Raw genomic sequence first — 137574 nt, forward strand, 5'->3', positions numbered from 1 at the left:
GGTGCGGTTTAACATTAAAAAAATATGATGTTTCATATTCATTATTTTGAAAAAGAAAAAAAAACACTTATTTTAGATCTCTAAAACACACTCAAACAATACGCAAGTAATTTATGTTTTTAAAATGTATCTATGAAACCTCCACTTACATCACTGATGTCGTTAATAATTTTCTATTTGCACATTTTGCTGAATACGTATGGTTAGGGAATATGCAATAAAACGTATATCTCCAAAAAACTCTTTAATACTTCAATAAATACAGATGAATATACTTTAAATAGAACAAGTTTAAGTTTAAGTTTAAAGTTACTAAGATGTACAGTATCTTCAGCAATCTTGTGTTTTAACCTGCTTTCATTGTTTATATTTGTAATTAATTGTTGTTAAAGTCAATGCAACAGATTTATTTTACAAGCTACTGCGCTTTGTCATTAAACATGTTTTATTTCGTTGTTTACAATTTATTTCTTCATTTTAAATTACATATTAAACATGTTTATTGAAATGTATGCTTTTATTTTAATACTTTGTTGTTACCAAAATGTAATTCTCAAAAGAGAGAGAGATCACACTTCAACCATGTACAGTGTTTGAATCACCTTCCTTAAATGTCTGATTTTTTTTTTTATTGCAAATATAAATATTTTATTTTAATGACGTAATTACCTCCACACACAGCTTTTAATTGTTTGTTCTTATTGTTTAATAGGTTGAACTGGAAGACAAACTTCATTTCACGTGAGTATAAATTCACCAAAACTCTCATTCTTTGTGTTATTCTTCTTCTTCATCTAATATTTACATATTCTCGTCATGCTCTTTAAATTGATAAATATGAGCACCACTATGTAAAAACAACGCCAAACATACAGCTTTTAAAAAAAAACACACAACTTTTCCCCTCAGAATGGTTTGCTCCACCTTCCTCTCCATCACACCTGGTAATCCTCTTCAGATTCCTCACAGCAGAGTGCTAGAATACTTCATACTCCCTACATATCTCATGAATGTGTGAAAATGAGAGCGTGGAGGGGGGGGTTGACTGATAAACGAAATGACAGGAAATAGAGAGAAGAAAGAGGTTTGATGGGCCATGGGTGATGAAAATGATACTGACTAGGTACACATATCAATCTGATATCTACAATCATGCTCATGACTACAGTAAGACCAACAACAGAAACTTAACAGAATTTTTTTTTACTCATTTGCTTTTCCTCTTTTTGGTCTAACCAAACATCATTAACATAACATAAGACCTGATTTTCCCTCTAGCAACACACACACACTCCAAACCAAAAGATGTACAGAAAAGGATTCTAGTGGGTAAATATTATCACATCCAAATCAAACAAATTGTTTATCTATATTTACAGCACTTATTGTTTTAAAAATATGTGATTGCTTTGAAGAGGTTTGCATTTTTTTTGTTAAAACGCACTACGTATGATGTATGGTTGACAACAAACAGACTTGGGCATAGAATGATGTTAAAAAGTTCATAATTTAATTTTAAACATTCCTTATAATAAAGTAAATTGTTGAGACCCAGAGGAATGTTATTCCTTAAAGTATTACTTATAGTTCAAGAGCTGTAATGTTCATAGATGTTGTAATGTTTTTTTCAGTCATGTTTCATTTAAGTACTAAGTGATTCGTTTCTTATGTAATTTAATTGTAATTGTAATTTACCAGCTTTCCTGTATCTCAGTGGTTGGAGGATGGCGCTTACATCCCATGGGAATTGCATAAACTTAGAAACAAATGTATAGGGTTATGCAATGTAAGTCGCCTTAGATATGTCTGCCAAATGAATAAAAGTAACTGGCCATTAAAAATAAACAAATAAAGTTGAAAAATGAAGAGTGCAGCACTGTAAAATGTAAATGGGATCATTTTGATAAGAAAAATCATGGTAAATCTGAGCGCAGTTGGACACATTGTTGAGACACATCTGAAACTTTGAGACATATTTAAGCAAATTAAAGAGATCCTTTTTTCTTCCCTGCAAGTGTGATGTGGAAGAAAGCACTCCAAATTTAAAGAGGATTGAGATAAAGATAAACACCACATGTCTTCTTTACAGCACCAGTAAGACCTGTTACTTCTCTGGCACGCTTGTACTCCATCATACGCTGCTTTCTGAAGAGACATCACCAACGCTTTTCAGTTCCAGATTTGAACCTTCATAGTGTCAAACAGCTTCAGCTCGCTGGTTACAAGTGAGTCACTCGTGTTTGATAGAAGTGGTTCTAATGGGTAAGCGGTTCATTTCCTCCACCCTGCCAGTCGATTCCCGGCTCTCTCTTTCATCCTAGATTCACTGTGTTCTGCTGATATTTAAATCATTAATTTGTCAGTAAAATTATTTCCTCTTTAAATCTGAAGATAGAGAGAAGGATTCAGTGATAGAAGAATATAGAGAGATTCAGCAAGACAAATAAGCATGGTGGTTTATCCATGTCTGTAATTTCATCCCTCTTTCGCCCTGTAATTATTCACTTGTTTCTTTTTGTCTGCCGCTCTCCATCAAGGTGGCGCATGTTCTTATGATCTTAAATACTGCTTTTGCTTTCAGTTCACTTCTTTTTCTTCTTGTACAGGGTGGCATTTCTTTATGTGTCAGTCTATGCGGAATAAGAGAGAAATATCAGAAAGAGGAGAGGGGGAAGAGAGTGCTGATGAAAACTGCATGGCCAATCAACTATGACTCATCCAATCAGTTTCACACACACGTATACACACACATGAAAGAATTATGTATATCAATGTTCTAGAGCTTCTTTTAACATATATGTTTTGTTCATGAACAACAAACCGACATCAAACAGGATCAAGGTCATAATTTCATCAGATTATCTGAACAAACCCATGTTTTGTGTGCATGCGAACATCTGTGTCCTGTGACAGTCCAGATGAGTCAATAAAGGGGGAGGCAGGCATTGTGGGTTGGATGGGTTTAATTGATCACTCTGCTGAAGGAGACAAACTCTACTCCAAGCTCCCTCTGCCATCTGTGGGGTCACAGACACACACACAAAACCTGCTGGCTGTCCCTTCTTTCTTAATTCTCTCCCTTTTCTGTTATTTTAGAGACATTTATAAAAAAAGCAGTTGGACAGTTGATTAAGCAAATTGGCTAAGCATATTGAACTATATCCAATACGAGATTTATTTTTAATTGGCAGGGATTTGTGAACAGTTGCAATCCGGCATTTGAAGTCAGATGCTGCGGCAATCTGTTCATGTCATTTAGACGAGAATCTTTTGATACGACGTCGCCATCTAGTGGTGGCTTGTGGTTGGTCGCCGTATCACTGCTTAATTAGGGGTCTTCATTCTTTTTCAAACCATGTGGAGCTATGGATGCATAGAGAAGGAGCAGAGACCCCCTGTTACATATTTAACGCCTAGCCTATATGCATATCACATACGTTTGCTTTTATTAGGCAACATAAATATTAAAAATGTATATATTATATATTTATATATATGTGACCCTGGATCACAAAACTGGTCTTAAGTAGCACAGGAATATTTTTAGTAAAAGACAAAAATACATTGTATGGGTCCGATTTTTCTTTTATGCCAAAAATCATAAGTATATTAAGTAAAGATCATGTTCCATGAAGAAAATCAGTAAATTTCCTACCTTATATATATATATACTTTATTTTTGTGAGTGGATGGCCTGCCAAAGTGGCCCTGATTAACAACTTCAAAGGCAATTTTCTCAATATTTAGATTTTTTGCACTCTCCGATTCCTGAGTTTTAAAAGGTTGTAGCTCAGCCAAATATTGTCCTATTCTTACAACTCATACATCAATAGAAATCGTATTTATTCAGCCTTCAGATTATGTAAAAATCTCAATATAAAAAAATTGATGTGTTTTGGTTATATACATGTTGCTGCTGATTGGGCGGATGTTCTTGACACACCCACAAAACAAAAGAAAACGTATCTCAAATCCCGTTTCCAGGAAACAGGTCATTCAACCCGGAAACCGTAGCAAAACGTTGCGCACCGGTTTGAGCTTGAACATGCCCATGGTCAAATTTGGACACAACAAAATACAATTTCTCACCACAAAATTTAAATGCGTATCTTTTAATGCGAGTGTGTAGGCTGTATTAGCTGTTAACACGATTCAATATTCGAATGGAAAAAAATGCATAAATACATAAATATTTATTAAATAAATAATGTAACTTTGTATTGTTTACACCGTAAGTTAGTTTAGCTTCTGTTAAATGCATAAAATGTAGCCTAAATTTAGGACAGTCGTTGTTGGTCGAAGTGTCGAAAGGTAAGATTGTTGGGTTGCACGTGCTACGGAAATCTTCAAAATTCCCGCGATTCCGCTCAGTTTTTAAAAGGTACTATCGTAGTGCCGTATGTAATGTTGCATATGCGCTTTAAAGTTCACTTGAACACTTTCATCTGTCTTTTTACGGGGTTTCTCTTCTGATTAAAGCCGTGTTTAGAACGACTCGGACGAGATAATGATTCAGTGAGTCATTCATAACGATTCAGTGAGTCATTCATCAAGCTTCGTTCTTGAATGAATCCGCTGTTTTGAACGAGTTGGTTAAATGATTCACTGACACGCACAAAAATGCCGCCACCTACTGGCCGTTTGAGCACATTTAAAGTAACCCTATCCTTTATCAGAATTGCTATAAATGAAATTTGTGGAACGAATTGAATTTGTTCCAATGTAAATAAAAAGTTTAGCTGTTACTACAGTAAACGTTGCTAAATTTACTAGTGTTTTCAAATCTTACCACACAGTAATTATTATAGTATACCACAGCATTTGTTAAAACTGATCCAATTACTACAGTAAGCACTACAAATATTGTAGTATAATACAGTTCACTAAATACAACATGTTTAATTTAGATCTGTGAATTAAGGAATGTTGGTCTATTTTGTTGATTTTAATTATGATCATGTCACAGCATCCCAATACTACTTGGTATCGTGATGTTTCGCACGATATGATATCGCTGGGTGTTTTTATGGTACCGTGACACCCCTAAAAGATTGTACTTTAATGTATGAAGTGTCACATGAGTTATGAGGTTAAATTAACATTTAACTGCTTTTACAAACAAACAAAAATTGTTTAAGTGTATGGCACTTTTCCCTTTGCAAATTGTGATTCTTGAGACGCAAAGATATTTGGAAGATTTTGAAATATATATGATGCAATGTCATGTACATATTTACTGCTGAAAATCTTTTTGTTACAATCAAAGTAACTTGTTTTACCTGTATTGGAGTGACTCGCAGAATAAAACATTTTGGTGTACGTCAAAACGCAGCAGTCTATGGTAAACCTGCTTGGACTTTTATTTTGACAGCAGTTGAACACCACCGGAACTTAACGTGTTTGACTGCTCCGTGGCTCCATATACCGGTGTGTTATTATCTCGTTTGAGGGTTTAATGAAGGAAATTAATCATTTTCTGTTTAATTCATAGAACATGTCTAATTATAAGTATTTAAATATATCAGCAGGTTTGATTGATGTGTATCAGCTGTGAATCCCCGCAGCAGATATGAGGACTGTGTTCATGGTGGCTGAGAAGCCCTCTCTTGCTCTGTCTATTGCCAAAATCCTATCTAAAGGTAAGTTTTTAACATGTTGTTTTTAGCTGTTAAATAGTCTTTCTGCAATGACACGTATTCGGATTTAATTTAATAACTTTGATTTACTGTGCTGACCAATGAGAAAGTTAATTGGCTGTCTTTTAGTTTCTCTGGCAAAACTTCGATTGTTATTTCTTGTCACTCTAAAGTTATGTTCTTGAAATTATATCACAGTATGACGATTTACCATATGAAACCTTTTCACATCACCACTGTACCTTTTTGTTGTTCAAATCTTACTTGTTGTTTTTCTTCTTTCACTTTAGTGTAAATGTTGTAATTACATCTTACTTGACTATTTTGATGTTGCAAAAGTCTTGAAACTTCTGTATAATAGACTGGAGGTGTTCAGAGTTTGCTTGGATGTCTGTAAACATTTGTTTACTCTAAAACAGTAAGAGGAAAATATTGCAACATTTTTGTTACAAAACCTTTTTATTATTTCACATTGACAAGCAACAATATTTTGGTCGTATGTGTTGATGTTATGTTTTTATGTATAAATAAGCATAGACGTCTTTGTGGCAGGCATGAAGCTATATTAACACAAACATTACTTAGAATTCTAATTATATATTATTTATCTAGTGGGTAAATGCTGAGTCCTGGCTCTAGTTCTGTCGGGATGTGGCACATATACAGGCGATGTTGACGTCCTCAAATTCCAGTGCATAAGTTGGGCATCTTGGGTTATTTCTGAGAAATGGCATTTTGATTGCAATAGGTATGCTCTCCAGACTTGAAGAGTCTTCCATGCCTTTACAGGAGTCACTGTTTCGACAGCTGGCTTCATAGATGATCTGTGGCACTCGTTTCAAGTCAATATTCTCTCTGATGCAGAAAATAAACATTATATATATATATATATATATATATATATATATATATATATATATATATATATATGTATAATAATTTTTATATTCAAGTTTTATTGCAAACTTTATTGAGAAAGTCAATAAAATTGTTAAAAATAATTGTAGAAATGTTGTTCTACTCACACATAGTCCCATGTGGCCACGCTGCGCTCATTGATTCTGCTGGGCAGGTTGATGAGGTTTGTGTGATATTCTTTCAGTGTGGATGAGCAGTAGGTGTGTTCCACACACTGTGCTGGAATTGAACTGCTTTGGCTGGGGTCCCACACCAGCAGAAAAATACTTAGGAGCCCGAGAATCTAATGAAGAGAGGATTAAGTATTAAATAACCACCAATAATTATTGGTCTGTTGTGCGTGTTTCTGCTTTTCTGTTTGGTGGTGTGTGTATGACAGGTACAGACTATATCATGCCGTTTTCAGAGTTTTTTTGTTGTTGACACCTTTTAAGAAAGGGAACTATAGTAATCTTAATTTTGAACCATTTTTTTGTCTGTTGGCCAATTTCAGAAAGTCTTTATTGAAAATGATTGTCCTTCTCGCATAAAATCCAAAATGCGAACAGCCTTTTTAACTGGCATTTTTTTAAGTAGCTGTTTAATTTCTGAGAGTAAATATTGTGTAAAATTACTTTTTGTTTCAGTTTGACAATTTTGTCTAAATCTCAATTGTCATAATTTCATTGGATTATATATGTTCATTGTATCAGATATCAGCCACCTTGCTGTTTGCATTAGTAACGGCCATCAAAAAACATATCTGGACTAGTATCCTAAAAATATATTTTATTTTAAACAATAAAAGCCAATTTGTACAGTACAGAATTTGTACAGTTTAAATTGTGGAGTTATTGCCATTTTTATTCTGGTTTTTTAAATGTATATACAGAAGGCTCAATTAAACTTTAAATGTTACATCTCAATAAGTTGCATGTGCAACTAAAATATAATTGAAAATTGTTAAAGTTTTGGAAAGAAATCAGTTTTTTGAATTGTTTTTTGTTCAAAATATTATGATATCTTTATATTGCGAACCCAGTATCATGTATTGTATGTGTCTCATTACACAACTAATATAATGCCAATTCTTTTATTTATAAATATAAACATGTAAATTAATTAATAGAACTGCAGGTTTTGAGTGCGAGTACAGAATATTTATGCATACCCTACTCAAAATATTTAAAACTGACAATAACATTTTACAAATTTAATTCGTCTGCTATTAAGTTTATAACCGAGTCTTGTAGAGTGCATCTCTCTGAGGATGATGTTTGGAACTCACCTGTAGCCGTTGCATGATGTATGATCAAGCTGTAGAGTTGACTGGTGGGTTCTGGAGGTTTGGCTTGTCTGTAGATGGTAAAGATGCTGGTCCAAATATGTCTATCAGCTTATATTTATGTACCATCATCTCAATGGAGACTTTTCAAAGCCCTGTGCTCAAGGAGAGAGAGGAGGAGCAGACTCTAACAACGTCATAAGCGTGTGGCCGTTTACATCCTCATCTAGATGTAAAAGTTCAGCCTTGGAAGCGGCATATCATTAGCTCACGGCGACTAGGAACGTCATCCATGCTGATTTAGAGCAGATAGAGCATTACTGAAGAGAATGTGGAGAAAAGAATTAAATGGAAAGGAGGATTGTATAATAATGCATAATTGGTGTTCTTAATAGAGCTTTTTAAAGGTGGGATAACACACTCAGTTTCTGCCAATCTCATTGCAATCTTGACTACCTAAACTGTAGTATAACATACGTCAGATCTCTGAAAAGTTTTTAGTTTGATTAAATTTATAAAAGAGAGATACAGCTGTACGATTATTTCACTGTCCCCTCATATTGTTTACTTTATGCACGTATGTGTGATTGCCAAAAAAAAAACTAGGACGTATGACTTAGTTTGACTTACCACATGCGGTTCATGTCCGGCATGTTTTAACACTGGGGCCGCACCATCTATCAGTTTCAAACAGTCTTCAAATCCAGCGTTATATCCACCGTTTGTAACATCCATCACTGAAATGCCGTGAACAAACAAACACACCTAAACTTCTCTCACTATCGCAAGAGTAACAAGCTGCAGCTGCAGGCCTACAGCGCAGCCAATCTTGATAACGGGTCTTCCTATCGCTCGTCGGTTGGCAAGAGGGTGGGCTATTTCTTTCGCCTTGCCGTGGGCATGCTTTTCTGGGAGAATTGCCCAATAACAGGAATAGGATCCCTGTTCGAAACAGGGATCCAGACTTATAAAAAACTTTCCGAAACTTTCCGTCATACGTCCAACTCGTTTTTTAACAAGTTGACCACGATAAGCATGAGAAGCCAGCACGTTTAACAGTGTAAAAAAATCAGAATGCATGACATAGCATGTTATCCCGCCTTTACGTTTTATTCGTAGAGCATTGCATTAGCATTGCAAAGGTCATGAACTCTGCACAGAGGTCAATGAACTCGATGCAAAGGTCATGAACTTTGATTTGGAGTGTTTTGCCTTGAATTCAATACAAAAAGAGGGAATTATCATAGAACGTTAAACGGTGAAAAAAAGTGTTGATTATTCTTTGACTGACAGGCAGCTGTTTAACCCGGAAGGGCCTGAACGGAGCATGCTCAGTCCACGAGTACACGGGAAACTTCGAGGGCCAAAGCGTGAGGTTCAAGATGACATCAGTGTGTGGACACGTCATGAGTCTGGACTTCATCGGCAAGTGTCTCGTCTTCCTCCAAGCACTGAATGTCAGTTTGCGTGTGAATGTTTTGAGTGGCCAATGAAATGTTGCTTTTACAATCCAGTCAGATTGTTTTCTTCGATGTTTAACAGGAAAATATAACAACTGGGATAAAGTCGATCCAGCCGAGCTGTTCAGTAAAGCACCGACTGAGAAGAAGGAAGCAAACCCTAAACTAAATATGGTCAAATTCCTTCAGGTGACGATTTACCTGTCATTTCACACCTATTGGTTGTCAGCATCTTTTCTGTTATAAAAATGTATGAGTAGTGGACTTTTGACCACATTAAACCCTTTAAGCACTTTACGTGTATGCGTTTTTTACAGTTTTAATTTAGTATCAAGCTGTTGTTCTTGGCAGGTTGAAGCTAAAGGTTGTGATTATGTTGTCTTGTGGTTGGACTGCGATAAAGAAGGAGAAAACATTTGTTTTGAGGTATGCCTTATGTCATTCTGTAATGATCAGAAATTAGGAAAATGAAAAAACATTGGGGGTCAGTATGGTCGATCTTTTTAAAAGATAGCTTGTTTATTTGTGTGCGTTTTGTATTATACAGGTGTTGGATGCTATTCAGCCGTTTATGAATAAACCTTACGGTCATGAGTGTACCGTGTACCGGGCCAAGTTCAGCTCCATCACAGACACTGATATCTGCAACGCAATGAACCGACTCGGAGAGCCTAACAAGAACGAAGCTTTGTCTGTAGATGCACGGCAAGAGTTGGACCTCAGAATTGGCTGCGCTTTCACACGGTATGAAAGTGATCATTTGTGTGCTGCAGGAAGTATGAATGTTTTAAGAAGATAATATTATTGTTGTTTATTATTTATATATTTGCTCAATAGATCAATGGATTGGTCACTTAAAAAAATCTAACCATTGTCTTCAGTTTCCAGACCAAGTACTTCCAGGGAAAATATGGGAATTTGGACTCCACTTTGATTTCCTTCGGCCCCTGTCAGACCCCCACACTGGGTTTCTGTGTGGATCGTCATGATAAGATCCAGTCCTTCAAACCCGAGTCATACTGGGTTGTTCAGGCAAAGGTCTGTACTTCTGTACCAGAAATTAAATGACAAAATCTAATTTGGCTAAATTTGTTTCTCAATCCAGTTTAATTTTTTTATGTTTGTTATGCGTTCCTCACTTTTTGGATAAAAGTGCCTGCTAAATGTAAATGTGACACTGATTGTTTTAAAAAATAATATTGCTCGTATCTTTTGCTTTATTTCTCTATATTTTGTGTTCAAACAGGTTTTTAAGGGGAAGGACAGCCCGCTCACGTTGGACTGGGACCGTGTGCGAGTATTTGACCGCGATGTTGGTCAGATGTTTGTAAACATTGCAAAAACAGCTAAGGAGGCTAAGGTGTGCCTTTATCCAAATTTCAAACTCATTTCGTGTACATTTTTACAGCACTTTTACAATAACAACAGAGTAAACATCATATCAGAATGTGTCTTTTAAAAACCTTGTATCTCCATATTTTGTGATTTCCATAGTTAATTATTATTAGTCACCCTTTATGTTTGTCACGCAGTTTTGCAAATATCTAACCAGTACAAAGTATGAAAACGTGCTGGTCAACCTCGCCCTTACAGTTTTTTTCGCTGAATAACAGCGAGTTTGGACAGTCAAGGTTTCGGAAGGATGGTGACGATATGTTTTGTCGCGTGTCTATTTTACAGGTCGATTCTGTGACGAAGAAGGAGAAAGCCAAGCAGAGACCTCTTGCATTAAACACAGTGGAGATGTTAAGAGTCGGCAGCTCTGCTTTAGGTAAGCGGTTTCCCTTCTGAAATTGTGAAAGTTGCATCCAGGAATCTGTGATTTAAATTGAGAATTCAATGAAAGTACAACTTCCAAGATTCCAAACAAATATTGCTTTTGGGTAACATCAGTCCCAGAAAAACAAGTTTGTTGACATGTTTTGGTAAATGATGACAAAAGAAAGGATAAAACATATTACAAATCCTTCGGTTCAACTACAACAATTAAATCACGCAATTGACTATTGGTATTAATAAACACGTTTGTATGTGTGTGTTCATCAGGAATGGGTCCTCAGCACACTATGCAGATAGCGGAACGTCTCTACACGCAGGGTTACATCAGCTACCCTCGTACAGAGACTACACATTACCCTGAGAACTTTGACCTCAAGAGCACCCTCAGACAACAGGCCAACAGCTCTTTCTGGGGCGAAACGGTGAGCGTGACCCTCTTTCCCAACCCTGACAAGGTCATGGAAACTTAAGATCAGTTATTAGTCAGGTAAATGAAAATCTTGGAATGTTTATGTGTGTTTGTAGGTTAAAGCTCTGATGTCAGAGGGCATTAACAAGCCGAGGAAAGGGGCGGATGCTGGAGATCACCCACCGATCACACCTATGAGAGCAGCGTCTGAGATCGAGCTGGGTACGGTCGTGACCGTATTCATTAACAATTATGCATTTGGCAGACGCTTCAATCCAAAGCGACTTACATTGTATCTGAGTATGTGCTATCCCCTGGGATCGAACCCACGATCTTGGTGTTGCTAGCGGCATGCTCTAACCGCTGAGCTACAGGAAAGCTATTCATCGACTTAAAGAGATAGTTCACCTTCAAAAGGATAATTTCTGTCATCGTTTACACACCCTCTTGTCATTTCTAACCTGTTCGACTTCCGCGGAACACAACAGAAGATATTTTGAAAACCGTTGGTCCCTTGCATTGGCTTCTTGTCCATACAATAGAAGTCAATGGCTTTTTGGTTACCAATTTTTTTTTAAATATCTTCTTTTGTGTTTCGCACAAGAAAGAAAATCACACCGGTTTGAAATGACATGAGGATGAGAAAACGATGACAGAAATTTCCTTTTGAAGGTGAACTATCCCTTTAAAAATGTAGAAGAATAGAGGAGACACTTTCCGGGTTTTTTTGCAGGTAGTGATGGTTGGCGTCTGTACGATTACATCACACGTCACTTCATAGCCACGGTCAGCCACGACTGTAAATTTCTCCAGACCACGATATCTTTCAATATCGCCACAGAGACGTTCACATGCACCGGGAAGACGCTTATTTCTGCTGGTATGTACCATCTTAAGACGAATGACACACGCCATGGTTGAAGCTTTGACTATTTGGGTTACATTTGAATAAATGCTGATATCAAGAAATGCTGTCTGTCTCAGGGTACACTGAGGTGATGCCCTGGCAGGGTATTCCACTGGAAGAGGCCTTACCCGTGTGTGAGAGAGGAGACACTTTTACAGTGGACGAGATAAAACTGCTGGAGAAACAAACCAGTCCACCAGATTACCTGACTGAGGCCGAGCTCATCACACTCATGGAAAAACACGGCATTGGTGAGCGATGAGATGAGATTCTTTAGATGTCATATCTATAAAGGATCATTTATCCAAGTTTCAAGTTTGTTTTATTTTTATAGCACATTTAGTTTAGCAACCAAAGTGCTGCACAAACAGAGATATAAAACACAAGACAACCCACAGATTCATAGCATAAATTCACAATGAATTAAAACCCAAAGAAAATAAATAAGTTTTAAGATATGATTTAAAACAGTTAAAGACTTTGCCGATCTGATATAGGCTGTAAGGCTGTTCCACAGTCTAGGACCCGCCTACCGCAAAGGCTCTATCCTCTCTGTGCTCACCGTGATCTGGGGACAGAGAGGAGTCTTTGATCACCAGACCTCAAACTGCGAATGGGATTGTAAGGATAAAGTTGGTCAGATAGGTAGCTCGGTGCCAGATTGTTTATAGATTTAAAAACATAGAGAAGAATTTTGAACTCAATTCTAAAATGCACTGATAACCAATGTAACGATTTCAGAATTGGAGTAACATGATCAAATTTACGTTGTCTTTTGAGAAATTCAGCAGCAGCGTTTTGTACTATTTGGAGATGAGCGATGGAAGATTTAGAAATGCCGCGATGGAGAGAGATGCAGTAATCAAAGTGTGTTGTAATAAGCGCATGGGTACCAATCTCTAAAGTTTTCAGAGGGAGGAAAGTTTTAATTTTAGAAAGAAGGCGTAACTGAAATAGGAACTAATAACCGCATTTATTTGTTTATCAAATTTAAGACTCCGATCCCAGAAAACACATAGGTTCTTAATACCAGAAGTAAGAGGAGCAAGATAGTCGAAATCAATACTTCTGTTCCATGAATTAATGCTAGGGCCAAAGACTATAACCTCGGTCTTTGATTCATTCAGAAATAGAAAATTATGAGAAAACCATGCTTTCACTTCATCAAGTCATGCAAAAAGAGATTTCAGATCAACACGTTATCTCGTTTCAAAGGCAGATAAATTTGGGTATCATCTGCATAGCAGTGAAAAGACACACCGTTCTTTCTGAAAATAGAGCTAGAAGGAAGTACATACTAGGGCTAGGAGATATATCGTTCGATTCTTATGCTCTCAGTTTCTCAATGACTTACAGTTAAATGCCACTACATCCGAAAGCCAGAGGGCGCTCTTGCGCAGAAATTCCGAATATGGGAAACAGAAGAAGAACAATTCATTGCAGGAAATGCCAGTGGTTATGTTTTATCGCTGTTCTTCAAACCTTTTCAGGTATTTTCAGGATAATAGAGTATATTTATAGTGATGATGTTTGACGAGTGTTGCTTTTTCAAATGTACGTTATAAACGACTCAATCTCGTAGTGATTTTAGATTGAGCAGTACCTCCTACTGATCAAATAGCCGTAGTTCACGGAATAGCTGTGCATAAATATCGAATCGGTTTTTAGAATCGATTTAGATATCTACACTCACCTAAAGGATTATTAGGAGCACCATACTAATACTGTGTTTGACCCCCTTTCGCCTACAGAACTGCCTTAATTCTACGTGGCATTGATTCAACAAGGTGCTGAAAGCATTCTTTAGAAATGTTGGCCCATATTGATAGGATAGAATCTTGCAGTTGATGGAGATTTGTGGGATGCACGAAGCTCCCGTTCCATCACATCCCAAAGATGCTCTTTGGGATGTGTTGGGTTGGGATTGAGATTTGGGTTGAGAATCACCAGATCTCAACCCAGAATTGGGTTGAGATCTGGTGACTGTGGGGGCCATTTTAGTACAGTGAACTTATTGTCATGTTCAAGAAACCAATTTGAAATGATTTGAGCTTTGTGACATGGTGCATTATCCTGCTGGAAGTAGCCATCAGAGGATGGGTATATGGTGGTCATAAAGGGATGGACATGGTCAGAAACAATGCTCAGGTAGGCCGTGGCATTTAAACGATACCCAATTGGCACTAAGGGGCCTAAAGTGTGCCAAGAAAACATCCCCCACATCATTACACCACCATCATAATTGCATTAATGAGAAATTGAACAGGTGTTCCTAATAATCCTTTAGGTGAGTGTTTAATTAGCTAGTGCATACAAAGAAAAAAGAATTGGACCAAGAATAGAACCTTGCGGCACACCGCAGGAAAATTTAGCAGGCATTGCTGAAAAATTAGTCAAATATGTTAAATATGCTTTGAACTAGCTAAGAATAGTTCCCTGGATGCCCACAGAATATTCTAGTCGAGATAAAATAATTTTATGATCAACTGTATCAAAAGCCGAGGTTAAGTCTTACAAAATAAGAATAACAGAGTCACCAGAGTCAGTCGCCAATAAAATATCATTAAGGACCCGTAATAGAGCAGATTCTGTGCTATACAGTGACTTAAAACCAGACTGGCAGGTTTCAAAAATATGATTTGTACTAAGGAAAGACTGTAGCTGAAGAAGCACAGTTTTCTCCAGTGCCATTTATCCAAGACAGTTTAATGCAATTCAGATTTATTGATATTATTCTGGCCTCGTTTTAGGTACGGATGCCAGCATTCCTGTCCACATTAACAACATCTGCCAGAGGAACTACGTAACGGTTGAAACTGGCCGTAAACTCAAACCCACCAACCTGGGAATTGTTCTGGTTCACGGTTACTATAAAATTGGTAAGAAGATAGTTCAGCCTCAGTAAATAATGCAGTTATGTCGGTGTGCACAACAAGGTTGCAGGATCGAGTTCCACAAGATACAGGCGTGAATAATCCAGCACCACTCCTCAGGATACTCCAAGGGTGTTATCTGTGAATAGTGCATCGAAAGTCAATTTGGATCAAATTGAGTTTGTACATTTTACTTTGTCCTTTTGTGTGGTAGATGCAGATTTGGTCTTGCCCACTATCCGGAGCGCTGTGGAGAAGCAGCTGACTCTGATCGCTTTAGGAAAAGCAAATTTTGATCAGGTCTTACAGCACACTCTGGATATATTCAAGAGGAAGTTTCACTACTTTGTGGACTCGATTTCTGGTAATGCCAAACACAAAGAATCCATGTACAAAATATGGTTTCATGACCATATTTAGGAAATCACTTCCTGAGAGTAAAAATTGTTAAAACCAGTACTGAATTTCTGAAACTTTTAGCCCGGGTTTTATAGATGAGGCTTAGCCTAAACTTGGACTATGCCTTTAACTTTTTTTTTTTAAATGTCTTTGAAAAAACATTACTGATGTGCATCTTGAGACAAAACAATGGCACTTACATATTTGAAGATATGTCAGGGAAAGTTATTTTCAGTTAAAACAGTCAAAATTCATTTTAGTCCGGGAGTAGTCTTAAGCCTTGTCTGTGAAACGGACAGTTTTCAGACATGAAAAAGTCTGTTTCATTTTAACGAGACACAACAAGTTTCTTGGAAGAACCCTTTTTTCCTATAGAATATTGAACTGCTTTTTGAGTGGCAGTCGTAATCAGAACGTATTTGTTGTGTAACATTTAGTTCTATGGAGCAAAACATTTCATCAATAAGATTTCACTGTGGGCGTGGCAACCCACAGCTACAATATAACAACAAAACTTATATTTTTGTGGAGCAGATTTTATTTTGCTCTCTTGCTTTGTTTACTGTTCTTAGGACACAATTTACTGTACATCTCCTGCAACTGTTTAGCAAATTTTGGATCGTATTTTTGTTATACTATATTAGTGGTACTTGTCAATGCATTTATATTCACTTATAAAATATTCTTTTAATATTGTTTTTTAACAGGTATGGATGAATTAATGGAGGTGTCGTTCTCTCCGATCGCTGCCACAGGGAAGCCACTGTCTCGATGTGGCAAATGCCATCGCTTCATGAAATACATACAGGTCTGTGAGGACTCAAATCAAACTTCAAACCACAATACATTTCTATTGTGTAATTTTTACATAAATTCAAAGTTTAGTTCTGTTAAACAGTCAACTCAAATGATTGCATTTGATCCCTGAACTTGAGTTTACTGTTGGTTTTCAGATTGACTTGAACCTGTGAACTTTCTATTTGGGGCTGTCAAACGATTAATCATGATTGATTGCATCCAGAATAAAACTTTGTGTTTATATTTATAAACACAAAAACATACACATACATGCGTTATATTTAGGAAATATTTAGATGTAATTATTTATGTTTACCATAATTGTAATTACATATAAATGTTTATTCAGTTTCAAAATTTTCTCACATATATGAGTGTATGTTTTTATAAACACAAAATGAATATTCCCAGCACACCGCCATATATTATGTAAACACAAACTTTTAATCTTTTTGACAGCCCTATTTCTATTTCAATCCTCTTATGGAAACTTAAGACGGGCTCAACAAAGTTAGTCTTTTTTGTTAAAGGGATAGTTCACCCAAAAAAAATTCTGTTATCATTTATTATCCCAGAGTTTCCCAGTCCAGATCTGTATACATTTATATGTTCTGATGAACACAGAGAAAGATATTTGGAAGAATGCTTATAACCAAACAGATCTCGCCCCCCATTGACACCCATAGTAGGAAAAAATACAATGGTATTCAAAAGTGCCCCAGAACTGTTTGCTGTCCTACATTCTTCAAAATGTCTTATTTTGTGTTCAACAGAACAAAGATAATGATAAAGTTATTTTTTTGGAACAACTCGAAGGTGAGTAAATGATGACAGAATTTTCTTTTTTGGGTGAACTGTCCCTTTAATGTGTTTCGTGTATCATATTGCACAACGTTTTGTAAATCCAAAATGTCTTTTTTAAAACTAATGTCTGATTGAGATCAAAAAACGATGATAATGCACAATGACTAACGCACATAAACTTGACTTGTGCGGCTTTGGTTGAGTCTTCTGCGTATACACACATTTTCAGATTCTAATTACCATACACATGGCCACTTCACTTCACTTTAAATTCTCTCGCTCTCTCCTCTGCATGACCTTCAGCGTTGAAGTGTTTTAAATAAATGCACTTTATGTGAATCTGAATCCTGAATCATCACTCATATATTAGTCATGCAGTAAATGTCCCATATCAATCATTGCTCTTCCTTCAAATTAAACGATTGACTGTTGATTTAATTTTCCTATGTTCTCATGTTTTGAAAATAATGTTCCAAATTACTAATGTAAAGCTCAAAAGCATGACGCAACGGTTGACATTTTAGTGCTCATCCACAGGTCACAAGTACAAACTTCTTAGCCGTTCTTATGTTCTTTCAGGCTAAACCCAGTCGCCTGCACTGCTCGCACTGCGATGAGACCTACAGTTTACCACAGAACGGAGCAATAAAACTGTACAAGGAGCTGAGGTGTCCTCTAGATGAGTTTGAGCTGGTGCTCTGGACGTCAGGTTCTCGAGGCAAAACCTACCCTGTGTGTCCATACTGCTTCAGCAATCCTCCCTTTAGAGACTTGAAGAAAGGTAAGAGAGATTACATCATCTCTCTGTTTCTAAAGTCAAGCGCATTTATGCATTATTCTACTTTAAAGGGATAGTTCACCTGAAAAGAGTATGTATATGACCCTTGGACCCAGTGGAAAACAAAAGTGGATATTTTGAGAAATGTCTAAGTGGTTTTGTGTCCATACAATGGAAGTCAATGTTGTTTGGTTACCAACATTCTTCGAAACATCTTCTTTTGTGTTCTGCAGAAGAAAGAATGTCATACAGGTTTGGAATGACAAGAGATATGAGTCCCTTATGTCAATCTCTCTCTCGTTCTCTGTCTGTCTTTAGGAATGGGCTGTAATGAATGCACCCACCCGTCCTGTCAACACTCCCTCAACTCTCTCGGGATCGGTCAGTGCGTCGAATGCGAGACGGGCGTTCTCGTCTTCGATCCCACCCCTGGACCGAAGTGGCGCATGTCTTGCAACAAATGCAACGTGGTGGTGCATTTCTTCGAGAATGCCCATAAGGTGCAGGTGTCCCAGGACAGCTGCGAGTCCTGCGAAGCCTCCCTGGTCTCTGTGGACTTTAAGACGCGCTCGCCGTTTCCTGACGGTGATGCACAGCACACCGGCTGCGTGTTTTGCGACCCTGCATTCCAGGATCTGGTGGAGTTGAAATACGCGACCATGCGGCATCCTATGCACCGGGCAGGAGGGGCAAGGAGAGGGAGGGGGAAGGGACGAGGGAGGAGACCGGTGGGGAGAGGGAATCCTAAAAAACCGAAGGATAAAATGGCAGCGTTGGCTGCGTATTTTGTATAGAATGGGTTTGTTAAGTGTCTGTTGTGTAGTAAAACTCAAAGCCATGTTAACAAAACAAATTGGCAATAAAGTTTTTAAAACTGTCATCTGTCTTTCTGTGTCTCTGAATGATTATATGCAATACACTTACATGCAATACTAGACATTTCAGACAGCTGTTTCGTAGGATTGTCCATGTGTGAAGTATGTCGAACTGATGGCTAATAGAGAGAGAGATACTAACACACAGCTGGAGAAAAATCATTTCAAATCAACATTTCTAGATGTATTGTGGTCATTCCAGTCCAATCTGTTGGATTTCAACAAAATCAAACCTCAGGAGTGACGGAGTCATCCAATCGCAATGTGAAAGATTGACAGCATGACAAGATATGTGAAAACTGCGATAAAATATCACTTTTTTTTACTTTTCCTAAATGCATGTACAAATATTCTTGTTGTATTGCTTATAAGTAAATACAAACTCTGAAAAAAATACAGAGCATATTTTCTGTTTTTCTCATTTACTGCAAACACATGCAAATATAAACACAATTTTTATTAGAAATTTTGGAGAAATATTGTTAGTAGTTTACAGAATGTAAAAAAAGATAATTTTACCTAAACACATGCCTCTAAATAGTAACTTCAGAAAATAAAAAAATGTGAATTGGTCTCTTAATTTTGGGTCTGTACGTCTGTCACCACAGTTCTCTTTTTCAAATCCATAATCATTTCAAGGTACTGGTTAAAAGCTCTAGAATAATTTTTGAAACTGAAATGTAGATGTTAACACACAGGCATACTGTATAGTAAGAAAAGGAAAAAGTTATATACAGTTGTGGCTAAAAGTGATGTGAGCTAAGAATAATGTTTTCATCCTTCAAACATGTATAGAAGCTTTAATGATGATTTTGTATAGATGTTGTGTAGTTGGAGTGCTTTGAGGAGAAATAGAGGTAAAAAAGCAGTAAGTGTGCAGGAGATGATCATCACGAACAATGGTGGACTAGTGGAATATTAAGAACTCATTACATAATTGATGTTGTATTTACTGTACTTTGTGGCTTCTTAATTCATTTATTGAATATTAAATGAAAACCATATTTTGACTGATTTGAGCGTGATTGTGGAGTGATACAAAACACATTTCAACATGAATCATGGTAATACCCCTTTTGTGGAATTTGATGATACTGCATTTGGACTCAACATAAATAAAATCCAATAAAGTTCCAATAAAACCCATATATTTAGGTGTCCAGTTTAAGTTTGCTTTAAATAACAGTTCACCCGAAAGTCAAATATTTTTTCTTCTTTTACTCAAACTGTTCCAAATCTGTATAGATTTCTTTGTTCTGATGAACACAGAGATATGTTAAAGAATGCTTGTTCTCTTTTGCCACCATTGGACAAACATGTAGGAAAAATTAATGTATAAAGCAATTTTTCAATCTTTCTCTACGTTCATCAGAACAAAGACATTTAGGGGTCAATGACGTGACATGTATTTTTTGTGTCCAAATTCATTATTTTCCTAAAAAGAATTTGAATAAATACATGTCATATATCAAATGGATCTACAATATGTCCTTTATAAGAAACCCTTTTCATTTTATTGAAATTCAATAGATTTTTTGAGTTTTGGTGTTTGAAAGACCAAAAATGTCAGGTGGTGCGACCGTCCGAACATACAAACAGAGAACAAAACTGAGAAATAAATGTTAATTTTCTTAATAAAATATTTTGGCATGATTTTATGTTAAATTTCTTATATATGAGGGGAAAAATACTCAGTGCTAAATACATTATATGTATATTATTTTAAATTAATATATGGTCGCACCACCTGACATTTTCTTATTTGTCATTGACCCTTATACAGACAAGAAACAACTTGAGAGTAAATGAAGACGGAAGGAATTTTCATTTTTGGTTGAAACGTTCCTTGAAGTGTTTCAACTCCAAACACTATTCTCAATAAAACCAAAATCAAACAATTTTTCACTTTATTTTTTATTATTTAGATAGTTGGGTCTTAGCATTACTTGCGGATTTGAAATATTTCTCCATCCTACCAGATAGCAGCAGAAATGATTTGTTCAGCCCTGTTGTAGTTCATGACAGAATGTAGTAAATCTCTCCGTTTAATTTTTGCAGCACAGGTGAATCATTTCTAGCAAATAATTTCACAGCCCAGCGGGATCCCCGAACCCCACTTTGAGAACTTGCCTATTGACAAGTAGGATCATTGTGTAGGATGTAAATAAACCTTGCAAACATTCTGCTTTGCACTCCATGACGGATGACTCAGAAACCAGCAATAAAGGTGAAGATTTTATCCAGCAGACTTCAAGCCAAACTGTATAATCTCCTTTACTGTACACATCCGGTACAACATATATACAATGATCACAGATATACAGCAGGATCCAGACACACCTGGCCTGTTAGAGAACCCCAAATCAGCATTTCTTCTCAAGTCTTTGATTTTTCATAACAAAAAAATATTGCTATAGGCCGCTAAAAATAACACCAAACCCTCCCTTTCCCTAACACGTATCTGATCTTTAAGTGTATTTGAATGAATCTGGAATTGGTCTGATGTCCTGAGGGAATGATGCAAAGTTGCGGCTATACAGAAACATGAAGTAAAAAATTGTGTTTGCTTGTTAACAACCAGCAACCGGATAGCAGTTGTATGAAAATAAACAGAAAAAAATTGTATACATTCCATTCTGCCAGCAATAATCTTTAAAAGCACATTCATGTTAGTGGATGCTTTGGAATGATTTTAGTTTTTAACGCAAACGTTTGTTCCGTTGTATACATTACATTTGCCATCTCAGTCCTTTGAATTAGTCACCATGTACTTCTATATCCGTCAAAACAATAAATAAAGATATTTCTGATTGGTCCTTGAGATAAAAATAAAATACGCAAAGCTCACAGACACATTATGAATTCGCGAATTGTGTAATGTCACTTGATACGTTGAGCGTTACTTCAAATGAGGCGTTAAGTTTTCCGTCCGCTGGAAATCATCTTTGGACTGTAGAAAATGAGCCCTCGAGCCACAAATACACAAACACACCTCACGGCGAGGAGAATTAACACTTATGAGAAACATGATAAGACAGAGAAAGTGATGAAAAACAGAAACTTCATATCCTGGAGTGCATAAGTCCAAACGTCTGACTTCATAGAACACTGTGTCCACCCTCAAACACGCACACAAGCTCACACACAGAGCTAATTGAATATTTACATCAAAATTGACAAACCACACAGATTCAAAAATATGTGAAAGAAAAGTGATGCATAGCATGACGTAAAACCCACCGGCAACAACAATTTATTTCTTGTTTTCGGCTTCCGAACTTCTGAAGTGCACTGTAGTCTCGAATGTGTGTGTGTTTGTGTTTTCATGCCACAGGTGATAGCACGGTGCTCCTTTAAAAAGGAAGAGAAGTCCAACGCTACAGGTTTCAGTCCTCCGGTAAAGCACGTCATTGTGTAACAGTTTGTCAAGATATTCGTCCATTTCACAAACCGATGTCTCATTTCGTCCCTTGGTTAGTTTAATTTTCTCTCTCACGTGTCTGCGGTCGGTGGCAGTGTGTCTGTTTATGTAGAGAGAGAGTGTGAGTGCTGTGCCTCAGCCTGCCTATAGGGGGCGCACAGCATCTGACAGACCCTCACTTAGCATGCTCAGAAAAGCGCTTTGGATCCTTGGTTCTCAAACTCTGACCAGGCATCGTTGAGCTCCATAAAAATCATTTTAGCGTACTGCTCGTACGGCTTACCTGTAGCCTAGAAAAAGTGAGAAAAGTAGCGGTTTGTTATCAAAAACGCCGAATACAATATATAAAATAAAAAATTATACTTGTGTAAAGCATCGTTTTTTTATCACGAACCTTGTCTGGGTGAACAATTAGCACAGCTTTCCTGTAGACTCTCTTCACCTGGTCAGGTGTGACCAGATCAGCCATGTTGACTGGTTTCCAGCGCGTCTCTCCCTCCCACAAAACCGTGTGCAGTGTGGAGAGCAACGCTCTTATGTTCCGCTCCTTTCCTTCAATCCAATCGAAGATCTAATATACCAAAAAATCCCTCATCATCAGGGTCACAGGACATTCTCCAGTGCTTCTTGAGAAATTCAACACAATCTAAAAATCAAGTGAGAGCCCTGACAAAAGCTTTGAGACTAGGGTGCTGTTGTACCTGAAGTTTGAGAGGGTCCATGTCTCTAGACATCTCCTGTTTTCTCATCTCGGCGATGGTCCTGGGTCCCCTCCTATCAGGTTTAGAAGCGAAACCTTGTGTGGACAGAAGATCCTCAAAGTCATCCTCTTTCACCTTGGGCTTTGGACCTAAATGAGACGAGGAACATTTAGATTTGCGCACGCCTGTCATTCATGTCCGTAGCATAAATATTTGAGATTCTGGGATTTAAAACGAAATACTTCTCTCATAATAATAAACAACAGTAATATTCATGTAGCCTTTGCAAATAAGTAAAAACACGAAATAGAGGGTATGCACGTGATGTCACTTTACCACGTGAAACACGCCAAAACACACTCCCTTGAGTGGCAAAACACTCAGCAAAATTGCTGCTTGCAATATCAGGAACCGCAATTCCACGCAACATATCCGAACATATCCTTTGCAAGTCGTAATGATACAGTTGAATCTAACTGCTTGTAATTTCAGCAAATAATTGCGTGTTTTGAGTGTGCCACTCAAGGGGGCGTGTCCAGGCGGGTTCACGTGGGAAAGTGACGTCAATGCATACCCTCTATAGAACAAAACACTGTACACACTAGAGATTCACACTAGAATCTTACCAAATCCCAGCCCTCTGATTCCCCTGTCTTCTCGTCCACCAATCACACTGAAACTGGGGTTGTAGTTTGGTTTGGCTGGTTGGCTGGCAGGTCTGGTGGGTGGGGCTTGTGGTTTGGAAGCCGGGTTCGGAGGAATCCATGGTTTGCTGGGGCCGGAGGAGGGCCGAGGGTTCTGTTGCCACTGTTGACTCGTGTTCTTAGAGCCACCAGCAGTGGTCGCTGTTTTAAATCCCGAGCCAGATACTCCTGCACTGGATGAGCCTAAACACAAACCCATCTTGTTGACTGACAGGGAAAAAGTCAAGTGGATATATTTTACATGACTGACATGACGGAATGCTGGGTAAGGGGTCAACGGACTCAAAAAAACTCACCGGGCAGTGTTGAGCCCAGGCTGGCGAGGTCAGCGAAAGGGTCAAAGCTTTGAGATTTGGCCTTGGAGAAAGATGACACTCCGGAGGCTAAGCAAAAAAAGCAAACAATTAGGGGATTGAAAAAGTGTAGACACATACATTTGAAATTTTGTTTTGAGAACACGTCCAGCAGCATTCATTTAAAGACGGCACTTGATCATTTGTCGAGATTAGATGGTGATCAGGGGTCTGATGAGTAAATGAACTGTTGGACTTGAATGATGAAGTTAGAAAGAAAGACTTTATTGATTGATTTTCAAAGTGATGTAACAAATTAAAGATCTTTGATTGGTTAGTAAATTACCACTGGTAGTAGGCTTGCTGTCAGTGGTCATGTTACTGGTGGTAGTGGTTCCTCCTGGTGCCCAGTTGTCCCAGCCACCCAACAGATCTGGCTGACTCGCTGATGACGTCATCTTGGGTGTCTCACCCGCCAACTCATCTGTCATTTCAAACATTTAGTTGGAAACATTGGATGCAATGAATGACACGGACGTTTTATGCATATTGTTAACGATATTATTTCAGACTATTTCATCAATGAACAAGGTAAAATAAATACTGTTTTATTCTGATCAGACACAATAGCAGAACTCACTAAGGTTAAAGAGGCTGGAGTTGGATCCAGGGGGCGGAGCTGTGAAACTCTCTGACGCCAGGAGATCACCAAACAGATCAGATCCTGAAGATCCTGATCCCACACCAAATGGGTCAAAAAAGTCTGAGAAAAAAACAAGATGATTGTAAGACAAAACATAAAAATACATACTTCTTTCAATAAATCCTATTTTAAGACCACTCGTTTTTTGCATTAAATAATTTTTATTCAATATACATTGTGTTGCTTTCAAAAGAATTACTTGTGCATAGGTTTATGATATAATTTTCAATATTCAGGTTTAATTTTTCTTCAATTCATTTGACCAATACAGTTTTAAACAAAAGCAAAAGTCCCGCAGATGTAACTTGGAGTTGCTCAGACATGTTTTGCTCAACGGCACAATGGAGATCTGGGGTTGAAATCGCTCTTACCATTTGTTGTTGCCGGTGCTGGTTGACTTTGTGTGTTACTGAAGAACAAATCCTCTGCTGAACTTTGGCCTATGAGATCTTCTGTATCTGAAGAAGGTGTATTGTCGGGTTGTGGGGCGAACAGATCGTTCAGGAGATTACTGTTACTGGCTGAACTTTTCATTTTCATCTCAGCAGGGTGAGCTGTACTGGCCTGAGGGCAGGGGTCAGAGTTCAGGCCGAGCAGATCCTCTGTGTCAGGCTGAGGGTCAGGTGGTGTGATGCTGAAGTCCACCTCAAAAAGCGGTTCGCTGGTGTCACGTGATAGAGTCCCATCAGGAGGGGCGGAGTAAGACACTGACTCCTCCTCTGAGTCTGCGCCGCTCAAATCATCCAGGTCATCCAATTGGCTGTCAGAGCAGCCATACTGCCTACCGCCATCTGAAAAGGCACATCAAAAGAAAGTTGTGTTGAATTGACCAGTGCACACTAATCCCATCAGTTATATTTGGGGTGTTTAAGAAAACGAGCCACCTAAAAATATATTTAGCTACAAAGTTTTGTTTACCTTCCCAGTCCAGTGTTTCGAAGAAGTTGTTGGCGTTGGCGTCGATGCTTTGAGGGGACGGTGAGTCTGGTTCTGTTTGTGGTTCCTCAGGTGAGGACTCTGGTATTGAGGGTTCAGAGGCGTAACAGGCTGTAGAACCGGGCTGCCGGGGAAGCTCTGGTTTACCTGAACAGACAGAAAAATATTACACTTAAATTTGTATTTATTTTATGTCATATGTTTGATTTTATATTCAACCTTTTATTTGACCATATTTTTCATTGTGTTTTATCATATTTTTAAGTCTTACATTACCTTATATTTTATCTTTAAGATTTTTTATTTTAATCTATTGTATTTTTATCTTATATATTTGGTTTAACATTTGTATTTTAGATATGTATAATTTTTCATTTTTATAATTCTTATCTTTGTCTTATATTTGTATCTTTTATCTTTTTTATTTTATTTAACTTTATTTAATATTTTAACATATTTTAACTGATTTTTTATCTCTTTTTATCTTATTTTAACAGATTTTTATCTTATATTTTATCTTTTAGATTTTTGTATTTATTTTGTAATTCATCATTTATTTTATTGTATTTTATATCTTACTTTATCTTATACTCAATGTTGAAAGTCATAAAAACAAGTAACGAAAACAAAAACATTGATAAAATATATGTTCCATGTAAACCAAGAACTCACCAAACTTTGTCAGGATCTGCTGCTGTTCATCTCGGCTGGAGAAAAGGATTTTTGGATTGAGGCCTTTCGTGGCAAAGTTCTCCCAGGGCGGAGTCTTGTTGCAAGGGCGATCCTGAGGCTCCACTTCTACATTTACATGTACCTGGAAGAGGTCCGGATATTTCTCTTGGATGTCACACGCGTCAAGATCGTACCTGCACACACAATATTAAACATAAACAGTTTGAATAAAGACCATTATATGACTAATAATTATATTATTCTGCGAGCCTGTGATACTAACTTTGCAAATTTGACGGTGGAGGCGTTTCTGGGCACAAACCCCGAATGAAACTGAATCTGAAACATCTTCATAGAGGCCATCTGCAAAAACACAACATGATTCTCTATAACTAGAGTGATTTAACAAAACCTGCAACCGCAAATTACAATAAAACATAAGTTTACAATCAAGATTTAGAACGTTTTCTCATACTTTGGCCTGCAAGCGTCCACCTAGCGTAGCGCGGGCGTGATAAATGACTATAAGAACATCTCCCTGCACGGTTACATTTAGAGGAATCTCCGCCCGGCCGTCTTCCATCCTAAAATCACTGTGAAAATGCAGTAAATCAGCATAAATTACATTGATACATGTAACAGCTTCATCACAGGGTGGAAAAAAAACTTACCTCATTCGGTCATACTCTTGCGATGTGGTCGTGACGCGCTCATCGCCAACGTAGACTTCGCAGAACGGCCGGCATCCGTTGCGCTGTTTATTAAAGAGCGGTACGGGCGTCATTGTGACAGAGCGGATGGTGATTGGCTTGGTGTGGGGGATTATGGGCTCTTCTGCCATCATATCACACATGTATTCAATATACCTGCGAGCCCAGAGAAAAAAAATCGAATTACTGAGTAATCAAACAATAATTATATGTATTGTAGTTTGAACTTTACTAAGCTGTCCATCAAACAGATGTTTTAAAGTAAAGTAAAAGCTCAATGATTCGAGACGTATTTCTGTTCTGCAATTAACGGTTAAATATTTGAGGTTCAAACAGACATTTAATCCTATGAACTAAGTTTGCTTGACATAGTTGTGCTTACCCTTTTAATAAATGAGCCTATCATTACTTTCTTATTCACATAGTCTTACATACTACCTTATATACAAACATATATGTTCAGCTTTATATAGTAACTGAACTTGATCTATTTGTACGCAGTGATTATAGCAATTCACTTCAAATCTACTTGAAGTATATTTAAGTATACGTCAAACACAAACAAATAATACCTGAATAGGAACATACAGTTGTGCTCAAAAGTTTACACACCCCTTGCAGGATCTGGAAAAAGGTGAAACTTTTGGAAAAATAAGAGGATTTTTTAAATTAAGGTTTATTTTTAATATAGTCCTGCCCTGAGCAAGTTATTTCACTAAGAGATATGTTAAAATAAGGTTCACACTAAAGAATAATAACAGATTAACTAAAAATAGCCCAGGGAAAAAGTTTACATAACCCTTATTCTTAATACTGTATGATGTTACCTAAACAATCAATGACAGTTTTTCTGCTGGTCATAGTTGTTTAAGGGTTTCTTGTATGTCATGAGTCATACGACTGTCCAATGATCTTCAAAACAATCACCAAGGTCCTCCACAATCTTTGCTTTTTCAGCATTTCTGTAGATTTGACTGATGTCCAACAGTAACTGTATGATGTTGAGATTCATCTTTTTACATTGAGGACAATCAAGAGACTCATACACAACTATTACAATAGATAGAAACATTCAGTGCTGCACACAAAGTCAACATGATTCATTTAAAGTCGGTGGGTGTAAAACATCTGAAAATGGTTTTGGTGTAAATTGTTATTGTTTCATTTATACATCTTATTTTTCATTTACTAATGGCCATCAGAAGATTTAAAAATACATAAATGTTTTTCAGGAAATTAAATATGTATTTTTTACATCAAAACCATTAGTGAAATAACTTGCTCAGGGCAGGACTAAATACAAAATAAACCTTAATAAAAAAAATCCTCTTATTTTCCAAAAGTTTCTACTTTTTCCAGATTCTGCAAGCGGTATGTAAACTTTTGAGCACAACTGTAAACTTAAAGTGCAAACATAATACACGCAGAGTAAACTGTAAGTATTATGTAACGTTTACTTAAAGAAAACTTACTAAATAAAAACTACTACACTAGTGATTTACTGAAAGTATACTTTTATAAACAAAAAAATGTGCTGCAGAACATGTTGGATTACCTAGTTTCACCATATTAGTTCGCTTGAAGTGTAGTTGCAGTATAAAAAAGCAGTTGTAAACTAGTTGTGTACTTAAAGTTTACTACCGTCACACTTTTAAAAGTATACTTTTATAAACTAGAAAGTAGGGCAATTTAGTCACAAGTAGTACTTAAATAGAACACTTGCAATTATATTACTAGTATACTGCTATTAGTATGCAAAAATATATTGTATAGTATTGGAAATAGATAATCACTAAAATATACTTGAACTTTTTTTAAAATACACTTAATAAACTGAACTTGAAGCAGACTTATTTCTGTAATGAGTCCTATAACCTAGCAACCAGACGGCTTTAGCAATGCCCTGGAAACCACCCTGAACATTATGTTTTCCTTCACATGTAAAAATCTATTTTCTTCTCTGTACTTCTTATTAACAACCCAAATCTACAGATCTTCACTTCTGCTGAATGTTCTCTTTCAGACGGTTCACTTCCTCTTCCGCTGACTTTCAGAGTCGTATTATCAGCTCCAGAAACCACTCAAGTTCACACTTGGTTAGAATCAGAAGATTCACAGGTACCAGTCGAGTTCGCCAGAAGCTCACGGTGAGCCGAACAACAGGTGAGGTTACAGCTGTGGTAGGAAGTGACATCGGCACATTTGCAGCTTCCTCCACAATACCTTGGATTTGTGTGAAGGCAGCTGGCCTGCTGTTTTTGATTCACTGCGTGTCTATTTTTGCTCTAGTTGGTTCATGTGCATGTAAATATCAAGGAGCTGATGCTTCTTTTTTTAAAATTGAAAGTGAATGAGGAACACTGACAGAAAGTTGTTACCGTTTGTGTGAAGGAGAGATACCCGGTGGGCATCGCTTCATGCTGAACATGTAAACTGCAGCTTCGGGCGTGGAGAACAAGCGGCAGAAGCAAAGGAACGAACAAACCACGACAGCCGAGGCGGCCCGCCCATCCTACGTCCAAAACACATACAGGAAAGTTATGAAGATGATTGGCAATGTAAACGTTGACATAAAAAGATTAATTCTCTTATTTTGAGTCGGTATGTATGAACTTTCAACTAAAAATGTTTTTTTATTTTACTAACCCTCTGTTTAAGTGCTTACCAAGCAATGCACGATGCAGATGTTCCTCTGGTCCTGTTTGAGCCACTGGTGCATGTTCTTACATATACTGTACAAGTTCTTCAGAGTAGGACCGCGTCTGGGCTGCCAACCACACTCAGACACCTAAACATAAAAATATAAAATCATTCAAAAATATCACATGCTGGCCTCATGATGAGCTTAAATTGAGTAGAACGAATTTCTTTGAAACAATCTCAATATTGCGATATCATTTGAAATGAAATAAATAAATGAGTCTATTGGTCAAATTCATCTTTAATTTTGTTTATTTAGCGTCTAGTTTTGGTCAAATTGAGTGAAGGGAAGCAAAGAGACAGCTGTAACCATTAGTGCTCTTAAAGCAAACTATTAAAGGTCCAGTGTATGAAATTCTGCGCCATCTAGTGGTGAGGGTGCGAATTGCTACAAAAAGCTCACACCAGCCCTCCCTCTCCCATTAGAAGCACCCTGGTGGCTGACACAGGACTAAGACATTTTGCTCTTTTGCTGAAGGAGCTCTCTAGAGCAGTTTGTCCGTTCAGGGCTTCTGTAGAAACAAAATGGCGAATTCCATGCAAGGGGACCAAAGGTGTATGAAGATAGAAATAGCTCATTCCAAGGTTATAAAAACATAACGCTTCATTATGTAAGGTCTTTATACACCTCTGAAGACATATAGGTATAATATTACAATTCTGTCAAAATCTTCCAAATAATGAGACATTGGACCTTTCAATTTAAAATGCTTGATACAACTTAAACTTCCTGGTTATTATGGATGTGTCCGGGCCTTTTAGTCGTAATCTCTATAAACAGTCATTACAAACCAACGCTTTGACATTTTGAACAGAATGCACATCTCTCACTAACAGCTTCCTTTCCATATGTTTCCAATGAAACGTGTCATACTGATGTCAATACATCTCCGTTTACATTTATGAATTTGGCATTTATCTGGATGCGATGAAGCACAAAACATCCTCTCTTACCCTGTTGTGAAAGCGAGCGGGTCTATAGGAGCGTTTGGATAGGTTATAAACGGCGTAATGACCCGCGTGACGAGAGTCCAGGAACAAACGCACGTCCTCAATGTTATTCTTGATGGCAGATTCCACACCTTCGGCTGGGAAAGACATGACTGCCAACACAACCAAGAAAACACAATCAGGTTAAATGACAAAACTCTGAATGTATTTGAAATCTGTGTCCCACATGCATGTTAAGGACTCGTACCTGCTACTCTGGAGGTGATGTAGGACAGGTCGAGATCTCCTTTAGCATAACTGAAACAGGATGAGGATTATTATTGAAATAATTAACCATTTAAAGACATTTCGATTCACACACACCAATCACACAGATGGATTTAGTAGGTAAACTATTTAGCTATAACATCTAAATCAAATTTTACTCTATGAGGGTGAATTTTTGGCTTTGGACACACAGCATGAAGAAGCAATGGGGTGGAAGCTCACACAACCTCTCTGAAAGCACGCACGCGCACACACGTGTGTGTAATGCAAACACAAACAGACACATACGGTTCTGTCCTGTAGTTACCTGGGGCTGGATGGGGTTGGTGATTTGGGACCAAAAGATGTGATTCGGGAAGAGAATGAACAAATAACACAATGAACAAAAACAGAAAATGGGCCAACTGAATAAACTGGACAGATATGTGGGGATGTGAGGGGAATAATTATCAAACAAGATTATAAAATGCAAACAGATTATGGCAGGGCATGTGGAGGGATCAGATCTTGTACAGCAGCGTGTCACAAACAGAACCCTAAATGAGTTTACAATAACATTACCAGTCCAGTCACTACCATTATTCATCTTCTCATGAGCTAGTACAGTCAACAGTAAATCAAAACAGATATATTTACTTCGATAGCAAACGTCAATGATCATATAGTGCTTGATGCATGAGTCAACATTATCCTAAAGTAAGCACATATGCTTTTAAGTTTAATTTTTCATCAACATGTTTTGTTGAACCTGCAAATATGTCACACTCCATAAGTATGATGGGTTGCCAGATATGGCTGCAAAATATATCCAAATATTGCAAATTTGCATATCGAAATACTTTGCAATACCTGAATGATCATCATTTTTGGATAGAAATGAAACTTCTTTCATCATTTACTCACCTTCAAGTTGTTCCAAATCTGTACAAATGTCTTTGTTCTGATGAAAACACAAAGAAAGATATTTGGAAGAATGCTTATAACCAGACAGATTTTGCCCCCGTTCACTCCAATAGTAGGAAAAAATAATGTTAGTCAAAAGTGCCCCAGAACTGTTTGCTGTCCTACATTCTTCAAGATGTCTTCTTTTGTGTTCAACAGAACAAATGATGATCAAGTAATTCTTCCTACTATGGGAGTCTATGGGGGGCAAGATCTGTTTGGTTACATGCATTCTTCCAAATATCCAAATACATTTATGCACATTTGAAACAACTTCAAGGTGAGAAATGATGACAGAATCTTCATTTTTGGGTAAAGTATCCCTTTAAAATAAGTTTAAGGTCATCAGTTAGCAGAGAGACTGAAACACAAGTGCATGTGGGTGCAACAACTAGTAAGACTAACTTAATTTGCATAGTTTTTTTAGTTAAATTTTACTTCAAAAAGTAATAAAATGCTCATACAAAAAATCCTGCTAGATGTTTTTTTCAGTGTGGAAGATGATCAACAATCAGAAAGAACGTAAAACATGTATTCCGGTTATACTGCTGCCAAATGTTTGGAGTAGTCTCTTAATTTTCAGTTTGTAAATATATTTTAATAGAGTAGAATAAAATAAATAGAGTATTACTGTATAACAGACAGTATGACACATTTAGCTATTTATTGCGATTTTGGAATTGTGAATTTAACATGATGACCCACAACAGTTTTTTTGCCACTGGTTACGACATAAGTGCCCAGTTTTATGATTTCAAACATATATAAATCACATGCTTTGATTTCACACGCAGAGGTGGGTGACAGCTATCACATTTTTGTTTTGTCAGCTGGATAAAGTGACATCTGATACACCAGCAGTATATTAACCTTATACCACTGTAATCCCTCAAACAATCTGTCAGTGAACAAAACATGAGATAACGAAACCAAGACAAGCAAGAACGCATTTCAGCGAGCGGCTGCTCTAATAAAATGGAAAACTTTGAATCGACATTCTTCTGTGTTTCTCTCACCTGGCCACAGACTGGATTACTTTAGATGACGTGTCTTTGATGTTGGTGAGGAATCTTTCTGTCCCTCCTTTCAGAATATCCAGAAATCCTCCGCCCATTCCTTGATCTACATCATACACACCTAAACACACACAAGACAATGTCATTATAAGTGCTTAAACAAAACAATACTTTTGATGCATACATTATATTTACATGAGACTTGTTTGTCAAAGACTCCAATTGAGATTGTAATTCAGACAAATAAAACTGAACGGTAGCAGGCTTGAGGTATTTTCAGTTAGTAAAACAGAGCAAAGTCAGCAGATGGTGGACAGGGGAACAATCCTCTTACCACACAGAGAGAAAAAGCCCTCGCCCTGGTGTAAATATGGGGGTGGGGTGTGTTTATTTGTGTATGGTTTTATAGTATCATGACACCAGGATGATGGTTACATTTCTAAAAAAAAAAAAAAATCACACTGCCTGTATGTGTATTCATTTGGTTTTCTAGTAACATTTTCATTACACACTTGATTTATACTGTCCACATGCTGTCGAGCAATATACTGATAACATTTCCATAACCCCACAAATATTCATTTTGAAGCGCCAACAAACACAAACAGCCACAGTAAAAATGAAGAGACCACTCACTCACCGAAAAAGTAATATTCTGTCATTATTTACTCATTCTTAAATTGTTCCAAATCTGTATAAACTTCTTTGTTCTGATGAACACAGTGAAAGATATTTGTAAGAATGCCTATAAGCAAACGGTTCTTGGCAACCATTGACTACCATAGAAGGAAAAAAAATGTTAGACAAAAGTGCCCCAGAACTGTTTGCTGTCCTACATTTGTCAAGATCTCTTCCTTTGTGTTCAACAGAACAAACAGTTCTGGGGCACTTTTGATTAACATTGTATTTTTTCCAACTACTGGAGTGAATGGGGGGCAAGATCTGTTTGGTTATAAGCATTCTTCCAAATATCTTTCTCTGTGTTCATCAGAACAAAGAAATTGATTCAGATTAGAAACAACTCGAAGGAGAGTAAATGATGAAAGAATTCTCATTTTTGGGTGAACTATCCCTTTCAGTAAAGCATTTCTCCCAAATTCCAAAAGGGAATATTGTTTTTTTATTAGCACAAACTGGTCAAAATAACACTATAGATGCAATGTTTGCAGATCTTGAACACTGCAGAGAAAACAAAGTCATGTGCATGTCTAAACAATACAATGCTAATGTTTTTACATGTATTTTAAGATGGATAAAAATATTGCTGTCATTCCTGGAGTTTGCTTTTATGGAAATTCAACAGACTCTGGACCGGAATGACCACAGGAAAACTGGTGTGATCTCTTAATTTTTTCCACGGCTCATATCGAACCTAAATGTAAACCAATGTCTTCTAAAGCAAAACGATGGGTTTGTTTAAGAATATCCATATATCAAACGTTTTAAAATATAAACATTGGATTTGGAATATGAAAGAGAGGGTGCATTCATAAATCTAGTTCGAGTTGATGCTGTCTCTAACATGATGTAATCGTATCGTGTTCAAAACAAGAAAATCACATACTGTACATCTAGGATGGCTTGGAGTGAAGAAATAAGAGAATCTCAATTTTGGGGTGAACTTTTCCTTTAATAAAGAAATAAATCGCCTCTAGAGTACGAATCTCCATTTACACCACACTAGCTTAAAGCATTTTTAAATTCAACTATAAACATTTAAGCTTAATTTTATCTGGCAAACAAAGCTCAGTAAAATGTGGTTTAACGAAGAGCTGTACTCACCAGCATTTTGTATGATGTTGATCTGCGAAGGAATCTGTGCGCTGTTGTTCCCGAATCCTCCGTTCTGCTCCAGGAGCTGTAAGGATTCATATCCATCATACACAGACCTCAGACAGTAGTATGGACTTAACAGACTCATGGGGACCACCGTCCTTCCCAAAACAACATTAGAAGCAAGACCAAAGCAGAAGAGCGCTGTCTACACACGGATGTGAGCGCCGTGTGTGTATCCACTACAGTCAATGATAGAGAAACATCAAGGCTGCTGGGTAATCGCTTTAATCCAGAGAGAAACGCCGTCTTAAACCGGATCACATGAAGGCAGTGAGTTATCCTCTCCAGCATGTGTGCACACAGACGCCTGGCAGACACGGAACAATAACAACTACAGCCACGCACAAAAGCTTCAACAAACCGCTAACCATTCTGTTTAGACCGTCTTAAGATGATCATCCAAATCAAAGTTGGAAAGTCTCTCTCTTTAGAGAGACTAGTCTTGCTTGTTTATCAGTAATTTCTGTCCTCATGTAGTGAGATCATTAGGTCAGAGAGAGAGAGAGAGAGAAAGAGGGAGAGATGAGACGTTGCTTTGTCTGTGGGAGGTTGTGATGGGAGGGAGGAGGAAAATGAAGGAAAGAACATGAAGGAAGAGTGCGGCGTGTCTCTAAATGGCCCTTCAGAGAGTTGGGATCAGTATGTGAGACTCTGCTTGTCTCCGTGGGAGTGTGTGTGTGAATGAGGGGTTTGTTTCATTGAAGAGTCTTTTAACTAAAACCGGTCCGCCAATCAAATGGTAGCTTTACTTTGGGAGTACTAAAGCAGAATAATAGCGGTCGATCAATATGATTTCAAAATGGTATTTGGTCTTTGGCTTTAAGAAAGAAAGAAAGCATTAAAAGAATGAGTTTCATTCAGACAGGGTGTACCTCAGTAATGGGTGATTTGGGGTTGACGTTCCTCGCTGCAGCGATCTCCTGCAGTTGGTTAACAAGCTCGTTGATCGACAGCCGCTCCTCCGGGTTGATTTTTAACATTGATCCTGAAAACAAACGCACGTGGCATCATAAAACTGCTTTCACAAGAGCTCCAAGCAGGAGGAGTTCTGAGTACTTTTGGGGATTATGTAAAGGTTCATGAGGACGCTTACGGACGAGTTGGTGAAAGACTGTGTACTTGGTGTCGTTTTGAGGAATGTTGTATTTGCCGTTGACGATCTGGAGCTTGGCTCCTTCTTCAAACGGATGCTTTTTAAAACAGAGCAGATACAGGATACAGCCCAGAGCCTGACAAACACAGAGAGAGTATCAGACAATGCATAGTGTCACATGGTACGCTTCAGAAGTTTAATGAGTTTTAACAAAATGCTGATGAACTAGTCACCCATATGTCTTGTTTCTCATTTATCGGGTAGTTGGAATACAGATCGATCATCTCTGGTGTCCTATAAGCTGGAGTTGTGTTTCTAGTAATCTAAAAGAGAGAGAGAGGAAGATTATTATTTATTAGAGTGAGAGAGAGAATATTATTTTCAATTCAATTTCGCTTAGATAGCACTTTTTACAATTGTGCATTGTTGCAGCTTTACATATGTTACAGCAATAGTTACTGTGGTTGTGATATTAAATTTATGAAAAAAAAACATTATTATTCTTAGAATACATGGTACTCTTGCAATTTTTCTCAGTACATGAACATTGATGAAACTGGACTGGAAAAAGTTTGTAACTGGACATTTCTATTCATAGTACATTTAAAGGTATACAAATAAACTATGATAGTCTTATGATAGACTTAGATGCCGTTTTGCTTGAAAACAGTTTACTAAACCTCAACAAATTTTAAATAAAACAATAGTACTGCAAACAAATCAATACAGGAAAAGCATATTAAGTTTACTATTAAATGAGATGAAGAGCTTTAATACAGAAAACACTTTTTTTCAACAACTGGTTACAAAGACACACAGCCTACGAATAAGCACAAACAAATGTTTATTCAGTAACAAGTGGAGGTTTTGGACATTGTATGGATTTCAATTTACTACCAATGACCGATTGACCTTGACCAATGACCTTTAATCCAAGATGGCGCCGAGCATGGCAGCGGCGTTGCGAGCTCCAACCAAACTTTGCAATCTTTCGTCGTTTTTTAGTGCTGGACGCTCTTAGTCTTATTTTATATGACAGACGCACACTCCTGGAAATTGGCTCAATTGTCGCTAACCGCAAACCAGACTTTGAGTTCAGAAACGCCGGTACTTTGTTTACAAAAATGGCCCCAGAGCCCTTTGTATGGAACCCGTGACCACAAAAGCGCAGCCGGAAAATGGGGAAGAGAGCCGGCATCCACGTCAGACTTAGACGCCGTGCACACCGACCTCCGCTACCAACTATTCTGCAGTCCAGTTGATTTATGAGGACCAGAAACCAAACAAAATAATTTCATCAGCAGAAAAATTAAGTCAGTTAATGCTTCTACGGGAAACAGATGAAGGTCTTAATACAATCATTGCAAAATATTCATCCCTGGCCGTATCACACTGTGATCATTTCCACATAATCAATGAATCATATCCAAAATTATGGCAAAATGAACGACCATGCGGCAATGACATCACAGCAATGTAAACCGGGTATTGAGATGCATATTATTATGTCTCATAGGAAGCAGATAATTACATTGGAAGGCAAGGCGGATAAGTTTTGTGTTTCTTACCTCATCCTCCACCATAGATCTCTTGTGGGCAGACCAGCTGTAGTCCGGGTAATGTGCCAGAGTTGTTGAGCTACCGAAGTCACATAACTTTATGGTTCCCTGATGACTGATCAGCAAATTCTCAATCTATAATGTAGAAGAATCAGGGTCATGAAGATTATTTTTGTTGCAGATATTAACTCTTTCACCGCCATTGACGAGTTATTACGATCAGTGTTTGTAATGTTGTACAGCAGGTGGCGCTATTACACTCCTTTGGGAAAAAGTACAGAATCCCAGAACCTAGAACGTATATGTTTTAGCGGTTTTTAATGATTGTTCGGAGTGTAATCTTTGACAAAAAAACGTTAATTATCTCAGCTGTTTAATCAAAGTGATGCATTTTTGAAGAAACCTACCAACATCTACAGAGTGATAAAAAACAAACAAATGAAGATAGAAGATTATGGTTTCTTTTGTTTAAAAGCGGAGACTCTGTTCTTTCCTTTGACATATTGTTTGTCCATATATTCTTTACAGAAAATTTACTGTGAGCCATTAAATTTGGGTGAAAATGTTAAAAACGCTGGCGTAGGCTGGCAACTTTTTTTTAGAGAGGCTGGCGACGAATGAGTTAAAAACCCATCTCCGAACATTGCATGCACTTGAATAAATATTGATATGTAATATGTACTAAATATGTACATAATATGTACGTATAAATATATAAAATTATGTTTGTGTGTTACTGAAAAGGGGAGGGGCCTCACCTTTAAGTCACGGTGTATGATTGGTGGAGACTGTTTGTGCATGTGCTGCACAGCACGACATGACTGGTAGAAAACCTTCAAAACTGTGTCACATGACATGGGTCCTTTCTGCTCCACCCTCTTCACAAAATCAACTAGCTGGCCTGCAGGAAACAGAGGGCGGAGGTCACCGTTACAGAGGGAATACAATGTCAGAGTGTGAGAAAGTGAGCAAAATGTGTTTTGTCAGTGATGAGTTTCCGTTTAGTTTCATTTAACGTTCTTTGCCTTTGACCTAGGTTAAGAGTTTGGATGCACATCTGAGAGCAACCAGTAAAAAATGCTAACGCAAATCAGAAAGTAGTCTGATTTTCGCTTTCCAAAAAATGTGTATTCCATTATTTAAAGGTACAGTTCACCCAAAAAATATATTTGTTCCAATGAACACAGAGAAAGATATTTGGAAGAATGCTTGTAATCAAACAGTTCTTGGCCACCATTGACAACCATAGTAGGAAAAATACTATAGTAGTAAAAAATGCCCCAGAACGGTTCGCTTTCCTACATTCTTCAAATTATCTTCTTTTGTGTTTAACAGAACAAAGACAGTAAAAAAGCATTTTTTCCTACTATGGTTGTCAGGGGTGACCAAGAACTGTTTGGTTACAAGTATTCTTCCAATTATTTTCTCTGTGTCATCGAAACAAAGAAATGTATACAGATTTGAAACAACACGATGGTGAGTAAAAGATGACAGAATTTTCTTTTCGGTTGAACTAACCCTTTAACCCTGTAACGGTGTGTTGGTGTGATTTTTACCTCTACAGAGTTCAGTCAGAATTAGAAACTCGGCCTGTCCCGTGTCAGACTCTTCTTTGCTGATAGACGCAGCAGAACAAAACTGCACAGTGTTGGGATGCCCAGAAAGCTTTTTCTACACACACGGACAGATACGCTTGCTTACAAAGAGTTTTGCATTAGCATCATAAGCAATACTGCATTTACAGCCTCTGTCGTTGATTTTTTTTAATTAAATTATTACCATAAAGCAGACTTCCTGAATGATAGCTTTGCTCTTTTCCTCCTCATGGGAGAGAAGTCTCTGTAAAACAAAAATTCATGAATAAGCTGTCAATGAGACATTTCAGAGTAAATGATTTTTTTTAGCACATATACTTATGTACAATTTATAACCGCATTCAGCGGATGTGATTTCTATTATCATCGTACCTTCAGAGCATATTCCTTACTGCTGCCCAAATCCTGAGCTTCATACACGAACGCAAAGCCACCTGTGGAGAAAGCAAGAGATTGTTTTACAATCACAGCACATGCTCATTGCATAAGACATATCAACTGCAAAAATACAACAAAACGTGACCTGGACAAACAAATGGGATGTGGTGCATAGGCAGATAGTTTTTTAAGGACAAATATTCTGGTCTATTAAAACAAAAACCTCTTTTGGAGCGTCACACAATTGTTGGGCGAGGAGTCATTATCTGACACTTTTTGCAAACCTCTATAAACAGTCTGAATGAGTCAAGCTTCTAGATTTCATTAGTAACACACACGCAGAAAGAATGTGCTGCCGACAGCAGTGATTATTAAACAAACAGACTGCGGCCACGATGTGATACCGCATTAATGAATCATTGATTTCAGTGAGATTCAGATTGTGTTATGATCTGTCACTCTGACAGGGCTGAGCAACAGTTTAACACATCATTTTATCATCAAGAGCCAGAAAAAAATGATTGCTAAGCATATTAGGGCTGAAACGATTAGTCAACGATAAAAAAATATTCTTGTTGTCGAGTAGTCGTAATTTAAGGGCCTTCAATATCACAATTTGATCGCTACTGCACTGTGAGGCTAGAGTGTAATGCAGTCTGCCCGAATGCTATTGCAGTACAAGGACACACAGCGAGAATTATGGCGCAGTACAAACGAATGCGAACAAGTAATGTGTGGGAAAGCTTTACCAAGTTGAAAACAAAAAATGCGGTTGTGTGCAATGCATGCAAGGCGGAACTTGCCTTTCACGGCAGCACAACATACATGCTGGAGCATTTATAAAGGAAACATCCTGGAGCAGGAGAGAGGTGACTGTTCTCCATCTAGAGCGTTTACTAACTAACTTAGCGGTAAATCTTTTTATGAGAGACTGCAATAATAATAACAATGATAATAACAACAATAATCATATAATTAAAGTAATGTTATTATTTGTTTAGCAAAGTATAAAGCTTTGATCGAGCCTGTTTTGATTATTATAACACTATTAGGTATTACATGAGAGGAAAATGATTATAAGAGAGGGACGTTAATTGATAGGAGTCTTATATCTGGCCTTTATTTTTTAAATATTTTCTTCTGTTACTTGCTCTTTTTCATTAACCGACATTGATGATTTATCTCGTCATTTAAAAAAAAACGGTTCCCCGCCAAAGACGGCGATCAGTGTTTAAACTGTTGTACAGCAGGTGGCGCTGTTACACACCTTTGGGGAAAAGTACAGAATCCCAGAACCTAGAACGTATATTTCTTATCGGTTTTAAATGATTGCTTGGAGTGTAATCTGGGCGGAATCTTTGACAAAAAACGTCAATTATCTCAGCTGTTTAATCAAAGTGATGCATTTTGAAGAAACCAACCCACATCTATGGAGTGATAAAAAAAGAACAAATGAAGATTGAAGAATAAGGTTTCCTTTGTTTAAAAGCAGAGACTCTGTTCTATCATTGGACATATTTTTAGTCCATATCTTCTTTACATAAAATGTACTGTGAGCCATTAAAATTTGGTTAAAATGTAAAAAAACGCTGGCGTAGAAAGTCAAGTTAAAAAAAAAAAAGGCTGGCGGGGAAAGTGTTAAACTGAACTGTTGTCATAGAAATGCTGCTTAATGCTTCTGTCGAGAGATTTGTTTACATTTAGAAAAAAAGAAAAATTGGTCTGTAATGTACCTGATTTATTTATCTTTATTTGTATTTGTATTTAAAAGTTTGCAGAGAGTAAAACTCAATGTTTTAACTAGTTGCAAAAGCTGAATAATCATTAAAACGTACCGATTAGTAACTGAAATAATAGATGATTAATCGGTCTAATAATCATTAGATTAATCGATTATCAAAATAATTGTTTGTTGTAGCCCTAAAGCATATTGTTACTTCTAACTCTGAAGGCTCATTCACACTCTGTCAGCAAACCCCTGTTTGTGTCGGTTTTTCACACACTAAAAATGTTTAACAGATGTTTTTCAGGTCACAGTGAAGAGCTGTTAAACGATCTATCGCATAGAGATTAAAGGCTCGTAAAAAAAGGTTTTTATTTATTTATAAAAACACATGTACATATTAAAGAAAATATAACATATAAATTCATAAATGTTTATATAGAATTTAAAAAGCATATAAATATATACATGGAAATATTTCCTAAATATATGATGTATGCGTTTATGAATACAGAATAAATATGCACAGTACACAGAAATATACCATGTAAGCACAAACTTTGTGTGATGTGATTGATCGCAATTAATCATTTAACATCCATAACGCAGAGTAGATTAAATCAAATTAAAATAACCTGAACAAATAGTAGACTATTAGTGAATTCATGTTATAGTTTAAACCTGCGGTTAAAATTGAGGTAAAACTATATTCACGCTCATATAAAATGCATGTTATGTGCAAAATGCAGGTGTGCAATGTGCTTGTGATGAGAGGAACAAAAATGACAATGTCAGGTATTTATGGACACTTTAAAAAACAGTCCTCAAGTGGCTGTAACCATGGCGATGGGTAAATGAATACCAACCAAGACCTGAGTCAGTAGGCACGAATCAAAAGGACCTTTAGAGTTTCACATTACAGTGTGCCACCATTCACACGCACCACAAATTTACATTATCCAACGTTTCTAAGAGAAAGAACGAGAGGTCTGGTAAACACAAGTCAAACTATAATATTTCACTATGATATCAGTTCTTCTTTTCAAATGACAGCCTTTTCTAATTGCAGCAAATGCAACTCTAAGCCTTCACTGCAGTCCAAACAAAATGTCTTTATAATTCAGACTCATGATACAATGCACATGTAAACCTGGATAATGTAAACAATACATAGTCACAGACAGAAAAAGTTGGACAGTCGAGTGTGTATCTGGGCTTCAAAAAGCATGCATTTCGTAACCAGCCCAGGCATCAAGCCCCTAATGTAAACCATTCCCGTTTACCCAGAAAGCAATTCCTTTCTCATTCAGGCCCACAGATATGATCAAAAGGCAGAGTTAATGGCTGTCTGGGGTTACATGATGCATTACTCTAATTAAACAGAAAAATAGTTCAAATAATATGTGAAGAGTTCATTGCTGACAAACAGTATGATACCTTTTGAACATTAACAATTACACTCTTTGATGTGTCAAGCAAATACTGTGGTACGAGAATACAGTAATCATTAAGTAAGTTCGGTAACATGGTATTTATAACCAAGTGACTTTTTATGGCATTGCCACCCTTATTGTACCACAGAAACAAACAACATTTCACAATAGAGAAACACGTCAAATGAAAACATGTGAAATATTTCAACATTTAAAATAAAGGGCTGTTGAATGACACATTTTAACAATGTCAGATATACAGAGAGACATCCAGATGTTTTATAACACAGATTTGAAATATGATTGTCCAGACAGGTGTATCAGACTCAATGAACTTGCTAAGAACTTAGCGAGCTAACGTTTGTTTCACTGTTTTCACTGATAACATGTACAAACATGTTATCAAAACACAGTTTCACACAAAACATTAAAGTCACTGATTATCTATGATTAATAAAGTAAAGCGGATATTTTACACTTCAACTGCGTGCTGTTTCTTAATTAAAGACACATCAATAAAACACAGGTTAGCACGGCTAGCCTGGTGCTAAGTTACGTTGATTGAATCTTTACCTTCCGCGATGACTCGTTTGATACGGAGCTTCAGCTCTCCGAGCTCGACCACCTGCCCGACAAAGTCGTTCTGGTCCCGGCTTGCGGCGGCACCGGATCCGCCGGGCCCGGCCAGGAAATCGAGAGCTGACTGAAATAGGGACATTTTGTCCCTTCTTTCTATCGCGCTACTGATCGGAACCGGATGCCTCACAAGATTAACTAAACTGGTAAATAACTCGACAATAATGCGTTAGTTTATAATAAACTCTGTATTCGAGTGTTAAAACATCGCAAGAGTTGATTCCGATCGACCTGTTCTCCCCGGTACTTCCGCAAGGTGCTGACGTGGGCCGGGGACGTCACTTCACACCGCGCCGCGCACAGACCGGTCGACGTATGACGTTAAAGTTATTTAGTCGTAGATGTCTATGATGGTTGACGATGGTTGATTTTATGGTTGATTTTTGTAAGGGAAAAATTTAACTAATTCATAATTGATAATAAACTATTCATTCCCTCAAAAAGGAAATAATACTGCATTATTATTAAATTTAAATGATATTCATAAATATATATACAGTTTAAACAAGAACTGTATTTCGAATAATTACTAATGTACATTAAAATTCAATTTAAAAAGGGGGGGGGGGGTGTTTTTTTTAGAATTGTATGAAACATTGTTTTTGAGGGACATAACCCTCCATTCTTTCTTTAAATTATGCATTTGTGTCTCCAAAATAATTGTTCATAATGATATGTATATACGGTATACCTTATAGGCTACCCTTTTTATATGCAAGCTACTTTAAGCTACTTTATGTAGATTTTGATCAACACAGTTTAAATGAGTTAACTATTTTGGCATATTACAGTTGTTCTCGATTGCAAACACAAAATTCATGAAACAATTCAACATTTTCGGACAACTATAAACACGTTCTCAGAACAATACACCAAATTGTACAAACCCCACACACACATATCAGCCTTAATTTCCAAAGGTTTAATCATGTTCTCATTCAGGAAACATAATACACAATATAACGAACTGAAGTGTCAAGATGTAAACGCAAATAGCACACATTTATCCATCAGTAAACATTCCATAGCAAAACTGATGACACACCATTCAGAATCTCCGGATAATATCTATAGGAGCACAGGTTATTGTGCATCCTAGTATCATCTACTGGGCTCTAGTCTATACTACTTACTGTAAACATAAAGTTTAATTACAGTACACGGTTGAGAGACATTTCACTCTTCTGTATCCAGTATACTTTGGCACGCGTACACCCTCAAATTTGGGATTGTCAAGTTTACAAATGTGCATTTGTTTCTTTTTTGCCTGTTCCCTATTTTTGCAGTAAATATATACCGTTACGAAATTGGGCCAACGGTGCAGAGGATGCCATATTTTTTACATTGCCTTCTATTAACAAACCGCTTCACTGTTTTGTTTCCTTTATCTTCTCTGTCGCTTTGGATAAAAGCATCTGCTAAATGCCTGAATGTAAATGTTATTTGTGCAGTTGTGTACTGTGTACTTTGTATGACCAGTTCATGTTGTTCTTTGGTTTTGAACTTTTCGTGTCTTGTAAGATTATCTACTTTACAGTAGTATATTGTTTTATTTTTTCCATTTATAAGCTGTCAAATTATTCTCGAATCCCAGTAAGAGATTTTAGCAACCGTTTTTTTAATTGATCTCACCAGTGTCTAAGACTATGTTGTATTGTGTGTGTTTTTGAGGGCTTCTGTGTCATATCTGGAGGGAAGTTAGTTCCCTTTCTGTCGGTCTCTCGATGTTATGTAGAGAACGACAGATGGGGTTCGCCCTTGAGAAGCAGATCGACCCTACCTGCAGCGACCTTCCCCCGGGCGTCACGGCGGGTCCGGAGGTGTTAGAGATTTTTTCTAAAAAGGTCCTTTTCAGGACTGAGCATTCTCCAGTGCGGCATGTCCCGCTGTTCTCTTGGGTGCGCCACCCTCATCGAGGAGGGGGATGGACACGATCGCTTTGTTAGGTGTCTGGGCGTCCAGCAAGCTGAAGCAGCGTTCGTTGACACATCTTGCCCGCACTGCGGGCATATTGTCATTCAGAAGATGGCTGTCTTCCTACGGGAACCAGCCACCATTTCGTATGCTACCCGGGCCATGACATCGGTGGCTACGGCCCCGAAGTCCGCCTGTATTAGCAGCGTTAGTGATGTGGGGACCTCTGCGAGTGTAAACCCGCCAGCCAATCTGCCCGGCTGAACCTTGCGCAGATGAATAACACTGAGAAAGTCCGCTTTCTTGGTTCATCCATCTCGCAGGGTGGGTTGTTGGTTGTTGCGCCCAGCAGTTTTTGACGGTGAAGAAGCAGACAGTGGTGATTAGCCACATTTTACCACGCTGCGACTCGGCCGCCCAGAGGGATCCTAGATCTCGCGTGATGTCTGCTTCCCGGCAGCCCAGGACCCCTTCGACATCGGCTTCGGTTCCTGTGACTCCACAGGCGGCATCCCGGAAGCGGAGGTCGAGGGGGAAACCTCCACCACATCAACAACCTTCTCGAGAGAAGTGACACTGATGGGAAGACCCCAGGGAGAACAACATCGGGCCCGACCTTCACAGCTACGACTCTGATCGGTCGGTACGGGACAGCTCCTGCCTCGTCACCAAAGCCTTTTCAGGGCCTGGCGCCCACTTACTCACAAAGAGTTTTTCTGTTCCCCCTGGGTGTTCCTTCTAGCCGATCGCACACTCCACTGGGCTGTTCCCGGCAAACCCGACCTCACGCCCTGGCGAGGCGTTGGGTTGTACACACACGACAGCAACTACCGCTCTCAAACCGACAGTGGGTGCAGCTGTCCTGCCAGGCAGGTAAGTAGGCAGAGCCAACCTTACCTCCGGGGTCCCCCCGCGACATTTTTTGCTCCGCCAGCCATCGAACCACCCTCCGTGGGTATGGTGAAGCAGACCGACCCCTTGATCCCCCTGTCACAGTCCCTGGGAGCCCGAGAGCTGCCCGCACTGTCTCGGTGGCTAATGAGGACGGTCCGTCTCCGGCACCTAGACTGATTGGGACTCCAGGTCAACCGAGAGAAGGGCAAGCTCTCCCCAGTGCAGAGCATCCTCTTTCTCTGTATGGAACTCAACTCTGTCACCATGTCGGCGCAACTGTCCACAGTACGTGCCCAGCGGGTGTTAAACTGCCTGGAACATTCCAGGCAGACAGCGGTCCCCCTGAATCAATTCAGAGGCTCCTGGGACACATGGCGCCCTCGCCGCGTAATACCCCTCGGGTTGATGCACATGAGACAGCTCCAACACTGGCTTCAGAGTCGAGTTACGAGGAGAGCGTGGCACACTGGTAGCAGGAGCATGGTGATGACCCCCCGCTTCCGATGCACCATAACCCCTGGTCTTCCATTACTTTTCGATGGACTAAGGTCCCTCTGGGCAGGTTACAAGGCAAGTCGTGGTGACGACAGACGCCTCCCTGCAGGGGTGCGGTGCAGTGTGTAACGGGCACGCAGGCGGGGCGTTGGACGAACCCCCGCCTGTGCTGGCATATCAATTGCCAAGAGTTGTGGGCTGTGCTACTTGCACTGAGCAGGCTGCGGCCTCTCGTGCGGGACAAGCACGTGCTGGTGCGAGGACAGCACTATAGCTGTAGCATACATCACATCGTCAGGGTGGCATTCGCTCACAGCAGCTAACACAACTTGCTCAACGGCTCCTCTGGTGGAGTCAACAGGTGACCCTTTCCCTGCGGGCCACACACAACCCGGGCAAACTGAACTAGACAGCTGACGTTCTCTCCTCAGTTTACACCTCGTGGAGAGTGGCGACTCTACCCCACGCGCAGTCCAGCTCATTTGGATGCTGTTCGGGTAGGCCCAGGTAAACCTGTTCGCCTCCCGCAACACCACCATTTGCCCGCTTTGGTATTCCCTGTCCGAGGCAGAGCCCTCGGCACGGATATCCATGCGCACAGCTGACCGCGGGACGGCGGAAGCACACCCCCCCCCCGGGAGCCTCCTTGCACAGACACTGTGCAAGGTCAGGGAAGAGGAGCACCAAGTGTTATGGGTAACACCGCACTGGTCTAACCGCACTTGGCTTCAGAGTTGATGCTCTGGACAGCAACTCCCTCTGAACCATTCCCCTGACAGAGGACCGGCTCTCTCAGGGGAAGGACACGTTCTGGCATCCCAGATCAGACCTCTGGAACACCAATGTCTGGTCTCTAGACGAGTTGGATACTCCCCCTGTATGGCGGAGACCATCACCCAGGCTAGGGCCCCATCTACTAGGCGGTTACACGCCTCTAGATGGCGCCTCTTCTCGTCCTGGTGTCTCTCTCAACGAGAAAGACCCACAGAGGTGCTCGATCAGGATTGTGTTGTCCTTTTTACGAGACTGGAGACTAACATCTCCCCTCCACACTGAATGTGTATGTAGTCGCTATCGCCACTCATCACGACTCAGTTGATGGAAAGTTTCTAGGATGACACGACCTGGTCACCAGGTTCCTAAGGGGAGCAAGAGGGCGGAATCCCCCTCATCTCCGCTCCATACCCTCTTGGGATCCTAAAGTGGTCCTCACCCGAGTAAGACGGCCCTCCTGATGGCGCTCGCTTCCTTCAAGAGGGTAGGGGACCTCCGAGCATCCTCCGTGTCCCCGGATTGCCTTGAATTCGACCCTGGAAACTCTCATGTTATTTTGAGACCCAGGCCCGGATGCGTGCCCAAAAAGTTCCCACTTCTCCCTTCCGGGGCAAGGAAGTGACGCTTACCCGGTGTAAACCCGAGCCGTCCGTGAAAGGTTACCGGTCAGGGCTGTACCCATCTTTCTCCAAGAAAGCTCCGGAACCCCCCGACCACCACACTGGAAGGTTACAGTTTCGCGAAAGCATCAAGCTGACACGCCCAAGCCTGTTACCGTCGCTTCGCTACAGATTGTGACGCGATACAGCGTTGTGGCGTTTTCCATAGGCAACCCCATCTGTCGTTTTCGACACAACGTGGAGAGACCGACAGAAAGGGAAAGTCTTGGTTACGTATGTAACCTCAGTTCCCTGATGGAGGGAACGAGATGTTGTGTCCCTTATGCCACAAACACGTATCGTATTCTGCTGCAGTCGTGAGAGGCTCTCAGGCTCTTCAGAACAAGAGGTAGTTGAATACTGCAAATTTCATTCGCCAAATTTCATTGGCCTTTTCTATAGTAGTCAGAGTTTATTGGTTCTCAAGGGCGAACCCCATCTGTCGTTCTCGACACAACGTCTCGTTCCCTCCATCAGGGAACAGAGGTAACATACGTAACCAAGACATTTTTTCAACAAAGTTAAATGGTTCATTTTGACCTGTAAATAGGATGTTTGGGGAATTGGGTGGAATGCTATGGATTTGTGCTTACTGTTTTGAGAATACGAGGTACAATTTCAAAAAAATGTGTTAAAGCAATCGAGAGCAACTGTAACCTACAATGAATATTTGCAATAGACAACATGAAGTATCAATGAACTGCACTTTTGCGTATTCTTGGTTAGTTTTAAACTCTACATATACTGTAATGAATTTTTTACTTTTTGTTAGATAAGTAGCAACCACATGAATTAATACAATATTTATAAATGTACATTTACCTAGACTATAATATTAGAAATGGCATGCATGTACAATGGCTTACATTTTACAATTCATATAATTTACATATCATCATAATGAGAAAAACAAACTCAATGTTTTGAAATATTAGCTTTATTTTTCCTAAAATATCAAATATACAGTTGATATAATTTAATATGCATACTACATGGAAGGTAACATGCGTTTTATCAGAAAGCCGTGGTTAATCTAGCTGAGGGTAAAGCTCAGGGGTTTACAGTGCTCTCATAAAAATCATAGTAATAACAGTATAGAGAGAGAAGACGTACATTCAATAGCTGAACTTTTAGGGACTTCAGATGGGGTAAATCTTTGGCGGTAAAACACTGAAGTTGTACAGACCAGTGGTCCAGTTATGGGCCTGCACGAAGTGGCATAAAGAACACAAAGCACTTATTACCACACAATCCAGCTTGTGTTGCGTCTGATAGTGTCAGATATGTGACACTGAATCTGTTCATATTACAAATAATGTTAGAAACCACGTATTTGCATAAAAACAAGTGTTTTGTAATGACATACCGACATTCTGAGTCATTTGCAAAGAAGCATATTAATTGAAACAATACTTTGCTGAATTTAGCACATCACTTATTAGTGGACGTGCATGTCAATGACACAAAACTCCATCGGTTCAATACTGTCCAAAAACAAGTCCACCTGGAACACACAGTCTACATAACAATCCGAGGTAGTGATACACAGGTACAGTTCACGCTTTCTTTCATATCGTGTTAAACTAAATATATTTATAGAGTGTAAAAGTCGGTTGCTTGTTCTTTGCCACAGTGGTGAGAAACGGACACAGACTTCTGGAGTGAAGCAAATGACAAGGAGAAGGAAAACAATGTTATTTGTTTGGACAATGAAATGACAGTTTTGGAATACGGGTCAAGAACACATTGGGAGAATCTCACAAAATCGTTTAAAAATAAAGAATTGTATATTGGATCATTTCCAAGTTGAATCAAGTCCTAGTTATGTTTGACTTTTTTTAAAACAGTGATCACTATAACGCATAATGATAAAAAACTATTATTATTAATAATAATAAATAATCTCATTCTTTTTACTCTAATGCCAAAAAGTATTTGTTGCACTGTCTATAAATAATTAAATTACAGTCAATTTTATTATAACCTAATGGAAAACAAGATCTTCTAATAATGTTATAATTCATAACAGTAATGAGAATTTAAAATTCTTGGAAATAAAGTTACAATCATTGTGGTCCTGAAATCAATTCCAATGTCAAATTAATGAGATTCACCCAACTATGTATGAGCGAGATATAAAGTCATATGGGTATCTGTGGTTAATACAGATCTGACTACAGTGTTAGTGTTAAGCCACAAAAAAGAAATTCACGACTAATGAAAGAAACACACAAAGAGTTGTCAAAACGACGTTTCAGTAAAGCGATTACTGAAAAACGGCAAATAGCTTAAAATCACTATTTACGGTGTCAGATTTAGTAGCTGTTAATGTAAAAGTAGTATTTCTACAGCTTATTGCCATGAAACACAAGAAAGGCTTAACGTGTTAAAACGCAAGACTTAGGAAAATATAGCTCGTTATAAAATGTGACATGAACTCAGGCCTAACTTCAGATATTCCTTAATCTGATAATTTTTATCTTGGTCAGTTGATTTATAAACCTAGCGTAGGACCTCTAGAATCTTAAACGAAATGTTTTAACTGTACTACAGTTAGGCCTTGGCTATGTGATTTTAATATGGTCAATATATACATTTTTTACACACAAAACATAGAAACCTGTGTATTACTACAACTGGACATAAAATCACCAATCTAAAAATGTACTTGCATGTACGGCCTCATCGAAACACAAGCAGAACTTTTGTGTAAATTGTTTGCAAGAGCTTTAGGTACAATACAACAATTTTCTCAAGAATTGTTTACAAATTTACACGGAAATGAATTGTCTTTGTGTTGTATAGATGAGGTCATGTTTGTTCATGTGTGTAACGCTTCGTTGTTTAAGGGTGCTTTCACACTGCGTTCTTCTGACGTCATTGTTTGGATTTCTTCTTTTGGATTTTCTCGAGGTTTGCTGATTCTGGTGGAAAACACGGTCTCACGGTCTGCATATACATACATATAACAAATGTAAATGGGATTTGTTGCATGTCAAAAACACAAGTGTGGTTTATAAACAAACCTATTTTATGTCTTTTAAATGTGTTCATGTTTTACTTCATGAAATTCAAACCAGGTCTGAAAACATCGTTTCTATAGACTCTAGTCGAGGTTGTTGTTGGTGGTTGTGTGTTTCCAAGCCTCTAAACGACTTACTGACCAGCCATCATGAAACTTTCCTCAGAAGCTCTCTCAAACACATCTTCTGCATCCCAGCGGGATGCTTCTCCCGCTTCTCCTTTCTACTTTCATTACTCTAAAATAAACACATTTTCCAACTCTAGTGAAACATCTGTACAGTTGTCAGGCGTCTTAGAAGGGCAGGTTTAGGTGTTGTGCGTCTCGGCCTGGAGTCTCGCACCAATCCTCGTGCGGCTTGGCTGCCATACGGTCTGGATCCAGGTGGAGATCTAGACCGGTTTTCCGCTTCGGTTATCTTCTCTGATTCCCTCTCAGAAGAACATGTATTGGTTGTCGATCGCTCTCTTGCGTCCCCTGTCAGGCGGCTCTAGTTCATAGTCAGAGTCTCGGCTGGGCACTAGAGGCGGTAAGGGGTTGGGGTGGCGGAGTAGGTTTCTGCGACCAACCGACTCACTCCGGCGCAGGGGTACAGGACGATCGGGGAGTGATGGAGGAGTGTGATGCGGGACATGGGCTAATGCTGACAGGGCCATGGAGGGGCTGGAGCCTGGAAACAAATCCAGGCTACAGTGAGCGAGACTGGGCTCGGAGCTCCAGCGAGAGAAGGGGACTAACACAGGAGAGCCAAGAGCCGAATTCTGACCTAGGGAGACCGAGCAGATAAAATGCTTTTTTAACACAATAGTACGGCAACACACAACCTATCGCACCAGCAAAACGTATCTTTACTATGTGTTCTTAATAAATAAAAACCATCATGACAAAATACTGTTCTTAACATATTCAACTCTTGAGTAAAATAAATGTTACTGTTATTTGAAAAAGCCCATACTTTTTTGGTAACTTCAGTATGAAGTTCCTGATTTCGATTTTTAACCGAATTTGTAGTTTTGTAAAATTATAGTTTTGACCTCGATTTAATAAAAGTAAATACCCAAAGTCCCACAGGGGGCACTGTCTTCATAATAACCATCTGCATTCAAGGAGAGTGTTTGTGTGAGAACAAAGTGTGTATACATGTGTTTATACACGCTGTGTGATAAAAGAGCACAATGTGAAAAAAATAAAAAGGAGCCATGTGAGCGTATTTTCAGTTTGTAAGGATGGGAACTTCAGGAAACTTTGAAAAGATGATATGTGTTTGTTTGTCATATGCATGTGTATATGAATGTGTGCATGTTCCCTGAGAACTAGTAAACTCATTTAAATCACAAAACACGGGAGGTAAATGGATCTAGTGTTTGTTATTGTGTGAAAATGTTAAATTGCGCAAACATTTTCTTGTTTGCTTTAATAACTGCTATGCAACAATTTAAACTATTAAAGTTGTAATTGATAAATAATTTTATACGTCATACAAACTAGCTGAAGATAATTTATACATTTTTAATATTTTGATTGGTAACTTAAAAATCTGCAGCACATGGTTTGCACTAAACAATAAGAATGACAGTCCGACCCTCACTGATGGAAGGGAATGAAACTAAGCTACTGAATCAGCCTGCTAATCATCTCATAATGCTGAGAGTGACACAATGACCTGTGAAGAAATCAAAATAATTATATTATCATAGGGATACAAATATGTTTTAATAAAATAATGCCAAGTCAGTTTCATTAGCAGTAAATTTTTAACCGATTCACTGTTTCGGTCTCTTTCGGTTGTTTTTAAAAACATTCTTAACCAAAAAACATTACTGTGCATGTGCATCTTGAGACAAACTAAGTCCGGTCAACCACATCTCTCACAACATTCAAAAAACTAATTAAAACCCATCTCTTCTGTGAACACCTGGCATTCAAATGAAAAAAAATCTAACCCTCTCTCTTTCTCTCAACAGGTAGTGGTCTAGCTTTTGTTGAAACAAGTGACTTTGTATTGGCACCTATTGTATAATTGCTCCAGTATGACATATCGCTTCTTGCTCCCTGAACTCTCTGTAAGTCACTTTGGATAAAAGCCTCTTCTAAATGACTAAATGTAAATGTAATTTAAGGGTCTGTTTCCCGGACATGGATTAGTTTAACCAGGACAAGGGCTTGGTTGAATTAGGATGTTAAAGTCGTTTTTTAAAAACATTCTTAACAAAAAAACAGTACTTGTCTGCATTTTGAGACAAAGCAATCACACTGATATATTTTAAGATATCTCCGTGTAAGTTAACTAACATTTAACAGAACAATGTGGAGATTTTAAAGGTGAGGTGGCAAATTTCAACCTATAGCTCACTCCACCCCTCCCTTTCGAAGAACTACGATGGCTACATAGAACTAAGATGTTGTCGCGTTTTCACTTCTTTCCTGATGGAGATAATATATTAACGAAACGCTCTTTGTGGAGCAGTTTGTCCTTTACGGCTTCTTTAGAAACAACATGGCGAATTCCATGTAAGGGGACCCGCGGTTTATGTAGATAGAAATAACTAATTCTTAGGTAATAAAAACAGAACGCTTCATTATGTAAGCTCTTTATAAACCTCTGAAGACATAGCTATGTATATTATAATGCATTTCTCCAAAAAGACTACAGACTGTACCTTTAAGTTAGTCTTGGACTCGGCTTAAGCCCTATCCCGGAAACTGCCCGTAAAAGATATTAAAATATGAAATTTTGGGTTGCCTCACCTGTGTGGGTGGGGTTTACTCGCACGTAATTGGCCAGCATGACATCACATGCGGCTCCACATTCTAACGGGATGGGACAGTTGCGAAAATGACTGAGCATGTCCATGACTGACGGGAAACGCAGGTGCTGCACACGACACTGACCCCACTCGGTCAGAGACAGACGCAAATGCTGTAGAAAATAATATCATAGCAGGGTAAGAGAAATAAAATACAGACATACCGAATTTCTTTCATACATTTACGGAACACAGATCTTTACTTCACAACAGTAAAGATCAAAACTACATTCTGTAGAAACAGCAGTCGAACAACAGCATCTGTTTAATCCTGATATAAACATTCTGTTATTATCAATAACATAGTGCCATATCGAAAAACCCAAAACGCTGCCACGAGTCATAATGAGGACGATGGAGGTCATTACCTTCGCTCTGCCCTGGTAGTTAAATGTAAGCACGTAATCTCCTCTACGCGTCTCGCTCTGTCTGACCAGGAAGTTCCCGTGACCACTGACCCCGGCATGCTGCACAAGGTAGGCGGCCCGCACACGTGATATGGGCCCGTGGAACCATGGGTAAGAGGACAGGAAGTGATCCGTTTTATTGTAGGCGTGCTCTGCTAGGCCAAAAACCAGAGAGCCTGCGAAGAACATAAAAAAAGGGTGCAGATGTCTTTATAGGAACATCTGAAACGTTAATCACATTGTCGAAAGCTCTAGCATCACCTAGTCTGTTTATAGAAATAAACAGCATTTGCAATGTGAAATGTGTCATATTTATGAGTAAAACACTGGAAATTAGGATTAAAATGCTAAAAGACTTGACAACATCACGGAATTAAAACCAATTTTTAATGGAAGAACGTACTATAACAGTTTAATGAAAGATTCAAACTATATTCGTAAGCAGTAATCTTTATATTTACATTGTAATTCAATTAATTACAATTTTTACTTCTTGGTTTTGAAAGGGAAACTTTTCTCAGAAACTTAGCGGTCTGTGTGAGAATGGGTGTCTGCATATATAAGCAAAACATATCTGTGGCGGTGTGAGAAAGATAGTGGCGATGTGAATGTGTGTTTGCACGCGTGTTTTTAATGCTATTCTTTAGGGACAAATTGTTTCCAGACCGTCCTAAATCTGACAAAACCTCCTTAGGGACAGTTAAGGACATCCTCGACAGGAAAATGATTCATACATACAGTTATAAATACGTTTTTGTAGTATATCATTTTTTTAAACTAAACTGAATGAATAGGAGAAGCCTATATATTTAAAATTCTATTTATATATATATAAAATAGATGTTATAAATAAATGTTATGTTATATGCTCGTGTTCCTTTAGGTCAATTAATTCAGCATCGTGTTGGCAGCACAAAGGCTGTGGGATTGAACCCCAGGGGACACACCCGAACTGATCAAATGTACATATTAATTGCAATGCAAGTCAGTTTGGATAAATACGCCCTGCCAAATGTAGAAACTCTATACACAAAATATACACAATGTGTGTGAGACTCACTCTGGCTGCTGGGCTCTGCGCTCCCTCTGCTAGCTACATTGAGTGAGTCACTCACAGGAAACGGATCTCCAGCCACGCTATCTGACCTGGAATCACACAAACACACACCCACGTAAACACTCTTTAAATGGATAATGAAGAATTATTACAGACATTTGTAAAGCTTTCATTAATAACAATAACTGATAACATCAGTTTGTTTAGACCTGCATACAAAGCATTTGGACATGCAAGACGCTTAAAGGAAAACTTCAACCAAAATAAAAATTCAAATGTATGACTTTCTTTCTTCTGCAGAACACAAAAGGAGATATTTTAAAGAATATTTGCATCCAGACATCACCGGCCCCCATTGACTTACACTGTATGGACACAGAACCACTAAGACATTTCTCAAAATATCTTCTTTTGTGTTCCACAGAAGAAAGACTCATTCGGGTCAGACTGACATAAGGAGAATTAATGATGAGGTTTATTATATTTTTTTGGGTGAAGTCATCTTTTAATATTGTATGAGCGTTACATAAGACAACAAGTTAGTGCTGAGAAAAAGAGACTTACACATCAATTCACATCATACAAGAGCAACCAACAATACTTGTGATGCAGCAAGGCCAAGATTCAAGAGTAAACTAGTGCAGTACAGAAGCTAGAGCAGAAGTAAAAAAGCAAAAAAGTTTTAGAAAAATACAATTTCCTTACAGGAAGTGACACAGCTGTGCTTGTAATGGTTTTAAATGTTAATTGTGCACCCCTTAAGCACACTACAGGAATAGTTGTGAAAGACATGTCAGTAAGCGTTTCTAAACATAACTAACAAATACAGTAAAAAAGGCTGAGTGAAAGATGGGGGGTTATGGGGAAGCTGCGGGAGGCAGCAGTACAAAAGCTTTTGGTTCGATTCAGGAAATGTGTTTTAATTCGGGGAAAACAAAAAACACGGTACAACGCTCTTATTTCAACACTGCTGCACGCACGTGAAGTGAAGCAAAATCAGACATAACATTGCGACAGGTCTGTGAAACATGGACAGCACTAAGAATGAAGAAAGAGAAGTTATCGCATTGAGAGAAAGAGGCCAATGAGATGTGCTGAGTCGTGTTCTTGAGATTCTTAGTAATCAGAATAACAGGAAGACCTCTCTCTCTCTCTCTCTTCCTAACTCACATTTATACATTCACACGGGCTTCAGTTCTCAGTACCCTCACACCAATAAAAGGAAATGAAACACATACACACATATCACTTTCGACATACATACCATATGCAGAACATACAGAACGTACGTAATGACATGTCTTTTCACATGTGCGCCAGCGCAGAAACAGTTTTAAAAGACTGCATTGAGATTTAGTCGATCATAATAGGTCAAACTGAATGGATTTCAGTTTCACTAAAAGTTGGCTTTTTTCTCTCTGTGTGTAAGAGGAAATGAGTGGGTTTTCTCAGTAGAGGAATGTCAGGAACTTTGCAGATGTTTAGAGTTTAGTACAGATGATCTCACCTGCTGCAGATGCATTCTCTGAGCTCTATGGTCCAAGAGCTCACCTGCTGCTCGTTCTCTGTCTCGAATATAAAACTACCTGGATGACCAGTGACCTGATGGGAGACAGCGATAGAGAGAGAGAGAGAGAGAGAGAGAGAGAGAGAGAGAGACAGAGAGAGAGAAATGTGTGGGTTGAGGGTCATCAGGCGAAGGGAAAAATGAGAAAATAAAGATCCAGGCATAAGTCAGTAATAATTTGGAAAACTCCAGGGACAATTAATACAGAAATGTTTATTCTTAGCTAAAAACAGTATTTCATGAATAGCTGGATGCTGATTATTTGATTTATTTCTGGATTTTTAAGATCATCTGCTTTGGTTGATAACTCGACGATCACCTTGATACGGCACAATAAATTTAATTCTGAGAACAATTTGGTGTACTGCTAACAAACAAAAAAAGAACTACACACTTTGGTCCTGACAGGTGATAAAATAAATTATAGAAATATTTAAAAAAAATATATATAATATATATATAAAAGCATGTTTAGCCAATTATGACAGTGTGGCAGTTTTTCCGGAGCAAATATTGAGTATCCTGCAACTTTGCAAGTCTTTCTTCACTAATATACTGTATCACACCCGTCAGTTTAACATCAATATTTGTACATGCAGAAGGAAGTGTATATTTTTAGATGCTGTCACCAAAGATGAAGTCACCATTTTACTTCTTAAATTAAGTTTTAAATAGTCTGTGTTATCTAGATAAAAGTGCATGGAAAGTAATAAATAATAAGGAATTATAAAGTTTTATACAAATGTTTGGCACAAAAAGTAGCAATGGTGTAACATGCTCGCTGAATCTTTTCACATATCACGACAAATACAGCAGAAAGTAACAGATAAGAATCAAAGGCATAACTCTCTATTTCAGTTTCACCCTCGAGAAAGAGCAGTATTGATGTGTGCTTGAGATATTTGAATTCACAAACAAACGGGCAATAATTATGGCTTGGGATATTATGTAGTGTTTTTTATATGCATATTTACAGAATGAAAAAGCTACAATCAGAAACATCTCCTACGACAGTATTTAATAATAATTAATATATAACAAAATATAACAGACACAACCATTAAGGTTTTTTTATTTAGCAAATTTCATTCCATTTTCCTTTCCAATGCACTACTTTCCCATTGTTTTTCTATGTAAACACACGTTTGCCGGACGTGCCTGACAACGCATCTTTTGAAGTGCCTCGCACACGAGCGCCGTGTTAATGGTAAAAAAAGCCCATGTAAGGTAAAAAAAAATACTTTTACATGCAGCGCTGGTGATCAATTTCAGTTCCAAAAGCAGTGAACCAATCAGAAGAATTTGGAGGTGGGGCAAGCATTGCAAGCTTAGAGTAGCAAGTTGGCATGACAACGGTTTAAATTGACGGCAACATCTAGGCTGCGCTTTAAAAAAAATCTGAGGACTACGTCTCACATTTTGTATGAATGGCCCTCAACTTTTTAACCAATTTAAATAAATTAAAATGCATGCACCTAATAACATGCAATGAATACATTTACCAAAAAAAATTCAGAAGACAGTTATGAATCACTACTGATGTACAAGAAACAAATTGTGATTATTTTTGTTAGTTATCACTTAGTACGAATGAAAAATGACACAACAAACAAATAAATTCTAAACAGCTTTTTGGCCTTTTTGAAGCTCCACATTGACATAGTATTACTTTACAAAAATACTAAAACTTTAGTAATTGAGATTTTGAAAGAAACTATTATATTTTTGTGTGTTATTGAGCATCCGTGTGTGATTGTTTACCTTTAAGACAAATGTGTTCATGTTGTCAGGCATTTCTAGTCGATTACAGCGTCGTATCTCCTTGATATCTGAACAGGATACGGTAAGTTTTGCTGTTTTGTAGTCCTGAAACACACAAAGTGACAATTTTTATGAAATCACAATTTTAGTTTCTTTCTTTTCAGCTAAAGATTCCAGTAATGTTTACATTTCACATCCCATTATATAAAACTGAATAATAAACTTTCAGATTGTGGCCTGGTATTGAATGAAAACCAGAGATTTTTGATATTTCCAATTTTCCATCTATTTACTAGTAAACTGCAAGACATACTATTTTGTTCTTTAGTATTAACCATATTAAATGAATAAATATAAACTGTACTTAATAATGCAGTATACTTTAATATTTACTATATTAAGGTTAAAAAACACTATAGTATTTTAGGAATTTTAGTACAGTTTACTATAGTATATAGCATGGTACACTACAGTAGCAGCTGCATTCATAATACATTAAAGATCACACAAAGCATTACAATCTTAAATGAAATCTAACATTTTCACCACAAACTAATAAACCAACATAAATAACGTGAATTGATTACAAGAAACAAGTTCCCCACTACATTGTTCAGCCGAGAGGCAACCAAGTCAATAAAATATAAAAGTGCATTACAGTCTTGCCTATAATTTAAGACAAATTATGACATTTTAAATTGATCTGAGCAGAGAGGGACAGATGATTTTCCTTCACTACTGGGATTAGCTAAAAATGTCGATTTGCAAAAAAAAAGAGAATAGAGCTATGACCCGTGATCTAAAACCTTCGACCTACGCCTACACACACAGAAAGCACATCCACACTAAATCTCCTTGGTAAAAAATACGGACTGCAGGAATTTCGAACGTGTGTTAAAGGTTCACCCAAAAATGAAAATTCTGTCATCATTTATTCACCATTGAGTCGTCCAAATCTGTATACATGTATTTGTTCTGATGGACACAGAGAAAGATATTTGGAAGAATGCTTATAACCGGCCAGATCTTGGCCCCCGTTGACTCCCATAGTAGGAAAAATACTTTTTTGTTGAACACAAAAGAAGACATTTTAAAGAATGTAGGACAGCAAAGAATTCTAGGGCAGTTTTGAGTATCATTGTATTTTTCCCAATTTCTCTGTATTCATCAGAACAAAGAAATGTATACAGATTTTGAAAAATACAAAGGTGAGTAAATGATGACAGAATTTTCATTTTTGTGTGAAATATCCCTTTAAATCTAATCTGACACATCAAAGATTTAAGAATTCACCAGAACAGTTTCTGTCATTCACAACTCGGGCTGAATTTTGGCCTAAAATAGCTTCTCACACACACACACATATACCTCCCTGCCAAAGTCTGTGGAGCAACAGTGCAATAATATTATGATCTTTTTAAATCCTCTTTAAATTAGAGGCAACTTTCATAGACACACACACCATGTCATTCAGATCAACAAAAAAACACAAATAAACACACACTTCTGCTTGGACAGAAGCATTTGAAACATCACACATATGGGAAAAAAGATCTCCATTTCTGTTTGCTAAGACAACTGTACATAATCTACCTTTAACCTTCTAGGGCAGAACAAAATAAGCTCCAAGACTATTACACTGCCAGCTGTAAGATATTTAATACTACAGCAGACTTAGTTTGTGTTGGGGTACAGGCCACCAAGAATTGAGAACTCAATTTGAACAGTTAATCCAAATATTTACATGCATACATACATACAGCTACAGACAAAATTAAGAGACTATTACAAATTTTCATTTAATCAGCATTTCTACATGTATTGTGGTCATTCCAGTCCGGTGTCTGTAGAATTTCAATAAAATTAAACCTCAGGAGTGACAAAGTCTTTAAACAGCAATGTAAAAGACTGACAACATGACAAGACACCTGAAAATTGTGATAAAAAACAAAGTTATCACATTTAAAAAAAAAAGTTTAACTTTTAAATACTGTACATGGACAAAAATGACTGATGTATTGCTTAACAGGGAATATGAACTTGTTATCTACTTTGCAGAGCAGCTTTTAAGTTATTTTGACCTGTTTCTCCACTTTTCATTTGCTGCAAATAAATTCAAATAGAAACTATTTTTGTTTGAAATTTGGGAGAAATATCGTTAGTAGTTCACAGAATGAAATTTAAATGATAATTTAATGTAGCACATACCGATAAATAGTTAATTCAGAAGAAAAAAAATGGTTTACCGGCTGTACATATAATAAGATACTACTAACTACAAATAATAATTAAAAACAAAATATATTACAAATATTTGTAATTATTTGTATAATAATTTACATTTCTTACAAAGACATTAATATGAAAATATGAAATATTTGATAAAACTTTACAAAAAGGTTGCGCTGCATTAGCTAATCTGAAATGACAATCATTTTCTGCATGAGCAGATACAAATGTTTAATAAATGTTTTAGTAAATGCTTAAATTAACAGTAAGATTAATAAAAGCTATTAGAATTGGTTATTCTTCGTTTATATTCTGTTAACAAATCCAACCTAAAATCACTGTCTGGATGATATCTTTCAGTGTGTCACAAATTTAACAACTTTACATTCAGTAAAAGCTTAATCGCTGGTTCTTACAGATCATGATCACAGAAAATAGAACTCAGACATTTCCCCTGTACACACTAAAGCTCAATTTCTCTTGCCGTGTATGGCCTGTTTGTTGTTTGATAAGCTGTGTACAATGTTGCTTGTCTTTTTTCTGTCATGACTCCAGCTGCATTTCCTGCATGGAAGTCCAGTCAACCCCATAAAAACAGCCGTAGCACAATTTATAGAACAGCAACGAAGTTTGCTTCGGTTTCATTCTCACGGAACACACATACTGATAAAATAATATCTTTAAATAAAATCACCTGCAGAATGCATAAATGTACATGTCAATATGAATGAGTGCTCCAGCCCAAGAACACAGTGGACAAAATTTTCACTGGAGTAAGCAAACAAAAGAAATCAATTAAAAAAAACTTTAATTTATCACTTAACATACACGTGTTTGTACAGGTGTGTGATTAAGTACACCTCAACAGACAGCGTATCGTTCAGCTGAATAACTCGCTTCCTAATTGTTACTTTTGATTTTAGTCACATTTTCAGAACTATGTTTCAGAATGAGTCAGATTATGAAATTGGCAATAACAACGAGGAAAGAAATCTAGAAACGATACAACACTACCAGTAGCAAACATCTGAGATTTAGAAAAATCTGATTTATAAAGAGAGTTACCATTTTATAGAAAATGCTTTTTAATAAACTGTCTATTTTCACATATACAAGTATATGATGATGTTTCTGTGGATAATGTGGTTTCCAGTTACACGTTTAAAATACCTTCACATTAAATAAATTTCTACATGCCTACGTATCTACGTATACATATGTATTTAAACTTGGAAATCAATTACAAATGTAAATACCTATACATAAATAAATATCTACAGATATACAAAAATGCACACGCACATGACATGTACATATATATACTAAGGTAAGTATATATATATATATATATATATATATATATATATATATATATATATATATATATACACTGTAAATAGGTATATAGATGTAGGTAGGTAGGTGTATATATACAGTAGGTATGGTGTGTGTGCTTTTTTTACAGCTTTTACAGTGCTATTTGTTTTTCTGGTTAATAGTTTGTTGATTTTCCTCATTAAGATTTTAAAGTTTATTCTTATAAGAATAAATTAATCTCCAAGTTCTACATGTCAAGTGATCCAACTGTTGATCGTCAACAACCTCAGATTTCAATAAATTGTGGTCAGTGTGAATGCACCTTTACTTCGGCACGTAAAAAAGTACTCAACATGTAACGATGTGACTTTTTAAAACAAGTGCGCGTATTCACACGTGCAGGCCAGCAAAACGCTGACCCTTCCTGGCTCTGAACATTTTCGTATCTTTCTAGTTTTCACAGGCTTTATTTTTACAATCCCTGGTTTATTTATCTCCCAGCACTGCTGCGAGCTGCTAAAATAGAGTGTCAATCACTCTGACCTTTACTGTAGCTGCACCACAGCTAAACACAGTACTGAGAAAATACACATGAAAGTTAGAGAGAGAGAAAGAGAGAGAATGAAAGAGAGAGAGAGAGAGAGAGAGAGAGAGAGAGAGGAAAAAATTTAAGAAAAAAGCAAGTTTCCTGTGTCACTCAAAAGCTCCCCATGATGGACAAATATTAAGTTGCATGCAATCTAGAGCACTTTACCATGTTTTTGTCACATATTTAATGCACTTCAGCATTACAAAACAAAACACTAATGTGTTTGACAAAACAGATAACTCTCTTCAATCCATTTCTATCACATCAGAAAAATTGCTTCAGCAGTTTCTCTGTAGCTTTACATTCAAATCTTCAGAGGCTTCAATGCATTAGATATCGTTTAAATAGTAATAAATACACAAGCTATATGGTTTGCTTGAAAGTGCAGAGAATCACAATGGCACATTACAATACACACACGCAGCTACTCATATTCAACTACATATTCAAACAGGTCGAGCGAGCATCCTGTTTACGGACTAGAGAAGATGAACCACAGCACCTACACAGATACACACAAAGAGAGAAAGATGGAGGGGGAACAGGCGGTGCTTTCCATTGGTTGCTCAGTGAGGTCAGGTATACCAGCTTGGCGGATGCAGGTTTAGCAAATGAGCTGCAACAAAGCCCATACAAACTCTTCGTAATGACACTGACTCTGCATATACGCTGCTGGAGATACTAACAGTATGAGAAAATATATTTCTAGATTTAATTGTCGAGTTAACATTGGCCAATTTTTGCTAATTCTAAGAGTGCTTTCACCCTGGACTCGTTTACATTACATTTACATTTACGCATTCGGCAGACACTTTTATCCAAAGCGACTTACATTAAATTGTGATTTTACATTAGTTTTATACATCATTGGATTTCTGTATACATATGTATTTGTGCATCGAACCCATGACCTTGGCATTGCTAGTGCCATGCTCTAACCACTGAGCCACAGGAAAGCATTTAGTACTAAAATTCATTTTCTTCTGGGTGTGGTTCATGTGGCAGATGTGAATGCAGCATTCGCACTCAAGTGCGCTCCAAAAGCAGACTAAATTAGTGTACTGAGAGCTCCTTGAAGAGGTGGTCTCTGTACGATTTCAAACAAACCCTGGAGCAGTTAGTTTGTGGTGAGAACGTGATCTGACCTCGAACAGACCAAAATGCAAAAAGTACTGCACTTTTTTGAACAAATCCAGCTAGCATTGTCAGCTGTGCTCTGCATTTTGGAACGAGGACAAGTGTTTGTTGACAATTAGTAATAGCTTGGTAGCTGACAGGTAGACTTGGAGTTGTGAGTAGGGACGGAGCCTCATAGAAATTTGGTCTGATGACCATATTACATCTCAACTTTCGAAAACTAACAAGAACAGCACAATATTTTCATTGTTTAGCAAACAACTAATGGAAAGGGGGTTTAATAGATCTGTGGAATAGTGCCGGGTTAAGGTAAAGAAACTACGTCAGCAGTACATCCAAGTGTGGGATGTACAAGTTTCCCTGGTAAGATGACCTCGATAATATACTTGGGACAAAACTGGATGTTGAGGAAACACAAAATATTTTTTTTGTTGCTGAGCTCAGCAAAAAAATGAGGCTACGGGTGCGCATCCACAAGATTACATGCTGCCCTGTGTCACCGTGTCCCACAATTGTCAATATATTTGGTTTGTCGGACATCAAGCAGCACTGCTCAGACTGACCGGCGTGTACCGCAGGAGAAAGCTACTGTCATTAATTGCTCTTGTGTAACTTTGATATAAACTCAAAGGTCTGTACAATGCGCGCATAAAGTGGAAAACATAATAAATCACCAATTTAATATTACTCTGTTGTGCTGCGAGAGTGTAGGCTTTTCTTACAGGTTAACTCTTAACAGTCACCGCACCATAATAAAAATGTATGTATGCTCTGGTAAAGTGATACTCTGCCATGCGGGGGATTGCTACAATGGCAAAAAGGCCCGATGCCTGCCCCATGTTTTATATGGTAATAGATCAATTTGTTTAACACTTTTTGCTCCATTTTTTGATGGCTCATGCTCTACATGTTTTGACTATTTGTGAACTTCCATTTTACCATGTGTTTTACCCTATTATCCCCATTTATATCTATGGAGCCAATGATTAAATTACTACACCAGAACCAGAAACCAAACTATTTACAGAAACATCATTATATACTTATACATGTGAAAATAGGCACCTAGTAAATATGTTGCATTTTCTCCCCTATAATCCATACATGAACTCATAAATCCATAAATAAAAATGTGTGTAACTTGTGTGTGTTATAGTGTATGTTTACATTCATTTGTCAACTTCATTATACTATGAATTGCACGGTCATAAAAGTGTTATTTTTGTATATGCTATATTAAATAAATTGCCTATCATGTTATATATTATATAACATTTTCCATTACATGTGTTAAGCACAGCATGTGGCAACCTTGGCGCGCATTATAATAAACAATGAGGTCTACTCTAAAACAGCTGTGAGTCCACACAAAAACAGACACAATACACACGCAGCCAGCAAACACCTTTGATACACAAATGAAAGAGCTGTGTGGCATGTTTTCCACATGAACACACACTTGAAAACCACACTCTGGAACCTAAAACCATGTGTTTACATCAGGGCAACAAAACTGAGAGTCAACTGTCAGAGTCAACCGTCAGCGGTACAACTAGTCACTTAAGCACTTTCAGAACCGGTATGATCAATGCCTGAATGCATGGAATGCAAACATAAAACACGGTAAATAGTTTCAGATGTAAAATACAAGCGAAATGACAACCAGTTAAAGGGACAGTACATCCCAAAATATTTTTTATCTGCTTATCTGTGATTCTGAGCAATAATACTTTATTTCTTTCTCTTGTCAAACACACATAAAGCACTTCTAAAGATTTCTCATGTGGCTCTGTAATATACAATGAAAGCGGACGGGGACTTGAGCTGTAAAAGTTCAAAAAGAACATAAAACCACCATGAAAGTATGCTTACAACAGAAGCAGTCTAGGCAACTCTTGAACTACAGTCTGATTCTTCTAAAGCCATTTTATGCTTTATGTAAGGTACAGCCTGAATTGTACATTATTCAAAATTAGTGGTGTAACAAAATCTCACTGTATGGTAATACCTCGTATAAAGCCTACAGGATGGTATTTATTACAATATGCAAAAGGAGAAAATGATGACTTGGAAACGTACCATAAGCATCCTCTTTTCTTTATCCTCTAATCATAACTGTTGCTTTGAGTTATAGTATGAGATGGGTCAAATGACCTAATAATCCCTTTTATTAAAAAAAAAATTGCAGAAGATGGACCTTGTAAAGATAACATCTATTATTTTTCTAACATTCTATATGTTAGCGCCGGAAGACCTATCGTTTCATGTGACCACAAAAAATAATGAGACAATTTTGCTATTACGATAACACGATATCCATAATATTGTTACATTCCTATTCATACAATAATTTATGCAATCAATGGTCGCCATTTTCACTTTAATTGTGTAAAAGTCAGTTTGGACAAATTAATTTTAAAGCTGAATTTTCATTTTTGGCTTGTACTGTTCCTAAAGGAAGTAAAAACAAAAGGTAACATAGATATTGGGTAAGTTTTGTCCCAATAGTCCAGTCAAATAATATTTCAGAAGCCACAAAAGTTTAAATTTGGCTCATCAATTTTGACCGTGAAATAATAAAATGCTGGCAAGGAGGGAAACTTAACAAAATTAGTCTTGCACAGTTCACGCACACTCCCCATCAATTTCGTGTTTAAAAATACCTAAACAACCCTATGAAATGGCTTGTCATGCATATTTTATTTCATAAAATGAAAACACAACGCCACAGGACTGTGCAGCGTAGTAACACTCAACACACGTCAACAACGTCAATATTTTGATCAAACACCGTTGCACTCCCACCACCAACACGCCATTGTTTGTCCTCTCACTATAGCTCCAATAAAACACACACACAAAATGAAGAGCTGTCAAATGCAAGGCACACATGAATCTTTATCTCGACTGGGTTTACGTGGGAGGCTTTACACTAGAAAGTGTCATCTAACATTGAAACTAGATGGATGTGTGCTCACTAATGAGTGAAGGGCTTCAATGAATAAAAAAAGCAGATGGTTACAGACAAAACAAACTAGAAACATTCAGATATTAAACTCCATAAAAATCGCCTCACATATTCGCTGTAAAAATAAAGCTTTAATAAATCGGGCATGCATGACAAAAAGTTTTTTTATTTTCTGTGTAGGATGTGTGGTATATAAAACAAAAATCTCAAAAAAAGCATTTCCAAATGATGAAAAGAGAAAAGATGTACATGATTTACAACAATGCATGCAATTACATGTACTTTTATTAAAAAAAAAATGCAAAATGCAAAATCAATTTCTTTCATGTGAAGCCGTGCATGAAGGGTAGGTGTGTGCGTTCGTGCAGATCTCTGTCAAGGAGTGTGTATGCACCTGGTTATTATGATATAATTCTTGGTTTTAAATTGTCAAGTGTTGTGCTTTCGGGGAAACGGGCATGTGGCTTACTTATCGAAGTGTAGATTCTCATATCGTTACCCAGGAGTACGAGGTCAGAGCTTTCTGGTCATACTCGTATTAGGAAACGAAACTTTGACTCAGACTGCCTCGGTTTCAGTCCATTTCTTTCAAAGGGAAGTGGAAAACAATGAGGGCAAGTAAACACACCAAAGCAGTCACATTCCAGAGCTCAAAATCAGACAAATCAGAGCTCAAATAGATTTTTTGGCTATAATGTAAAAAACTTTTAAATCATGAAATCAGAGATTGTTACATGATCAATTTTTTCTGTGAAAGTCCGTTCGATCATGTAGAAATGTCTTTATAAAACGTGTTAAATAGCGCAATTCAAAGTGAGGAAATTCGCTAATTATAATACTAAAAAAGAATTCCACTAATCAGAGAAGCCTATGTTTTGATGGAAACATATAAACTGCAGCAAAAGCTCTAAACCACTCACAGGAAACCGAGTTTCTCCATGATAAAATATACAACGACAAAAAAATATGTTGCGATTGATCAATTAATAAATTAATCTTTTTCATTTTTCAAAAACATAAACATTGTAATCTGTGCAGACTGTGGTTGTGTTTCTACACTTCAAATTGTGTTGCTAATCTGATTGAGATGTTAGTGGCTTGTTAAAGGCTAGAAATGTATGTAGTTGTGTGAGCATGTGTACAGGGTCAATGTGAAGCACTAATAAGCTCCAGATGGGAGGATGCGGTTTTCTAGAATTAGAAATATTTTCCATAGCTATGGTTGCAAGTGTTGCACAGTAAATAAGACTAGAAAAACAAGACAAGTTCAGACAGAATGATGCCCTGATACGTTAATAACTTAAAGGGCCGCAATGCCAGAAAGTGCACTTTTAAATGTTCATCTACCAGAAATTGAGTCGCCAGCGTATGTGCAGAAACAACCTGTACTTATACAAATCCATCTACTCTTCTTTTTGTAATCTCCTTTAAACCACAACAGTGACACAAAACAAGCTATTGGGAATCCCCTATCAATGTGATGTCACATTGATTTAATCCCGCCCATGACCGCTCACAGACTCCGCCTTATGAGGGGAGCAGAAGCTCATTTGCATTTTAAGAGACACACACAAAAACGGTGTGTTTTCCATTGCAGCCACAAATGGCCATGTTCAACATATTGTAATGAAAGATATGTTGTGGTGTATTTTGAGGTAAAACTTTACAGAGACCTTCTGGTGATACCACTAAATATTTTTACACTGCAGAAAACACCTGGATTTGCGGCCCTTTAATGTGTCGGGTGCGCCACATCATATCAAATGGCAAACATGAATAGTTTACATTTACATTTATGCATTTTGGCAGACGCTTATATCCAGGGCAACTTATATTGCATTGTCCTATACATTTGTTTCTTACTATGTGTAATTCCCTGGGATCAAACCCATGACCTTGGCATTGCAAGCGCCATGCTCTACCCACTGAGCAAACTCACTATGACTTCCTGTTATCAGTTAAACACAAATACCTACATAAAAAATGCCACTGTGCTACTAGACATGAGGCATTAAGGGCCAGATTTACGATCAACTTGCGGCAGCGCAAACACCTTGTTTGTCGTAAAAAAACTACGTTCTGTATTTAATAAAGACACGCATGAAAATAAGCGCTGAAAAGGATGTTAAATGAAGGTTTTTTTAATGAACCCCGCAGCGTGATTTACTAAGGTCTGCGCTCATCATTGCAATGGTATTTGCTTCATAATTTAACGCCCAAAAAACGTGTCTTAAACCCTGCACACATTTGTTGATTGTGTTGGTCATTATGGAAATGTGATATTGCATGCTTGTAAATCACCGCTGAAATTTCAACTCCCATCTGCGCTTTTTTTTAAATTGCACTATAGAGCTATTTTGCCCGGTTTAGTAAATCTGTCCCTTAATGTAAAAAAAGCACATGATCCATCCATCAATAATGCAATCCAAATGACTCCAGTGGGTTAATAAATGCATTAAGAATACAAAGCTTCTTTTAGCTTATTGTCTTATCTTGTAATATTGGAACAAACATTCTAATTGAGGCGATACATCAATTTAAAAATTCAAAATAATTTGTCTTATTATATTTCATCACATAATCTGGGTGAGGGTGAATACATTACAAGTGAATTTACACTAAGGTGAACTATTCCTCTTACGCTTTATGGTATATAGGCCTGGGAAACCTTGTTTTATGAAGACTCAGCCTGGCATTTTGACTGAACCAGGAGACCAACAACAGATGATTTCTAAACCAAAAAATCTAAACATCTTCAAATAAACTAAACTAGAATTGACATCTATTCACAGCTACTCAATTAAATACAATACAAATGATTTATTTATTTAAACAGTATTGTCTTGTATTTGGCCTTCACAGAGTATCCCAGAGATGATGTATTTTTGTAGGCCAATCCAGAGGTTAGCACCGCACTGGTTTCCTCGACTGAAAGCATTTTTCCCATAGACTTTCAGAAGATTGCAAAAAATAAGCTCTGTGATTTACAACAAAGGTTTAAGATGTTTACATATTTTTCATATTAAGATTATCTTTACAAACGAACACAACATTTGTTTCTTTTGAATACAAGAATACTTCATCTCTGGGGTACTCTATTGTGACCAATAAAACATAAACAAAATATGGACAAATAACCAAAGACAAAACTTTATATTGATTAACCCCACACAGGCTGATGTGGTTTACCAAATACATAATCAAACGTGAATGAAATTTGTTTATCATATTTTATGAACATCCAACAGCAATATTTAACATATAATAACTCTGCACGCTGCAGAGATTATGCAAAAAGCGTGACCTCATCAGATCTTCAAGCAGAAACTCACACACTGTAATCTCTTCCAGGTAAAACGAATTCTGGTTATAACAGATTCGATTTTAAGATTGGGAAATTATGATTTAGGTGTCGATTTTAGTGGCTCGTGGTTGTAGTTCACTAACCCACATATTATTGTGGGTTTGTTTAGAAAAGTGACATTTGCAGACATGCGAGAAATTCTTTTATACTTTTTTAAAAACATGTTAATTACTTTGTCAGTGCATTGCAAATGCTGAATAAGATTCGAAGTATAGAGGCCTAGCTGTCTCTTTAAATTCCCTTTAAACACGGTAATAATATAACCCTTCTGTGAAATCTGACTGCAGATAATCTTTCTAATTTATCTGCAGTGCACACGCTGCTTTTAAACTTAGGACTTCCCTGAAACAAAGTTTCTCACGCATAGAAATTATCAGCCAGCCTGCAGCTTCCTCTCTGTGCATAGCTGCCCTCGGTGTTGCTATTGTAGTAAACATACCAAATATAGAGCTTGCCATTACAGAATCAAGACTTATTATATATGCATCTCTCTATGCATGCACACATAAAATACACGCAAATTAAATAATTTATGATTTACGTTCACAAAAAAGACTGACTGATAAAATGTCCCAAATTAACGGTTTCACGTGCGTATGTTTCTAACTTTTATAAAAGTGTATACACTTGAAGGGTAGTGTTTGCACTTTCTTGCCCTATGTTGCCTTTCCTTATATAGGCATTTTGAGCAAGTCCTCATATCTCTGCCAAGATTCCTTAGGAGCCAATCACAGCCTTGATACATCTGTGCCGTGACCCTCCATGCAAGTCAACGCCATTCGCCGGTGGAATGAACTAGCAAACCGGCAATTATCCGATATCATTCAGAGTAACCAAATGAAATGGTGCGCGACGGTGAGAGATGAAGACAGTACAGTAATTGTGTCCATTTTACTATCATTAACTGTGTTTAAAACAAGCTGTTTTCTATGTCAGCGCATTAACTGAGTAATAGTTAAAACATGAAAGTTAACAAATAAAACGACTCAGCTGTTCGTTTCAAATAGTTTAGCAAAACATGAAAATGTTGTCATGTACATGTCTCTATGGTGTTCCTAACTGACTTTTTTTCAGGGGGAAAAATCTGAAAGTCTTGCACACTGTCTTTCTTCATTATTGTGCAATGACGTACGTAGCAAGTCAAGTCTTTTGATTTCAAGATTATGGATTTCATTTTTGTACAATCATTTTTTTCTGTCCAAATTTGTGTGCATACCTTACTGCAATCATTTGTTGCAAGTGTAATTAAGGGGGGAAAATCAAGTTTGTATCTGGTTTGTTTCGAATTTGTACAAATGTGTTTCAAACCACACTGTTTGTGTATTAAAATCTCACATTTTTGAAAATTCCTTAAGGTTTAAATGTCCAATGTGTCATTTTTGGAGGATCTTTATTACCTTACAATGAGCTATATCGATCTAAAGTACATCCACTACATCCCCTTACATGGAATCCACCATATTGTTTCTACAGTAGACCTAAATGGACAAACTGCTCTAAAGAGAACATTTCATAAATACATTATCTCCTTGGGCAAAGATGCGAAAATGTGACAACATCTTGGTTCTGCGTCAGCCACCCTAGTGCTTCAAAAGGGAGCGGTGAAGTGAGCAATTGGCAACCTCACCAGTAGATGCCTAGAGTTCAGCCGGATACTCGGCTGAAACGAGTATCCGGTACAGTTAAAGCACTTTTGCCGAGTACGAGTATTATACGAGTAATACGAGTCAATATCTGTGCTCGGATTGAATAAAAATCCTCATTGGGTAGCTGACTGTGTCTGCGTTCTGTGATAGTCACAGCGCCCCTCCCCTACACATATACAGATGTATTGTGTTGCTGACTGTGTCTGCAGCTCTCTCTCTCCGTCTCTCCCTCAGTCACTCAGGTTCGCGGGTCTTTTCCGTTAACGTTTAGGGTATCTTCAGCTTCAGGTTTGTTTTATATTTCGGTTTGTAGTACTTTATTATTAACCAGTAGAGTTTGGTAAATGTGGGGTTTGTTCAGACGTGGTGCTTGGTAGAATGCGACTCTGCCTGTCTTTTTTAAACCGTCAGCTGGCTCTAACCAGTTTTTAATTAAAAGTTAGAAAATACAGTTATGTTGAGATGAAAACTCTTGTTCATTACATTTTACTTCATAATTGCAACCGCATGTGTTGTATTCATTGTTGCAAAACTTATTCTGTATATAGTTTGTTTGTCATCGTGATCAAAACCATTGATCTGAAGCTCAATGCTGATGCTGTCATGTAAATATTTTTCTAATCAGCATTAAATATAACAATTTCTGATCAACCCATATCAATTGCATGCTTAAAATAACATACCGGTTAAAGCCCCGCCCATCTCAAGACAACCCGACCCAATTTCCGGGTTAAATTCCGCCCACTTCCTGGTTAGGCCCCGCCCAGTCCGAGTACAGATACGGATACAGATAATTCATATGGTTAACAGATACAGATACAGATAATGCTGTACTCGCTCATCCCTATAGATGCCCCTTAATTACATACACTGATCCTTTAACCTTACTGATCGGTTTTTGCGGTCATATGTTGTTGCAAAAAATGGATCTATATAGAGAGATCTCCATGTTCCAGTAAATAATGCCGCACATGCCAGAAGCCTACGTTTCAGTCACTGAAAAGAACACTACAAGTCAAACAAATCAAATCTGAACAGTTGTGAAAAACTGTCAATCTTTTAGATCAGATTCCAATCAAATACACAAAGTACACTAAGCCTGGCTCCACGAGTTCTGAAAGATTTAACTTCAACCTCAATAAAAACAAAAACACATGTATATGGCAATAACCGATCTTGTTTAAGGAGTTTGAGACTATAAAAAGTTGCCCCCCAAAAATCCCCTTACCTTAGGTGGGTCATAGAGCTCTAGCTGGTACCTCTCACTAGCTGTGTGCTCATTGGTCCTCCTGACCAGCAGGCGGCAGCGTAGCCACTGCGGGGGTGTGTCGGAGATAGAGTCATCCACCTCCAGGTATCGAAGCAGCCCCTCCTTACAAACACTTCCGGTTTCCTGTCTGCGTCTCACAGTACGAAACAGACTCCACCGCTCTCGCAACATGCTCCATTGTGAGAAACGATGGGCGGGTCCCTGCACAGTCTGAGGTGAAGGCTGGCCATTGTTTACAACGGTCACTGAGGGTCCGCCACCCTGGACCGATTCGTCCCTTGGGCAACTGCTAAGGGATTCGACAAGTGGTGGTGATTTCTTAAAAAGCCGGTAGACACTATCTTTGATTCGACTGACAGAAATATGGGTTACATCATTACAAACAGGGGGCGTGTTCTGTCGCTCCGGTGGTTCATCCTCCTGGCTAAGATGTGTTGATCTGCGTGTAGTGTCTGCAGGAGAACAACGCACCAAATGCTCCTGTTCCCTAGCGACGCACCCCGCATCAGGTTTGGGTGCCAACACAGCGACTAGAGGAGCGGCTCCTGGGCGCAACGTCTCCCGATAATCCAGCACTCCTGAAAAGGAAGTGATGCGTAGACGGCCAGTCATGGGCGGTAGGGGGTTCTGGAGTGGTTGCCGTGGGGCAGGTTCGGCATCTTTAGCCACTTCGCAGCTGAAATGGTGCTGAAACAGGGTGCTAAACTGCTTGGAGAAACTTTCTGGGGGGACCACATTCTGAACTGGCTGCTCTCGGATGAAACGCCGGTAGTGTTGGGCTAGTTCTCGGGCCGTGGTGCTGGCGTGCAACTCGCAGAACTCCCTCCAACCACAAGGAGGTGCTATTGACGGTGCAGTGCTCGTGGTCTGCTGGACAGCGTTACCATTCATTGCAGTAACCAGCACAGCAGAAAATCACTGTGAAGAGAAGAACATTTACATTATTGACACAGAATTATTATTTATTTAAACTTTGACTTCTATTAATATGCAACAGCTTTAAGAATAAATGTTATGTTCTGAGGATCTAAACATTGCTAAATTTGACTTTTTGGCTTACACAAATAATACAAATCTTTAGGGGTGTTAAGCTACACTAAGCTTCAAACATGGTAGCGAAATGCTCGACCAACCAGCTTTCTAAGGCTGCTAACCGTTTGGGTTTAGCTCATTCCCACAGGGTTGTATTTCTGCTGCGCTCAGCTTTGAACAAACGCGTTTAATATGCAACATGTCCTACGCATTCACTCATTCACCTATCCAGTACAGGAAGAGCATGACTAATTTATAACTTGTCACTTCACCTCGTACCCAACATATCTGAGAGGCCATCTTTGATGAGAAAGGTGAAGCAAAGAGGTTTTCGTAGATTGTGGAAGTTGAAAGTGTCAATATAATGTATCTGGTGCCAGTCAAAGACGGCCGCGGCTCTCGATGTGGAATGCACACCTTTCACGCTCACGTGAAAACATGCTTTGGGGATTTTTTTATTTGATGCAACAACCAAAAAAATCTGCACCAGACGTGTTGTGAGAATTTGCGACACAACTGGAACCAATATCCCCATGCTCGTTTTCCACATCCTCATTTGTTAGCGTGCATTCCACTTGGACAGCTGTGAACGTTTAACACGCGGTGAGAGGTGAACGCATTGATCTTTAAGAGGGTCTTTTTCTTGAAGTTCTGTTAGAAGCTTGAAAATCTTAGGTTTGGACATGAAGCAACAGATCAGTAAAACCACAACTCACACAAGAGCAAGAGAAAAAAAGAGGAGGGGGCATTCTTTAGACGCCCCTGTGTGCTCTTTGTTGTCTTACTTAGTGACAGGAAGCAGTAACCTACATGAGGAGAGGAACACCCATCACACGCTCGTGTACATGTAGATGTTTTCTTTGGTGTGTGCTGAAAATATGTTTTGAATGCTAGTGATCAAAAGGGGATGGTGGTCTGTTTGCTTTCCTTATGTAAGCATCTATTATAAGAATTTTGTTTAGGTGACCTGGATGGGCCAGTGGATAGTTCACCAAAAATAATTAATTTTTTCATCACTATTTATCCTCATGTCATTTAAAACCTTTAAGACTTTCTTTGTTCTGAATTCTGAAGAATGTTGGTAAACTTTTGTGTTACACAGAAGAACTAGTCTCAAGCAGGTTTGAAGGTGAATAATAAAGGTGAACCAACTCATTTCCATTTCAATCCGAATCTGTTGAAATTCATACTGCTCTTAGCCATTTTAAGTCAATCAATGCATATAATAATGCACATTTAAGACGTGTTTACAAGCCGACCCGTGCCCTCGTGCTGTTGTTCAGCGCACATGCCGCGTGACGCTGTCCCGCCCCCTGAGCTGGCCCCCAGGCATAGGGTCTATCAGTGATCATCCAGCCCACTAATGACTCAGCAACCCCTGTGCACATTAACATCACTTCCTCTTTGACTCTCTCTCTCCTTGCATTCCCATCCCTCATTACCGGCAAGAACACGTACGTTAAATTCCTGTTCTTTTGTGTCGTCCTTTTTACCAGTATCTCCATCATTCTCCATCCTTTAAGCGTTTCTCCATCTTTACACCTCCTTGTACCACACACAGCCACTTCCTTTAATTCTTTTTATCCTTTTTACCCATTTCCTGTTCCAGGAATATAATCACTTCCCTTTCCTTCCGTCACTCTGTTTTTCACTTGTATTAATATGTGTAAGCAACTTAGAGCAACTTGGTTTTAAAAAAGGTGTAAACCATTCCTTTCAATAAAATCAATGCAGTTAGATCGATTTGTCAAACTTTGGGAAGCTTAAATATAGTAACTACTTAATGATTGAATCACATATTATATCACTCTCAAAACTAATAAAACATGGTAAGAAGGATGCAGCAAATCATTTGGATATAAATATGTCTTTAAATAACATATTTGATATTATATTTTAGAGATTAAACCAAATTGACTGTTCGTGATGTTTGAACGTCATTTCTTGCCTAAAAAACTAAAGTAAACGGCTTTTCCTGGCGGAAGGTCGGCATTTGCTAATTAAAAAGTACACATTTCATGGGTTAGCCGTGTAATAACTGGGATAATGTACATGCTGCCGGATGTAATCTCGAAAAACGCCCTATACAATTTAAGGCTATCCCAGAAGTATCATGTATAGAATGTTTTCACATCACAATTGTTCCTCTCAGACTTAAATGAATTTAAATGGAGAACAAATGGAAACTTTTCCTTAAGTCTCTCATGTCTCTGATACTTCTCCTTAGAAAAATGTCTCCATTGAAGTTTCAGAAGAAATCTCAACAATGTCTCAAATTAAGCTGTCAAGACTGCAATTACAAGTCAATATTATTGAAGATCTCAACATAAACTCATATATTTTTCATCAAATTTACCAAAATCCTACATTCATTGTTTTTGCAAACACTGCTTGTATTCTAACATAATAAAACATGATTAAATATTATTCAAATCCTTGATATTAAAAAAACTATCTGATACAAATCATTGAATACAGTGATTCGTAATGTGAAATATCTCACAACTATCTTTTTTAAACACACATATTGTGTTTTCAGATTTTATGAGGATTTTGCATAGACATAATGACTTTTCTGTACAAACGGTATATTCTACCCCATAATCACTATGCTATTAAAAAATCTTTCAAAAATAAAGTATAATATAATAAAACAGTCTGTATAATAAAATCTGAATGATTTAGGATCCGTTTGGCAGAATGTAAGGTATCCCAGGACCACATAAACATACACAGCTTTTAAGCATCACTCAGGTCAAACTTGTCTTCAGTTTGCTTCATTGCTGCAATTTCCGTGCTTTGTATTCACACACAACTTCGAGTCCATTACATTTGCACCCTCTCATTCCCGGGGTCTTGGGAAGCCTAACGCATAGAGTGGGTTTCCTGTACTGAAGGGTCGTGATGATAAAAGCAGTGCCCAGACAATACAGAGTCTGAAATACTGATTTCATGCACAGAATTCTGCTGAATCACACACAAAATCTCATGCCTGCTTCCTCCTTATGACTCAAGAGCGTGCAAAAAGGCCGAAAACTTAGCACGAGAACTTCTTTACAACAAGAAACAAAAATAAAGAGTTTGAGAAGCAGACAGGCAGCGGGCTTATTCACGCAGACAGGAAGCCCTGCCCTGACTTACTGACCACTACTTCAATACACAGTTTACACGCAGATATGAACTTTGACTTTAGAGTTTTAGGTGTGACAGGTCTAGGTAGCTTCAAGAACAATGCCTTGATGCCTTGCCCAAACTTGAAGCTGCAGCGTGTACATTTGTGGTGAAAGATGCACTGATACTAAATTTCTCAACCAATACTGATACCAGATTATTCAGAGTGATATCTATGATACCGATTCTGAAAAACTGAATGTTCAAAACTGTCTTCTTTACCTTATAAACTTTAAGATAACAATAATGATTCATAAGTTTGGTACAATTTTGCTGAAAACTTCAGTTTGATCAATTGTTTTAAAACAGACATAGCAGAAGGCCCATGGGATTGTTTTTCCCTCGACTTCATCGCATATGTGCCCATTCACGTCACATTTCCTGCGACCTCGCAGGCTATACAGTCCAGACATTGTTTATGCCTAGCATTTCATCAGCATGCATTCTCACACACACAAGAAACAAAGACAACAAATATTGTCAACAGGTCAAGACATTCCAAAGTTTCCTTTCAAATTGCAAAAACACAGTACAGCACCTATAAAAGTGCTGCAATGATGTCTGTTTTTATCTGCTCGACAAACGTTCTGTCTCCAAACACACAATAGCAACATTCTTGACTACCGATAGTCGGATACAATGCTACCTTGTAGTTTTTCCTGTTGTATTGGCACAAACCCATTCAATACCCCTTCTTTCTCTTCCTGATACTAGCGCACACAAAGACACGACAGGAGCCCTGCGGCAGTGGCAGAAACACAGTCTCTAGGTATAAACCCAAGCTTTTATGAGGCTGCGAGGCCTGAGGTTGTTCATCAAAAGGAAGTGCATGAACAAACATGCACGCACACGGGCGCACACACACACACACACACACAGAATATGCTACTTTAAGGTGACCATATCAGTCACTTGCATCGAAACACTGGTCCCTCACACAGTGAGGTTGGGGGCCAGTGAGAGTAAAAACAGGGGGTCTCTTCGAACCTGAGATGACCTGTATGATGCAGCGGAATCCCCTGTTCTCGGAACAGGTCTTACACTCGCCCTCATGTTTTCATGTCATAGCAAAAATATTTGATGAGGTGCTGCGAGATGTGTGTCATCTTTGTATCTGTATCACACACACACACAAACCATCATCATACTGTACATATGAATGTTATAAACATTACAGCCAAGGTCCAAAAATAACACTAGACAAATCTTGAAATCTTTTCAATCAGTAAATTTGTCTAATTTGTCTATGCAGTATGCACCCAATGTTAAGATAAAGTTATCATTGGACCTTGACTACAAAAAGCACAAAATAAATAATGATAAATAAACTGATGAAAACAATGAATACCTTTCATTACTAAATACTTATGCAATATACTTTATATGCATTTACTTAATAAGGTCCGTATCGTTTTGAGACTACCTGACTAAAATACACACAGGCAGACAGCTAATAATTAAAAAAACGTAACGTCCAATGATAGCAGTTCACTTAAGAACGCCTACGTCACAATCTGTTTATACAACCACATTAAATATATTCTTGATTCATGAAGAACACCGCAAGTGTAACTGCAATGCTTCAGCACACACGAATATTTAGGGGTTAATAAATTGAATCGCAGTCTCTAACAGCCGCCATGGACATCACAGGAGCGTTTCCGTCTCCTGATCCAGATGTCAGGAGAAAGACGAAGACACATCTGGCCTGAGCTCATTTGCATGCAAACCGGTTTACACTGTCTGTGTCAATACAACATATTTTTTTATTTATTGTTTAAAATTTTACAATTTATGAACGCATAATAATAATAATCATGATTATAATAATAATAAAAATACGCAACATTTTTTTTACGTAATCATCTCTATTGGGTACCATTCAAAAGCGTGCTCTCAGACTGCGTGGATGCACATGCACGCGGGATTCATATTTTTGTTTTATTTTTCATTCACAACGAAACCTTTGCCATTTATTTAATTGCCTATTCGATATGACGCAACTTCTCAGACTAGTGTTCACGTATCCTTCGGACCGAGCCAGACAGGCACGCGCTGAACTGAAACTGCGAGATCCCTTTAAACTCTATTCCGTCTGTCGCGCGCTAGCGTCAAGTTCATTGGTAACTCTCGAATATAATTTCGGAGGGAAGAGAGCGGCACGTAACTTATTCATAAACCATATGAGAAAGTTTCGCGACTGTCATATTCGGGAGACCCCCTCCCTCATACGACTAGAACAACCACGCTCACCGTTATCTGCACAGAACAAGAATCTTCTGGCCCAAGTGAATTAGGATTAACGTTATGTTTGACTTGATAATGATATTTTTCTGCCGAAAAGGATTAAACATCTTTAAATACTGCAAGTGAAAGTTATGATAAACGAATAGCGTGACTTGCCTGCTAGCCCAGATGTCCGTTACTTTCTCTGTCATGTTGGATGCGTGCAAACTACAGCCCAGCGTAAACTTTCAGGAAGGAGCACCGAGCGCGAAAAAAAGAGAAAACAAACTTTCCATGGATACGGCGACAACAAGCGACAAAAATCCTTGATGTGGCGAGACGCACTGAGATTCCGGAAAAATAAAAGTCCTCCTTACAGTTACGAAACAAAACTCGGACAAAAATACATATTACACGATGATAATGCTATACATAGCGTTTTACTTTTATAAGTGGGGAACATTTTCTGCATTTTAATATTTAATATACCAAAAATGTATCGAATAATCAAACATAAAATAAAGCATACTACATTAACCACACTTCTATCAGTAATAATATTTTGTTGATCTTGTGTTTTTTACTATAGTAGTAATTGGTTTACATTTTCTACTGCATACATCTAAATGTTACCCCAAAACAACATGTATATTTTACAAGTGAGGAAAACAGTCTCTTCAGCCAATTGAGCCAAAGCCAACGTGGTTCGTGAACTTTTATTTTAAAATCGTCCCAAGTTCATTACTTTTGCTCGAGTCTGACGAAGACTGACTTCACGTTGCAGTTTCCCTCACTTTAGTTTAAGTAAAAAACGGTTTTAAAAGCAAATACAAAAGTAGATAGATTCAAAGGTTGTTTGTCTAAACAACTCGAGTTATTGGAAACATGAAACTTTGTTTGATTAAGCCCCTCAGAAAATCAATGACTGGAAAAGAACAGTATGTACATTCTGTACAATGTCAAAGGTTAGTAATGTTGAGACACCTTGTGGCAGAAACAAATTGTTATCGATTTTTCTTGCACTGGTTTGTACATATTACAATTCCATTTTAATTCCTTCAAATAATTTAATACCCAAATATTCAGAGTTTGTTGTTGTCAAAAATACAAGTCAGTCAGTAACTGTATTTCGACAAAGAGAACACTTTATTGCAGTTAACATTTGATTGTATTTAGTACATAATTATTACAAAAACACTAAGATATAAAACCATAATCACAATTTCTGCTTTATTGCCATTTATTTTTATTGTTGAATGAAACGCAATGTTTTTTTAATATAAAATCTGAAGGCACTGTGATTGTGAAAGCACTTATTGTCAAGGTAAGACTGCAGGATTGCACACAACGTCCAAAATGTGTAAATTTGTACCTTTAAAAAAGAGCCATACATACATCATGAAGCTGCCTATATCTTTTATATTGTATCAAATGTTGGTCACACATGGATGGCTAACTTGGTCAGTATTATATATCAAAGGTAAAGCACTGACATGCTTATTGGCACAATAATATACATCAAAGTAAGCACAAAAAAAGAAAAACATACAACAGCTTAAAAAAACATTTATCACCCAAAATTGTGTTAGCTGGATACCATTATTACTTTAAGGTTACATTTTTTTTTTGCCATTTAGGAATTGGCAGGTTTGGTTGACTTATGGTTATGATAACTGTATTACTCTTGCAATGCATCTTTTGCAATTCAACGATTTGTGCTGTTAATCAAAATTGCATTTCAACTCTATATTATTGAAAAATAATAATGGTTGCCATAGACCAGCTTTGGCACCTTCATGTTGAACATTCATAGTCTTTTTGCTAATGAAAACATAGATGTCGTACCTCTGCTATGCAGTAGAAAAGACTGCAATGTTATCATGGAAATGAATACAACACGAGAAAGAACTGACAAATACAATGAATGCTTTATGATCTTACATCTCAAGATAAAGCTAAGAGCCATGTTCAAAATTAATTTACCAGCCACTGTCATAACAGACTTTGATGACTGATATTCTTCTGCAGTACAGAAAAGAAATAAAATATTAAGAGTGCTCTTTTTCATATTTTGCACCGTAAAGAAGGCGTCAAAAGACCTGGAAATATAGTGTAATTATATGGAATGATATATCTTTATTACATCGAAAAAGAGCACTTCGGGTGTTGGGTGTTCTGTAAAGTAATACATTTTGACTTGCAAGAAAGTATTTCTTTAAAAATGTTTTGGTCTAAATTAAAAAATTAATAAAACACTCTGCCAGCATGTAACAGGAAACGAGTCACTAACATTCTGATTCATCTTATATGTCAAGTTCTATATACATTTGGCCTGTTACTGTACATCTGCTTTCTCCCACTAAAACTAAGATTGCACCAAAAATTGTAAACACACCGTTATCTGTGGAAATTATGGGTTGACTCTCTTGCAATCATTTAAGGCACTGCGTGGCTGATTCATTGGCCCTGAAGCCACTCTATTCTTAGTTCAGCCACCTCTTTCCCGTACCAGTCATGCAGTTTAGAGAAGCAATCTGTGCCGGGTGAAACAGGACTCCCAAGCAACCCGCCAACGGTCTTTCTCCGTGGAGGTATTGGAGGTCGTCTAAATCCATCCCCCTTCCCGCTGCAGTCCCCCTCCCCCTCCCAGGCCCAACCCTCACTGATACCATTAACCACACTTTGAGGCTTATTCCAAGACACCCCGTTCTCCCTACTGGAACTCCCCAAAGAAGGGAGCTCTTCCTCTAACGGATTACGAAGCTGCGAAAATCCTGTGACTGAGGCGCCTCGGAAGCCTGGTGTGGCTGCTTGCACTTGTGGCTGGTGTTTCTTCTGCTTATTCTTTATCTGTAAAGATCTCGCTTCTTCTTGTACCTCTTCCAGCTGCCTCTCCAACTCCTTTACAACCAGGCGCATGTAGTCGAAACTAGCCCGTGACAGAGCCTTGACCCACGACTCCATTGCGGCCTGGCTCTCTGCTGCCATCTTGTACATCTTTGCCTTGGTGCAGTCAAACTTAATGGCGAAGGCAAACTCTTCTGATTCAGACTCGCAGAGCTCCACTGTACAGCCCTCCAGGACGATGACCCCGATTGGCTCTCGACTTTCCTTCTCCTCGAAGTAGAAGAGCATGTTCCCCTTCAGAATGAACCAGCGTCGGTGGTACGCCGTGTTCCTTTCCCCTTTCTTAAAGAGGATGCCCGTCTTGTCAGGAGGAGAGTTGCATGTGGCATAATGTGCCACACTTCTCTCGTTGAGCTTCATGGCGGCGAGAAGGAGACCTGTTTTTTTAAATACAAGCTAGAGTTTACAATATAGTACAAAAATGTGCTTTTTATCAATAATTTGCTTTTCACCTTTTGCTCATTGTTTTAATCACATCAATACAAGATGAAACATAATACAAAAGTATGATTAAAATCGGTTCTGACGACTATTGGTTTCCGAAGTCTAAAAAAACCTTAGTGGTAGAAGTAAAAAAATATTAAAAAATAAATGTTATACTTGATTTCTTGTAGTCAGTAGTGCTGTACAAGCAAAACACTATTTTTAAGCCATTTCGGAGGTAATACATAAATATGTATGATACTCACCCTTCTTTCAAAGCTGGTCTTTGAACCCCTCATTCAAGGTCTACTTCAAATCATGAATCAAAACCCCACGACATGTAGAACTCATCCATTCTGACACTAAAACACAGACAGGCACAGAGCAGAAGTCAATGATGGAGGGCTCATATACACCGGAACTTCTCGCTTTACTCATTTGACCTTGTTTGAAAATTCTGATGCTTTAAAAAAGTCCCATTCGTTTCTGTTAAGTGTGACTAAACTTAACATGAATCAGATATAATGCCAAACCATGTGACAGACTCTTTAGGCTTCCTATAAACAGCTCCATAAAGAAAAATCTCAGCTACCATACCATAAGGGTTCTAAATAACTGTTTACAAGGTAGCCTATACACATGTTTATGTTGTCAGTAACGCTAATGCACATTTGATGGTATTATCACACAGATTTATGATGTATTTGATAGTTTTCACTTTTTAATGGCCATTTCGATTTAGGCATTGGTCGATTACCGGTTTCAAGATATACCTCGGTTTTAAAATCAGCGGTGTAAAAACCACTACATTTCCCGTTATATATACCGTTATATACCATTCCTGCGGTACTCGCAGTTTTTTACTCGTCCTCAAAGACGGAAAGTGCAGTAATCCTTCATGTTGTGTTCAGAACAAACGCGAATGGCGCGTCATTAAGCGCAAGTGATTACATGTTGGGTTGTGTGCAGCGAAGAACGTAACGTGCCACGTGGCCCCTCCCCCTCCGGTTGGTGCAAGCAGTCAGTGAGTGTCACATTTGTGCAGGAGTTCGCCGTCGAAAAAGACGCAGTAAAAAAAAAACGCTGCCATCGTTTTGTTACTAATAGCAGCCGATCGCCATGACTTCGGAGGCTGCGTCTCAGCACGAACTTCGAAGGCAGCCCAGAGAAACAGAAAGGCAGTTTAACGTTAGTCTATTTGAATTATAAACAGACAACAATAACTAATCACAAATTTAAAAAACACAATTCTAATTTCTCGCTAGACATGCTTTCAAAAGTGGTTGAAAGTAAAAATGTAACTTATTTTGTATCGATAACTATGCTCCAACGGGCGTTTCGGCCGCCATTTAAGCTTTTCAAGCTTCCTCCCATGTTGTTATGGAAACGACAGGTCTCTGTCATTGGTTAGCTGTGAAAAAGGGCGTTTTTTTCCAGAAAAGTTGAACTTTTTCAACCTCAACAGGAGCTGCAGAAAAAGATGCGGCGCTGACGTTTAAAAAAAGCACTCAGGACGTTTACTCCAAAGAATTATAATGTAAAACAGATGCTAGCAGCTTGAAAAAAGAAGTCAAGTCAGAATAAATACTATTTGGCTTTCTACCAGTGTTGGGTGTAACTAGTTACTAAGTAATTAGTTACTGTAATTTAATTACTTTTCCCTTGAAAAAGTAAAGTAAGGGATTACTCTCATGTTTTCTGTAATTTAATTAGTTACTTTTGATGTAATTAAACTAAATACTTTGTGCAATATATGTGTGTACAATACTGTAATGGACATCAAAATTCAAAGTCTTACTTTAAAATCTGTGCTTTAATGTATAATTCTCACATTTGTAATACTTTGGTCAGTTAATAATATTATTTGCTTGAATGAATTCAATAAGCCGTTTCATGTCTATCCTTTAACTAATAAAGGTTGATGTAGGATATAGAAAGTAATTAGTAATGAGTAACTAAATACTTTTTGGACAGGGTAATTTGGACAGTAATCTAATTACACTATTGAATATATAATGAGTAACTAGTAATTAATTACTTTTTCAGAGTAACTTACCCAACACTGCTTTCTACAGAGGCAAATAACATGGCTAATTAACCAGCCCAACATGAACTAGTTTGAACTAGGTGAACATGCTTACATTCCTGCATTATAACTTGGACTGAAAAATAAATTTGTAGAAAGTAAACATGTCTTGAAAAACATTGTTAGATGGGTTAGTCATCTAACATAGGTTAGATGACTGCTTTTGGTCACACTTTATTTTAAGGTCCAATTCTCAATATTAATAAACCATTAACTATGACTTTTGCCTCAGTAAACTAAAAATTTGTTGCCTATTAACAACTAGTAGGATTAGGGAAGTAGAATATGCTCATGTTGAATATGTGCTTAATAAGTACAAACACACAGCCAATATGCTAAAAATAGGCATCTAATAAGCAACTAGTTAATATTGAGAATTGGTCCCTGAACTAAAGTGTTACCCTGCTTTTTTACAGAAATTGGTTAAATTGTTTAGCTGCAGGTTGAGGCTCACTTAAGTGACTGCAGTTATTTTAATTTAATTAAGAAGAACTCAAATATTTATTTTAATGATTAAACCTGACATGTTTACTGTTCCAAAATGTTCTATGTTTCTTTTAATAAAACATATCGTTGCATATCTTGTTTTGATTTAAAAATAACACATTGTAGATATGTAATAGTAAAACGTGACAATGTGAAACCGTGGTAGTTATCACAACGTCAGAGTCTCATACCGGCCCATCCCTATTTCCATGTAAGCCGGAATGGCATGTTTTATGGAACCTGTCATCTGCTAGGTAAATAAAATGTCTCATACACTCAGAACAAGTATAAAACTTCTTAGTATATACTTTCTTGATATACTGTCCTCTCATAAAGCAAGGACATGTACTGTATTTTTGACACATCCATTTCCAAAAGAGGTTAAATCTTTGTCATCAATTCACTCATCATTCCATTCAGAATTTCCAAAGTCTGCAGGAACCTTGGAATGTCCTTTTTTTACACTTTTTTTGTCATGGATTTTCCCATTGCATCCACCCGTGTGCCATATTTTGAGGCACATATAATTGTATCATTGTGCTATGAATATAACAGTCCTATAACAATCTATAGACATTTGTTACGGTTACAGTAAGCAGTGCTTCAGTATATCTTAGAGAAAACTTGCATTAATACAATGTATTGTAATTCGATGCTTTTATACTTTTCTGTATTTATATAATTTCTCTATTTATACAGTTTCTTCTTATGTCCCGTCCCCAGTCTCCATTGCTAAAAGGTATTTTCATAAACACGGAATGCTGGTTTGCAATAATATAAATTCTATTGCAAAAAAGGTATTAGGACACCTATACCACATGTACAAATGTCTGTGTATTTTTGGCCAAAACAACATATAACACACAAGAAGTAATTTCCAAAGTTTTTGGAAATACTTTTTAAACCCACTGCTTCTGTGGACATTTAAGTGGATGCATTAAGTCATTCCCCCCAAGAAAATGACTACATATAAAGTAAACATACATTTTGTGTCACACATGAAATGCGTCACATTTACAATAGACATGTTTTACTAAGTTTGACAAGTCAACCAGAAAATAAGAATGCTATATTTGATTATAATAAATGACACTTGATTTAATATTTTGTTGTCCATGTCAAACATGCATAAAGTGGTCTATAGTGTTCAAATACTACATACTACTGAATGTTACTGTAGCCTGCTATCTGAGCGGTATGTTAATGTTTAATCAGTATCAATGGTGTATTAAAATATTATGTTACTTACTACCAGCTGATACTGTACCATCACTTTACCATGGTAAAAACCACTGTACTTCCTGATAAATGCAACACCGTATGAGCCGGCCAGCAGCAAATACAGTTTATTTAATATTCCAAAGTGATTCAGACAACAGTTTAATACCTGTAGCCTATGGGATGACGCTGTATTAACACAGTTTTCCAGAAAACATCCCAGTAACGTTACTAACTACATATACATCTGTAGCATACATACGTGGCTTAACAACAAACAAGACTTTAAAAGGAGAGTTTATCATTCTCAAACTACTAACTCAAAGGTAATATACACAAAACACTGAAAAGCACGAAAGATTATCACATAATACAGAAATAAAGTAGATATAACTTACAATGCAGTCTTTGTGATCCTTGCTTCAATTTACCGGACACCAAAATGTCAACTTCCGTTACGTTACAAGGGTAAAACTCTAAACGGTAATTTAAAATAAAGCGAGAGTCATAAAGAGAAGATCTAAAGCACCAATTAAAGTAAAAGTCGATGTTTATGTGATTAAACGCCTGCAGTCAGTTTTCCTCGCTTCCTTTCCCGCATGATCACGTGACGCTGCCTGGAATCTCTCTGTGTCAGAGGATCGTAAGCTTAACTAAATTATACGACCAGGAGCTGTTTTAAAGCTCATAATAAAATATTTTCACATCTATTTATTTTAATACAAATATAATAATACGAATTCTTAAATGTTTCCATTACTTTTTCCAACAACTATTTACAAAAATAAAAACTATTACAAAATTACTTTGGAAAACGTGTACAATTTTCGTTATTTCGATTCACTAAACAGTTTTTCTAACTAGAATGCATATGGTTGTTTCTGTTGTTGGACCAGGTATTAGATACCAATAGGCTAGATCCTTGCTGAAAAAATAAAAACCATCAGAATTTTCAATTAACATACAATTATGAAAAAAATTCGCTTTTCCATTAAAACCGTTACAACCTTTGTTGTGGGCATTATTCCAGTAAGACACCATTACATTTTCCAATCAAACCCTTGTACCATAAATCCATTCAATTTTCTATTGTGTTTTGGGCCTGGTTATATTGTTTTTTTCAGCAGGGATATATACAATGGTACACCATATTTGTATACTATGCTGTTTATTTACATGGCAACCCAAAGCACTTACAAAACAAGAACAAAATAAAAAAACAAAAAAGAAGCAACACAACACTTCTCTTTTTGCAATCTAGGTATGCAATACCATTGTAGTGCTTAAATATATCATGTGAGCGGTGGTTATTTAACAGCGCATAAAATGGATGCTAAGATCAAAATAAAAATATGTATATCATGCTGTCTCGCTGTCCACTGCTCACCACATGAACACTGGGGTCCCTCGGGGATCAGAGCTTGGAACTCTGCTTTTTTCCATCTACATGACATCCTTGGGACCCATCATACGGGCACATGGCAACTCGTATCACTGTTATGCTGACGACACCCAGATCTGCATCTCGTTTCACCCAGACGATACCACTGTAGCAGCTCGCATCACAGCTTGCCTAGAGCCTACCTCCAGCTGAACCCTGCCAAGACAGAATACTTGTATTTCCGGAACACCCCACGGTGCAACACAATCTCACCATCCAACTTGGCAATACCACAATCACTCCTTCCAAAACAGCTACGTACCTCAGAGTCATATTTGATGAACAGCTGTCCTACCACGATACATTGCAAAGACAACGCGGTGATGGCGATATGCCTTTTTCAACATTAGGAAGGTTAGACCCTATCTCACTGAGGATGCGGCACAACTCCTTGTCCAGGCCCTGGTAATATTAAGTTTGGACTACTGCAATGCTCTCCTTGCTGGTCTTTCTGCAAAGGCTATCAAACTGCTCCAGCTGGTTCAGAATGCAGCAGCACACCTTGTTTGCCAACAGCCCAAAAGGGCTCTTGTAACACCCCTTTTCATCTCTCTCCACTGGCTACCGGTTGAAGCCCGCATCAGATTAAAGTCACTAATGCTTGCCTATAGTACTCTCACCGGAGCTGCACCGGCATACTTTCACACCCTACACCCCATCCAGATCCCTGCGTTCAGAAAACCAGCGGCGTCTTGTATTGCCTGACCATAAAGGAAGAAGTCAATCGCTTTACCGCTCATTCACAACTTCCTGGTGGAACTTTTTTCCTAAATTGGTTCGATCAACCTTATCTCTCACAACATTAAAAAAACTACTAAAAAAACATCTCTTATGTGAATACTTGACAGACAAATGAAAAAAAAACACTAACCCTCTTGTGGTCTAGCTTTTGTTGAAACCAATAACTTGTATTGGCACCTTTTGTATTATTGCTCCTGTATGACATATTGCTTATTGCTCCCTTATCTCTTCATAAGTCACTTTGGATAAAGCATCTGCTAAATGACTAAATCTAAATGTAATGATACATATAAAAATGTATAGAACTAAAATGTGATAAAATATCAACAAAGTAAGTCTGTATTCATTTCGCGTTGACAAGGCTGTTAAAAATATATGTGTACACATTCAGAGACTGTTAACCCTAAACTCACATTAATACATCCTTTATTTATTTAGACTGCCATGACTCAGCATTGAAGTCAACGATTCAATGTCAGCTAATATGTAGACCAAAAATATGCAAAAACACACAGACAAGTAAAGTACAGGATATAAATAAATGTGTAGGGCAAATAAATTCATGTATCATGATTACTGTATTATTGACAATAGCATATCAAGTTGTTGAAATAAAAAAGGAGTAAAACACACTAGGCCGCACATTACAGCAAAATGTATTTTAATATGGAAAACAAGAATGACAACGCAAGCTCAAAGTGAGCAAGTCTTTCTCAGTCCCCAATATATTACTATACAGTATCTACACTGTTTATGCAACATACATAAAGGACGCACGGATAGATAAAAGGTTTTAAGGATAGTAACAGAATGCTAATTTATGAAAACACTCATAGAACCAGGCACGGTATTGTTCATTCACGCATTCATGCATTCTTGATCTCTGTATACATGTGAAAAGCAAACTCTGATCAGTCTTAACAGAAATTGACTCAGGCTCACTGCAGCAAAGATTTCTGGGAGATTGAGTTTTAGTGGTTGCCCTCAATAAACCTATTAATAAGACATCCAGCAATGAACCTTTGAAAAGCTAAATAATAAAACATTTAAGACAATTTCTAAAATACGGTAAACAATCTACGAAAAGGAATGCTTGTAAGAAATATTCGATTATAGTTATACATTAGTCCATCAAACCATTTTAAGACTTGATAAGAGATAAGAGTGATTTCTTGGTGCAACACTCTTTCATAAACATTTGTTACAAGACATACAAGTTTTATACAACATTAAAGTGGGTAAAAATATAGAGAAAATGTGCTTAGAGTAATTTCGATTTTGCAGACATTATCCCCAAATTCATGTGCCTTCTATAGAGATCAAACATCTAACTAGATCTCTAGAAACAATATCAATGTAATTATCCCTTAATCTCATCCCAGACCTGTGTTTATGCAGCAACAATGCATTTAGCAACTTTATAGCAACATCAAGGTGATACACAGTTTTGCTTTGAGTTTTTCTGGCTGTTGGGATGAAATATTGCTGGTTTTTGAAAGATGGTTTTGAAACTTTCAGGGTTCAATACAAGTCAAACTCTATTCACAGAAACTATGGCACAATAACGTGAACCATAAAGTCCCTTTAAAAAAGACACAAATAAACAGTGTAACTTTTGTATTTTTGTAAATAATGTTATAATGTTAATATATTTGTAGTTGTTGCTCTTTTTGTTTTCTCGTTAAATTAATAGTTCACCCAAAAATGAATTTGATGTTAAATCACCCTCAGATTTTTCCAAACATGTATACATTTCTTTGTTCTGCTTAAAGAAGATATTTGTTAGAAATTCAGTAACCGAGCATATATCTTCCCCCATTGACTCCCATATATTTATTTTCCAGCTCGGTTTCCAGATCAGCTCGGTTCTTTTTGGGTGAACTATCTCTTCAACTTCAGTTTAAATTATGTCATTTAATTAACAAATTATTTATTTTCACCACTAATCCACATAATTCCAATGAGATAAATTCAATTTATTTTCTATGCTAATTAACATTAAACCCCACATTTAACATGCATTGAACCCGGGATATTGGTTTATTACAAATTGGGGGAAGGAAACAGTGCATTCAACTGCACATCAGTCCACCGTTGGCTCTACAACCCTCTCTTTCTCCATTGAAAGGGTTTATAATGTAACTATTACAGTAGTTCTGCTAGACCCAGGCAGGGAAGATCTCCAACCCGGGTATATCCAAAGAACCTGTAAAAACATTCATATTCAGAAAGCAAAACAACACTTATTATCAGAACAACAAGACATTATATCTCCAGTGTGCGGGTAAATAAAGAACAAAAACAAGACAAAAAACGACAACAGACAGCAGTGCTTAACAATACACAACCAGTTCTGACAAACACAACATTCGTCCAGTTGCTTTATATGCCTCGATTATAAAGTTGGCTAAAGAGTCACTGTTCTTTTGTAAAATAAAAAACAACAATTAAGAGAACATTTATGATAAAAGAAGAAAAAATGTTGTACAAGAATATAAAGTAAAAAGAAACATCTCAAGTGTCTATGGATTCGAAAAGCTCTTTGAGTACCAATGGAGATGTGAATGCCTATCACAAAGTGTAAATTTCCAGATCTCCACTGGATTCCTAATGCTCCGATGACGCTACATTGTGGCTATAATGTTCCCATTCTACTTCTCTGACCGTCTGCAGGAAGAGCATTCATTCCTGACATAGCGTCAGTTTACCCCCAGGTTGATTGAGTAGAGCAGGTGTCAGTCATAAGGGGGGAGCAAAAGTTCGCAGGGTCTGGTACAAACTTTGAAAGGAGGGTCGGTCGGCAATGTCTCGACTCCAGCAACGCATCATGACCTCGAACAGAAATGATGGACAGAGAGGAGGCGCGGAGAGACAAATCTAAATGTAGGGGAGAAAGAAATAGACACTACAAATGAGTTAATGATAACAAAAAGTAGAAGTACTTTTTACATAAAGCATTTAATATTATTAAATATTAAATCTTTTTAACCTCCTTTTTGTGACTTTTCACTACATGATTATTGTGGCCAAAGTTTTTGTTAATAGTTGGGGTAAATAGTTAAAAAAATATATATATATTATAAAAATGATTTTAATCTAATTCTTTGCTTTATTTCTAAACATTTACAAGTGCCATTACAACATGCAATACACACTTACCAAGATACACTGATTTCTATACGTTGCTACTCTGCCCAAAATAAACATAAACACTGGAAAACAAAAAACTTATCGCGTGCCTAATAAGATGAAAAACGAGTTTAGATTTTGACAATAAGTCAATGGTGCTCTCTATCAGGCAGGATTACCAAGATGGCGACGCTTTAATTTAGCGTTCTAGGCGTAATCTAGTCATTTATATAGATCATTGGGTGCCCCGAAACCGTATTCAGAGATCATTTGTTTGAACCAAGTTGGTTCAGTAGTCAGTTGATGACGCCACACAGGTTTTGGAGTAATGACCTCAACTAATAAATAGAGTACGTTCAGATCAAATTAATGTCAATTTCTTGCCGTAAATAACATACAGTGCATTTAAGGACTACTTTTGTAATCCTATTTTTGTTTTTGGTCGTTTATTTCACGATACTTGATTCATTTATAAATGGCATGCTACGTCATTCCGCCCAGGGATTCCCCTGGGTCCTAGAGCACACAGGTCTGCGTACTTTAAAAAAACAGCACTTCTATTTTCTTGACAAACTACAAGATATAAAATTGAACTTGTATGTATTTAGCATGAAGGATATGGAATGAACTGCAATGATGCCAAACTGTGCATTCGATGAGGCCAGATGCCGGCTTTCTGACTGTCAACCTGGAAGTGCAACTCTGTGTTTACAAGAACGTGAACCTGCACCATAGACTGACATGACAGAGGAGAATATATTGATTAAAGTCGTTATTTTGGTTTGTTTTTCGCACATAAAGCATTCTCGTCGCTTCAAAGTAAATTCAATTGAGTCAGTATTAATGGATGGACCAATTAAACAATGTCTTTTGTACTTTTCTGGACCTTGACAACAACTATAACCATTATGTCTATGAGGAGGCCTGGAACTGTGAGGAGGAACTGTTCTCAAAACATGTTTAACATCATGTGAGTGAGTAAAAGATCAGTAATAAAAATTGATTTTGGGATGAATTTACCCTTTAAATCACTGAAATTTGATGGAAAGATGAAACTTGCAACCATAGTTGGCTAACAGTGCTTTAGAGAAACCCACCCCAGACTGACACTTGATATTTGCAAAATCATTATAGGTGCATTATTGACACAATATCCATAATCAGAGTTATGATTGACATTTAGAAGTTACTTATCACGTTTAATGTCAATACCGGTATATGGGACACTCCTACATCACTGATAATGTAAGCCACTTTTTCAGATTATGTTTAATAAAGAAAATTAAAGTGGCCAGGCAGCTAAACCAATTCTGTTCTCATTGCGCTGAGGTAAAGTTGTGCTCAAAAGTTTACATACCCCTTGCAGAATCTGGAAAAGCTGAAACTTTTGTAAAAATAAGTGGATTTTTGAAAATTAAGGTTTATTTTACATTTAGTCCTGCCCTGAGCAAGTTATTTCACTAAATGATGTTCTATTAACTAAGTTCGGATGGAGAAGGAGCAGATAATTAACTTGGCTGGTCCGCTATCAACAATCTTTGCTTTTTCAGCATTTCTGTAGATTTGACTCATGTCCAACAGTAACTGTATGATGTTGAGATTCATCTTTTTACATTGAGGACAATCAAGAGACTCATACACAACTATTACAATAGATAGAAACAATCAGTGCTGCACACAAAGTCAACATGATTCATTTAAAGTCAGGTGGGTGTAAACCTACTAAAATGGTTTTGGTGTAAAAAAATATATTACATTTCCAGAAAAACATTTATGTATTCTTAAATCTTCTGAAGGACACCTGACTTAAAATGAATCATGTTGACTTTGTGGGCAGCAAAGTGTTATTATTCTCTAGTGTGAACTTTGTGTTAACATTTCTTTAGTGAAATAACTTGCTCAGGGCAGGACTATATTAAAAATAAACTTTTATTTTCTCAAACATCCTCATATTTTTTCAGCTTTTTCCATATTCTGCAAGTGGTATGTAAACTTTTGAGCACAACTGTAATTTTTCATCTATTGATAATGATGTATCTAGTAAGAAAACGTTCAAATTTCAGCGAACTGACAACCCTTTGAACGAAACATTGCTATCTGCCTTTGTGATCAAGCCTCGAGTACATGCAAAAGTTTACTTAGATTTTTTTCATATTTGTGGATGTGGCTTAAAAGGAATAGCCTGAAGCGCTTCTTCTTTTTGGTTGTTGATGTATGACATTCTATTTGGATAATTTGACCCACGTTGTTGACTGTAATCCAATGTGCATTTTGAGCGCCATGTGAAGAATGCCATTGTTCCCTATGGATGCTACGTGTGATGGATGTAACAGAGCTGGCTGAGATTTTATCGGACATACATCATCGCTACCCCTTTGTGCCACCATCCCAAGCTGTCTTTGGTGTGTGTATACCTGTCTCCCCTGGTTTCTGAAGAACTCTCCTGTGTTTTCGATGACCTGCTCATCAGACAGAAGACTGTAGGGCTGCTCCTTACAGAGAGTAAAGATCTCCCAAAGAGTTACCCCAAATGCCCAAACGTCGCTGGCTGTTGTGAACTTACCCTAAAACACATAATGCATTGACAAAGAAAGCCATTTTAAACTGAGGTTTCTAACACACAAATACAAAATCTATGAACAAAACAAACAAGCTCTCCAATCTACCCCACCCAACTTTCTGTTTAAATATGAATAACAAAGTAAACAGAGGAAAGAAAATCGTGCCTTGCATATGAAAAGTAACATAAATCTTTTTTATTCTAACTTAAATTGTGTATATAAAAGTATTGCATACCGTAGGTCGAGTGTCGTACAAAGCATTTTACGGTATAGTTATTTATTGCATACCATGTATGGTTATGTAGGACAAATGAATACATTTGAAAATAAAAATATACAGTCTCTCTCACCAGCAGGATGCTCTCCCAGGCCATCCAGCGTATAGGCAGTACAGCGCGACCTTGTATACGATAGTAATCGCTGCTGTACAGGTTTCTGCTCATGCCGAAGTCAGAGATCTTAATGGTGAGGTGGCGGTCCAGGAGACAGTTCCGTGTGGCAAGATCACGATGCACAAAGTTCAGAGAGGCCAAATACTTCATGCCAGATGAGATCTGTACCGACATGTGCAACAGATCTGCTATGCTGAAGAGACACAAAAATAAAACGTTCTCTGAATGGGAATATGCAAGTGGGACGAGACAGAATCAAGACAGTGAATCAGGTTTGAATATCAGTTGAATTTTAATCTCAAATGGATCCGTTACTGTATTCATTCGAAAACAAGATTTTTATAGGATTCCCAAAATCGTATCATTTTAAACCAGTCACGTTTTCCATCATTTCTACGAAGCTGATTTGAAACTGTAAGGTTAATGTGAAGAATCTAAAGGTTAGGAATGTTACGCTCGAATTTGACCTGCAGGATAAGGATATTGACCCCAGTGTGGAGATGAAAGTGTATAAATGTCAGAGGCATACATTATGACAGACACACCTGACAGACGGAATGTTGTTGGCATGTGTAAGTGTGCTCTCGATCTCTCTCTGAGACAGGAACATGTTGAGATCTCCGTTCTCCATGTACTCCGTTACCATGCACAGTGGATCCGAACTCACGCACACGCACAGCAGCTGAATGATGTTGGGGTTGTTCAGACGCGACATGATCTTGATCTCCTTCAGGAAGTCATTCCTAACGGGTAAAGAACGTTTAAGGTCATGAACACCCTTAATATACAGTATATCAATGAATAGAAATATGCAAGATCTAAAATCCTTTGAGGTTAATGACCTACCTGAATGTTACACATGTCCCATATTGGATATTAAGAAATTTATACTTACAGGAATTTGTACTAGAAAATCCAGAATCCATAATCCAGAAAGTACAATATCAGGTTTGCACTACACGGTTATTTTGGCAAAAATAACATAATATTGCGTGTTGGGCACACATTTGCCGATATTATCACAATATGGGCTTTTTGTTTTTTAAAATAAATAAATAAATGATGCTATCCATCAAACTGATCTTTCATTTAGTTTTCTTTGTGTTAGTCATGCACAGAATTATGCACAGAATTCTACTTTATGTGTAGAATTAACACAATAACAATAATCCTTGTTTTTTGAAACCCAGACTATTGTCAATACCGGGATATTGTGACACACCTATTTACAGGATTATGGCAGATACGTTTCACCACACCGTCGGAATTACAAGTGGGAAACTTTCCACATTTGGGAAGTGTGATTTATAGAAACATGGCAGAAACTGATTGGTATTATTGATCCTAATCCATTTTGAATGGGAATTTCAATCGTACACAATTGCATGTCCACATTTTTTAACACCTGGCATTGCTGGTGGCGTCCGATCTAAGCTGTTTAACTGCCACCAGGGCCGGCCTGCCATCCAGCTCGGGTAACGGGGCGCCTTCTCCCAAAAATTCTGCCAAACCCTCGGCCTCACACAAGTGCACCTGGAAACATCAAAGACAATGAACCGCATTTCTTGAATTGCTTGAACCATGCACACACATATGAGTATTACACACTGTTTAACCTTGACAACATTTTTTAAATCAGTCCGTAAAAAGTAACAAATCAAGTACAAAACGCCAACATAACACAAGGCAACAAAAACCCCAAAATCCTCCCACTGTGGTTTGTAGTGGGCGGCTTGTAATTTTCTTTCCCACTCCATGTCATCCAGACTCACCTCCCCGAACTGGCCTTCTCCCAGTTTCTCTCTAAAAAGCAGGCACTCTCGAGGAAACTCGGCGACAGAAATGTCCTTCCGCGTAAGGGAGTCGACGGTGAGTGCAGGAACGGCGTACATATTGCTCCCGGTGACCCCCTGAAGGCTTATGATGTCTGTCTCAGCGTAATGGGGCACACTGCTCTGAAAATTCTGGTGGGGGGTGCACAGTGTAACATCGGGCTCGGCGTAGCCTCCACCGCAGGCTGAAGAGAGATACAGACAACAATGACTTTGGGTTGACTGTCATTGTAAAAAACCTATTTGTTCCTCTGTATCAATTACAGTTATAGTTGTGGTGTGAACTCTGCAATTCTCTTAAATTCAGAATGAGCTTTAAAACAATGTCTTGGTATTGGTTTGAATGGGCCTCTTTTTTATTAGTTTTCAGTGTTTTGACCTCAAAATTTTTATTGTTTATTATTTTACAGTATGTTAAATACACTATATATTTAAGTATTCTCGCACTTTAAAAAAAAAATCTACACACAGCAGCAAGCAAATCTCAGCTTCTAATGCTTTGGCAATATGAATGTACCACACTAACTCAGGACAGTAGCCAGCCTTCTGGAAGGGGTGGTTCTTTTTCTCAAAAAGTGTACCATTTTGTCGTTTCCCCCCTTATTTATTATTTAAATACTTGTAGCTCAGACTCCGCTGTTTATATGAATGCCTCACTCTCCATACAAATGGTAAAATGTGACCCTGTGACCAGCCTTATTTTTACATTTTTCGAAATGGAGACTTTTACATAATATGAAAGCGGAATAAATAAAGGCTGAGATACAACCCTTTAAAACTCAGCAATCTGAGAGTGCAAACAAATCCAAATATTGAGAAAACTGCCTTTTATGTTGTTAATCAGGGGCTCTGTGGCAGGCTATCCAGTCACAAAAATAAAGTTTTTATGTATTTATGTTAGGAAATTTACAAAATATCTTCATGGAACATGATCTTTACTTAATATACTAATGTTCTGAGTGTAAAAAAATTATCGATAATTTTGACCAATACAATGTGTTCTTGTCTTGTTCCCATGCTACATAAGACTGGTTTCATAATCCAGGGTCACAAATGTGTAATCGGGGGGCCACAACGAATCCAGCGGATCATTATAAATACTCAGATAAACGTAGTTTTATTTTCAGGTGTTAATTATTACAATTACTAACAAACATGTACTAACATGTAGTTAACCTGGGCAGTTTTCACACATGAATTCTCATGACTCCAGTATTAGCTAAGGTTAGCCATTTCATGGCCGTAGCTAAGGTTTGAAAATGAGTGAGGTCTGTGGTTGGGTGTCAATAATTGTGCCAAATATTTCCAATAAATGCTATGAATCATTTAACTTTAATAAATATAATAAATTATAAAGTGAACAAATGATAAACTTGTACCTAATACTGTGGCTAGTGGTTCTCCAGAATGACTAACTGCTCCTGCTTTACCCGCTTCGAACAGTTCTTGATCCAGTGTCTGTACGCAAAGGGAAACGATCGCTCTAACGAGAAGAACAAGCGTCTGTCGCTAGAACAATCCTTGACATCTGGGAGTCTGGTTTACTTGCACGTCCCTCTCCGCTTGTCTCTGTTACACTAGCCACCCAGCATGTTCACTGTTAACTATTTTGTTTTTGAGAAATGATTTTATATGACTAAAGTTGACAATGGCATGCCGTGAGATCATGTGTTGAAAAACATGGCCAAATATTTTTAAATGTTCCTGTATGTTGTTGAAAATAAATGCCGATATGATATGTGAAAATGTAGAAGAGTTAGTTTGGCGAAAGGTGAATTCGAATTTAGTTGAAAGCGTCAAAACTGATATAACTTGTCACACGTCCTACTCACTGCACCACTGAAGCTACTGATAAGATTTTTTGTGCTTGTACGCCCATGGTCCTTATTATTTGCAGTTGTTATTTAAAAGGCAAAAATACTGATTAAAATTCAGGACCTTTGACAGTAAGGGGTGTGTTGTTCAAACCACCCGAACCCCTCCTGGTTTTACCTGTAATTACATTGACTGAAAACATAGAGAGAGAAAGAGGGAGAGAGAGAGAGAGAGAGAGAGAGAGAGAAATCAAGAATAGGGCAAAAACAGAGATCTGGGTGTAAGAGAAAAAAGTCACCCAGTAAAAAGCAAAGGAAACATCTAGCTTTGGATCTTACCCTGGTGGAATACTCAGATCAGTCGGAGTTCACCCACAACATCTGTACAAAGCTAAAGAAAGCCGGACTAAAGAGTGAAAGAAAGGACAAGAATTGACAGGCAGCATGCAAAATGATTTACAAGGAATCAATGAAAGAGTTCATGTTAAACATGTGAAAGAGAGAAAATGTATTTTAAAGGAAAATGAAAATGATCTCATTATTTAATCACCCTCATGCCATTCTTATCAGTCACAAAACTTGAAATTTATATTACAATGTTGCCATTTTATCTTCTTATACGGGACATCCACACATGGAACATCACAAAAGTAATCCAAACGACTCCAATATAATTTAAAGCAAAACAATAGTGTGTTAGAAAGCATAGCATTTTGAGCATATTTAGCGGAAACCAAAACAAATGCATGCAGTTTCAGTCATAAATTCATATATGGTGACATGTAGACATAGATCTGGGACGGAATGAGGTCGAGTAAACTTTGAGAGAATTTTCATTTTCTGATAAACTTTTTGTTTAAAAGAAGAAAGAAGTCCGTTTCAGAAACAATACTGTACGAGAGCGGAGATGCTCAGTATTACAATGAACAAGAACATGCTAAAAGGCTTTGTTATAAAACCCAGTAATATGATAATATGTGTGTGTACCAGAAGACTCTGCACTTTGGGACAGCTCTGGGAGTTTGTTTCTGAGCACAGCGGGATCCTGATACTGGGGATCCAGCAGGAAGATCCTCTCATAGGGAGGATCGATTGACACACGGGGGGGAACCGGAGGCGTCTGCAGTATTATAGTGTCGCTGCTAGAAGACAGACGCACTGTTGCCTCCTCCTCCAAAATACGTCTCGGAGCCTGAGCGAGAAAGGCTTGACTGTAATGACTTCTGGTTATGTTTTTGAACAGCATAATGCTTCTGATTGATCAATTATAAGCTAAAAGCTGGCCTTATGAGTTAAAACAAGCACACATACCTTCTCCAGGACTTTACAAACGTATTGGCACCATAAAATCAAGAAGATGATGACCACCAACAAAAGAATAATAGTCACCAGACAGCCAATCAGAATCGATGTACTGCCCTCTTCAGGGGAGCCTGTCTTTGGTGTCGTCTTGATGTCTGCAAAAAAGGTTCACATTTTTTATTTTGTTTATGTATTTTGCAAATGCTTTTATCCAAAAGTACTTGCAATGCATTCGAGGTGTACACTTTATCAGTACATTAAAAAAAAAACAATCATTAAATAAAAAATAATTTATTCATTATTCATTTTATTCACGATTTACCTATTTTTTGTGTAGTACTTTCTAGTTTGCTGTTAACTTCATATGAGGGCGGGGTAAACACTGGGGGCTTCTGGGTAGGAAGCACATTGGTGGCTGCGATGCAAAATAATTGAATTCAAATTAAACCAACTTAAATATGCATTTATCGCTCTTAACATGTACAGACAATAAACAAGAGGAGGATTTGGAAATATGAGATGGAGAGGAATGAGCTACATTGTATTACCATGTTGAAAGTCTGTGTCAAAGTGCAATTTAAAAACTGGAAATAATAATAGTAGCAAAAGCACTTTTGAATAAATTTAACTTGAGGAAAGGCAGTGGAAGGGAACTGCTCATTCATATTTCGTACCAGACTGGAACGAGATCTCGCTGAACAACATCCAAGTGTCAGCAAAGTAGAACCGGCAGCTTAGAGCCGTGGCTGATCTGTGCTTCAATGGAACTGTCACGTATCGAGCGCTCGGGTTCCGGTCGTCCACAACTGTGTGAAACTCCACCGCCTCTGGTTCCCACTCAGAGATGAGGTGCAGTTTAAACATGCAGGATACGGACGCAAAGATCTTCACACCCCGAGAGAACATGTTATTACTGTGAACCTGTTAAAAAGAATAAAATAAGAGATAAACAGATTTGTAGTGATTAAATTACTTAAAGGGATAGTTCATCCCAAAAAATATTTATTTGCCCGTATTGTATGACAAATTATTTTCTGCAGAACACGAAAGACATTTCGAAGAACATTGGTTCCCATTGACTTCCATTGTAAGACTAATGAGACATTTCTCAAAATATCTTCCTTTGTTTCCACATATACACGTTTTGAATGACATGATTGTTTATAAATGACAGAATTTAGATTTTAACACAAAGCCAGTTTTTCACTCTCACCTTCATTGAGGTGAAGTTTCTTTGTCTGTCGAACACAAACTCCATCTCCACATATCCAGGTTGCAAACTGTCGTTCCTCCAACCCACATAGTCATTTCCGGGCCACAGTCTGTATGGCCTCCACTGTACGAAATCATCTTGACCAATCACGCCGTCCGTCAGCTGACCCAGCCCTCCGGACATCTTCCTGTGGGACCAGCGTAAGACAGGAAGCACTCAGCTTTTGGCGGGGAGTGATTCGCATTATTCGAGAACTTAAAGACAATCATGATTGTTCTGCTATAGAATGACCCCAAAACCACCACAATCTCGAAGTTGGCAGCTGGCTTTGGTAAGTCGGGAAAAGAAGGATGTGGAACCAATGTGAAGAAACAGATAACCTTCAAACTGTGTGCAAAGTTTATTTTTAAAAAAAGGTCAGTTCAAACAAAAGCAAAAACTCGGTCATCAGGTAGAAATCCTGAAGACTGAGTGAGTGATTTTCATCAACAAAAGCATAGCGATGTGATGGCTTTACTTACAAAAATGCCCAAAACAAACACCACAAACGTATTAAAATATAAGAAATATAAAAAAGTCCAAAATGATTTGTGCACTACATAATTTTGATTCAAGAACAGAGCAAAACTAAATCATATAAAATAAAAATTTACTTTGAGCCACGCAATCCGGAAAGCCCCTCTATCGCAATCTCTGTTAAAATGTAAAATGTCTGGATGTGTTATTATATTTACATTTTTTGCAGTCAAATGACATACAACTGACAATTCCCACAAAAATGTACAGGACAGCTTAACTTGTAAATCCTTATTATATCCTTAATGTTGCGAATGGAGGTAAGGAGGCAGTTTTGAACCCAGATTTTTATTTACCTAATTGTAATTCTTAATTCTATGTATTAAAGCTTCGAGATCTTTTCCTTCCTTAGTGTTCAAATCTCTCATTCATTAAAGATTTTTTATAAAAATAGACTTCACAAAGCTTCAAAAGGTTTGGAAAACCAAACGCGATATGTGTGTCCTATATTTATGGTGCTTAAAGTGCAAAAATTAAAAATCACTCAACATTTACTCAACCTCAGGTTGTTTAAAACCTTTATACATTTCTTAGTTCCAATGAACACATGGAAAAATATTTGGAAGAATGTTAGCAATTTTCAGTTCTGGGACAACTTCCACTACCATAGAAAGATTTTTTTTGGTTATGTTGAACACATAATGAGATATTTTGAAGAAGTTAGGAAAACAAAACCTTTGATTATCTCGGGCACCTTTGATTATGATTTCATTCGTCCTACTATGGTAGTCAACGATGTCCCAGAACTGAAAATTATTAACATTCTTCCAAATATCTTTCTCTGTGTTCATCGGTTCAAAGTAATCTATACAGGTATGAAATTACATAAGGTTGAGTAAATGAGGACAGAATTTTCATTTTCGGGTGAACAATCCCTTTAAGAAGAAAGACGAGTGCAGTATGACATCAGGTTGAATAAATGACAAATTTTCATTATTTTCTAAACTAACTTTTTAAAGCTACACATACCATTCAGCGCTATATAAATCACCTGCGTTTTAGAGCACCGTCATAAGTGGAGTCGTTAAGTGCCATATTGGGATATCCCGGAGCCATCATAGTTTGACCTTCCGGAGAGCTGTAGGCTGTCAGGCCATCTGCACACCAGAAGAGAGAGAGAGACAAACTTTAATAAGTTTTAGCTGTAGAATGTCATTACTCATTTCTCTTGGCTCGTGTTTAAGGTACTCGAGTAACTGAGGTCAGATGAATTAAAGCTGGAGCAAATCAAACACCAGGGGGTCGATCTACATAAACTACAGCTGTTCTCATGTGAGGCTCTGAGCTCCTTCACCGACTGGCAAAACGCTCAGCTTCGTTCTGCAACCCATAAGAAAGAACAAAACTGTATTTGCACGATCTGTCCGAGCTCAAGTTTAAAATCTAGTGCATATCTGTCTACAATGTTCACACAAGAATCATAATTTGACCTGGAATGGCTATTAATGGTACCACAAATCCTGTAGTTATATGGAGGTTTGCAAATAATTTTCAAAGCAACATTGCTAATTTGACTTTTAGGTTGTGAACAATGGAGTTAATGATGTAGGTGAAAAACTGGAAACTAGCACTTTTAGTGACCTCATTCTGAAGTCAATGGGTTGTTTTGAATGGATTTTTGCAACCTTAACTCGCGGGAATTCGTAACTATTTTACGAGGTGCCGTATTCGTATGAATTCACACGTTGTAAACTGTGCATGAATGTGTGATTACTAAAAAAAGGCAATTCTGAAACCCCAACCCTTACATCACATGCACAAAAGCAATTCATAATAAAATGTACGAATGATTTTGTACGAAGTCATACAAATAAGTCAAAATTAGCCACATGCCCACGTCGTAAAATAGTTACGTTTTTGCTGTGATTTTGTGTTGGTTTTTAGTCTAAATACAATATTCACTACCTAAAATTGTGGTGTAAAATGGCTTACCCTGCCAGAGACATCCGAACAGCTCCACTCTCATACACACCGTGTGTACAGCATCAGTGACAGGAATCAGACGCAGGAAACGAGTGATGATTGGAGGGTGAAGATCTCGTACCACAGAGTCGTACGTGTTAACATTTCCCATTATAATCTGTTAGGCAAAATTACATCACCCGTATTAATGTTGTGTGACTCTTAATTAACATGCCAGGACAGGTTCAAGTTCACCCCAAAATCAAAAGAAATAATGTCTAAACAAAAATGATCATTAACCAGATTTAATACAGTAAGCTTTCAATAATGCCTAAGAAGTTTTACAAAACATTCATTTTTACAGAACTTCACACTGATAAAAATATTTACGATCACTTCGTCTTTTGTACCTCACTGCCAAAGCGATTTCTCCAGGGTATCCACCGGTGCCCGTCACGACTGTACTCCAGGCGGTACTTGCGTGCATACTCGTTGCCGGAATTCCGTGCGTAACGACCCTGCGTAGCAACCACGGTGAGAAAGATGAGCTGACCAAGGTCGAGCTGAAGATACTGAACATCTGAAGGTTGCAGTTGACCAGCAGGACACCAGGCACCATCTCCCTCCTCTCTGTTCAACCTGAACGACCAATGTAATAATTCTTTAAAGGGGTCATATCAGGTGTCTTTGGTGTGTTGTAAGTTGCCTTTTCATTAGAGATGTAAAATTGCAAATATTAAAGTGTCGGAACAAAAGATGAATTCTATCTAAAAGTGAATGCTCACCAGACCTGCCTGAAACGCCTCGTGTAACCACACCCACACAAATCTACGTCAGTTTGTGGTATGAGTTGACTAAGACCTCCCAAATGTATATGCAAGTAAGGTACCTGACGGTTCAATTGCTTTGGAACCTGACGTTCCAAATACTGTGAAATGCGTTGGATTTCCGTCACACGCTTGCGGTATTCAATCAATTACTACGCAGTAAACTGGCCAATCATAGCACACCTTGCTTTTCACATCTACGTGTTTCAGAGAGGCGGGGAAAAGAGGAGATACAAACATGCACGGTATGTGGAAAATAAAGCGTTTTTGAACCTTAAGTCGTGTATACACATTGGATTATATCTTAAACGATAACATTCGATACTAAGTATTTAAGTAAAAGTTTGTATACTTAAAGATACGAGAGGTGCCTCGCTTAAGGTGCAGCACTCAAACGGACAACCGTTATATCTATGTTACCTTGCATATTGGGGTCCAGTGGTTTCATACCACTGGCTGGAGGCAGTGATGTCATCGTTTTGGATCCTCCCATCCTCCATACCAAGAGGATATCGACATTGAGCTGCGGAGAGCAAAGAACAGAATGAGATACATCAACACAAGCACAACAGCTAGACCGAGTCAAATACGGATTATACCAGCTATTATACCAGCGGATTATAAAACTAAATATATTATTAGAAAGTAAAAGATTACAGTCGGATTACTGCCAAATTACAGTCCATCGGCTCGCTTTATTCTTAAAAGTACTTACTTTCAGTCTTATTCAATATTAATATTCTCATCATTGCAGCATTTATTATTGTGCTTTGAATAGGAATGTGAACTTTGAAAAGAAGGATACTGAAATATGGGGCATCAATTAAAAGTATTGTAAAGAATTTTTACATATTAGACTTCTATAAATCTGGCATGTATACAGTAAATGGGTGCGTGTGCTAATGTTACCTGGGTCTGTCTGGGCATTGACCTTAGTTTGTAAGGCCAGCAGCAGATAGAGCAGCATAATGAGATGTCACAGCCTGCCAACAGACCACAGTACAGACTACATCTCTGCAAGAAAGAAAAAGTACTTCAAATATTTCAGTTATTCAGGGATGATCCCAAAATGTATTAAGACATAATTATACCTTCATGTCATTACATTATATCAATCCAAGTTTAACTTATTCGCAGGAAAGACAACACAAGCATCCTTTCAGAGCAGGGTGAGTATACTACCAAGTCTTTGAATTTTCGGTAGGCCCTAGGCATTAAATACTACATTAAGTTTAAAGTGCAGAAACCGAGATACTTAGTACACAACGCAAAGCAATCAGTTACAAAACAGACGTAATGTCAGTCAACTATGATTTCTTAGTGTTTCATGCACAATACTGAGCAGTTGGCAGTTTACACTGTATTTGTTTAGCAGTCAGCGGTTGCAATTTCATCATTTTTGCAGATGCTACTTGCTTTGATATTTAATTAAATATTGCATTGACATTCATAATTTATAAAGTGAAAGTGTGGCTCAAGTGTCCAAAGGCACAATTGACCTCATGACACCACTGTGTATGAGATAGAAATCCTCCTATGAAATAAATCGTACGATGAAAACCCACAGGTCACGTTAGCATCACTGCTATGCTAACTATGCAAACTATGCCAGAGCAGATGTGGTCGAGGAATCACTGACAATTCTGTCCCATTCCAGGGCTCTTGACGCATTTTTCCCACTGGTCGCACTGGCGAGACCCACTTTCTCAGTTGGTTGCACCAACTTACAATTTGGCCGCACCCTTTTTTAAAGGTATCATAAAGACCTTGCATAATGACCTCAGTTGATGAATCGTTCTGTTAATTTGTCTCTGTGCGCTTTAACCCTTGCGTGCACAATAAATAAACTTTGCATTTGCTATTTTATACAGTTGCTATTATTTAGTTTTATATTTAAGTTATATATTGGCTATGAAATGATCTGACACAAATATAACCTGTCACTCTTCACAATCCTCCTTTATTGCCCTCTTTGCAAAAAGCTATATAAAAGCTATACTGACCTTCTTTATTTTTACCACATAAAATCAAATCAATTTAGCTAGCTGAAAACTCAAAAGCAACTCAGAACTAAATTGTTATATATTTACTTAACTACACATTGTCAACAGTAAACTTTAAATACTTAATCTTACTAACCACTCTTGTTAAATGGTCCAAGCATGCTCATTCACTACTCATAAATTACATTAAATGTTCAAATAAATCTTTGGCAAAAATAAGTTTTACGCACTAGCACCAATGCATTTACCGAGCATTTGTCGCGGTCTAGAGCCCTGCATTCAGAGTAAAAGTCTCACAAGTTGTAAATAAAACCACTTTTTGAAATACACAGTGTTACTGACACTAAAGATGAGTGCTACTATATTTATATATATATTCTCTGTTGTGACAATTATTTCTATACAATAAGATTCGCAATACAATACAAAAACAATACAATAAACACCCCAGTAGGCTAATCGGAATAACTGATGGATGATGAGTTTTGTAATAGCTAAAAAGCTTCTCATTTCAAACCACTAAATTGCATTAAATAAACATTGTTTTATTAACATGAACTCTTTGACTTAAATTAAGGATATTTACTCGAAAGAGGCATAACATAAAACAAGACATAACAATTGATAATGGTACTCAATTGTACCAAACAGTGCAGCTTTTATAGTCTTTCTGTTTATCTGTAATATTGTACGCACAGAATTTCACATTAGTGGTCGTCATATATCTGCAAAAAAACTGAGAAAATCCCGCTCTCGCAGACATCCAGACATATTCAGAAGGTTGCTATCAATTCCAAAACCTCTGCATAAAATCTAATCCTTCAAAATTCTTGCACTATATCATTAGGGGTGTTTGCTAGAAAGCATATATTATTATTATTTTATTATTGCTCATACGCTCAGTGATTTAAACAAACCAATAACATGAAAATTAAGTATAAAATTCACCAAATTCACCATTGATATCTCAAATCATTCGGCTTGAGCAGAGACGGGCTGTAATTTTTCTTTACAATTCCACTATAATTACATAATAGACGAAACCACGAGTCAATACATCTTACTACCAAAATACAACATAGCAACACCCTAGTAACCATGCACAACATCATGGCACTGTGATGTTCCCGCAGAAAATGTCAAAATCTGATACTTTTCTAAATGTATGTAAGCATCATTGAATGCCTCGGAAATACTGCAGAGGATCTGGGGCCCCTTTGATACCAGCAAGTTTCATCACTGGAAAGAGTGAGATAAAAATAAGAGTTGTTGCTTGTAAAGACAGTGTGCAGTTCATGTGTTAGCTTGTGTTTTTAACTGTGTAGGGTCTCTTTCTCAAACCTCAGACCACAGGAATGTGTCTGATTTCATGAGTGTATCACGCCCCATCCATTTCTCCAGAGACAATTACACACACACCGTCATCATCGGCCATTTACTGTACAAGTTTATAGAGTTCATTTGTTTTCATTAGAAAACACAGAAGAGTACAGCTCATCTCAAGGGCAATGCCAGATGGGTCGCACACGGGTCAGATGGGCCACGCTTACTGCGGTGAAGCAGTTTCGATCTTTATTTTTGTTGTTTTTTGCTTTCAGAACATCTGCACATGGAAATACCCGACGGCCTATATTGAGATTTACAAAAAATGAAACATCTTTCAAACCCACTTTTTAGGAAACAACCTAAACATTCCTTGAGAGCCAAAGTGTCTGCCCTCACACAACAACACTTTTCAAAGGCAAACAATATGTGTTGGTGGTTATTTGGGTGAATGACTAAAGGAAACCAGAACGAGAGAGAGAATAAAGGGATGGATGTTTCAGATGGTTTATGTAATGTCTGGCTCATATAGGCCTGTCCAGTACCGGGATTCCAGCCGTCTTGTTCATCTTTCTAAGGGACCTCATGTGACCAACCAAGAAAAAACAGCAGAGCAGCAAAACACTAACAGACCAATTACAAAAAATGCTTCTTAAAATGATTTGGGGCATAACTCACATACAGAACAGAACAAGTATAGAAGTTTAACATTAATGTTAATAGTATAGCGAAAAGAATTTGGTTTTGGAAGAATAAAAATTATTCTTAATTATTTTTTCATTCTAATAGGGCTGTCAAACAATTTTTCGCAACCAACTGTATTCAAAGTTTACATAATAAACTGATGTTGTGTATAATAAGTATGTAGAAATAAAAACATACATTAACATCCAGGCTGATCCAGGCAGCCTCAAGATTCTTAAATTCCCAAATCCCAGACTCATACAACTTGCAAGTACACGCATGCATGCAGAGCAACATGCGAAACTCAGCAGACATGCAGGAGCGTGTTTGCTCAACCGAGTTAAACAGCAGGAGAAATGTGAACCCGTGTTATTCAGCATCATCTACACAACACGTTGTCCTCCCACAAACACACTGACACGCAGCTTTTTCTCACATTCCTTCAATTTGGTTGCTGCATTGAGTTCCCTCAGTGACTGATGTTGAGAATTCATGCCAAACATCTCACATTATGCAACACAATAAACAATGTGCACGACAAAAGCATAAGAGTAACTGTTGTCTGAACAAGAGATACTGTAGAGCTAAAAGTCCAAGAAATTCAGAGCCAGAAACATCATAAATCTGATCTGATCCAACGATCAGCGATTCACGTATAAAATACCTTCAAGTGTACTTGAAACACACCACACAAGAGGAATATCCAAACAAAATGTTTCAATGACAACCTTTTTTTGGCAACTACTTCAACGGTTTACGCCAAGATCTGCAAACTGCTTGAAAGAGTAAATGAGAAATTTGACATTGCCGCATTATACTACAACTAAGCACCCTCCTCCACCTGGAAAGCATAAAAATCATTCCTGAATTTAATAAATGTTTTTGCTTTACAAATATTTCTCACACACCACTGACCTTGAACAGTCATTTGTTCTACGTTCTAGCACTTATCAGGTCTGAGAACAGCTGAGAACCCCTGCATAGACATTCCTTTGGTAAACTCCAGATAACTTATCACGATAGCAAAGAATATGCAGCACAGTTTCTCACGTTTAACAGAGAACAGCCATCAATTCTAATAAATCAAAGGAAAGTTGTTTTTTATCCCATGCTCGAATGTTTCGACACAAATATGCAAACAGCACATAGTTTCCCAGCGGGCACCTCGATGTCAATTTGACGTCAAATTTCAGACAAGATTTGATCAAGATGGTGCACCACATCATTTCAAATTCAAATCATACATTAAATTCTTCAAGGTTTTTAATGAGGTGAAAATATGAGGTTTATCCCATACTGAAATTGGTTAATGTAAGTATAGCCCAATATGTTTGACATTGAAATGACGTCAAATCAACGTTGCATTATAGGCATTCATTTGATGTTGTATTGACATCATATTGACATCAATGTAAATCCAGTTGAAATAGCATTTTTCTTCTAACTGGCCCCTCAAAATGCATCTATTTGTCACATCTTTTGAAGCAGTTGTTGGATTTGTACATGAAAGTGGACTGCTGTAACTTCTGTGGTAAAAAACACTTTTTTTAAAAGTATGTAAATACTCATGCTGAAATAAAAGGAAACAGTGATTGTTAAATTTTACAAGAAAATATACTGATTTGCCAATAATACATTCAGATGTAATTACAATTTAAAATATTAAAAACAAAAGCAGCATTTTTGCTGTAACCCCACATAAAGTATTATGTTTCCTTATTTTGGTTATTTATAGTGATATTATATTACTGTAAAATTAGAAAAACATTGCTGTAATTGAAAATACTCATAAAATTGTAATACCTTATAATGTATGTACCATTTTTACAGTATTACAACTTCATGTTCATTTTAGTCAAAAAACTCTTATAACTTTTTTATTATTTTTTATAAATTTTTATTTTTCCTTAATTTTTATTAATAATCATTAATTAATCATTAATTTTATTATGAAAAATGTTGGGCCTACAATGCCCATTCATTCTCTGTAGTTTTAATGCCCATTTATTATCTGTCTTATGTATTTCTTAATACCACCTTAGACGGCGCCATGGCCTATTTCACATTTCCGGGTTTCTCAGCAGCTGAAGTTAGTGAATGGACTACAACAATTAATTTATTTTTTGTGTGAAATTTGATGCAAATGTAGTATAACATATTATTTTATACATACACGTAAAAATATAAAATTTATAAAAATATTTGGAGGATTTACTACGTTGACCGTTGAAACGTACGTCATCACGTCTTGCGTAGAGGCCAGTGTTTGCTATGCGGTCGAAGCATTGGAGAAGGTTGTCGCTTTTTATCAGGTGAGTAATAAACATCTCATGAAATAAAAAATACGATATATATTGGGTAACTTTGAAAACCTAGAAGATTGTGTTTTGATGAAATATATGACTTGGCGATATATTAGAATCTGGTGAGTTGAAATATCCCGCCAGAAGTACCGTGAAGATTTCTGAGGTAATGTTAATGTGCGATCCATTAAGCGTGTAACGTTGAGTTAACGATTTAGAAATGTCAGTGAGTAATGTTAGTTTTGCAATTAATATTCGGATAAAATAAAAATGCCCTCATTTGAATCTCTTTACCGATGCTATGCGACAAAGCGAAACATACCCATAATTATAATTCATAATTTGATACACACTGATGAAGTGTTCTAAAATGTCCTGGTAGATGGTCCACTGTGTCAAGCAGGACCAGCCCACACTACTAAAGGTACCAAAAGCTGGTTCAATGACAATTTGTGTTACTGTGCTCAAAGGAAAACTTCTCAGCTGTTCTGGTCACTTAGTTGTATTGTTCAACAATCTTAACAATCATTGAATACTGATATGGTTGTCTTTTTTTTCAGAATTCTTACAAACAAATTGATGTCAACAATGAATATGGATGGCTCAGGAATGAAGAAGGCCTTTGGAAAACACGGCTATGTCGTGTTATAATAGGTACTACATTACTTTTCTTGTATGATTAGAGGATGTAGTGTCTATCAACATATGCTACATTTTAAGTAAATTAAACATGTAATGCTTAAATTACAATCTTATCTTAGTAAACTGACACATTTAAAACATTTAACAACTCTTAAATATTTGCAAGTAGTGCACATTTCTAAATTTAACAGATACTTATTTAAACCTGGGAACATCTTAGTGTTAATAAACATTTAAGAGCAGCAACTTGCATTAACTTCTATGTACAAGTGATGGTTGCTGAAAAATGTTAGGTATATTTTAATGTCTTAAAAGGTGTGCTAATTGTGGTTTCATCTTCATTTAGGTGCACTACAGCAGTCCAAACCTTCATTATCAGAGGCTGAAATAAAAAAATACAGCTAAAAAATCTCCGGTCTGCTCCCGATAGATGTGGGGGTATGGGACGACAAAAGGGGAAATCGGCGATTGATGTGTGTTCAGATTCTGAATAAGTAGGCCTTAAGCCAATTGTTTATCAAAATTATTTTTGTTCATTTGGGATATGATCTGGGAAAACCCATCACATGGTGAAATAAAAAATACTGGTTTTAGTATCATATGAAAGCTATTAAGCCCTTTCCAAAACTGTTTTTATTTAATTTACAAATTGTTTTTATGGAGTGGGTGGTCTAGTGGGTTAAACCACTGAACTGGTAAATCAAAAGGTTGCTGGTTCTATCCTAGTAGCCACCACCACTGTGTCCTTGAGCAAGACACTTTACTCCCCGTTGCTCCAGGGGGATTGTCCCTGTAATAAGTGCACTGTAAGTCGCTTTGGATAAAAGCGTCTGCTAAACAACTACACGTAAATGTAAATGTTTTTAACAAATGGAAAGGGCTTGAGAGCTTTCATATGATATCAAAACCTGTAATATGTACAATTTTGTCATGTGATGGCTTTTTCCAGATCACTTAATATTTATATATCAATTTAAATGTTAATATTTAATTAAAAAGTAATTCAAGGAGGATTTTATATTTATTAGTGGTTTAAGAACATTTTAAATTTCTGGAATTGTAGCTGATTGTATTTAATAAAACATGTCTTACATTAAGTACTGTTGTTTCATTATTTATTGGTCTAGAATAGGACATCAATTTGTTAAAAAATGTAAAAGAAATTGCTAATCAAATTAACGTCAAAACTTGATGTCAATTTGATGTCAAATTTTGACATCGATTTGATTTGCATTTTTGACCAATTCTTTGATGCCGATGTTTGACGTCAATTTGATGTCTATTTAACATCAATTGCCCACTGGGTTCAGATGATATTTTACTGGTATTACCACTACAAAGCTTTTGGCAAACCAAGCTAAAGGTGAGGTCACATCGGCAAAACAGCTTTAGCTAAGAAATTAGTCGTACATTTTTTTCTACTGCATTACGTTTTCATGCATTTCACATTTTATCGTACATTCTCCGCAAGTTTGAGCACATTTATGAGCATTTATGCTTAAGGCATTTTTCATTTTTCTGCCCTGTCACACAACACTTGTTGTATCAGAGCAGGAAGAAGAACAGCCCGCAAGGCAAATAATAAAAAACACGGTGGAGGAAATATCAGCAATGTTATGTGACATTTGAATATAAAACTCAGCCTAGATCCAACAAGTGCCACACCAAGTGATGCGCCCAATGGTGGGATATTCAGTGATATTATTTTACTTTAGCCTAACAAATACTCTTAATGTCATGAACAATTTCAGGTCATTTTGTAAAAATTGTATTGCTATTTAAAATAGATAAGAGATCGCACCTAACCTAAACTTGAACAACATAGAGAAAAGACATAAATTGAATTCTTGCATAATTTGTTTTGTTTATCTGTTTATTAATATAGTTTTGTATATATCTTAACACACCATTACGTTCATATTAGATATTTATGTTTTCTAGATTGTGTAAGCTACCTCTAGCGATGCTGGTGCATGTGCTTACATCTAAATGCAACTCAATAAAACTTTTTTTTAAACTTCTATTCATTTCTATTTCATTTCTGAGATGGCCTTTAGCTCATTTGTCCATTATTGAAGCCTTCAAATGACCTGTTGGGAGGGGCTTTAGTAATGCTTTTCTCAAATAATCATATGTCTTATGATTCACATCGTACGAATACAATCTAGCCACCCCGTGAAATAGTTATGAATTCCCGGGAGATCACAAGGGGCCCATGGAAGTCAATAGTGGCCCATGTTGTTTGGTTACCGACATTCTTCAAAATATCTTATTATGCAGAAGAAAGTCATACATGTTGGAAATGACAGGAGGGTGACTAAACGATGACAGATTTTTTCTTTTTTGGTGAACTTTTCCTTAAAATGTCTCCATTAGAGTGATGTCCGAAAATGTCATCAAGAACATGTCATTCTTGCAACTCGCTAATTTCAATAAACTAATCCACCGATTCAACCCTAAGAAAAATGACCCTTTGTACAAGTGCAGAAAGCACGTTTTGGATCAATTATCATTTGTGATAATCTAATTGTATCACAAATACACTTGTATGTTTACTATGGTAAAACCATGGTTAATTTTCCTAAACTTCTTCCATAATAAAATTATTGTTAGTTTTTTGTCATAGTGATTGTCATATTTTTACCACATGGAGTAAAATACAGTGCAAGCTTGAGGTCTGTAAAAGGCCTCTCGCTCATATCTGGTTACAGATGTGCACGAGAACGCGCGCTGCCCTATCATTTCGAGGAACGAGCGCGCGGCGCGAGAACTGCCGCCGGTGAGCTCGTGCAGAAACCGTAACATAAAACACCATTTAACAGCGTTTGTACGTTAAAGTCGTTTTGACATGATCAATTAATGATGACAACGATATCAGCAACTTCTAGTAAAACAGTTAAACCAGTAACAACGCGGCCTAACGTATAAAACATGACAAATGCTAAATCACACTAACTTGTAAAGTCAGAAACGATAGCTTCAAGGCATCAGAGCTAAACAAGCAGCACAAAACACATTGCCATGCTAAAAATATAATCCTTTCCGATATCAAATGCAGCAGTTCATGTATATAAAACATTTCAAAATAATCGACAACAAAACTAAGATGATGGTGAAAACACAAAAGCGCCCGAAATGGACGAAACAAAGTTTAAACATCCACGAAACGTTTCGTTGAGAGTCAACAGGCATCAGTGTTTCTCAATCGCAACAAAGAAGCCAAGAAATCAACAAGTTCAGTCTTGTCTTTCAAACTCTTTATCTTTTGCTTTAAACCGATCGATTACCTGTTTTTAGGATCCTGGCGATTGTTTAGTCCCACATTCGAAGGTCAACGCGCCATTACAGATGCTGTAGCATTGTGAGAAAGAGTTTATGCTCTTCAACGATGTTACAATGCATCGGAAGATCTGCTGCACAGCTCGAAAAAAAACCCGTTCAATGTGATTTTACATCACATCCCTCTTCCGGCCACTTGGAGAAGGGAAGCAATCTATGCAACACTGAACAGACTGGAAATAAAACAGATTATCACCATCAGGCTATTCTTACCATAATCTTCATTATTAATAATATGAATGAATTAATCGTGTCATTTATTAGTGTTATTCTACATTAAAATGACCAAATTATAAACCACCTTGTAGGCTGTAACATGAAAGTTCAGCATGTCATCTATAATATCAAAAGTCTACAAACTAATTATGGGGCCTTTGGAATTAAAAACTGCACTCTTCAACATGCTAAAGAATGAATCATTTAAGTTCTACCAAAACCTAATTCTTTATGGAAGCATACAGCCTAACAAATCATCTTTTGGAAAATGTTAGCAGTGTAGTAATACTGTTTTATGTTATGGTCTGTATTGATTCAGAAGATTTGAAATAAATGATCAGTCTCATGTTCCTGCCCAGTCCACCATCACATGAATAGATGGTAAAGCAGAGACATGTTCAACATTAATGTCCATGATTATTATTGCTATATGAATCACAGTAAGCTTGTAAAAGGTGATCCCTAAATATTATGTCTACTATATATTGTCATTTTTAATTTACTGAAGGATTGCGTGAGCTTGTTGTTGACACAAGATACAGTATAATGCATATTAACTCAATAAAGTATTGTATTCTCTGGCACCATTTTGAGTACCCACAGCTCAGCTTTAAGACTTTCTTGTATATTTTTTTTGTTGCTCTGTTTTCGAACAAAAACATACTTTAAGGAGTAAAAAATAGTTAACAAGGCATCATTTTTTGTTGACATAGTTTATAAACAGTCTTCGCTCAAATATTTTTCTTTTTCACTAAATCTTTAATAACACATAAAGAAGTACTATATAAATTGTAATTCTTTGTAAATTAGACTCCTCTCATTGTTGTAGTTGTAGATTTAGTCCGTTAGGGAGCAGCAGAGACCCATTTTTGCCTATTGCGCCGCACGTTTATACGAGGCGGCAGCTGTTCATGCACATTCATGAAAAAACTTTTCTAGATTTTTGGATTTAGTAAGAGAGCCAACAATGAGCAAGAGCCAACAATGCTTCCTAGCAGTCAGGGAGTTATGAGGAAAATACACAGAGCTACTTAGGAAGTGCCAGAATAAGAGCAGAGAAAAGATATATCTCAGTGCAGAAACTTAAATGCACTTTATTGGGCCTACTATCAACAACTCTTTCTTACATTTAAATGCATCTTTAATTAGATGTTAGAACAAGAGATTTGTGTTTGTTCATGCAGAAAGATTTTAGGACTTTTAAATATATTTTGTGGCTTCCTTTCATTTTTGTCAAAGGGCCAGTTGCGTTTATTGGCAAGTTCCAATTTTTCAACAAACCCTTATCCTGGGACATGTCGTCACTCACGGTGAACGTGTGTTTGTTAAAAGATTATTCAGGGATGTTTTCCCTGAGCGATTACTTTTACACATTCAAAAATTCCAGGCATTGTCACGTTTTCATAACCTCTGGCAAAATCAAACTTATAAAAACGCTTTCATGTAGTGCTTAGTCATTCTAGCAGTGACCACCACGTCCTCAGATGAACCAGTTATGAGTGGTTTGGCAATTTTGCAAGATGACCATTGCGTGAAGAGAAAGTGATGAAGTTTTTTGGGAAAGGCCTCTGTTGAACAACACTTGGATGACGTAACAATAATTCCTCTTCCCAGCTTGCCAGAGAGAGAGACAGAGAGAGAGAGAGAGAGAGAGAGAGTGAGAGAGATAGATAGAGAGAGAGAGAGAGAGAGAGTGAGAGAGAGAGAGAGAGAGAGAGAGAGAGAGAGAGAGAGAGAGAGAGAGAAAACACTCAAAAGGCCAATGCTGACCTTTTGTTGATATTGGAGAGTCTGGAAAACACATCGCTTCCATCATTTTTACAACTCCATTTAAAGCACCAGGACAAGAGTCATTATTCTACAGATCATCTTCTTAACAAAGTCTTTCTGTAGTGATTTATTTCAAGATGTATTTCATGCATGACTAATCTGTTGCAATGATCCTTTAGACCCAGAATCACCCAAAGTTTAATAATACTAAGGGTGTAACATTTGTTTCAAACTTTTATTATTCTGAAGAATGGAATAGTGTTGGACAGTTATTAAAACCAGAAGGGTGCTAAATTAAGACTGCCATGTGTACACTGCCATCAATCATCTGGAGTTCATTGTTACAGTGAGATAACACTCCTGAAGAATTTCTTTATATCTCTCTAGGAATCAGCCGGTTATTTTCAGAAACTAGTTCAGGTGCTGTATCACTTAGATTGTACAGACTGTGTAAATGCGGAACAAGTTTGAGATGTCCAGGATGATAATTTTTTGTATTGCTTTAAAAAGTATAGTTCCTTGTTTTAAAGGATTTCTATTTGTTTTCTGCTAAATAGTTGACTAATAACCAAAAGTGAAAAACCCTGTAAAAGATAGACCAAGAATCTAATTGCATTATAATTATTCTGACAATATCAACTATGATATGAGACAAAGTGCAGTTTGCATAACTGAACTACCTTTCCCATTTCCTCTATTATTGTCCTCTAAATAATTGTCCTCTACTTTTAAATTTAAATAATGATGTAATGTCTTGTAAAAACGTGTTTTTTTATATAATGATTGCCCTTAAATGATGTCATAGAAAGTATGTTAGACATTCAACTTCTATGTTGGAAAGTTTTATTGAACAATCAACTTTTAAAATGTTTCTCACATTAATCATTTACTCTTATAATGATGTCATAGTGGAGAGTTTTGATTTAACTGTAATGGAAGGCTATGTGGAGAGTGCTTCGCCTTGCTGCCCCCAAATCAAGACTTTTAATCCTAAACTTAGAATTTTAATTCAATCAAAAACAAATTCTATGTTTCATAAAATGCCACAAATTTGTCTCCCCCCTGGATCCATCTTCTGTCCCACGGCCTCCAGTTTGTGAACCATTTATCTAAAACACTACTTATCACATCATATTAATATTGCATTGGTATATTGTACAAAAAAAACTAATTTGACAAAGTGTTTTTTTAAGGAAAATTTGACAATAAGTGTATGTGTATGTGACCAAACGTTATGTTTAAAATCGCATAGCAACAACAATAACAGACGTATGAGCTTTTATAAGATGAACAGTATGTTATGGGTAGTAGTGTTGTAACAGGTGCTGTAACAGTGACAAGGTAGGAGGGTTTCCTCTTGACACCCACTCCTTGCTGTCACTTTTCACTATTTTTTTTTTTACAAAAAATAAAGTCATGTTGTAGTCATGTTGATTCAGACTTGCTCTCTATTTCTAGAACACGCAGATTTTTATTTGTTCAGACCTGCCCGCAGAGACACCTCCACCCTTATTGAATACCTCCAGTAATCCCTGCTAGAGCATGCCAGCACTTGTAGCTGAAAGTGAATATCCAGCGTGGATACATATCTCCCAAACAGGTTTATTCCTGCTCTACCTCCATGCCTGATGGAATAGACTCATGTCATTAACTGTGTACTTAGAGACTGAAGAAAAAGGCATGATTCACATAATGATTAAACCTCATTAATGATGATATTTCCTGCCAGTGTTTAACTTCTTTTTCTACGGATAAGGGTTTAGGCTAGTGAGAAACAAAAATACCTATCGTCCTACTTGTAATACAGTACAACTTAATGTTTCATCGTTCATGTCAATGTTCATCAAAAAACATCTTATCGTACAAAATACACACAAACATGTTCACATCCGATGGAAGCTGACAATATGTACACTTCAGGGATGCTATTTACGCAAAGGTTTGTACATTAGGCCACAGGTCTGAAGGTGCCCTAAAGGGGTCAGATCATAACAAAGTTAAAAACTTATGTAGTCTGTATCGAAATTAATTCACATTAGATTACCTGAAAATTAAAGGTGCGGTTTGTAAAAGATCAAAACAACAACAATTCCGGAGCTTGTTGACGCTATGAAGGAGCGAGGAATGATGGCTCTGTTGTCTTAAACTCCACATCAATTCCGCATTTGTCCATGACACTGTTGTCATGCGGCTTCTACGACAATAAAGGCGGTCTCAGTTCAGGTGAGCTCGTAGCATCAGGACAGCATCAGTTGCCACACTGTTCGGTAGCCTCACAGTGAATCACCCATGCTCAGATACTATCCAGCTCATCGGTCCTCAAGCGAACATATCCAAAAGAAACAGCCTTCGATTACTGCTGAATCGAAAGCTGTTGCAACCGATTCTTGACTCGAGAACGAGAACCGCTCTAGCAGTTAGACGAACATAAACGGCACTGCAGATCGGTGTACATACAGTGATAAGGCAGTAATAAAGTCCTTAACATATTTCCAATGTGTTTTACAGTATCAAACCTCTGATTATTAATAAAATATATGAATAAAAGCTTTTTATTCGCTTTAGAAATTACACGCATGCGCAGTATCATCGGTTAGCACTGCTCAGTGTCAGCTTCTTGTTCTCATTAGTTCCCTCTTCACGCACTTCAGGTCAGTACTGTGACTAACTATATAATACAATGGTTTATTTCAAGTCAGAGGGACTGTCAGACACGCCAGAAAATGAGTAATTCATGTTATTTGTGATTAAGTACTTTGTGGAGACGCAAACTGTTTAGAACGGTTCAGTAAAAAGAACTGGCTCATAAGAACGATTCATTCGTGAACCGGCCATACTGCACAGCCCTGAGTCACTGTTTAGAATGGCGATTTTCTCACGATTTACAAGTAGTTGGAAATATTTGAAATATTGTAAGTACTCATCTGAACAAAATATATAACACTAGCTTAGTGGTTTTGGGATATTTTTCTGCAAAATTATTACAAACTGCACCTTTAAATTCGCCTGTGAGTGTTGGATGACCCTGAAAAGGTGTTTATTGATAATAATTCTTCAAATGACAAATAAAATCTCCTCAATAAAATTTTACAGTATTTTTTTATTATTTTAAATGTTGGCTATAGAAGTTTTTCAATTGTTTTTAATGAATACTATGTCGATACAGATTTCATTACAAATGATAAAAAAGTATAAGGTTATTATTTTTGTTGCTTGCAAAGTACTGAGAATATATTTTTTTTATATAAACTGTCATATAAAATCATTTTAAATATATTTGCAAATATATAGAAAAATACAATTGAATGTACAGTATTAGAATATATTGAATAATGCTTAAGGAATCGCATATGCTAAAAATATAAGCGCTTGGTTTCAGTATATATGTAAATGTATTATTTAATATATTATATTCAATGTTCCAGCATAATCCCAGATATATTTGTTTCATATGGGGTGTCACATGTGTTTAATCCAGAAACTGTGTAAATCAGAAAATGTGTAAACAACAATGTAAACATTCAAACACATTTACAGCAGACCCATATCCAGAGTGTTAACAACACACATTATCTGCCCGTCGTATCGCTTTTCTCTGACATTGTTCTTTCTGACATTTCTCACCTGACAGCATCTCAACAGTTAAATTCAGTTTGTGTGTGGGAGACTGAAAGAGTGTGACGGAGGTGAATGAGGTAATGAAAAAAATCTCTCACACCCCTTTGTGACAGAAGATTGAAGAAATAGAAAAAAATACACTTATGCAATATAAAGAAATTTTTTGGTTGGTCACCATTACATCAGCTTCCTTTCAGTTGGCATCCTTGCCCAAACTAGCTACAAATAAAATAAAGCTTATGTTCACTTGCGAGTTTGAGACCCACCCCATTCTTTAATTACTCTGTCACCTCTTCTTTAACATTCATCTGAGGTGAATTTTCGTCTGCTTCAGATTTTTCTCACCTTTCTTTCGAAACAGATACTTATCATATCCTGAATGTTTATGATTCCTAACATTTCTCAAATAATTGTACATTTCTGAAATAAGGCCAACGTTGCTACATGTATCTTTATCATTCCATCATCATGACACAATATTGTCTTTCTTCTTTATTAGCCATCTTTGGACCCCTTTGGGGTCCATCTTTGGAATCATTTGAATACTTTTTACAAACATAAAATGTGCATAAATGTGCAGTCACTGATATACATTGGTGATGTTAGGACAACCAACATAACTTCATAAGACAAAAAATATCACAGATGTGATCTCTTATTGTCTCATTTAGACACCAATGAAACAAAAGGAGAGCAAATAGAAACATCAGGACAACAAGGACAACCAACATAACTTCATAAAACAAAAAAAATCACAGATGTGATCTCTTATTGTCTCGTTTAGACATCAATGAGCATGTTTCGTAGCATTTAAAAAAAACGTGTGAGACACTTAGTGGTATAGCTTGGTCCATTGGAATATTGGAGAGGCAAGTTTAGCCAAGTAACCGTTCTTCTTGGTTTCTTTTGCTTGTTATCAGAAATAATCTACTACAGGCACTCTATTATTTACGAATGTGGACCGGAAGTTAAGGGCAGTCCCCTAGTTGTAAGGGCCCCCCTTGTTGTAAGTAACCTTTGTTTATGTCATTGCTTTGAAATAGCATTTACCTTTAAAAAAAATATTGTGCATTATAAACAACATTAATTGTGCCAAGAGATGCTTTTCTAAAACATGAGTAATACAGTACTTGAATTTAGTGGCACATTGCAAGAGTTTGTTTATGCACACTCTCTCAAGGTCACGCTGAGGTCTCACAAACAGGAAACGCATCATGAACACGTGCACAAGTTTGAATACACTTTCCTACATTTGTATTGTGAGACTAAACTCATGTTGTGTTTCTGATCTTAAAAAAGCTATTGAATTAAATAAAAAGTTTTTACTTCGCTCTACACAATTCTCATTTTTAATTAATTTTAAGTGCACTTCTTATTTCAGATCTCTCTCTAACAATGCATCTTCTGTCCAAAACCTTTGGTCTATTGTAGGTTTGTACAGAAAGTTTTTGTGTGTGCGTGTAAGATATAGAACTATACTCTTTGTACGTTATGTCTTCAATCATGCCCCGACACGCCAAACACACCTAGGCCATTTAAGGGATTTCGGTATTTCTTTGCTTTATAAGCTGTATCTGTTCATCCTCCCATTTCCTCTCGGGTTTCAGGGCAGTGGGCGTGTATTCATTAGGAGCATGTTGTGGTTCCTGACTCAATTCTCTGGAATGCCAGCTCACACAAAGAGAGAGAAGGCAGAAGGGGGATGAAAGGAGAAAAACGTGAGGTTTGCGTGCATAGAGGAGTGTGTGTTTGGTGTGGGGGAGTTCAGATGTAAACTGCTTATTTGAATTTGTGGCACTGGGAAAATAAATGGTGTTTTATACATCTGTGAGGAAGTGTAGTTGGGAATCTCCCACAAGTGTTGATGGTTTGCTTGCTGCAACTTCCGACAGGAAGCACTTACACACATGTGACCAGTGTGTTTGTGAGGGTTTATTCACTATAATTTCTGAAAGCTCAAATTATAAATATTTTGTTAGAAGTGGCAAAGGTCAGAAGTTGGAATCCCAGAGAACATTCATACAGATACATAGTTTGAGGTATATCGCTTTTGAAAAAAAAAAATATATATATATATATGATTAAATATAATTCTTGCAATGAACGAATGTGTACAGTGTATGCTCATATATAAAAAGAAAATGATAAATCATTTTACTATATATTGCCCAAAGCAAACCACAAGAAAGAAAAGTCACAGATGCGATTTTTTTATATCTTCTATAAATATAGTTAAATATGATGTTATTAAATAATAAATATCGATATATTATTTTTCCAGACATCAGTGAAATGCATAAGAGATTTCAACAATGTAACAATTTAAGCTCAGATTTGCCATGTGTAAACATTTTGTAATGGATTTAAAGCAAATGGTTCTTCTAATCAATTTTAAAAGAAACAGTTAATACTAATTTGGTATTTAAATGATAAACAACAGAGAACTCCACAAAATCTCATGAGCTACAGTGAATGAGGAATGACAATTACTACTGAATAGACCTTTAACCTCTAAGCTACATTGTCATCTATAATTACAGAAGAAGTAAATCATACAGTATTTAGATTTTATACGATTTTAGTGTATGCTGCACATTGGTTACTCCTCTACTGTCAATCATGCGGATCTGTTTTAAAGCAGGACAGATATTTGGAGATTCAATCGGACAACATCCAACACGTGGATGGAAAACTGAGCTATTTGTCTTCATAGCATGACGGAGGACACTCTGGGCTTTTCCTCGATTTGTTTCCAGTCTAATTTCCATCTCCAAATACGGTTATGAGGGCATTGGATACATATACAGTATGTTTGCTTTAACAATCATGTAATTGGGTTAGTGTGGTGTAACTGTAAAATGGAACCTTTATCCTGCATTAAATGACTTTGACTGGTGTAAAAGGTCATAGTCATGTTGATTTAGTCATTTAGTGATTTAGGCTCATTTTAGGCTACCTGACAAAGTATACAAGGTGAACCAAATATGAAAGTGTAATGTGTTTGTAACGAAGTCACAGATGCAGAGTATGAAATTGCATTTTTTTTATTTCACTTTTTCAAAAAGATTTGTGCTCAATAGTCATAAACGTTAATGAACAACACATGTAGTAATACGTGTCAGAAATTAAATACATTAATATTTCAACAATAGATACTGTAAATAAAATTGTACTAAAGTTGTTCAGATTGTTGGTTACTTTATAAAGTTTGATTCTGTGATCTGATGAATTTCTAGCTCACATTAATATTCATAATATTTTTCATAAAAAGCAATACTTTAACACATCAACTGACATTTATAAACGATATGAAATAAATAAGTCAAAAACAATAAATAGATAACGTTAAATAAATAGCTACAACAAACGACAGTTCTTCGTTTAACACAATTCATCTTCAATGTGAGGTTCAAGTATTTCTGTGCGTTCAGCAACACAAACGAGGATTGCGACTTTCTCATGCACAGACAGGTAACTGATGTAGCCTACTTGTGAGAGTACAAGGCGAATCTACACTTCAAGTGAAGTTTTGCACAACAGTGATATTCAAGTAAATCTAAAAGAGCCGTTCACATTTGGCTCAGTGTTTCATCATTCAAGTCCATCAAATGTTATTTTTCAGCTCCGCTGGAACAATTGGGTTTTCTTCGCAGGACACCCCACTGCTGTCCACCTTTCAAACTTTGAAATTGTTTAGTCCATTACGTGATTTTCAGTTCATTCACTTCTCTGTACCGAATCTATGGTATACTGGGTATAGAAGAGCCACCACGTATCCATTGCGACGACCGTGCTGGTAAGGCGCTCTCACGTCTTCCTCCCAGGTTGCGCTCGGGCACGTAGTGTTGAGAAACTGGTTCTCCTTCTCGTTACTGGCCTGGAGCTGCTGGCTTGACATCTGGGCGAACTCTTTCCCCATCATCTGTCTGGCTTGCTCATCGGCGGACTGGAAGGAGAGGACGTTGTACGTTGTGGCTTCTGTAAAGGCTGGACCTTCACTCTGCGTGGACTCAACGGATCCCTCCTCCGTGTAGATCTGCATGAAGACCACCAGGCACAGGGCGAGCAACCACCGTTTGGCGGGGCTTTTCTCGGCCGGTGGGAGATATTTGCGCACTTTTGAGGGATACATGACCCTCGTGTTTCTCTTACGCGGGCGAGTTGCAGCCGCGCGGTAAGCGAGCGTCGGATGCGGCTCCGGAATGCGCTCGAAGGTGAAGATCTCCGGCTCCGTGTTGCGCTGCATCACCGGTCTGAAATCAAAGTGCGGCTGCTGCTGGAAGAAGTTGTTTGTCGGGACTGAGAAACCCAGACTATCTGATCTGGCGTACATTCTTTCGTTTCAAGTCAGTTATCGCTAATCTCTGAGTCTTGTTCTTTAGTTCTCAAAGTGACTTCAGCGTGAGGTTTATATATTTTGCCTTTGAGATACGCCCATGTTTTAAAGCCCAACCCTTAAAATGAGTTTGCTCAAGATGGAAAAACACAATTTTAACGAAAAAATCCCTCAGAAATCTGATAATATGAACTCAACACATGACACAACACACTGAGGGTTACGTTTGCCTGCCTACATATAATGATATACTCTTATTTATAGATAAAGTTAACATTTCACAATTATAAAATGTTGTTGCCTTAAATGTTTAAGTATTATCATACTGTCTTGTGTAAATCTTTTCAACTTAATATATTAAATCTTGATTCGTGGCAAAATGCTGTAACATTATGAAATGTTAAAATAGTTTTTTAAAAACTTTTTGGGAAAAGTGACTTATTGACTTATTTATCACACTATTTTTACAGTGTGTTTATGAGTTATATCAGTCTTAAAACAAAAGGTTCATCAAATTAACATCAAAAAGGATTTATATGTGCTTGATAGAGGGTTGGGAAAAAAACATTGAAGTATATATATCTTGATTTTTTGTATTATAGTCTTACTGTTTGTATGCTTTTCAAAATAAAGGTGCTAAGAATTTCGCCAATCCCATAGAAAACATTTTTGGTTGCCCACAGAAAATTTTGGTTCATTTCGGAACCATTCGGTTTCTTTTACTAAACAGTAGAACTATTTTTCTCTACATAGAACCCATTTTCTGTAAAAGTAAAAGATTATTTCTCGAACCTCTCAGCTTTACAAAGAACCTTATAGGAACCTTTTATTTTAATAGTGTAAAATTATGTACGGTATAATAATTATGAGACACCTAGATGTACTGTGATGATAAACCTTCACATTTTACCTTCACATTTTCCCTGATTTGATTATTATGTTTACTGAGCATTGTTTAAATTAAGGCACAAAAGCTGTCGCTGCAGAAGTTCCCTTTAAAAAAGTACACTTTTGCATCTGAAGAGTGAAATATCATCAAAGGTAGGGACAGTAGCAACATAGCTTATTTCTCCAGTCAGGAATGAGCTAGTGATGATGCTCATACTGCATATGTTTAGTGAGCCCCCTCTTCTGGAAGAAAAAACATATGTGACCATTCCTTCCAGCCAAACCATTTCAAGATGAAAAAGTTTTTTTTTTTTAATTCTCAGATTTGTTCTGTCTAAACTGTGTGTGGGAACCATTATACATTTATATAATTTAAATCAGTGTTTTCTTAGCTTCAAAAAGGCATTGCTAGCAAGTGTCAAAGCTATTGTGTCTAGTTAGAATAGCATTTTCGTTCATGGTTGCCAGTTTAGGGATGTCCCTTATGACAACACTAATGTAAAAACTTGTTATATTAGCATAAAACAATTCAAATTTTATGGATTAATTTTGAACTCTTTCGTTAACCGCCTTTTAAGTAGGTACTATCTAGACCACAATGTTACCTACATTAAAAACATATAGCCAAACAATTATAATGACAACAAAATAATAACAATAATAATACAAATTTATAGACATGGTTTATATGTTTTTTTTCCAAATTAGTCTTATCAAACAACACCGTTCAGAGAAGTGCGCACAGGTATTTCGGGTTCATTTTCATAATCTTGTTTTGTATTTAAAATATCTAGTTTCACTTATTAAAAACTCTGTTTGTTCACGAATAAAGTAAAGAATTCGCTAAATGATGTTATAGAATATTTTTTCCTTAGATTTTAAATTAATGTTACAGTCGTCCCTGTGGAGTGTCGAAACTGTCCCCTGTTATGGTGTCAGTTTGAACATTTGACTTTGTCTGTTCAAGTATATATTGTGGGTATATTATCATACATACGCATGTTACAGCAGTACACTGTAAAAAAAATCCTGTAAAATTTACAGTAAACTACTGGCAGCAGGGTTGCCAGCCAGTTACTGTAAATTGTACAGCCACAGTACTGTAATTTAATTTACAGCCATTTACTGTAATTGCAGAATACAGGAAAAACTGTAATTTTGAATAGCAACAGTATAATGCTGTATTTTTTACAGCAAATTGCTTGATTTTAATTTACTTTATTTAGAAGAAATACATAAATCACTGTATATCCAGTATGTTTTGCATACTGGATATACAGTGTTTATTTTTTTTTAATTGATACAAAAATACATTACAGACAAATTGTGTACGTTGTTGTATAATTTTATTCAGTAAGAACTTCATAGTATCCAACATGGCTCTTTAAACATTCATGTTTAAACAACACGTTAACCAACATTACCATCATGAAACAACATTGCAAAACAAGGCCCAAGTGAGTCTGTAAAACGGTCCACATCTTGATCCATCAGAGCACAACAAGTAGCTGGAACTATGGAAACGAAACAAGAGAATAATGTTAGATATTCAATTTATAGTCAGAGAAAAACAGAGGACAACATCTACAGTCAGAGAATAATAAAATGATGTAATTCAATGATGAGATCTGTGTGTGTGTGTGTGTGTGTATGTGTGTGTGTGTGTGTGTCTGTGTGTGTGTGTGTGTGTGCTTCTTACTTTTCATCGATTACACTGAATATTCATCATTGTGTTTAGAAGAGCGGCGACATGTGGGTTCACTGCAACCTGTTTCTTCTGTATCCTGGCATTTTAGATGACGCTGCTTGTTCCACTCTCTGGATTAATATCTACAAAGAGTCAGGAAAAACTAAATGTTATATATTAAATGTACAAAATATATTATATTAAAACACATGAATTAAATCATCAGCTTGCTAGTGTTAAATAGGGGAGACTTCTAAATAATTTGCCCAAAATTGCATCTCTCGTTGAGAAATATTGTTTTAAAGGTCTTAACAGGTATATAACATTAACATATCTATAAAAAGCAGGTAAGGAAGTTGTTCAATTAATACCTTTCATTGGACTCCAAGTACATGCTGCCCCATCCTGGTACTCAAGATTGAATATGTAACATGCTATGAACAGAGTGGGAAGGCCAGACATGAAGCTGTGCTGAGCACCGTCACACACAACCTAACCTTCAGTAGTCAGTATCCAGTGGCCTGCATAGCAAAGTGTGTCCTAAAACAAACAATTATACATGTGACAATAGTAATAGTTAATAGTGACTATACAATTATCTTTAAGCATTTTACATTTTAACTACATTTTAGTATAAGTGACTCTACAAACAAACTCTAAGCAAATTAAACAGAGTAACTTACACTTAAAACCGTACTTATACAGAAATGTAATCCAACTAACGTTAGGGATGTCACGGTCAAGAAATTGTCACAATAGTATTTTGTAACGGGTCTCACTCCCACCCTCCAACGGTCCTATTTGTGAGACAGGCCTGCTATACAATGAGGGTGTCGCTAACGTCTTTTGCTCAAGCTCTCAGCTGGCCTCCGATACATAAACTGTATATCTAGATGGTTACGTACATTAATCACTTTACCGGGCTATCCTCCGTGAACAACGACTTACCTCAAGCTATGGTGACTCATTTTAATTTGGTCTCTCGATTTAACGGATGACTGCATTTGCAAATTTGAATTACACCACAAAATAATCACGAGCGAGTGTGGTATCCCAACTGTCGAAGCATGTAACTTTTACCGAGTCTACGGCGTGCGCGATGTTCAACATTAAAAAAACAACCGTCAACTTACTAATACAATGAACTGTAGCTCGTCACATACCGCCTTCACTCCTGGTGTGAACAAAAACTCTAAATAACATGAACAACTTCTGTCCTCAGGTGCTATAGCGACGGAGAATGTTTGAAATCTTACCGCGACGGCGCTGCTGAAACCCCGCAAGACTCCTTCGGTCCCCGCGGATGGAGGTTGAATCCGGGGTTAGCAATATGAACCGCGAATTTAGATACCTCTATATAAAGTTACCAGTATGATAGTTACCAAATATGGAAAAAAAATACGTAATAAGTTACTTACCACAGGTGTGAATCATTCATTTTGCGCACTACCCCAATCTCGACTGTTGAAGATCATCCCGCCATTGTAGATTTGAAATTTACAGCAATATTCTGTACATTGAGTTAATCCGTCACGTGACCCCAGAATGCATTGCACTTTACAGCAATATTCTGTATTATTTAAAATACAGTCAGCTTCTGTAAAATAACGCTGTAGTTTTTACAGCAATTCGTTACAGTGTAGGTGGGTAGCTGACAGATGTGGGTTAACATATTAAAATTTAGGCTTTCTACTAAATACACTCTCTGATAAACTGAAGGAAATACAAAAAGTGTTGCAAGTGTCCCCAGTCTGCCCCTACACAATTTATATTTACATTTAGTCATTTAAATTTACTTTTAGTTATTTACCGGCCTCTTTTTCCAAAGGGACTTACAGTGAGTTCAAAGAGCAAACGCGATAGGTCATGCAGGAGCAATAATACAATAGGTGTAATATAAAGTTACTAGTTTCTAAAAAAGCAAGACGTATAGCCTACCTGTTGAGAGAAAGGGTTAGTTTTTTTTTAATCAATTTTTTTACTCATTTGTCTGTCAAGTACTCACAGAATAGATGGGTTTTAAGTAGTTTTTTTAATTTTGTGAGAGATGTTGTTGACCATATTGAGTTAGGAAGAATGTTCCACCAGGTAGGAGTTGTGAAGGAGAATGAGCGGGAAAGTGATTTACTTTAGCAGGCGCTTTTATCCAAAGCGACTTACAGAGTCTTACAGTTTTTAATTTACCTGTCAAGTATTCACAGAAGAGATGGGTTTCAAGTAGTTTTTTAATGTTGTGAGAGAAGTGTTGGACCGGACTGTGTTGGGAAGAAACAATGTTGCCAAATGTGTACATCTAGACAGTTAACGCTCATCCTATACATGTATACTTCCATTCCATTCCATTTTCTACCGCTTATCCGAACTAACTCGGGTCACGGGGAGCCTCCTATCTCAGGAGTCATCGGGCATCAAGGCAGGATACACCCTGGATGGAGTGCCAACCCATCGCAGGGCACACACACTCACTCATTCACTCACGCACTCACACCCTACGGACAATTTTTTCCAGAGATGCCAATCAACCTACCATGCATGTCTTTGGACCAGGGGAGGAAACCGGAGTACCCGGAGGAATCTCAAAGAATATATGTGAAAAATAATTTTGAAAGCATGAAGTACTCACTCTGTAATAATAGTGATGATGTAAATAGTTTGGTATCAGGCCATGCAGACAATGTGCCACAGGTTACATCAAACAGTGAAGACTTTATAAGCAGAATCATGCTGCCGACTCCATACATGGAGTTGATTTCCAAAGAAACTTTGATCATAGTGTTTTCCCCTATCATGAATCAACATGAGACTAAAACTCAGATTACTTCCTTTATCCGGAAAGTACAGAATCTGATTACTTTACCAATTAGTATACTTTTACTATGTGTAAACCAAGATGACAGTTTAATTTAATACAAAGTCAAACATACTGTATACTCGAAAAAAAAAAACTGGTAAAACCTTAGTTGTCCACAGTATTTCATTACACAATTTGCATTTGGCTGCTACGGTATGTGTGTACATTGCTGATGCATTCTCTGTGGTCTGCCGAGTTTCTCTTAGCGCGAGTTGAGGTATGTCTGCCCTGGGTTAAACCTTGGGCATGGCATGTTGACTTTAGGAAGGGCCACAAAGGCTTTGCGTCACCCTACTAAAAATAACACTCATGCACACACACATTGAGTATGAAGTACAGGTTGCAGGTGAAGGTGTGAAATTCAAGCTCTTTAATTTATGGTTTCAGAGGTGTTGTGCAATGCAGTGTGTAATGTGACTTGTGGATTCTATTTGTGCCTTCAAGCCTAACGAAGTTGATCTTAAATCAAATTCACAAGAGCAAAAAGATTAGGATCTAATCGCGTTATGGCCGTACCAGTCGCTGTGAACTACCTCTGGCGTTCAGACTGAAACTTTGCACACTGTTTGATCTGCTTTGTCTGGGATTCAAACGGTTTCGACCAATTAGAGTTTATCTGGTGTGATTAGAAACTATAGTTTCACAAAAGAACGCACATAAGGGACAGTTCACATTCTCTCTGTCGGCTGAACTGCCAGATGAAACCTGACAGGCAGAACAGTACGCATGAATTATTGGTTTGTTTGTCAGATGTGGGTCATTCTTTCCCATTAAAGAGTCTCATTCGCGATCTCTGTAGTTTTCCAACTGGCTACGTGCTGGTTATCATGTCAGTAAAACATCATTTTACAGCACCGATGATAACAGTAAGGGGACGGCCTGTGTCACTTTCAGGTTGGGGTTATGAATGCTCGTACAGTAATAAGAAGGTATAATAAAGGAAGTGGTTATGAAAAAGGATTATTTTACGCATATCTTTCCGGGTGAAATATGAGCAAGGCATACTCCTTACATACTTAAAATTAGTTAACGTTACTGAAATGAGCATCATTGTAACATAAGAGGGACTCCTAAAGCCTTATTATAGATGTCTATTTATAGGTTGGAATGTGTAACCTTTTCTAAACAATTTGATCGTCAAAGGAGATGTGAGAGTCCTGGATGATTGACAGATACACTATGCTTTAGCGTCACAGCAGATTAAAGTAATGCGTCTAGAGATGCTTGAAGCAGCACTGTGTGACGTTTACAACTGAATTAATGATGTCTTTTGAATTGTATTCCTGAAATATTCTCATATGACTTGATAAGTGCTGTTTTCAAAAACAATTAATGTTTTTCTGAGTTGTTGATAAACATTTTATTGTACACACTACACATGGTGTTTTTCTGATCTTAAAGCTGAAAAATGTACTTTGTGGTTAGTTTGATGTCATCTGACCTCAACCTATACTTAAAAAGTGGCAATGTTTGGTTTCAAACAGAGAGGCAACATATTTCAACTTTAATAAATGATGTTTAAAATACAGACCCATAGAATTGTGTATAGTGGAGAAAGTTTCATGCTATACACTTATTATAGCCTATTGATTTTTTTCCTTTTATTATATGGGTGAATAATACTGGCATGAATCACAACGGAAGAACCCAAGTTCAGGCAGCTATGCAGGGTTAACAATAATTCTGTATTTAAAAATATAAACTAAACACCCACGATGGGAGAACAAAACGAGAACTAAGACCTTTTAAAACAAAATAGAACAAACCAAAACCTCCCACGACCGGCACAAAAACAGAAGAACAGAGTACTAAGAAAAACTACACAAAACTATGACGGAAATAAACTATGTAGACACCAGACTTGAGCAAGCGCAATATATCTGGCCGTTCACAATAGCATGAGACACGGAACACTGCAAAACAAACCAGCACAAGACAAGAGACACAAGGTCAATATATAGGGGAAACAAACACAGGATAATTAAGGGAACAGGTGTAGGGGATGAAACACTGATGGGAAGGTAACAAGGAAATAAGATTGCGGAAACAAAGACGGAGACCAGAGAGTATCAAAAGCCTATAGGTTCACTATCTCTCCCTCCACACAAAACCTAAGGCTATGCAATGACTCCACCGCAAGACCAAGAATAGACATGACATGATGGCTGAATCATGACAAATGCATTTGCCAGAATGCTCTAAGAAATGTGGCCTTTAAAACTGAACCAAACATGAAAATGCAGCTTACAAGATGGAAAGAAAAAAAGCAAGTCTTTCCTGTAAATGTTTTTTTCTGTCATTACAATGAAGACTTCTGTGTTTCTGTAGCTCAATTGATTGAGCATTTCATTAACAAGACAAAGATCATGGGTTTGATCCTGATAACACACATTACTGATTTTATAAAAAACAAACAAATTGAATGCACACTCTAAAAAATGTTTGGTCCCAGCGTTGGGTCAAAAAACCACTATTGGTTTGGCTGTTTTAACCCATAATGCTGGTTTGTTTGAACCTATTCTTGGGTTAAATATAAACCATTTGCTGCGTTAATTTAACCCAATGGTTGGGTTTTTCCATTTGTGACACAATCCTGGGTTGAAATAATCAAACATTTTTAAATGTGTGCTGTTAGCAGCTTTGGATAAAATTGTATATCAAATAAACAAATGTAGAGTGAAAAATCACATTTTATCTCCATGCACATCTAAAGAATCATAGAGACTAAACTAGATATTAAAGTCAATAAAAAAGACAGAACACCGCTCTGTCACTTTAATATTGGCATGTCAAGTTTAAGTCTAAGCCTTTCATGATGACTCAAAATTGAGTTCTCATGGGAACAGAAATGTTCAGCCCTGTCTATTGATAACAGTTTGTGCCTAAATCAGATGACGAATGTGATTGGGATGACGAGAATGCATCACACCTGCTCTCTACATGATACAAGCAGATAGGTACACATTTTCTGTTAACAGAACAGATGTTAATAAGCTGAGGCAGGTAAGTTTCAGGTACCGTAATGTCTAACTAGTGCCAAAGAAGTTACATTAGAGGTTTGGTATGTAAATGTACATGTTTGGGGTGGTTATCATTACCATGAGACCGATGTTTGTCTGGGTGTCCTTACTTGATGTATGTGAAACAGGTTGGTCGTAGATTTCACTTTTAAAGTTTCAGGCATCATTTACATCCTTTGACATTCCGTTTAATTTAAATTAATTTCTATGCAAAGCAGCTTTACAGTAAATGTACCGTATAAATGATGTAAAACATATTTGATTACTGTTAAAAATGATGAAAACATGTTTGGTCAGTCTTTTATTAGTGCATTAAATGTCTGTTTATTTTAATCTTTAAGAGACAAATGTGACCCTGGATCACAAAACCAGTATTAAGTATCACTGGAGCATTTTTAGTAAAAGACAAAAATATATTGCATGTGTCAAAATTAAACATTTTTCTTTTATGCCAAAAACATTAGGATATTAAGTAAAGATCATGTTCCGTGAAGATATTTTGTAAATGTCCTACCTTAAATATATGAAAAGTTTTTGTGAGTGGATGTCCTGCCACAGCGCCCCTGATTTACAATTTCAAAAGCAATTTTCTCAATACTTAGATTTTTTTGCACTCTCAGATTCCTGAGATTTAAAAGGTTGTATCTCAGCCAGATATTGTCCAATTCTGACAACACATATATCAATAGAAACCTTATTTATTCAGCTTTCAGATTATGTAGAAATCTCAATTTCGAAAAATTGACCCACAAGACTGGTTTTGTCTTCCAGGGTCACAAATAGTTTGGACGATAAATATAATAAATTATTTATTTTGTTTTTTTATGATATAGGCCTATGGCAAATGTATGTATGTATTTTTTATGACCATTAAAATGTATTTATGTATATATCATAAAATTAATGTGTGTATTGATTTATGTAGGCTATTATATTTATCATATTATATTATTTACTACCCTTGACCACAAAACCAGTCTTAAGTAGCCCAGAAATATTTGTGACAAAAGCCAACAAAACATTGTATTGTTCAAAATTATAGATTTTTCTTTAATGCCAAAACTCATTAGGATATTAAGTCAAGATATTTTGTAAATTTCCTACCGTAAGTATTTCAAAGCTTTATTTTCATGAGTGGATGCAACAAGATCGTTAACAAAAATGGCCAGAAACATGCCCACAAACTTCACTCGCTGGTGTCTATTTATTCAGCTTTCAGATAATGTGTGATTCTTAATTTCGAAAAAAACTGAGCCATAAGACTTTTGTTGTCCAGGGTCACATTTAATATTGTATATATAATACCATTAATATTATATCCTTCTGCTTTATTTGTTCCACTTTGTGATATTATAAGATATTAACAAAGGAAGAGTTGTTTAAATATTTTATTATGTAAAATTATATACAGTGTAATTATTTAATAGTACAAAAAATCTACAGTAATTTTGTAAATGCAACAGCAGACGCTCTCCAGACAAAGCGCAAATATTTCCTATCATCACACCATGATGCAATAGCTTCTCTCCATCCTGATATTTATTTTTCAATCCAATAGGGATATATTTTATGGCACATGGCAGATTACACATACTTTGCTGTCAGTGATGAAAACATTCCCAGAAGCACACACACAACTGAGTCTCAGCGCTGTATTTTCTGTCAGTGAATCATAGACTTGCCTTTCCTCTACGCCGTTGTGTGACGTGTGTGTGTATCAGTTTACAGTCAGAGGGTCTCGACCGGTGCAGCACTCAAATGGGCGGATTTCAGTGAATGTGGTAAATCCAGCACAGCTCAGACGGGTATATTAAATCATGCTGCTCTTTCCTGTAGCACAGACATTTTTTCCCTTTGATGCACGTGCACGTTCCCGCGTTTTCTGGAATATCTCACAAAAAGTTCCTGTGCTTGTGGTGTTGCATTCACACACAGATGAGGCATTTGCCACGAGTCTCAGAAACAGCTCCTCACTCCGTACAATATGCTCGGGCGCTAACGTGACTGTTTAAACCCCAGCACTGTGCCACGTCTATCTCTGAAGACCCCCAGGTTAAGGGTCTCTCCGTCGCAGATCCCCCATTTGGGCAGGAGGTGTCCGTGGGCGGCTGTGGGGTCTCACAGAGCCCGTCCTCCATGTAGATTTGCAGGAAAAGTAAAGCAGAAAGAAGAAGCAGCCATCGTTTTGCAGGATCGCTCTTCTCTTTTGGCAAGATCTTCCTCGCTCCTGGGGGGTAGAGGACCCTTCGGGTACGCGGCCTTTGGGATATAGTTAGTTTAGAGGAGATAGGTTTGTCTCCATTGCCCAACCTTTCCACACTGGGATACGAATGACGCTGTGAGGATGGAGAATACATCTTTGAAGATGATTGAGAGCTTTGTTGTCTGTGTAGATTTCTTTCGTCTCCAAAACGCTAGCTAAAAATCCTCAATTCCGCAAACATTCGTATAGACTCTTTCCTCAAATGGTTTGCTTTGAGATCTTTTTTCAAAATCTTCGTTCCACTGTGTCTTCTGGTAATTTCACCTGCGAATCATTAGTCCTTTTATAGATGTGTTTCTCATGGGTGTTACCCGAACACCTTTTTCAGGACCCGCCTTGTGTGTGCTTGAATGGTTCCTGGGGTTATTTTTAGCTCTGTTTACCCTCACGGCATCCTCTTTAATTATGTTGAGGGAAGCCCTTGTTCTCCATGACATGCCACGCGTGCTTGCTAACAAATTTTAATTGAATTGTTGCAACATCTAAGCCATAATCTATTCAGGCGTGTTTCTTCAGGTAGACTTCTATTGTACAGGACAGTGACAATAAAACAAAATCACAACATTAAATGTTTCCTGCAGGCCCGCTGCTCAGGGGTTATAACAGAAGTCAGTTTTTGGCACGATTGTCTTGCCTTTCAAGAATTGTGGAGAGTGTTGAAACAGAATGGAAGAAATTTTGAGTTCCCTTTTTCACAAAATGTGTTTTCCCAAAGAAACATCTGAAATTCTCTGTGGTGACTGGTGTTGTGTACATTTTTATCAAAAAATTGCTTAAAAGAATTAAAAATAGAAACAAATAAAACAATTTTTAAAATAGAAGAGCATGGAGGTGAAAATGATGTAAAATAATCTGGATTTGGGTCAATTTGATGAGAAATCTTTGAGTTCATATTGAGATCTTCAATAATATTCACTTTTGATGCAGACTTGACAAAACTGAGCTCAGTTTGAGAAATTGTTGAGATATCTGAAATTCTAATGGACACATTTGTGAGACTTCTGCCTCTTTTTCTCAGAAATAAATCCCTGAGCAGAAGTTTCCTCTTACCTCATTTAACCTCATCACTGCAATGGAGAAATAAGTGAGATATGAACGAGATCTCATCTGTAATTATTCTTTCTAAGGACTGATACAAATCTGCCGATTTTGCAAAAACGTGCCGCTGTCGCTATTTTGAGTGGTTACCAGATTCATAACATCTTTTTCTCAGAAACCTCCCAGAAACAGTGACAAAAGGGCCCTGAATATATAATCCTAGAGGAGCCTGCGGCTCAATGACAGATGGAAAATATTGGGCGTATCTGAGAACCTGACACTCGAAGGTAAACGTTTCGTCTTTGCATTCCATACAGAATTACAGAGTTTGACCTTCTAGGGACTCTTTACACTTCGCATTTGTTTCCAGGTTGCTATGGTAATTCATAATTCATTCAGTCACAGTATAGAAACCTCAAAATGTATGTTTTTGGTTGTTCAAATGACACGGTTATTAGAGAACTTTGGTGAGTGTTGTTTTAGGTTCCAGCTCAGGCTAATGACACGGCTGTTGGGTTTAGATGAACTCTTTGAACCCAAAAAATGAGCTTCTGTGAACCCACACACAGAAAGTGTGTAACAGGATGTAGGTTTTGGTTGATGGGCTCAGTAAACTATAAGCAGCAATGATTTCCACTTGGTGACCGGCTTGTTTGTGGAGGAGTGTTTATGGTAAGAACCGCATCACTCTTTAATGACGTTACTAATAGGTCACTTACTACTATCCCTGAAGAATACGTTCACATTAATGCTTTTGGCAGACGCGTCTTTCCAAAGTGACTTGGAGTACATTCATAAGTATTCATTTTTATGAGTGCTCATTGGGATTCAAACTCAAGACCTTTGTGTTGCTAACAAATTCCATAGCCTATATAAAACACAGCTATGGAAAACATTCAGAGGCCATTTCAAAATTATTTTCAGATTTTTTATGAATTTACTGTTTATTCAGGTAAAATAATATCTTTGTTTAATTCTGTTTACCACTAACGAAATTTCTCCCAAATTTCAAAAATAAATATTGTTTGCATTTATTTGTAGAAAATGAAAACTGGAGGAACAGGTCAAAATAACAGATGCTGTGTATCTTTTCAGACCTAAAATACTGCAAAGAAAATAAGTTAATATTCACTTTTAAGCATCAAAACAGTTATATTTGTACATGTGTTTAGGAAAAGTGCGATGTGATAACTTGAATTTTTTTATCACCGTTTTCATGTGTCTTGTCATGCTCTCAGTCTTTCACATCGCTGTTGGATGACTTTGGA

At 37.3% G+C, this 137574-nt stretch overlaps 7 protein-coding genes and 2 long non-coding RNA genes across 14 annotated transcripts; 2 read left to right on the forward strand and 7 right to left on the reverse strand.

The window, feature by feature from the left end:
- Nucleotides 1-4019: 4019 nt before the first annotated feature.
- Nucleotides 4020-18903, forward strand: top3b (DNA topoisomerase III beta). Of its 4 annotated transcripts, none has more exons than XM_056746849.1 (19): nt 4020-4381; nt 5372-5427; nt 5526-5639; nt 9112-9243; nt 9361-9467; nt 9630-9704; nt 9826-10022; nt 10160-10316; nt 10525-10638; nt 10959-11049; nt 11325-11479; nt 11583-11688; nt 12200-12346; nt 12451-12624; nt 15124-15252; nt 15461-15610; nt 16353-16453; nt 17827-18028; nt 18344-18903. In XM_056746849.1, exons 3-19 carry the CDS (start codon nt 5570-5572, stop codon nt 18817-18819), a joined length of 2583 nt encoding a protein of 860 aa, XP_056602827.1. In that variant the 5' UTR covers nt 4020-4381; nt 5372-5427; nt 5526-5569; the 3' UTR covers nt 18820-18903. The 4 variants fall into 4 exon arrangements, with proteins under 4 accessions (XP_056602827.1, XP_056602829.1, XP_056602828.1 ...); XM_056746851.1 differs by having other exon boundaries at nt 5529-5639; XM_056746850.1 differs by having other exon boundaries at nt 4020-4311.
- On the reverse strand, nt 5947-8224 carry LOC130419856 (interleukin-17F-like). The gene is made up of 3 exons (XM_056746853.1): nt 7822-8224; nt 6662-6837; nt 5947-6491 (listed from the first exon to the last, which is right to left on the reverse strand). The coding sequence occupies exons 1-3, from the start codon at nt 7834-7836 to the stop codon at nt 6272-6274; spliced, it is 411 nt and encodes a 136-aa protein (XP_056602831.1). The 5' UTR covers nt 7837-8224; the 3' UTR covers nt 5947-6271.
- A 2026-nt stretch (nt 18904-20929) lies between the features above and the next one.
- Nucleotides 20930-43444, reverse strand: gak (cyclin G associated kinase). Of its 2 annotated transcripts, none has more exons than XM_056745696.1 (28): nt 43107-43444; nt 39372-39433; nt 39184-39243; nt 38961-39075; nt 38163-38305; nt 37414-37539; nt 36079-36168; nt 35846-35981; nt 35625-35737; nt 34699-34774; nt 32917-33037; nt 30939-30988; nt 30695-30843; nt 29706-29828; nt 29419-29552; nt 27002-27196; nt 26806-26923; nt 26614-26693; nt 26331-26524; nt 25641-25805; nt 25094-25513; nt 24660-24782; nt 24366-24503; nt 24023-24109; nt 23649-23909; nt 23023-23171; nt 22716-22892; nt 20930-22611 (listed from the first exon to the last, which is right to left on the reverse strand). In XM_056745696.1, exons 1-28 carry the CDS (start codon nt 43249-43251, stop codon nt 22510-22512), a joined length of 3852 nt encoding a protein of 1283 aa, XP_056601674.1. In that variant the 5' UTR covers nt 43252-43444; the 3' UTR covers nt 20930-22509. The 2 variants fall into 2 exon arrangements, with proteins under 2 accessions (XP_056601674.1, XP_056601673.1); XM_056745695.1 differs by having other exon boundaries at nt 23649-23933.
- A 5380-nt stretch (nt 43445-48824) lies between these two features.
- sh2b3 (SH2B adaptor protein 3) lies at nt 48825-79805 on the reverse strand. Its single transcript, XM_056746528.1, has 8 exons — nt 79653-79805; nt 73005-73964; nt 58527-58631; nt 56706-56800; nt 55202-55287; nt 54103-54317; nt 53676-53847; nt 48825-51693 (listed from the first exon to the last, which is right to left on the reverse strand). Exons 2-8 carry the CDS (start codon nt 73935-73937, stop codon nt 51362-51364), a joined length of 1938 nt encoding a protein of 645 aa, XP_056602506.1. The 5' UTR covers nt 73938-73964; nt 79653-79805; the 3' UTR covers nt 48825-51361.
- Nucleotides 79806-80598: 793 nt separating this feature from the next.
- On the reverse strand, nt 80599-87206 carry pheta1 (PH domain containing endocytic trafficking adaptor 1). Of its 2 annotated transcripts, none has more exons than XM_056747389.1 (3): nt 86994-87206; nt 83072-83167; nt 80599-82759 (listed from the first exon to the last, which is right to left on the reverse strand). In XM_056747389.1, the coding sequence occupies exon 3, from the start codon at nt 82740-82742 to the stop codon at nt 81933-81935; it is 810 nt and encodes a 269-aa protein (XP_056603367.1). In that variant the 5' UTR covers nt 82743-82759; nt 83072-83167; nt 86994-87206; the 3' UTR covers nt 80599-81932. The 2 variants fall into 2 exon arrangements, with proteins under 2 accessions (XP_056603367.1, XP_056603368.1); XM_056747390.1 differs by lacking the exon at nt 86994-87206 and adding an exon at nt 83642-84468.
- A 1980-nt stretch (nt 87207-89186) lies between these two features.
- Nucleotides 89187-114706, reverse strand: ddr2l (discoidin domain receptor family, member 2, like). Its single transcript, XM_056745709.1, has 17 exons — nt 114568-114706; nt 105235-105339; nt 104746-104848; nt 103909-104137; nt 103529-103676; nt 102588-102693; nt 101021-101207; nt 100482-100728; nt 100130-100222; nt 99817-99962; nt 99493-99697; nt 96632-96876; nt 96265-96392; nt 95405-95602; nt 94818-95052; nt 94321-94470; nt 89187-91654 (listed from the first exon to the last, which is right to left on the reverse strand). The coding sequence occupies exons 2-17, from the start codon at nt 105290-105292 to the stop codon at nt 91517-91519; spliced, it is 2616 nt and encodes an 871-aa protein (XP_056601687.1). The 5' UTR covers nt 105293-105339; nt 114568-114706; the 3' UTR covers nt 89187-91516.
- Nucleotides 110401-112377, forward strand: LOC130419188 (uncharacterized). The gene is made up of 3 exons (XR_008906472.1): nt 110401-110647; nt 111199-111292; nt 111627-112377. It is a non-coding gene; the product is annotated as an uncharacterized LOC130419188 (long non-coding RNA).
- Nucleotides 114707-123251: 8545 nt separating the features above from the next.
- ier3 (immediate early response 3) lies at nt 123252-124622 on the reverse strand. The gene has a single exon (XM_056746548.1). It carries the CDS (start codon nt 124554-124556, stop codon nt 123945-123947), a length of 612 nt encoding a protein of 203 aa, XP_056602526.1. The 5' UTR covers nt 124557-124622; the 3' UTR covers nt 123252-123944.
- A 1867-nt stretch (nt 124623-126489) lies between these two features.
- On the reverse strand, nt 126490-128761 carry LOC130419774 (uncharacterized). The gene is made up of 4 exons (XR_008906542.1): nt 128553-128761; nt 127506-127674; nt 127147-127277; nt 126490-126961 (listed from the first exon to the last, which is right to left on the reverse strand). It is a non-coding gene; the product is annotated as an uncharacterized LOC130419774 (long non-coding RNA).
- Between the last annotated feature and the right edge of the window lie 8813 nt (nt 128762-137574).

This window comes from Triplophysa dalaica, chromosome 4 (genome assembly GCF_015846415.1).
Source record: "Triplophysa dalaica isolate WHDGS20190420 chromosome 4, ASM1584641v1, whole genome shotgun sequence".
Classification (NCBI taxonomy): Eukaryota; Metazoa; Chordata; class Actinopteri; order Cypriniformes; family Nemacheilidae; genus Triplophysa; species Triplophysa dalaica.

Excerpts from the sequence above, each read along its gene's own strand:
- sh2b3 (XM_056746528.1), bottom strand. The coding sequence starts at position 73,937 with ATGAATGGTAACGCTGTCCAGCAGACCACGAGCACTGCACCGTCAATA. Across the intron at positions 56,801-58,526 it reads TGAACACATTTGTCTTAAAG|GTCACTGGTCATCCAGGTAG; the intron begins GTAAACAATCAC and ends GTCTCCCATCAG. Across the intron at positions 55,288-56,705 it reads AGAGAATGCATCTGCAGCAG|GTCAGATAGCGTGGCTGGAG; the intron begins GTGAGATCATCT and ends GTGTGATTCCAG.
- gak (XM_056745695.1), bottom strand. The coding sequence starts at position 43,251 with ATGTCCCTATTTCAGTCAGCTCTCGATTTCCTGGCCGGGCCCGGCGGA. Across the intron at positions 39,434-43,106 it reads CAAACGAGTCATCGCGGAAG|GTGGCTTTGCGTTCGTGTAT; the intron begins GTAAAGATTCAA and ends CTTTCTCCACAG. Across the intron at positions 36,169-37,413 it reads GATCTATGGTGGAGGATGAG|ATTACTAGAAACACAACTCC; the intron begins GTAAGAAACACA and ends TCTCTCTTTTAG.
- LOC130419856 (XM_056746853.1), bottom strand. Across the intron at positions 6,492-6,661 it reads GTGGCCACATGGGACTATGT|AGAGAATATTGACTTGAAAC; the intron begins GTGAGTAGAACA and ends TTTCTGCATCAG.
- top3b (XM_056746849.1), top strand. The coding sequence starts at position 5,570 with ATGAGGACTGTGTTCATGGTGGCTGAGAAGCCCTCTCTTGCTCTGTCT. Across the intron at positions 9,244-9,360 it reads CATGAGTCTGGACTTCATCG|GAAAATATAACAACTGGGAT; the intron begins GCAAGTGTCTCG and ends GATGTTTAACAG. Across the intron at positions 10,317-10,524 it reads ACTGGGTTGTTCAGGCAAAG|GTTTTTAAGGGGAAGGACAG; the intron begins GTCTGTACTTCT and ends GTGTTCAAACAG.
- ier3 (XM_056746548.1), bottom strand. The coding sequence starts at position 124,556 with ATGTACGCCAGATCAGATAGTCTGGGTTTCTCAGTCCCGACAAACAAC.
- ddr2l (XM_056745709.1), bottom strand. The coding sequence starts at position 105,292 with ATGCTGCTCTATCTGCTGCTGGCCTTACAAACTAAGGTCAATGCCCAG. Across the intron at positions 99,698-99,816 it reads TTTGTAAAGTCCTGGAGAAG|GCTCCGAGACGTATTTTGGA; the intron begins GTATGTGTGCTT and ends TTTCTCGCTCAG. Across the intron at positions 96,393-96,631 it reads GAGAAGGCCAGTTCGGGGAG|GTGCACTTGTGTGAGGCCGA; the intron begins GTGAGTCTGGAT and ends TGATGTTTCCAG.
- pheta1 (XM_056747389.1), bottom strand. The coding sequence starts at position 82,742 with ATGAAGCTCAACGAGAGAAGTGTGGCACATTATGCCACATGCAACTCT.